At 41.5% G+C, this 144,179-nt stretch overlaps 1 protein-coding gene and 1 pseudogene across 1 annotated transcript; one reads left to right on the top strand and one right to left on the bottom strand.

Annotated features, from left to right (window-relative positions):
- LOC131394240 (adhesion G protein-coupled receptor E1-like) overlaps positions 1-9,280 on the bottom strand; it is a 737,363-nt pseudogene extending 728,083 nt beyond the window's left edge.
- A 41,239-nt stretch (positions 9,281-50,519) lies between these two features.
- Positions 50,520-119,627, top strand: LOC131394239 (centrosomal protein kizuna-like). The gene is made up of 9 exons (XM_058525457.1): positions 50,520-50,525; positions 53,388-54,036; positions 54,436-54,751; positions 72,960-72,982; positions 92,590-92,660; positions 100,998-101,163; positions 102,289-102,354; positions 116,987-117,091; positions 119,502-119,627. Exons 1-9 carry the CDS (start codon positions 50,520-50,522, stop codon positions 119,591-119,593), a joined length of 1,494 nt encoding a protein of 497 aa, XP_058381440.1. The 3' UTR covers positions 119,594-119,627.
- Positions 119,628-144,179: the final 24,552 nt, after the last annotated feature.

Below are 144,179 nucleotides of genomic sequence, written 5' to 3'. Positions count from 1 at the left end.
AGCCACGTCCATTCATTTTTGTATCATCTATGGCTGCTTTTGCACCACAACTGGAGCACTGAGTAGTCATGACAGAGATCATAAGCCTTGCAGTCTCCAAAATATTTACTTTCTGTTCCCTTACAGAAAATTTTGCCAACGTCTGGTCTTATTCAGAGGCATAATCAGATCTTTACTATCAAGAGAATAAGGGTCTAAATATAAGGAATGCAGACAAAGAACTTAGCTCTTTCTGGGAATTATGTCAGTTTATATTATTTACTTTAATATAGCCCTGATACTGCACATGTGCCTAGCACACTGCATACATTGTTGCATTTAATCTTCCCAACTATCCTGTGAGATACATACTTTTATACACCCGTTTTACAGATGGAAACATTGAGGTTTAGAGTGATTAAACATGCTTCCCCAACACCCCTTAACTAGAGTGTGGCAACTAAGCCACGTGTTTGAGAGATCCTCAGTAAAGTCAGAAAGACCTGGGTTTGAATCCTAGTTCAACTGCATGACCCTAAACAAATCACTTCAGCTCTCCAAGCCTCAGATTTCTCATCTGGACATTGGAGATCATCACAATGCTTACAGTCAATTTTATGTGACGATGCACATAAAGCCTTTCTCACGCAGGCTGGCACTCAATAAATGTTAAAAATTCTTATTATCTACTGGAGAGGTGACTGAAGGCACACCCCAAAAATGAAATCAGTGATTATTTCTGGATGTTGACAGATAGTAGGATTTTTATTTTCATTTTCATCCTAGTGCTAGCCTCTAACCATTGGAAATTTTTGTGACCAGGAATAATTCTCATGATGAAAGAAAGAAAGAAAAAGAGAGAGAGAGAGAGAGAAATGAAGAATGAAAAGAAAGAAAGAGAGAAAGAGAGAGAGAGAGGGAGGGGGGAGGGAGGGAGGGAGGGAGGAAGGAAGGAAGGAAGGAAAGAAGGAAGAAAGAGAGAGAGGCAGGGAGGGATGGAGGAAATCATATTTGGGGAAGAAACAAAAAGTACCCACATCTACTACCCAGCTAGCTTCTGTTTGATTTTCCTACCACCTTTGAGGGGGTATGAACTCACCTTTGCATTCCACACCTGAGCCCCTGAACTCTGTCTCTCCGGTGCTGGACAGGAATCCTTGTTTGCAAGTGCAGTAGTAACTTTTTGGAGTGTCGGTGCAGGTTGCATAAGCTGGGCAGACAGTGATATCCACACACTCATTCGTTTCTAGGCAGCACAGAAGGAAGATTTCGGGTTAGTGCACCAGAGCGGGGCTGCAAGGGAAGCCAGCATTCGAGAGTAAAGGCGACCGTTGTGGGTTGAATTGTGTCCTTCAAAAAGATATGTTGAGGCCCTAAACCTGGTCCCTGAGAATGTGACCTTATTTGGAAATAAGGTCCTTGTAGATGCAATTAAGATGTAAGTTAATGTGGGATCATGCTGGAGAAGGATGGTCCCTTAATCTGATATAATTAGTGTCCTTATGAGAAGAGGAGAAGAGGCACAGAGACAGGCTTGGGGAGAACACCATGTGATACCAGAGGCAGAGATGGGAGTGATGCATCTACAAGTCAAGAGACACCGAGAATTGCTGGCAACACCAGCAGCTGAGAGAGAGACAGAGCAGATTCTCTCCTAGAGCCTTCAGAGAAAGCACGGCCCTGCTGACACCTTAATTTCAGACCTCTGGCCTCCAGAACTGTGAGAGAACAAATTTCTGTTGTCTTAAGCCACATGGTTTGTGATAACTTGTTACAGCAGCCCTAGGAAACTGGTTAGTCAAGGACCTTACAGACCCTAGACTTTGCCGCTCAAAAGTGTGGTCCGTGGGTGGGCAGCATCAGCATCGCCTGGCATTTTGATGGAAACAGAAAACCCCAGGCCCTGCCCCAGATCTACTGAATGAGAATCTGCATTTTAGCAAGATCCTCAGGTGATGTGTGTGCACAGGAAGTGTGAGAAGTACTGATCTGGACTCTTGCTTCTCCAAGTGTGGTCCGCAGACCAGCAACATCTGCCTCACCTGGGATCCCCGAGAGACCTTGGAAAATCAGGTGCTGATTCAGCTGGTCTGGGGGACCTGAGTCTCTGCATTTCTAACAAGCCTGTGACTGATACTGATGATGCCAGTCCATGGACCACTCTGTGAGCATCAGAGCTCCAGACAGAAGAGTATGCGAGTCAAAGCTGCAGCCTTTGGAGCAAGGACCACCTGGGTTAAAGCTCCCACAGGAAACATCAAAGCAGGGAATGGTGGCTACTCCCCCACACCCATCTCCCCCTCTTCCTTTTATTAAAATGACCACCCATTTAAGCTTCAATCCCAGCTTCTCTTGTAGCTACGTGTGGCCATGTGGCTAAGTTCCAGCCAACGGAAATGAGCAGAAGTGATATGTGCACCTTTTGGCCACACCCTTAAAAAGAAGGAGCATGGTCTTCACTTCTCCTTTCCCTTTCACCTGGGCTGGAACATGGACAGAATGAGGTGATCTGTCCATAACCGTGGGGATGATGCTTTGGAAAACCTCCACACCGAGGGACGGAGAAACAACAAGATGGAAGGCACCTGGGAGCTGAGAAGATCTCAGACGAGGTAGCCCTGTCACCTTGTTCCATCCTCAAAGTGGAGATTTATGAGAGGGTGAAGAATAAACTTCTAAGAGATAAACATTTTAAGTTGTTGTCATTTGGTTTCTATGGAAACAGTCAAAACTACATCCTAGCCACCCCAGCCCTGGGACAAGTGAAGTTCACATCTCTGTACCTCCGTTTACTTCTTTGGCCCTCAACTCATGTCCAGTGAGTTCCCAAGCCCCATTGATTCTTCCTCCCAAATATTCGACATCTACCCACATCTCTCCATTTCCATGGCTATGCTTGGTACAGATCTTCCCCTGGATGCTGCATCCCCTACATCCCCTACAGCCCCTACACCCTCCACTGTTCCCTGCAATCATCTCTGAATGCAAATCTGATCACCCACCCCCACCCCTGCCTACAACACTCCCTGTTGCACTCAGAATGAAAATGCAAGTTACTTAATATGACCTGGAAAGTCCCCAGTGACCAGACCGAACCACATCTCTCTTCACTCTCCATTTCTAGCCTCCCCAGCACAGGGCCTTTGCACATGCTGTTCTGTTTTCCTCTGCTTTGCCTGGCCAGCTCCTATTCATTCTCCAGTTCTTGCTTAAATGTCACTTCCTCCAAGAAGCCTTCCCTGACTCCCCCATAGCTCCCTGTGCTCTCTGTTTATGGCACTTATCAAAATTATAATTGGTGGATTATTTGAGTGGTTAGCTTTTTAGTGATCATCTCCTCTACTACACTGTGAGTTCCAGGAGGACAAAGCCACAGGTGGGGGCAGGCTTCCAGGTGCTAGGGAAGGGACTCACTTGACACTATCATTTCTGTGTTTGGCAGAATAATGGCCCCCCGAAAGATGACCACGTCCAAATCCCTGGAACCTGCAAATATGCTATGCTACATGGCACAGGGATATTAAGGTTGCAGATGGAATTAAGACTGTTAATCAGCTGACCCTGAGATGGAGAGATTAGCCTGGGTTATCCAGGTGGGACCAACACAATCACAAGCATCTTCATAAGAGAAAGGTGAAACCAGGAGAGACAGAGTCAGAGTGAAGCAATGTGAGAAAAACTTGACCAGCCCCTGTTGGTTCTGGAGATGGAAGAAGAGGGACACGAATAAAGGGATACAGTTGGCTTCTAAAAGCCAGAAAAGGCAAGAAAACAGATTCTCCCCTAGAACTTCCAGCGAGGAATGCAGCACTGCTGACACCTGGATTTCAGCCCAGTGGGACCCGTTTCAAACTTCTGACCTCCAGAACTGTAAGAATACGCTTCTGTTCTTTCAAGCCACCAAGTTTTCGGTGACTTGTTACAGCAGCAATAGGAAACTAATACAACTTCCATTATATGGATGTGGAAAACTGAGCCTCAGAGAGGTTAAGTAACTTGCCCAAGGGCACACAGCCGGTGAATGGCAGCATCAGGCCGGTGAAAACCCTAAGTGCATGATTTTCATTACTTCTACATGACAAGAGGTAGGTCTGGCTGGAAATGGAGTAAATTTTCAGGCAATATATAAGATAATTCTACATAAAAACTTTTGTAATTGGTTGTTTAAAGTTTCTCTCCCTGATTGTGAGCCCCCAGAAGAGATGTGTGACCATCTTACTTACTACTGCATCCCAAGTGCATAGAATAGCGCCTGGTGCATAGTCGGTGCTCAATGATTAAGACCTCACTGAGAAGGTAACATTTGAGCAAAGATCTGAAGGAGGTAAGTGAGCTATGAAGCTAATTAAAGCAGAGGAAACAGCAAGTGCAAAGGCCCATTGGCAGGACCACACTTTGTGATTTTGGGGAACTACAAGGAGGCCGATGTCGTTGGAGTACAGTGGATAAATGGAGAGTGGGAGGAGGTGACATAGCAAGATCATGCAGGATCTGCTGGACCACTGTAAGACTTCAGCATTTTATCAGAGCAAAAGGGGAGCATGGGAGAGTTTTGAGCAGAGGAAGGACAGAGCATGACTTTAACGTGATCCTTCTGGCCATTGGTTGGAAGATGCACTGTAGAGGGACAGAGGCCGGATGACCAGGGAGGAGGTGACCACACTTGTCGAGGCGAGCGATGATGGTGGATACAACCCAGGTGGGAGCTATGGAAAGCTAGGATTCTGGATTTATTTTGAAGGTAACGTTAACAGGATTTGCCAGTGGATGGGATGTGGGGCGTGAAATAAATAGAGGGGCACAGCGAGAATGCCAGCATCAATTGGTAGGATAGGACATCATAGGAAAACTCTTTATAAAGTGCCATGAAAACGTAAGAGATAGGGCCAGCCCTGTGGCTTAGCGGTTAAGTGGGCGCGCTCCGCTGCTGGCGGCCCGGGTTCGGATCCCGGGCGCACACCGACGCACCACTTCTCCGGCCATGCTGAGGCCGCATCCCACATACAGCAACTAGAAGGATGTGCAGCTATGACATACAACTATCTACTGGGGCTTTAAGGGAAAAAAATAAATAAATAAAATCTTAAAAAAAAAAAAAAAACGTAAGAGATGGATTATCATTATTAGGGTCTTGAGACCCAAGCTCTTTGCTCCCTACAGCATGATTTGTTTATTTCCCTTCCCTGCATGATGCCTCAGATAACATCTTGCTTCTCATTTCCAGCTTCCTCTTTCAGCTACGAAGGCAACATTTCTCTTTGCAGACTTCCGGCACGTTATCACTTGTGGTCTCTCAACTCTGAGCTTCCCATTACTCACAACTCAAATCCACCCCAAACCAGACTAGCAACCCAGTCATGTCTGACTGGGCACTTGTCAACCTCTCCAGCTCGTCTCCTATCCTGTCCCATCAGCCATGCTCACTTTCACTCAGTTCTCCAAATTCCTTCCAGTCTCAGCCCGCAGATCTTGAGACTTGCCAGCCTCCATAATTGTGTGAGCCAATTCTCTATAATGAATCTTTACGTATGTGTGTGTGTGTGTGTATACAGATATATAGATATCCATCCTATTAGTTCTGTTTCTCTGAACAACCCTGACAAATACAAACACCTACTATACACCAGGCCCTATTCTAGGCACTGTGGATTCAGCGGCGGAACAAGACACACAAAATTCTCCACCTTCACAGAGCTGATAATCTGGAGATGTGGGGGTGAGGGATACAATGTCAAAAATAGAGAGGTCACTAAGAAGACGACACATGAGCTAAAACATAGAGAAGGTGAGGGAGGGAGCCACGTGTATATGTAGGGCAAGAGCTTTCCAGGCAGAAGGAACTGCGTGTGCAAAGACCCTGGGACAGGACTGTGCCTGGCATGTTGGAGGAAGAGTGAGGAGGCCCGCGTGGCTAGAGCAGAGGAAGCGAAGGGGGAGAGGGGGAGGAGGGGAGGGCAGGAAGGGGATAGGGGAAGATTGTGCAGGGCCTTGTGAGCCACGAGGAGGACTTGAGAGTTTACCCAGAGGGAGGTGGGAGCCCTGAAGGGCTGTGGGCCGAGGAGGGATGGCCCCTGACTCTGGGGTTCACAGGTGCCCTCTGGCCGCTCTTGGAAGGGCAAGGAGTGGGGATACCAGGGCACAGGCCACTTCAACACCCCAACTGAGACACACACATGATCTTCAAAACAATTTAATGGTCATTTAACTGACCTAAGCAGAAAATGAGACTCAGAGAGACAAAGGAACTTATTAAAATACAAATAGAGCTTTCATTTCCTAAGTGACTTCCGTGCACCAGGCCCCTTCCATGCATTTTCTGCAGTCCCCACAGTAATGTGTCAAGGTAGTTGACCAAGTCATCCTGGCTTTCCCAGGATTTTCCTGTTGTTAGCCCTCAAAGTCCAAATTCCTGGGATCCGCCCCCCCCATCCCAGTCTGGGGCAAGTCAGGATGGTCAGTCACCCTGCTTCAAGGTAAACGTTACAACTTCATTTTACAAATGTGGAAACGGATGCCCAAGAGAGTTCCCGTAGCCTGCCCCAGGCCACACCACAAGTCCGAACGCAAGAGGAGAGCAAAGTAGAGGGGATGAGTGCAGGGAGGGAGTCCAGGGGACCCGCCATGGTCCTGGCTCTGCCCCTCACTGGCTCCCAGCTTCAGCCCAGCCGCAGCCCAGCCACTAACAACCAGATAATACGCGTTTCTCCAAGGAGGAGGAGGAGGAACAGAAGGAGGAGAGGAGGAGGGGGAGGAGGGGAAGAAGGGGAGGGGGAGGCTGAGGGGGTGGGGGAGGAGCGGAGGAGAAGGAGGAGGCAGAGGAGCAGGAGGAGAAGGAGGGGAAGGAGGGAGGAGTGGGAGGAGGGGGGAGGAGGAGGGGGAAGAAAAGGGAGAAGGAGGGGAGGAGGGAGAAGAGGAGGAGGGGGGAAGAGGAGGACGAGAGGCAAGAGGAGTGGAAGAAGAGGAAGGGGGAGAGGGAGGAGGGAAGAGGGGAGGAAGGAAGAGGGGGAGGAGGGGAGGGAGGAGGAGGGGGAGGGAGGAGGGGAGGGAGGAGGAGGGGGAAGGAGGAGGAGGGGAGGAGGGGAGGGAGGAGGAGGGGAGGGAGGAGGAGGGGAGAGACAAGGAGGGGGAGGGAGGGGGGAGGGAGGAGGAGAGGGAGGAGGAGGGGAGGGAGGAGAAGGGGGAGTGTTAACATAATGGAGCGCTTACCATGTTCCACGTACCACTCTAAGCACTGCCCGTACACATCTCATTTAATCCTCATCAAAACCCTGTGGAATTAACTCCTCTTACCCTCATTTTCAAGGAAACTGAAGTCGTGGGGAATTTATTGAAATGCCTGAGGTCCCCAAGGCAATGAGCACCAGAACCAAGATTTGAACCCAGGAAGAGTGACTCCAGAGCCCCCCTCTTAGCAACTCCACATGGAGGGGAGTCCTCACAACTATCCCATTAGGTAGGGGTCGTCCCAATACCCACTAATCAGATGATGACACCGAGAGATGGAAGTGCTTGCCCAAGGCCTGATTGCCTTCAATCTGGGGGAGTTTCTTACCAAAAGCCGTCCCTGTCAGATTCAGCAGCCGACCTGCAAGCAGAGGACAGAGAAGTGATTAGCTGCCTTGGAGATCTGGCCATGAACCACCCTCTCACCCAGCCAGGCTCTGTATTTCCCTGGGGGCCAAGGTCACGGTGGCAAGTTCTGGAAGCAGGCGTTGGTATGTGATGAAGAAAACCCAGTCTCTTCCTGGAGATTTACCTGCATCAGCTCATGAGTTCTTCACACCTTGCCAGGTGAGACAGGTGGGACAGTAGCCACTCTTGGCACCACCCCCATCCCCTGTACCAGGTTGGCACACTCGTCTGACAGCTGTTTCACTGCTCCAGAAGCGATGACAGACAGATGCAGGAGTGTAACAGCGCAGCCATCCCCTTGCCTCTGAGCAGGTGAACGTCTCTGGTGCAGTTCACACTCTAGAGCTCCGGCGGGATGGGCTGTGGCTAAGCCTTTCCTGAAATGCCTTCTGAGTGGCTAGTTTCTCCCCCTGCCCTATCCTGCTTCCCTCACTCCTGCAAGTGTCTGCAAGTGCCTCCTGAGAGCCCTCTCTTCATGAATTACTCACACCAGAATCCTCATCTCAGGCTCTGCTTCGACGGAAACTAACCAAAAGCAGATGGTAATCCTTATTTTTGTTTCTTTTGTTTTTATCTTTTTTTAAGAAGGTAATAATTGCTTGTTGTAAAAAAAATTCGAACAATGCAGAAGTGTATAAAATTAAAAGTGAAGGTCTCCCCGTCCCCCATCCTCATACCCAGAGGTAACAATTGTCAAAAGCTTGAGTGAATCCTTCAAGGCTGGGTCCTATTCACAACTCAACTGTGCAAATATACTATCAAATAGAAATGAATTTATAAATTCACACAATTTTCTTAACACAAATAGAATCATGCAATCTACAATCCGCCGTGCTGTCTAATACAGTAGCTACTATTTACACTTAAATCTATTAAAATTAAATAAAATGAAACATGCCATTCCTCAGTATATCAGCCATTTTTCAGCTACTCAATAACCACATGTGACTAGTGGCTGCTGTGGATCTAGAACATTCCATCATCATGGAAAGTTCTGTTGGACAGCTCTGTTCTATTTCTACTTGCTTTTTCACTCAACAGTATGTCTTGCAAACCAAGAGGAGCAAAATTTGTCAGGCATTGAAGCTGTACAATGGGCACATGGGTGTTTGTTATACTGTCTTCGCTGCCTCTGAGTGTTTAAATATTTCTATAATAGAAATTTAAGAAAATAATACATTTTGGGCAACTTTCCATGTCAGTCCATATAGACCTAACTCATGCTTTTTTTTTTTTTTTTTTTTTTTGTTGTTTTTTGTGAGGAGATCAGCCCTGTGCTAACATCCGCCAATCCTCCTCTTTTTTTGCTGAGGAAGACGGCCCTGGGCTAACATCTGTGCCCATCTTCCTCCACTTTATATGGGACGCCGCCACAGCATGGCTTGCCAAGCAGTGCGTCGGTGCGCGCCCAGGATCCGAACCAGCGAACCCCGGGCCGCCGCAGCGGAGCGCGCGCACTTAACCGCTTGCGCCACCGGGCCGGCCCCCTAACTCATGCTTTTTAACAGCTGCATAGTATTCCATTGTATCCATGAGCTATAGCTGCGCCAGAAATAGCTAGGTAGCCAAAGATCAAACAAAAACTCCACACTCCCCTTTCCGTGGTGTGGAATTGTCACTAGGAGGCAGCCGCCCAACCATGGACTACATTTCCCAGCTCACCTTGCATCCAGGTATGGTCATGTGACCGTGAGCAGAAGTGACATGTGTCACGGCCTAGGCCAGGCCTAGGCTTTTATCAAGTGGGTGTGCCTTCTCCACTGTTTCTTTCCCCTTCTGCCACTGTCTGCAGAAGACTCTGAGACCCTAGCTTGGCTGAGCCCCAATACAGAAGGATCTGGGTCCCTGAATCATCCCATGGAGGAAAGCCACTCACTAGCCAGAAATATCTGCGTTGGACTCTTAAACAAACAAGAATTAAATTTCTTTTTATTAAGCCACTGACTGTTTTGGGTTTATTTGTTACAGTAGCTGGAGTTACTCTAACAAACACAACAATTTACCCAATCAGTCCCTGAGTGTAAGCAAACATTTAGTTTATTCCAGGTTGTTACCAGGATAGTATTAACATGCCCATTCTTGAGTATATAGCAAGGTATCTCTGTATGTTATATGACTATCTCTTTGGAGTAAATTTCTGGATGAGCGGTTGCTGTGTCAAGTGTATGTCCGTTTTTATAACATTTTATTAAGTGTAATATATATAGAAAAGTGCAAGTGTCATAAGTGTACACTTGGATGAACTCTCACGAAGTTAACACACCTGTGTTTATGCATTTTTAATCCTGATAGTACAGAATTTTCTCAAACGTTAAGCCTTTTGAATTCCCATTTATAAATTCCTTGTACAACCCTCTACCATACATTTCTCACACTCTCTATGTGGGGCACATATTCTTCATTTATCCATCTAACTTGCCCACACTCTGCCAGGCTTGGACTGGGTCCCAGAGCTATGGAGATTAATACAATCTCTTTCTCACCAAGCAAAGGCTTTCTGGGCTCAGGTTTATTAAAAAATTTTATTAAAGATTTTTTATTATTTAAAAAACAATAGTTTTTTTAAATCAAGGATGACTTTTTTGGGCATATATTGATGTAATTTTCTCTTTTCCACTTATAGGGATGTGAACCTCCCCACCCCAGCTCAAACCCATCCTGCCAAAAGATTTCATCTCATTCAGGAAAATTTAAGATGTCTTAGCTGCAGACACACAATGACAGCCAAAGGTAACGTTCAGATTTTCATTATCAAATTGGGTTTTGGGGTTCCCAAGAAGACAATAGTCTTGAAAGCAAAGCCTTACAAGATGCATATATTTTGGGAGTCTAATGTACAAAATGGTAACTATAGTTAACAATAGTGTACTATATACTTGAAAGTTGCTAAGAGTAGATCTTGAATGTTCTCACCACAAAAAAAAAATGGTAATTATGTGAGGTGATGAAGGTGTTAGCTAATGTTGTGGTGGTAACCATTGTGCAATATATAAGTGTATCAAATCAACATGTTGCATGCCTTACATTTGCACAATGTTATATCTCAATTCTATGTCAATAAATGTTTTTTTCAATAGCCAGGCTTGGAGGACTGGAAGATAGAGATTTCATTAAGCTGTGGCGTAGAGAGGACTCAGGATATGATGTAAGGGAAATACCTATTATATAGGAAGGGTGAAAACTGAAGGAAGCTAAAAGAGAGCTAAGACGAAGAAGACTCACCAGGATTCCTGCTTCTCTGCCATCTCCCTTCAAGGCTAAATATAAGTGGTGATGGGTCACCTGAGAGATTTCCAGATAGGAGTGGGTGAATTTAGAGGCATCAAGGCTAAGGGTTAACTTCTCCCAACAAAAGCTTTCTTTCTGCTGTTGCCACATCCAACGCGGTGTGGGAGCCAAGGATTAGAACAAGCAGACGGAGAGAGCTGGTAGGTGACCCAAGAAAACTCTTATGGTTTCTGTAGCCTGGACATGGAAACCAGGAGCTACTGCATGGACCCCTTGGAGATGCTGAGCTTCTGAGAGGATTGATGGACAAGCAAGAACCAAGATGGGGCCATGCTCCATCTGTAGACAAAACACCGCACCTGGAGTCCACACTTCACAGCTACAAGATCCCATAAGCTGCCCCTATGCCAATACCCAGACACCGTCTTGGGAGGAACAAGGGTAGGGTGGGAAATTTTGAAAGATTAAGTCTTCATACAATATAAACGGGGTTTCCCAAATAAGCTAAACCAAGAAACTGAGACACTGAGAACACTGAGAAAACTAACACTGTTTTCCTCCTCTATCCAGTAGGAGCTTATATGGAAGATGAGAATACTTAATGAAACATTAAAAAAATGCATTTTTTTCCACATTGAGTTGTAGTTTGAGTAAATTTCATGCCCATTCCCACCACGCTACCATTTATGAAGCTCTTATCACGCACACCAGGTGGTTTAGAAAGTTACCCCTTTTGACTCAAGCTTCACAACATCCCTGTGGGATAGGAACCTTGTTATCTGTACTTCATAGCTGAGGAAACTGAAGATCAGAGAGGCAATGTGACTTGCCTGAGGTCACACAGCAAGTCCAAGGCACAAAGGAAAGAGCCTGGAGTGGGAACCAGGAGACCTGGAAGTTATCCCTTGTTCTGCCACTAACTAGCTCTCAGCAAGTGACCAGCTGTCAGCCTCTGAACAAAAGAATCTCCTCTCCAGAAGACGTCCTCCCACCACATTGGACATATGGATTCTCTTGGACCAACTTACGCCATGCCACTGATTCCAGTGGGGTTAATGTGACTGTTTCACAGCTACATATACCACAACACCCTGTGTAGAAAGAAAAGAAAAATACCATGAAGCAGCAAGAAGCTTTTTGGGCTCAACCTTAAAAATTACTCCTGGCATGGCCTCAGGTTTGATGAGCTTACATGAGAGACCCAATTGAGTGAGAAACATACATTACTGCACATAATCTTCACAGCCACCATTCCTGCTTTTCTGCACTTTATTTTGGTTTTTCATTTTGATTGTATTCATTTTCTTCTCAATTACAAAAATAGCTCCAGCCAGTTTTCAAAGATGTACAATAAAACACGCATTCTCAAAAGGAATGACATCTCCCCCAAAAGGGCAAAACTTGGTTCTTTTGGGAAAGATGAAAAAAATCTTACTCTTTTATGTATAATACACATATAGATATACATATAATACACAAATAGATGTACAGTCTATCTGTGGTATTAAAATTTCATGAAATGGTAGGGCAATTAGTTTTTTTAAATATCTAAAAGGCAGTGTAGTCCTCCAGCATTTAGCTCTTCTCCAACATCATCATCATCATCATCATCATTATCCCTCACCACCGTCATCATCACTATCATCACCACCACCATCATCATCATCACCACCATCATCACCTTCATCACCACCACCATCATCATCTTCATCAGCACCACTGCCACCACCACCACTACCATCATCATCCTCTTCATCACCACCACCACCACCACCATCATCATCATCACCACCATCATCATCACCACCACCACCATCATCATCTTCATCATTACCATCACCATCACCACCACCACCACCACCACCACCATTATCATCACCCTCACCATCAACATCATCAAAGTCATCATCACTACTCTTTGCTGGTTGACTTCAGGGCATAACGAGGGGTGCTAATGGCTAATACCAGTGCTGACACCCCAAAGCAACAACTCTGCATTCCTGCATTTGGAGTCCATGACTTATCTGCTCCTTCTGATGAAGCCTTCCAGTCAACCAGTTCCACAGACCCAAACTCCCAACACTCCAACTCACCATCACTAACTGAAATTCTCTTGCTCATGAATTGTCTTAGAGGCAACCGAGTATCGTATTTAAGCATACCAAATCTGGCATCAAAATATGCGGGTTTAAAAATCTGGCTTCACCAATTACAGACCATGTGGCCTCAGGGAAGTTATTTAATATCATCATACCTAAGTTTCCTCCTTCATAAAATAGGAGAAACTCTACAACAGCAGAGGAAACCCACACTTGTCACTTAGAAAAGATCCCTCATTCTTAGATTTGAACCCATGACCCAAACTCACAAGACATGTCAAGGAAACCACAACATAGAAGATAAACAATACCAAGATAAACTGACGCCTAAAGAAGAAGCAATAAGAGGACAGACAGAAAGTCTCCATCTCATTGTTCTGATCTTAGCACAAATATCACCCCCTCAGAAATGTCTTTCCTGACTTCCGCCTTCAATACAACCCCCAGTCACACTCTATAACAACTTCTTTCATAGCACTTATTATTACCTGAAATGCTTTTGTTTATTATTTGGGGTAGCATAGTGTAGCGATAAAGCATACAGACTCTGGACCAGACTGCCTGGTTTTAAATCCTGGCTCCACCCCTTACCAGCTAAGTGGTCTTGAGCAAGATATTTAATCTCTTTTGCCTCAGTTTTCTCCTTTGTAAAATGGAGCTATTGATGACCCAATATCAGAGAAATTCTGTGGAGGTTGAATGCATTCTATATTTGAGGAACTTAGAACGATGGTAAGTGAGTGGTTGCTGTTACTGTTAGTAGATTCTTTTCTGCCCACCCCCTCTCACTAGGATGTTAGCCCCACGAGAGTAGGAACCTCGTCTGTTTATTCACTTCTCTATCCTCACTACCTAGAACAGCTCCTGATACATAGTAGGTACTCAGGAAATACATGTCAAGTGAATGGCTATAAAGGAATTCTGCTCTGACGGATGGAATTCCCTGAGCTAGAGTGATTTTTGTCGACGGTCCCCCAATAAAGGTGTTTGCAGTGTCCAACCTACATTTATGACCTCTTGGCTGGACGGTCCATGGCCCTCCCTTTTTCCTACAGCCTGTTTCCAGCCCAGGCTTCCCCGAGTGCCCCATTCAGCCTCACACTCACCCCAGAAGAGGAGCAAGCTGAAGGTCCACATCGTGCTGCGTTTCTGTCACTCAAAGAGGGGAAACTTTTCTCTGTTCTCCGAGTTTTCAATTACAGGAAGTGTGGGAAGAGGGCAAGGGTGGAGCTGGAATTGCTCAACACTGTGAGAATATCATGACCCTTTTTGCTGAGTTGCTCCCACTAAATGAGGACAGGGTGGCAAACCCCTTATTTTCTCCTCTCATCACCGTGAAGAAAAATTGGTCTGGCTGCTGTCTCACCATGTTCTCTCTCTCCTTCCCTCCTGCTCTCTTTTTCCTTTCCCCACCAATATCTACCTCCCATCTCTCATCACCTTCCTCCATTGCACCCAATGATAAATGGGCTTCCACCACTTGACTCCAATGAGGCAAGCCCCAACTCAAGGGTCTCTTCCCAGCCTGCTCCATAAAAATAAGCACCATAGCCATCATGTACCAGGCACTGTGTAGACACATTGCCAACAAAATTTAATTTCATCATCATGTCAACATCATAAAGTAGGGATTCCCACCCCCACCTATTTTACCAAAAATTACAAAAGGAAACTGAGGGTTGGAGAAGAGATGTGACTTGTCCAAGATTACTTGGACCTGAGATTTGAATCCAAGAGCCTCTGAATCCAAAGTCTAGAGTTTACTCATTTCATGTGCCTTCAGCTCTCCACTATATCTGATCATATCCATCATCACCTCAATGCACAACAACGCTCCCATCCCATTCCCAGCTCCCCAAGCCAACCCAACACACACACATGCACAATCTCATAAATATGGAGGTCTAGTAACACCTTAGTTCGGGTCCTCCAGAAGCAGAAGCTGAGACAAGAATTCTGGTAAGGGTAGTTCTGCAAAGAGGGCCACCAAAACTCCAGCTAGTGAGGGGGGAAGTGAGATACGGAAGGGAAAGAGCCCACAGCAGGTGTGTTATCAAGCAGGTTACACAGTGAGAAACTGGATCTTAATCTCCCTGGCACCTCTGGAAGGCAGCATAGAGTGCACTCTTCAGAGTTATCCCAGCTGAGGGGCGAGGGAACTGGGGTGTTTATCCACCAGCTCCTGTCACTCACAGATTGAGGCTCCAGAGTGTAACCCTCTTGATAACAAAATGCAGTGGCTGGCAGATGTCAGTCTAGTGTGTCCTGAGGGGTTGAGGGTCACGGGGGTGGGCAGGCATCAAGAGTATCTGCTAAAAAATGAGATGGAAAGACCAGCCCCAAGTTCGTGGGAAGAAAAGCCCCACTTGTCTTTGCATTCTCCCTTTTGATCTGTGCAAGGCAAGATACCCATCCTGGAGTTATGATCACTGAAGCAGATTCATCAAGGGACCCTGCCCCAGTGAGGCTGCAGTTAAGAGCCAGCATGAAAATGCAGCAAATTCCACCAAGAAGGAGGATAAACAGAGCTGTGTTGTGTTTGAGAAGCACTGGAGGGTAAAAGCAGGCTCTGGAACCAGCTTGCTGGGGGGTTCAAATCCCATTTCCACCGCTTGCCAGTCATGTGTTGTCCTGGGCAACTTCTCAATCTCTCTATGCCCCAACATTCCCATCTATGAGATGGGCCCAGTAATGGTAGGATCTACTCCGTGTGGCTGACATGAACATCCGAGGAGTGGTCATATGTGACGTGCCTGGAACAGAGCCTGGCACACAGGAAATCCCCCAGCGTTGGCTATCACAGTGATAGGGTCTGAGGTCAGACAGACCTGGGATCAAATGCTGACTCTGCAAGATATTCCCAAAGTGACCTTGGGAGATGATTTGCCTGTCTGGGCCTCAGTTTCTTCATCTGGAGAATAGGAATAGCAATAGGTCCTGTCCCAAAGGATCGCTGTGGAAGGGATGCAGTAATGTCTGGTAACATTGCTACCTGGGAGGGGATGCTGGGACTTGCACTTTCTTCTATAATCCTTGTTCAATGCATCCAGGAGTATGGACCCTAGAGGCAGAAAGACCAACGGGGTAGCTTTAACAGATGTCCACAAATTCTCTGATACTCCTGCGTTCAAGAGGGGGAGCCTAATTCCTCTCTTCTTGAGTGTGAGCTGGATTTAGTGACTTGCTTCTAATGAACAGGAAAAGGAGGATGTGACATTGTGTGACATCTGAGACACCTGAGGTTGTAAGAGTCATTGTGGCTTCCTCCGTGTTCTCTCTTTCCAGGATCACTCACTGAGGTGAAGCCAGTCACCATGCTGTTATGACACTCAAGCAGCACAGTGGCGAAGCCCCTGTGAGGAGGAACTGAGATCTCCAGCCATCTGTTTGACTGCCACCTCATTAGAGACCCCAATCTAGAACCACCGAGCTAGGCCACCTCCAGATACCTGACCCTGATACAGTATAAGAAAATAAAAATATGTTGTTTAAAGCTGTTAAGTTTTGGAGTAATTTGTTACACAGCAAGAAGTAACTAACACACTGAGAAGCAACGTTTCCCCATCAGTAAAATGACGATAATAACTTCATAAGGTTTGAGGTTTCATGTGATAAAATCAAAAAATCCTGCATGACAGATTAAATGCTCAAGAGTATTAGTTACTATTGTCAATATCATTATCCCACTATGCCAAATGGCTACAGCTACTCATAGGAGGCATGGTACCAGCCACAATTGAATTGAAGAGGTCGCCAAAGATCATTTCATCCAGTATCTTCTGAAGTGGGTGAAAGGGTTGAGGCTTTATCCTCAGGACAATTTAAGGAGGTTCAGGAAGGGAGTAATGGGCAGGTTGGTGTTTTACAACACTTGTGCTGTGTAGAGTGGGTGTTGCACAGGATGTGGTCATGGGTGGGGAGACAGGGAGAAAGTGAGGCTGATCCAAGAGAGAGAAAAGAGTGGTGGTGGTCTGGTCTAGGACAGGGGCTGTGGAGATGGAGAGGAATTTGGGAAGTAGGAAGAGAATTGGGGTAACATCAGGATGTGGGTGGGGAGTCTGAGACAGAAGGAAGAGTTGACTTTTGGAGGTTGCATTAAGGAATTGGAAGGTTTTCTGATCAAGCCCAGATTCCTCCTGGGGATGGGAATGGGATGAGGTGATGAATGAGTCTTCTGCTGCTGCCATAATGAATCACCACAAACTTAGAGGCTTGACACAACACAAATTTATTATGTCACAGGGCTGGAAGTCAGAGTCCCACATGAGTCTTATGAGGCCGAAATCAAGATGGCAGCTGGTCTGTGCTCCTTCTGGAAGCTCCAGAGGAGAATCCGTTCCTTGCCTTTTCCAGCTTCTGGAGGCCACCTGCATTCTTTGGCTCAAGACCCCTTCCTCCAGCTTCAAAGCCAGCAGTGTAGCCTCCTCAAATCTCTCGCTTCAAATCTCTCTCTCTCTCTTCTTCTTCTACCTTTTCCTCTTTCTCTCTCTCACCCTCTCGATAGATAGACAGATAGATAGATACACACATATATACATACATACATACATACATACATATATAGATACATAAATACGTAGAAACATAGATACATATATAGATACACAGACACATAGATCCCAATCTCTCTCCCTCTCTCTCTCTCCCCCTCCATCTCCTTCTCTTATTCTCTCTCTCTGACCCTTGTGCCTCCCTCTTAAAAGGACCCTTGTGATTACATTGGACCCGCCTGGATAATCCAGAAAAATCTCCCCATCTCAAAATCCTTCACTTAATCACATCTGCAAAGTCCCTTTTTCTGTGTAAGGTCATATATTCACAGATTCTAGGGATTAGGATGTGGGCAACTTGGGGTGGGGAGCCACATTATTCTACCTACCGCAGATGGGGTCTGGGGTCTTAGTGAGTGATTGAGCACACAAGATGCCATTCACCCTTCAAACCCAAAAGAGGTGACCAAGGCTATACAATCTGGACCACAGAGGTCCTGCAAGGATGAGGGAAGGCGTAAGGGGAGAAAAAGGGGAAAGATGGGATGGAGGAAATGAACCATTCTAGTCAAGCGATTGCAGAAACCTAACCCCTTGTGACTTTCCCAGCAAAGGGGAAATCTAAGGACACTCAAGACGGAAGAGGTCAGCCTGGAGGAGCCCCAGAGATGTCACTCATCCTCACACTGTGTGGGGGGGGCTCCAGGGAAGCCCTGCCCACCTTGACTATGCTCCTTCTGTGTTCTAAACCCTCCCATGGCTCCCTATTACCTTCAGGATGAAGTCCATGCTCATTAATATGGCACTCGAGACCCTCCCTCATCTTACACTGGTCTCCCCCTCTAGCCTCCCCACTCCCCCAAAACCCCAGTCATCCTAAACTAATTGAAGCCCCCTGTAGCAGACACTGTTGATGCCTCCCTGTCCAGCCACCCTTGAGCAGCTGGTGCACCCATCCCCCAGCTTCCGGGGGTGTCGCCTGCTCACAGCTCACAGCTTCCGCTTCCCCAGAGGACTGCTTTCCAGTCCAACAGCTGCACAAGCCCTCTGACCCAGCCCACAGCCAAGAACTGGTGGTCACAGAGGTACAAAAAGCCAGCCCTCGCCCCAAGATCAGATCAATTCGGTGGTGTTGTTCAGGCTACAGGGCTCCCCAGGGGATTAGGCTGAGGCTAGATTCCAACTGAGACCACCTCCTTGCTCAGCTCCTCCCTCTGTCCTACCTGCTCCCCTCACTCCTCCTCTGCTAAATGTCCTCCCTCAATAAACCCAGTGCACAAGAATCCTCATGGCAGGGTCCAAGTTCCCAGACCCCAACCAATGGCCAATTATGTTAATATTTTTCTGCACAGGTGATATTCAAAGTATAGGATTCCTGGTCTGGGCAGGGCACTGACCATACAGAACGGACACTGGCTATGAGCCTCAGACAAGATCCTAGGGGCCACCCCTGGTGCCAGCCACTAACTCATCAGTAGCTGGATTGTGGGATATCTTATGGTAAAGGCTAGATTTGCAGCTGGACTGAAGTCGTGATTTACCAACTAGAATGGAAATATATCCATACACTTTTTTAAGTTTAAGATGTACAACGGGTTGATTTGATATATTTACATATTGTAACATGATTACCACTGCAGCATCAGTTAACATCTCCATCATGTCACATGATTATCAATCCTTTTTTGTGGTGAGAACATTTAAAATCTAGTCTCTTTGCAACATTAAAGTAAACAATACGGTATTGTTGACTATAATCACTATGCTGTGCTTGAGATCCCAAGAACTTATTCATCTTATAACTGCAAGTTTGTACCCTTTGGACAACATCTCCCCATTGCACCAACACCCCAGCACCTGGAAACCACCATTCTACTCTCTGTTTTTACAAGTTCAGCTTTTCTTAGATTCCACCTATAAGTGAGGTCATACAGTACTTGTCTTTCTCTGTCTGACTTATCTCACTTAGCATAATGCCCTCAAGGTCCATCCATATTGTCACAAATTGCAGGATTTCCTTCTTTCTCATGGTTGAATAATATTCCATCATATATATGTCACATCTGCCTTATCCATTCTTCTGTTGACAGACAGGTTGTCCCCACATCTTGGCTATTGTGAATAATGATGCAATAAACATGGGGGTGCAGATATCTTTTCAATATCCTGTTCTCATTTCCTTTGCATATGTACCCAGAAGTTGGATTACTGGATCATATGGTATTTATCCAAGAGAAATAAAAACATACCTCCACAGAATGACTCACACACAAATGTTCACAGCAGCTTTATTCACAATCACTGAACACTGGAAAGAACCCAAACGTCCATTGATAGGTGATATATCTACACTATGAAGCGCTGACTTGCTCAATGATGTGGATGAATCTCTAAGACATTATGCTGAGGAAAAGAAATCTGACGTAAAAGACACAAAAGAGTAAATGCTGGAATAGTTCTGTACTAGTCAGGGTTCTCCAGAGAAACAAAACCAATAGAAGAGAGAGAGAGAGATCTTAAGGAATTGGCTCATGCAGTTGTGGGGGTTGGCAAGTCCAAAATCTGTAGGACAAGCCAGCAGGCTGGAGACTCAGGTAAGAGTTGATGCTCTAGTCTTGAGGCTGAAGGCCAGACACTCAGGCAGAATTTCTATATTTCTACATTACTGTCTGGAAGAAGAATTCCTTCCACTCTGGGAAACCTCAATCTTTGCTCTTAAGTCCTTCAACTGACTGGATGAGGCCCACCCACATTATGGAGGGCCATCTGGTTTTCTCAAAATCTACTGATTTAAGTGTTAATCACATCTGAAAGATACCTTCACGGCAACACCTAGACTGGTGTTTGACCAAACAACTAGTCCCCACAGTCTAGCCAAACTGACACATAAAGTTAGCCATCACACAGTCCAACAATAGGAAATTTTAGAGGTTGCAAACCATATATAGGGGAGAGAGGAGGAACAAATCAATGGTGGCCTAGGGTGAAGCAGAGGGAGGGATGTATCAGAAAAAGCCTCGAGGAAAGTGAGGGGGATGATGGAAATGTTATCTTGATTGTGACAGAGGTTGTCAAAACACAGCAAATTTTACATTGTGAAAGGAAGCCGTGTGTTGTATGTGAATCATCCCTCCAAAAGTTGATAAGATTGGCTCCAAAATAAAGAGTGCCCACCATTCTGCCAAGTTATTTTATTGCCCATTCTATATAAAGGGACAAAATTATTTTATGCTATACAAAGGGACCAAAAGACATGAGTTTTGAGTTTCTCCAGAGAATCGCGGTCTCTTAAATTTGTTTTCATATGGGGCTTGATCTCATTTCACAAAGATAAATACATTTGACCTTAGAAAGCTAAGATACAACCTCTAGCTATACTTCGTTAAAAATCAAGATAAAACAATAAAAATGTGTACAGTTTCTATTTCCTAATTGCACACTGACTGATAAGAAATATTTCTTGGAAACCCCTTCCTTAGCAATAATTAGAGCTCGGCCACACTCTTTTCAATCTACATTGTGTGCTGTTCTGTGAATGTGTCACAATTTGCTTTCCCACCCCCTTGGAGCAGATTCCTGGTGTTTGCAAGCCCTGCTGGACACACACGCTCCCTCTGCAGATTACTGCAGAAACTCAGATCCACGAATGCTCTTACTTATCATTCCATCTCAAAGGCAGAAGGAACAGCTAGAAGAACTGTCACCCTAGACCTTCAGACACTCCCAGAAGTAGAACCAGAGGAAGATGTGAAAGTGCAGAAGCTTGGAGAGGAAAATAATACATCATCACATTTGCTCCCCAAGCACAGGGCCCATGGGCCAGAATTTCAGGGAAGTGGATCTGCAAGAATCTAGAGAAGAAAAAACATGAGCCTCCAGGCCTAAGCCTCTGAGAAGGAAGAACTTCTAGAAGGAGAGGGACGTCTGAAGGGTACAGCCCAAATCAGGGACAATAAATTCTGTGAGCTTAGAGGACTGGCTTTTCTGGCAGATAGCATGAGTTTCACAGTATTAGTTTGCTAGGGCTGCTGTAACAAAATATGACAGTCTACGTGGTTTAAACAACAGACATTTATCGTCTCACCGTGCTGGAGTCTGGAATTCTGAGATAAGGTGTCAGTGGGGTTGGTTTCTCCCGAGGCCTCTCTTCTTGGCTTACAGACGATCACCTTCTCCCTGTGTCCTCATATGGTCTCCCTTCTGTGCATGTCTGTGTCCTAATCTCCTCTTCTTATGAGGACACCACTCATATTGGATTAGGACCCACCCTAATGACCTCATTTTACCTTAATCACCACTTTAAATGCCTTGTCTCCAAATACAGTCACATTCTAAGGTCCCGGGGGGTTAGGGCGGCAACATACCAATTTGGGGAGACGCAATTCAGCCATAACATCCGCATTCCAGATCCAACCATGTAATATGTGACCTTAACAATTGACAGTCTCTTTGACCCTCAGTTTTCTCATCTACTAAAAAATATTTGTCTACTTCACACAGTTATCTTGAGGACTAAATGAAACAATGCACGGAAAGCATTTGGCAGAGTAGGATGTACACAGTAAATATCTATCAGCTACTATCACTATTACTATACACTGCATACAAATATGTACATATATTATTTTTACAGGATATTACAATGAGGCTCTCTCTTAATTTGTCTGCAGCCCGCAAATGTGGGAGAACATAATAAGAGGAAACAAGAGAGCATTAATATTTCATCCAAGCAGAGCTTGCAAAGGAGGTGACTAATAATGAACCTTCTGATTCCTTCACCGAAGGTTCAGCAACTGTTTCTGTAAAGGGCCAGGTAGTAAATATTTTCAGCTTTGCAAGCCATAGGGTCACTGTTGCAACTCCAGTGTTATAATGTGAAAGCAGCCATAGATGTTGTGAATGGATGTGGCTGGGTGCCAATAAAACTTTATCTGTGGACAACAAAATTTGAATTTCATACACTTCTCATGTGTCATGGAATATTATTTTTCTTTTGACTTTCTTTCACCATTTAAAAATGTAAAAACCATTCACAGAAGCACTATTCCCAATAGCCAAAAGGTAAACAGAGCCTAGATGTCTATCAATGGATGAATGAATAATCAAAATGTGACATAGCTATATATTGGAATATTATGCAGCCATGGAAAGGAGTGAAGCAATCCACAAACAAAATACAGGAAGATTGGCAACAGATGTTAGCTCAGGGTGAATCTTCCTCAGAAAATGAAAATATATATATATATATTTGTTAAATGCCCAATAATCTAAAACATTCTAGTTATTAGAAAATTAGTTAAAAGTCACAGCTGTTACCAACAGGTATCTGATTATCTCCAGACTTCATGCTCCTTATGCAGGGAGAATTGTAGTCCTGGATTTAGGAAGAGCCCTCAGGAGAGAGAGGCTTTCTGTTGTTTTCACTGCACTCCCTGCCCAGAGAATGAGATTTCCAATGAGACAGGTGAGTATATGCCTTACAGAGACTTTCTCTACCTCTCTGTTATGTCCGTTATTCATCCGAGGAAATATTCTGGATGAGAACTGCAGAGTTGAAATGCTTCCTTAGTCAATTTAGTAATTGACTATTATAACAGGCCACTCTCCTTCTTGAATTAAGTTCATGTATCCTAAATAAAAATCAAATCAGCATTCCAAATCCAGATATATTTTATAAGAAGGCCATATCATGACTAAGCTTGGGTCATGCCATGTAATTCAGTACTCTAGTCCCTGAAAAGGGAGAAATAATAACCTCGATAACTGCAGAAAAGGACATTTAATTAAATTCAACACCATTCGTGTATTAAAAAATAAACAGCAACAACAAAAACAACTCTTACAAAATCAGGAATAGAAGGGAACTCTGTCAATCTCATAAAGAGTATTTACAGAGTCAAACTTTATGGTGCAATGTTGAAATCAAGGATAAGAGAAGAACGTTCATTATCATTGCTACTACGAAACACACACTGGAGGCCCTGCTTAATGCAATATTGGCAGGAAATGATACAAAAGGAATGATTTATTGGAAAGGATGAAATAAAACTGACATTATCTTCAGCCGCTCCTCGGCTCAGCGGTTCGGGTTCGTCTCTCTCCGATTTCGCGGCCACAGTTCGGCTCTTTCCGTCTCTCCCCGCCAGGTCCCGGGCTCCGCCCACAGCCTGGTCCCGCCCACAGCCCCGCCTCTTTAACTGGTTTCCACCCACAGCCCCGCCCCTAGACCTGGTCCCTGTCCTGGTGCTGACCCAGCCCGCGGCCCGGCCTCACATTAACTCTAGAAACTAGACACCTCCCCCGAGGCTGGGGTGCGCGGCCCCGCCCTGCCCCGCCCCTCACGCCGCCTCAACCCGGAGCCCCCAAACGTCCGTCCTCCCCGAACTTCCCTCCTCCCAGAACGCCCACCCGAGACCGGAAGCGGAAGCGCGGGCGGCGCCGTGGATGGAGCGGGAGGTCTGCGCGGTGTGTCCAGTCTTCTCGGCGCGGACCGCATTCCCGTGGCCCTTCGGCCGAAGGGGCGAGGCGCGGTGAGTTGCGGGCGGTCCCGTCTCCGGTCGCGGTCCAGGGAGGGGCCTGGGCCGCGGGCAGCCCCCTCACGGCCCGGCGTCCCTCCGTCCCCCCGGAGCCCCGTGTCCCCCGGGCTGTTCGTCAGGGCGCCCGAGGCTGCTGTTCCTCCCGGCTCCGGGCGCCGCCGGCCCCTCCTCAGAGTCCCCGTCACCGTCCTCCGTGTGATTTTGTCCCCAGGGGTCTTATCCGCGTCTGGAGGGTTAGACTGGAGTGAGGGTGTGGGAGTGTGTTCAAGAGAGCGTTTCAGACAGAGGGACCCGCATGAGGACACCCTTGAAGCAGAGAGCCTGGTGTGTCCATGAACTGAGAAGAGGGATGGCTGAGCCGAGTCAACACAGGGTGAGGGGTGTGAGCCACGCCGGCGAGGGGGGACAGGCAGGACCAGATCAGGGGTGACTTGGGATTCTGTTCTAAGACCAGTGGGAAGACTCTGGAGAGATGCGAGTAGAAGGAGGATGTGATTAGCGTTTGGTCTAAGCACGTTGGTTCAAATGGACTTCATGGTTAAGAATGTAGACTTAATAGGCAAGATGGGAGGTGCTGGGAATAAGATTAGGAATAAGATGATTGTTCCCTAGGCCTGGGTGATGGCTGTGGAGTAGGAAAGAAGTAGAAAGAAAAGACCTCGGAGTGGAGAACCGAGAGAACGTAACGGTACTTTCTTGCCTGGATGTGTCAGATGGCACAGGGCAGTGACTGTGCTCCTCGCTGCTGTCCGTGCAGACCTGCAGGCGCCCCCTCACCCAGGTCTGTGTGTTCACCCATCTTTGTCACTCACAGGCCCCCCTCCACATCCTAAAGGAAGTCAGGCCTTATTTGTGAGGGGGTTGTCTCACATGGGAGACACCGAGGAGAGCCTCTCCAGACATCAGAGCAGCCCCTTCAGCCTCTCCCTCAGCCTCCTCCCTTCCCCTCTCTCGCTTTCCACACCCAGAAGGACCCCTGCTCAGTATTCCATGTCCCCAGGTTCTCCCTCCCCCAGGCTTGAGAAGGGTGGGGCAGCCACTAGGGAGGACATCGTCTGCACCTTCCATTCTGACCCCCACTGGTCCCGGGCTGAACAGAGAGTGACTCTACTGTGAGCTGAGCCATGAGACCCAGGGCGTCACCCACCTGGGCTCCCTCACCCTGGACGGGGACAGCCTCTACGTCAGTGGTGAGGGGCTGGGCTACAGCCACACTCTCTCTCCCAGTCAGAGTTCTGTGTTGCCTCCGTTGCTCTAAAGTGAGCTATGATCCATCTCTCTATGCTCCTGGTCTGGGATCAGTCTTCTCATCACTGTGTGATCACTGGGTCCAGCCACCTTCCACCTCGTTGCCTCCCCCCTGAACACCACTCCCCACTTCCCCTCTGCTTTCCCCACAAAGCTCCCTACATCCTCCCTCTCCCTTAATCCTTTATGTTCACCCCAGCTCTTGCTCAGCTCCTCTCGCCTTCTCTCCACAGATTACACCTATGGAGCCGCAGCCCCGACTACCACCAGTGAGTATTCCTGGCCCTGACGTCCTGGGTCCCGTCCGCATTTGGGGTTGGGGAGCACTTGTTCTCCTTCACCCGCTGTCCTTGGTGAGGGAAGCACCTGGAAGGGCCCTAATTCATCCCTTCTCTCCCTCCCGGGTTCTGGTGGAGAGTCCCAGCCCAGGGTGAGAAAGCCTTAGACACAGACATGTTCTCCACCACATTCTGACCCCACGTGGTTTTCACTTTAATTCTCCTGAAGCCCTGCCCTTGGTCCTCCTTTTCCAGGTGTCCCATCCGTCTGTCCAGTTTTCTGCCCGTCCATCTGCCTCTCCTCCGAGTTCAGTCTCTCTTGTTCACCTATCTCTGTCTCTTGGGCTGCTCTCATCCACAGGCTTGCTCATCCCTCTACTCACACACTCACCCCTCCCCTCACTCTCATTTATGCTTCACCTGTGAATGGTGGTCCTGGGACAGCCACTGCTGGAGCCCGGGTGAGCCTGGGGGCTCCTCCCACTCTGTCCCTCCCTGAGACAGCCCTCGCCACAGCTCCCGAGCCAGCCACCACGTCCCTGCATACTTCATCATCACCTGTGCCACCAGAAGCCACCACAGGTATCTGGGGGCCCCTTTTCCTTCCCAAGAGAAGCTCTCCAGCCCCACTCCTCCACCAGCCAGTTGTGATCCAGGAGCTGCGAAGCCAGGGTGTGAAATTCTGGTTTTAGGGCAATCATGCTGATCACAAAGATTATACCGACAATTCAGTCTCAGGCCAGCCCTCAGAGAGCCCCTAATCTTGTGAAATTAACACACCATTATAGTACAATGTGGGAGGTTTCGGGGAGAGGCGCCTGGCATGATTTGGAGGGGAAGAGCTTGCTAGAGAAAGTTTCACCAGAATGGAGTCTTTAAGAATAAGTAGTAGGGACCCTGGCAACTAGAGGATGAAGGGTTTTCCTGGCAGAGAGGATTCCATGATCAAAGGCTCTGGCCAGAAACAACATGCCGTATGGGGAGAACTGAAATGAATTTGGGTTGCGTGAAGCATGGAGTTTAACCCGCAGTACATGGATAAAATGAGACTGAAAGGTCAGCAGGAGCCAGATTGAGTAGAGCCTTGAGTGCCAGGTCAAGAAGGTTGAACTAAACACTGAAGGCCATAGGGAGCCATGGGTGGTACTAGAGCAGTGGTGGCCCTAGTGAGGTATTCATTTCAGAAAGATTCTTCTAGTGGTCCATGTAGAACATCCTTTAGACAGAGCATCCAGTGAGCCTGCTGGGGTGTTGATCCGGGTGAAGGAAGTTAAGACCTGAGCTGGGACAGGGATGGAGAGGGAGTGTATGTGAGGACCAGTGTGCAACTGGAATTGGTGTTACTGGGAGGGAGGAGGAGCTGAGCAGATATGCTGGTTCTGACCTGGGTGACCACACGGGTGGGTGGTGGTGACACTGGGAGAGAATACGACAGATGATAATGAGTGCAGGACTCTGGTCTGGTCTCAGGCCAGCTCTCAGTGCTGGCCATCGCTCTCCCTCTCGTCTTGCAGCTTTGGGACACAACCTGAAGTCCCTCACAGTCACCTTCCCCATCTCCACCCTCCAGTATTCATCAGACAGGAGCAACAGCTCAGCCACGTTCAACTCCACTGAGAGGGTCCTGCAGAGCCTGAGGAGACCCTGGTTCCAGCAGCTCCCACCCAGCCCCTCCCCCACTCCCTGTCCCTCCTGCTCCTCCTCCTCCTCCTTCCTCCCCAGCTGGATCCTTGTTCAAGAAGAGCAGCCTGGGCCTCTTCTCCTTGAGTTGCAGACTGGTCTCCCTCAGGTGAGACCCTCCTCTGAGTATTTGCCCCTAATGACCACTTTTGTGACCACCCCTCTCTCAGTCTCCCCCCTGTCCTCCCATTTCCTCCTTCCTGTTCTGGCCCCCACCCCAGAGGTTTCAGGACCTCTCTCTAGAGTCCCCACGTCCCTCTCTCCCCAGGCCTGAAAAGGATGGGGAAGCCAGCAGTGTGGACGCTGTCTGCACCCACCATCCTGACCCCGTGGGCCACCATGCCTGTGTGCTGGGAACGGAGAGTCTCCACCTGTCTGCTCTTCCTCTCGGTGGCTCCAGGCTCTGCAGCACAGAGTTTATCCATCCAGAGAGAGCACCAGCTACATTTCCACATCATCAGCTGGAACCTCAGCAACCCGGAGCCCACATCCTCGGAATACACCGCCCTGCTGAGGGACACCCAGGACCAGGTGGGTTCTCCCCTGTCCCGTCTCTCCTTGCCCTGAGGGCACCGTCATTCCTCCGTCGGACTTACATCTGTTACGTGATTGTTTCAACCCTTCACTTTCCCTGCGTGCCTGGGTTCTCTCAGTGTCCAGAGGTGATGTCCTAGCTGCCTTCCCCATTTCTCACGTGGGTAAACTGAAGCTCAGAAAGGGGATTATTGTGCCTAAGGTCACACAGTGAGTTAGGGGCAGAGCCAGGATTTGAAGTCAGGTCTCCCTTGCCCCAAGGTCTGTGATCTTTCACTGGCTCCAGTGGCCCCCTGCATCTCCAGGAGACCTCCATCTTCTCACCCACTCTCCCTTGTGTTTGTTCTAGGTCACCAAGCTTTACATGAAATTACATGAGAAATTCAGTTCCTCACTCACACACACTAGCCACATTTTAAGTGCTTGATAACAACATGGGGCTAATAATGAGTGTATTTGGTAGTGCAGGCAAATGTTGACATTATTGCTGAAAGTTCTCTTGGACAGGACCCAGAAGCAGGGAATCTAGAATCAGGGTAGAATTCCAGACACCCTTGTTCATCCCTTGTGTCCTTCCAGGTCGGTCTCCCATGGTAACCACACTGGGTGGACTCACTGTGTACCCAGCCGCCTTGGCACAGAGACTGGATAGAGTTGCCATCTATGAGGAATTCCTGCGGCTGACCAGAAGGGTACCCAGCTGCAGAACTTTACCCTGGACGGAAAGAATGCCCTTGGGGATGGTAAGGCTCCCTGGTCATTGGGGAAGAAAGTGAGGCCTTTCTAGGGACTCTGGAGGCCTGGGGCTGAGAGAACACTGAACTTGCTCAGGCTGGCAGGAGGTGGCATAGTCCCCCAGTCTTTACCCACCATTGAGAGAGAGAAAAGGACACCAGTGTAGTATGGGAGGCCCTCACCTTCTCCTAGACAGCTCAGTGACCTCAAGCTAGTCACCTCCCCTCTACGGACTTTTGTTTCCTTATCTCTGCACTGAGAGCCACTGGGCCAGATGGTCAATGAGGGCCTCCAGCTGTGTGTGAAGCAGACTTACAGGTTTGGGGGTGGATGTGGTTTCTGATCCACAGGCTATAGTTTGCCAAGTCCCGCTCTAGGTGAGCACCAATGCACTAGAACTTTCTGCAGTGGTGGAATGTTCTATATCTTTGCTGTCCAGTGCATAGCTGCATGTGGCTGTTGAGTGCTCGAAAGATGGTATTGTGACTGGTCTTTATTGTTACTGATTTTTAATGTTACTGAGGTTAGAATTTTTATTTTATTTAACTAAAATTAATTTTAATTCAAAAAGAGACTTGTTGCTGCTGCATATCAGACAGCACACCTCTAAGAGGTTGTCTGGGTAGAGGCACAAGTAGGGTGACCTGCACCCCTCCCCCCATGCCCACTCCCTCCTGGAGTTTATGTTGTAGCTGGCAATAACAAGAATAGAGAATTGAAAATTATCAATTATTTGATCTGAACAAACTCATATTTTTAGGGGGTAACCAGAGAAGACTTCCTGCAGGAAATTACATTGTAGGTTAATCCTAGGAAATGAATACTAAGCAAATAGATAAAGGAGAAGGGGATGATGTGTTTCTAGGCACGGAAGAACAATTTTGAGTGGGAATTTACAAATTTAGAGAGATCACATAGGCTTGCCAACTGTGATGACCCATTCTCCCCCCCGGCCGTCATAAGATAGTCCAACCCAAATTCAGTCCTCTGTGCCCAGAGGTATTAATTTGGTTTAATTTATTACACTTTTGTTCTGTGATAATGGCCTTGGATTTTGTAGCAAAGTGTGCTCACTTTTTAGAGATGGAAAGTAAAATGGGGTGAAACATCATGATGTCTACTTGACTTTAATATTTCATTGAAAACATGGGATGAATCAAGGGTGGCAAGTGTTAATAATTTATACATTGATGAAATATTGTTTTAATTGGATGGAATGTACATTGTTAAATCTAGATGATGGATGTTTATGAGACTGTTCCCTTTATTTTTCTGTGTCTAAAAAGTTTTATTAAAAAGAGTGAAACACACTCACATGCATTCTCCATTTCATTCACTTCCAGAATATTCTCCCAACAGAGATGACACCTTGACTGAGAAGCATGGTAAACCTGCAGGAAACCCCAGCCCATGGTAGGGGGCGAGTATCTTGATGCTGTGCCTCATTGAAGAGAACCATGCGCACAGGGTCTTGGATGATGAGGAAAGTTGGCCAACCCTTGTCAAGGACGGTTGAGGCACAGTGGGGTCAGCAGGAGCCCTGGGGCGATGACAGGAGGTGGCTCACCCCACCACTTGTCTCCCCAGACCTCCCCTTCTGGACCCTCATCCTCATCTGCTTGGCAGGCCTCCTGGTGCTCATCACAGGCCTGATCTGCTGTCTCCTGGTAAGCCATGATGTGTTGATTGTCTTCTTACCATTGGGTTGTAATCGCTCTTTATATATTATAAGTACACGTCCTTTTCTAGGGATATGTTTTGCAGATGTTTTCTCCCAGTCTGTGCGTGGCTTGCCTTCTCCTTCACAACATGACTCATTGGGGAAATGTAAGTGACAGTCATCATGAGATTCTACCACACTTGAGAATGGCTAAAATTAAAAAGACTGACTATAGCAAGTGTTGTTGAAGATGTCAAGTCACTGAAACTCTCATCGAGTGCTGGTGAAAAATAGCTTGGATGCGTCTTTAATAATTACATACGTCTATCCAGCCATTCCTCTCCTAGGAATCCATCCAAGGGAAATAAACTCATATGTCTATACACAGACTTGTACACACATGTTGATAACAACCTATTTATTCTAGACAAAAACGGAAAACAACCAAAATGTCCATCTACTGGTGAACAGATACACAAAGTGTGGTATATCCCCACGGTGGAATACTATTCAACCATAAAAAAGAATGAATTATTTTTTTTCTTTTTTAATTATTTTATTGAAATTATAAAGGGTGTTAACATTGTGTAATTTCGGGTGTTCATTATTATTTGTGAATTTCTGTATAGACTGCATCATGCTCACCACCAGTACTCTAACTATTATCCATCACCATGCATATGTGCCCCTTTAACTCTTTCACTCAATGCCCAGCCCCCGTCCCCTCTGGTAACCACTAATCTGTTCTCTTTATCCCTGTGTATGTTTATCTTCTGCGTATGAGTGAAATCATGCATGTTTGATTTTGTCTGGCTTATTTCATTTAACATCCTACCTTCAAGGTCCATCCAGGTTGTTGCAAACATGATGATCTTGTCTTTTTTTTCTGGCTGAGTAGTATTCCATTGTATATAATACATACCACGTCTTCTTTAAGCATTCATCTGTAGCAGGGCGCTTGGATTGCTTCCATGTTTTGGCTATTGTGAATAATGCCGCAGTGAACACAGGGGTGCATAAATCTCTTTGAATTGTTGATTTCAATTTCTTTGGATAAATACCCAGTAGTGGGATAACTGGAAGGTATGCTATTTCTATTTTTAGTTTTTTGAGAAATCTCCATAGTGTTTTCCCTGGTGGCTGCGCCAGTTTGCATTCCCACCAGCAATGTGTGAGCGTGCCCTTTTCTCCTTATCCTCTCCAACATTTGGTACTTTTTGTCTTGGGAATTTTAGTTATTGTGACAGGTATAAGGTGATCTCTCATTGTAGTTTTGATTTGAATATCCCTAATAATTAGTGATGTTTTACATCTTTTCATTTGTCTGTTGGCCTTCTGTATATCTTCTTTGGAAAAGTATCTGTTCGTATCCTCTGCCCATTTTTAGATTGGATTATCTGTTTTTTTGTTGTTGGGTTGTATGAGTTGTTTATATATTTTGGAGATTAACCCCTTGTCAGATATATGATTTGCAAATATTTTCTCCCAGTTGGTGGGTTGTCTTTCCTTTTTTTTTTTTTTTTTTTTTGGTGAAGAAGATCAGCCCTGAGCTAACATCCATGGTAATCCTCCTCTTTTTTTCTGAGGAAGACTGGCTCTGAGCTAACATCTATTGCCAATCCTCCTCCTTTTTTTTTTCCCCCAAAGTACCAGTTGACAGTTGTATGTCATAGTTGCACATCCTTCTAGTTGCTGTATGTGGGACGCGGCCGCAGCATGGTGGGAAAAGTGGTGCGTTTGTGCGCGTCTGGGATCCGAACCTGGGCCGCCAGTAGCAGAGCGCGCACACTTAACCACTAAGGCTCGGGGCCGGCCCTGTCTTTTCGTTTTGTTCATCGTTTCCTTTGCCTTGCAGAAGCCTTTTAGTCTCATGTAGTCCCATTTGTATATTTTTTCTTTTCTTTCCCTTGCGTGAGTAGACATGGTATTGGAAAAGATGCTGCTAAGACCGATGTCAAAGACTGTACTGCGTATATTTTCTTCTAGGAGTTTTATGGTTTCAAGTGTTAGATTCAAGTCTTTTATCCATTTCGAGTTAATTTTTGTGTATGGTGGAAGATAATGATCTACTTTCATTCTTTTGCATGTGGCTGTCCAGTTTTCCCAACAGCATTTATTGAAGAGACTTGCCTTTCTCCATTGTATGATCTTGGCTCCTTCGTCAGAGGTTAACTGACCACAGATGTGTGGTTTTCTTTCTGGGCTTTCAGTTCTGTTCCATTGATCTATGAGTCTGCTTTTGTGCCAGTACCATGCCATTTTGATTACTATAGCTATGTAATATATTTTCAAGTTAGGATTGTGATGCCTCCACCTTTGTTCTTTCTTCTCAGGATTGCTTTGGCTGTTCGAGGTCTTTTGTTATTCCATATATATTTTAGGATTCTGTGTTCTATTTCTGTGAAGAATGTCATTGGAATTCTGATTGGCATTGCATTGAATCTGTAGATTACTTTAGGTAATATGGACTTTTTAACTGTGTTTATTTTTCCAATCCATGTGCATGGAATATCTTCCCATTACTTCAGGTCATCATTGATTTCTTTCACTAATGTCTTATAGTTTTCATTGTATAGGTCTTTAACCTCTTTGGTTAAATTTATCCCTAGAGACTTTTTTCTTTTTGTTGCAATTGTAAATGGGATTGTATTCTTGAGTTCTCTTTCTGTTAGTTCATTATTAGAGTAGAAATGCAACTGATTGTGGTAAGTTGATTTTGTACGCTGCAACTTTGCTGTAGTAGTTGATTATTTCTAATAGTTTTCTGATGGATTCTTTATGGTTTTTTCTATTTACAATCATGTCATCTGCAAACAGCAAGAGTTTCATTTCTTCCTTTCCAATTGGGATTCCTTTTATTTCTTTTTCCAGCCTAATTGCTCTGGACAAAACCTCCAGTACTATGTTGAATGGGATATGTCCTCTTGGTGGAAAGTCCCCTTTATCATTATATACTGCCCCTCTTTGTCTCTCATAGTCTTTTTTATCTTGAAGTCTGCTTTGTCTGATATAAGTATGGCAACACCTACTTTCCTTTATTTGCCATTTTCTTGGAGTATTGTCTCCCATCCATTCATTCTGAGCCTGTTTGTTTTTAGAGCTGATATGTGTTTCCTGGCGGCAGCATATCGTTGGGTCTTCTTTTCTAATCCACCCCACCACTCTGTGTCTGTTGATTGGAGAATTCAATCGATTTACATTTAGAGTGATTATTGATACATGAGGGCTTAATTCCACCTAATCTATATTTCCATTGTTCCTCTTCCTTTGTGTTTCTGACTACCATTTCATTTTGGGGGTTTTCTGTGGCAGTTTTCTCTATTTTTACGATCCAAGGCTCTGCTCTGATTTTTTGTTTGCTGGTTACTCTGAGGTTTGTATGAAGATCTCATAGATGAGACAGTCCATCTTCTGATAGCCTCTTATCTCCATTAGCCTAAGCAGGTTCCATCCCTTTCCTCTTCTCCTTCTGAGTTATTGTTGTCACAAGTTATTCATTTTTGTGTTGTGCGTTTGTGACTAAGTTGAAGTGTTTATAGTTACTTTTGATGCCTTCCTTCCCTTCTTCTTTTAAGTTATAATTAAGTATTTGCTACCCTGTTGTGAAACAGAGCTGTAGCTTTCTGATTTTGTCTATTTATCTCTTTGATCAAAGCTTTGTAGACATTTGCCTTCTTTTTGTTTCAGGTATGAGGGCGTTCTTGGTCATTGCTTGTATGGGAGATCTCGTGGCGATGAACTCCCTCAGCCTTTGTTTATCTGGGAAAACTTTTATTTCTCCATTGTATCATAAGGATCATTTCACTGGATAGAGTATTCTTGGCTGAAAGTTTTTTTCTTTCAGTATTTTTAATATATCATTCCATTCTTTCCTTGCCTGTAAAGTTTCTGCCAAGAAATATGCTGAAAGCCTGATAGGGATTCCTTTGTAGGTTATTTTCTTCTGTCTTGCTTCCCTTCACATTTTTTCTTTGTCATTGTCTTTTGCCAATTTTACTATTATACGCCTTGGAGAAGGTCTTTAAGCATTGATGTAATTAGGCGTTCTGTTGGCTTCATGTATTTGTAAGTCCGGTTCTTGCCCAGGGTTGGGAAGTTCTCAGCTATTATTTCTCTGAACAAGCTCTCTGCTCCTTTCTCCCTCTTTTCTCCCTCTGGAATACGTATAATTCTTAGGTTGCTTTTATAATTGCGTCATATATTTCTCCAAGAATTCCTTCATTTTCTAAAAATTTGAGTCCTTTCTCCTCGTCCACTGGAAGCATTTCTATATTTCTATCCTCTAAATCACTTATTCTTTCAACCATGATATCAGCTCTATTTTGTAAGGATTCTAGATTCTTTTTTATCTCATTAATTATGTTCTTTATATCCAGAATTTCTGCTTGTTTTTTTTTTAATAGTTTCAGTCTCTTTGATGAAGTATTCTTTTTCCTCATTAATTTTATTCCTGAGTTCATTGAACTGTCTGAACATTCTTGTAACTTGGTGAGTTTCTTTATGACAGTTATTTTGAATTCTCTGTCATTTAGATTGTAAATTTCTGTGACTTCAAGGTTGGTTTCTGGAGATTTGTCATTTCCTTCTGCTCTGAATTGTTACTGTAGTTTCTTATGGTATTTGATGAACTTATCTTTTGCCTGCGTATTTGTGGTAGTATCAGGTCGCAGACTGGTGACGGTGGGCCTCTTTACATAGTCTATGGAATTGAATGCTAATCTCTTCCACAAACAGCCGTGTGAACACATCCAGAAATAATGCTTAACTAGCTTTCTGGGCATCCCTTAGCTCTGTCAAGTTGACACCTGAAATTAACCAAAAAGGGTCAAGTTACAGAAGTGAGATGGGGGGATCTTTCACTGGGTCAGGAAGGAAAAGGACTGAGGTGGTTTTGGAAGGATCTGGAATTTTCTGGACTTTCTTGAAGAGCTTTGATAGAGCAGTCTTAGCAGTCATGGGGAAGGAAGCCTATTTCAGAGGGTCAAAGAGTGACTGAGAAACGGAAGGGCAGAGAGGGAGTGGAGGTGGACAGCTGTGCCTTGTGCCTCCTGACAACGGCCTCTGGATTTAACACAGTGATGGCTCCGTCCCAGAGCCCACAGCTTTGGTGTGGGGCTGACTCCTCCCTAGGACTAGGGTGTTCTAATTCCTCAGTGTGAGCTACTCTGCATATTCCAAATCCCCAATGTCCTAGGAATGGGGTGTCAGATGGCCCTCTCTGGTCCAGCAGGATCCAGGCACAGGACCCTTTATGGGACAGGAGGAGGAGCCGGGTGTACACGGGGTTCTTACCTGCCAGACCTGGAGTTCTGGGGAGTGGAGCTGAGCGAGGTCACAGCGTAGGAGCCGCTGACAGGGTTTGAGGCCACCTGGGAGGAGAGCAGAGGAGGGGGGGCATCAGGGACGGTCAGGACAAGACCTGCCCCCTCATTTGTATGCTGCATCTCTGTGCCTGGACACAATCTGCTCCTCAAGTCTCGTTACCAAGAGCTGATTTCTTCCCTCATCGAATCTTTTCTTCCTTCTTCTTATATTGTTAAATTATTTTAAGTTAAATTTCGCTGGGTTTTCTCTCCCATACATTTAAAATTATTCCTTACTGATTCTTAGATGGAGACTATGATTTCAGTGAGTTACAATGAGAAATGAAGGAGTTCAGAGGTGATAACTGTGGACCTGAGAAATTTAAATGATGGCATGGGGCGTGGTCCATGATCTTCAGGACAGCCATATGATAAGCCACATGATAATCAGAATTTTTAAGACAAGGTACTGTTAGGTTTTATGGTTTGAGTGAGAACAAAGGGAGAGGCCTACAATTGACACACAGTTTACCAACAGCAGAGAATCCTCCCTCACCTCTTCCAGCTCCTGGTGGTTCCTGCTTCCCTGTCTTGTGGCAGCAGATCTCCAATCTCTGCCTACGTCTTTCACATGATCTTCTTCCCTCCATGTCTCTGTGTCCTCATCTCTTCTTATAAGGATGCCAGTCACTGAATTGAGGGCCCACTCGTTTAATCTTCTCAGCAATCCTGGAGGTAGATACTGTTGTTATCCTCATTTTCTAGGGAGGCTCAGAGGGGTATGTTAACTTGTCTAAGACTGTACAGCTAGGCAGAGGCAAAAATCAAACCCTGACCATTTGGCCTCAGCAGCCATACTGTTAGCCATCTTGCTGCACTGCCTTATAAGTGAGCATGGGTGAAAGGCTCTTCAAAAGTTGGGAGGAATTCCTGATCAGATAAAAACATCCTAGCTACATCATGTGAAATATTTCAATTATTTATTTAGATTCTGCATTTTTATCTAACTCTGGGAGCTAGTGAAATGGTCTCCCTTAGTGCTGTAATATTCCAGCTGAATCAGGTGAGCCATGAAAAGCAGAGTGCCCATCTCTAAACTGCTCACATTTCCAATAAAAAGAGCATCCATTTGAGTTGGCTTTTTTGGAGAGAAGAAATACCTTCAAGCTCCACTGAAGAAAATTTCAAGCAAGAAGACAGATGTGTGCCTAGTGTGCAGTGGCTTTGGCTGTGGATTTGAGCCATGTCAGGAGAGGTGGTGGAGCTGTGAGCGGAAGAAGCCCCACGGCAGGAGAGGCACCAGACGAAGACACCCCAGCGTTACACGGTGGGAAGAGTTCCATCCTGGGAGGACAGCCTGCAGCTCCCAGGATCTGAGTAGTATTCATAAGACCAAGGCAGCCACTGTAGAGCCCAGGCTTATCTCCAAGGGGTGAAGTGACCCGTGTTCTGGAGGGGACACCTGGTTAAAATAAACATCCTGGCAAGGGGAAAGGAGTCATAAGACTATCCTGAAGTGCCCATATTTAAAGAGGAAATGACTTAGGTTGGAATTGCTGGGAAGCAGATCCTGAGACAAGGATTTGAGTATAAGTAGTTTATGTAGGAGGTGGTCCCAAAAATCCCAGATAGAGGAGAGAGGAAAGTGACAGGGCTGATAAAGAGTGTGACTGAGTAGGTTACCTCTGTGAGCAGCTGGAGCTCAGTCCCCTTGGAAGACTGTAGAACATGCCTCAGAGTTATTGCACACGGGGGTGGGAAAGGGAGGCGTTTACCCTTCCCCTCCCGTCTGTCACTGACTGAGTGTTGTGCCTGGCTCCACTTCTGGCAGCTGCACAGCAGCGAGGGAAGTGCTCCGGCCAGGAGGCATGGGTGCTTGTAGGAGGACACTGTGGGCATGTACTGGGGTGGTGAGGGCCCCACGGATATGGGCCTGGCCCTGTCATACTCGCTACAGGAAAGAACAGTAGGGGAAGGGGGTGAAGGAGTTGGGTTCTTACTTAAAGTTGTCTGTATAAGCCTCAGTTTCTTATCCTTGCTAGCCCACAGTGCTTCCTTCACCAACAGTCCCCTTGAATCACTGCTCAGTTAGACACAGTGCACAAGAATCTCCCTAATGTGGGGCTCTGAGCGGTTGCCCAGGTTTCTAATACCAAGCCATTGTGCCTTCATGGGGATGGTGACCCCTCAGCTCTGCCATCCTCAAAGATGTGACTTCATTTGACCCAGAGCGATGACGAGTCGACAGGTAGTCTCTCTGTGTTCAGCTGGACCTCTTTTATCTTAATAGCTTTTAATTCATGTGTGTTTCTATTCAGAAAACAATTAGAAATTAAACTGAATACACAACCAGTTTTTCAAGTCCTGGCCCTAAAACTAGATCTGCAGGCCTGTTTTCAGGAGAGGGTAGTAACTGCTCTTCTCTCCAGGCTCGCTAGACCATGAGCTCCCGTGGGGCAGGGCCCAGGGTCCCTTCCCCTGCTACACCTGGTGAGTGAGAATGGCCCGCTGACTTCAAAGAGGGAGAGGAGACAGCTGTTCTCTTTGAGCCAGGTGTGCATGCCTCCCATTTCACATGGAGTTAGAGGGCAAATGAAGTTTGAACTCTCCACATCCTGCTTCCTTTTAGGGGTGCCTTCCAGGTGGGTAGTGGGGAATGTGGCTCAGATTTACAGCTAACACTTACATTGGTCTTACTGTGTTTCAGGTACTAAGGTCTTTATATATGTGTGTATATAAGTATTTATAAATATACACACAAACATAAACATATACACACTCTCATTTCAACAACCTTACAAAGTAAGAACTATTTTTGTACCCATTTTACAGATTAAGAAACAGAGGCCAAAGAAGTTAGGTAACTTGTTCCCAGGTCACACAACTGGTCGGTAGAAGAGCAAATCTCAGCAGACGGGTTCAGAGCCTTAATTAATAAGTATATCTACTCACTTTTCAGTTACTGGAAGAAAGATTTCACTTAGGAAAATGATGAGAGGGAGCCTTTCTTTAAGGGATTTAGCTTCTCTCGTAGTCAAGAAAGAAAATAACAATAAAGTCTTACCTTTTGTGGAAATGTTTGGCTACCCAACTATCATTCCTTTCGCCTTCTCTGTGGTGAAATTATGGGACAAGTGTGTTAGGTGTCAAGGCTCTTACAAGTGAGAAAGCTGTGTTCATACATATAGGTGCACATCTTACAGTGGAGTGATGGGGAAGAGAGGAAAAGTGAACAAGAATGGGAAAAGGAAACATAAGTCGATTTTGCATGAGGCAGATAAATTTTGTGAGTAACAGTTTCTTTTCTCCTTTTGATAGTACAAGGGATTACAGAAGCCTCCACAGGAGAACAAATATTGATTTCTTGTTCTTTAGAAGACTTCCAAACTTTGTGTACTTATGTTCTATGAAATACTGTATTAGTAGAAAAGGACAGCCTGCTTCATATAGTCTGAAAAAAAATGTTAGTGCCTAGAACTTTTTTGGAAAGGAATCTAGCAATAACCATCACAGTTAATAGCCATATATACTTTATCCCAGCGATCCAACTTTTGGTAATCTATGCTCTAGGAATAGAAGCTCTAGTTAATTTAATAATGTTAATATAGTGAAAAAAAAATTAAATGTATGAGGAAGGAATGGACAGGTGGTTAATCCAGTTTCGGAAAAAGGAGCCTGCCTGTGGATGAGATTGCTTTTTTAATTGTGGTAGAGTATGAGTTGCTTTTATCTTTACTCAGGTCTCTCAGAATTAGAAAATGGAGTTGGTGTTCTGTCTCTCTGTGGTAATTCTTTAGTGAACAGGGAACTCTAAGAGACATAGTTATATCCTGAGTCACCCTATTTGGGAATTTCCGAGCAGATACAGGGCATATTAAACTGTATTATAAAAGAATGAGCAGTTGCCTTGATATTCTCAGACACTTGTTAAGCTTCTGTTCTTTACTTGAAACCAAGACTTAACTTGTATTGTTTTGATGAAGGCAGTTGCTTTGGCCTAGAGGTATTGGGGAAAATGTTGAACAAAAAATGTTCCATCATTTTTTGAAAATCACCTACTGGTACAATTTAGGAATGCTGAATTTCTCCTGAAGCTTCTGTCTGCTTTTCTACTCTTCCCATTTACCCTACAGGGACTTGGTTTTATTTATCAGGTGCAAGTTCCATTTGGAGTCTATTTTAGTAGATCTGGTTTTGTACTGGTTGTATTTAGTAAGAAATTAGACATAGACTTCAGATTAATTATTAGGGATTTTTATTTATTTTTTCAAAAAAGCTATGGTTCAGTAACACAATTTGAGTTTAAATGATTCAGTTTTGAGAATTGTAGCATAAGAAATGGGCACTGGAGTACTTGTGTCTGGGTTTGAATCCTGTGACAGAGAGCAAATTGTTCAACCTTGCTAAATCTTGTAAGGGTGGGGATAATAATAATGGTTGTTTTGAAGATTAAAAAAGGTAATAGATATCTGCTTGACATCTGGTAAGTGCTTGACAAATGTTCACTGATCTTGTCACCACCACTCTTACCACTGTCACCATCATCACCATCTTTGTTCTCCACTAGGTTAGCCATACTTTGGTCCTGGCTTCTTGCCGCTGATCTAGGATAGTGGAGAGGCCAGCTCTGGGGATAGAGAGGCTAGCTATGAATTAAAGAAATGGGAGGTAAAGCCCCCTGGTGGTAACAACTCGTAATATATTGATTTTATAGTGATTTATCCTACAAAATAACTTAGAATACATCCTTTGAAGCCTAAATTTAATGGATCCATTTTAAAATTTAGATAGTTCCAATGACTATTGGATTTAATGGCCAGAGACATCTCTTTGTGGCCTCAGTTGAGAAAATTTGGTTGTGTCTATAATCTATCACAGTGGCAAAAAGGAAAGAACAGTTACAAATCACGTTGGTGTGGTGTCTTAGTTGGCTCAGGCTGCCATAACAAAATACTACAAACTGGGTGGCTTAAACAACAGAAATGTATTTTCTCCCTCTTCTGGAGGCTGGAAGTCCAAGAGCACGGTGCCAGCAGGGTTGGTTTCTGGTGAGGCCTCTCTCCTTGTGTTGCATGTGGCCACCCTCCTCTGTGTCCTCATATGGCCTCTCCTCTGTGCCTGTGCGTGGAGAGAGAGCGATCTCTGCTGTCTCTTCCTCTTCTAAGGACACCAGTCCTATCAGATTAGGGCTCCACCCTTATGACCTCATTTAACCTTAATGACCTCCCTAAAGGCCCTGTCACATTGGGGATTGGAGCTTCAACATAAGAATTTGGGGCCAGCACAATTCAGTTTATAACACATGGTAAAGTAAAATAATTCCTTCAGGATTGTTATATGTGTTTTTATTAAGGGATATTTTTGAAATCTTCTTAATGTAATGTAAGGACTTGTTTATGTGGAAACTAAAAAGTGATAATTATACTGTGTGAAAAGCTGAAAATTTAGTCTGACAGCTCTGTTTCCATTCTACATTCACCTTGATGCTTCCCAATTCCCTTGTCTGGGGAAAAAATATATTAAGAAAAAATTAAAATTTCCTCAGCATATTGTAAAACGAAGTATAACAAATATTTTTTCAAAGTACAGTAGTGGTCAAGATCCTCTTGCTTTGAAAATTCTGGTTAGTAATTATTAACCGAGACATCATTACAATAATTCTAAACTTGCTGATATCTCCTTATATATGTCCCCTCTTTTCCTCCAGCAAAGAGGAATGCCTGATTGAAGAAGTTACCTTCTGTTCCTTAATAAGTATTTTCAGTTGTGTTTGTTTGCTTTGCTATCACTTTCCGCAACTCTCAATATTTTTTAAGAAATTGCAGATGGGTAACTGTGACAGGAAAAGGAAGAACTGAACTAAAATCTTTGATTATAGATTTACCTCAAGCACTCAACTACAGAAAGTAATAGGAAGGCGTAAAAAAGTTGATCATTATGTCAGATCCTTAAATTCTGATACACGGTCCTTCTTTCGGCAATAACATCTGTCTCTCAAAAACCTGTCAATTCCTAATATTATTCTAGTGTCAACAATAATGTGAAACGCGACATTCTCTCTTCAGCTTCCCTGGTTCAGAAACTGCTTTGAGAAGACACATAATTATGTTCAGAATTTTAAGATTCAAGACCACCCTATTTCCTGTTGCTAAGCAAACCAACTGACAGACTATTTTAAAAAAGAAAAGAGACGCCTGTCTTTGTGCCTGTTCTCGGCAAGTGGGAAATCTGCCAACCTGCAAAAGCCCAGCTTGTATTTTGCTAGAGCCAATATTTTACTTTGCAAATGTTGAGCCCGTTCAAATGTAGCATTACCTTATGGTGAGCAGGAGTTAATTTTTGCAGATTTCTTGTACATTTTTTGTTATAAAAGTTTAAACTATTGCTGGTGGGAATGTAAAATGGTACAGCCACTTTGGAAAACAGTTTGGCAGTTTCTCAGAATGTTCAACATAGTTACCATATGACCCAGCAACTCCACACCTAGGTATATACTCAAGAGAGGTAAAAACATATGCACACAAAATCTTATGTGCAAATTTCAAAGCAGCAGTATTTATAACAGCCAAAAAGTGGAAACAACTCAGATGTCCATCATCTGATAAATGGATAAACAAAATGTGGTATATCCATGCAATGGAATATTATTTGGCCGTTAAACGGAAGTACTTATAACTGCTACAGCATGGATAAACCTTGAAAACGTTATGCTGAGTGAAAAAAGCCAGTCAGGGGCTGGCCCAGTGGTGTAGCGCTTAAGTACATGCGCTCTGCTTTGGCGGTGCTGGGTTCACAGGTTTGGATCCCAGGCACAGACCTACGCACTGCTCATCAAGCCATGCTATGGTGGCATCCCATATACAAAACAGAGGAAGATGGGGACAGATGTTAACTCAGGGCTAATCTTCCTCAGCAAAAAGAGGAAGATTGGCAACAGATGTTAGCTCAGGGCCGATCTTCCTCACCAAAAAAAAAGAAAAAGAAAAAAGCCACTCAAAAAAGACCACCTATTACACCTATTGTATAATTTTATTGATATGAAATGTCCAGAAGAGGCAAATCTTTAGAGACAGAAGGTAAGTGGTTGCTAGGGCTGGAGGTTGGGGAGGATGGGGAGTGATTGCTAAAGGGTATGGAGTTTCTTTCTGGAATGATGAAAATGTTCTAAAATTGATTGTGGTGATAGTGGCACAGCTTTGTGAATAAACTAAAAAACTGCTAAACTATATAGTTTAAAAAGATGAATTGTATGATCTGTGAATTATGTCTCAATAAAACTGTTTTTAACAGTTTAAATTAAGTTAAATTTGTTAAATTGGGGAAAAAAAAGCCAAGAAGACAATGTTCATTTTCCTGGCATAATCCTGTACAAACAGATTTTGGGTAATTTCTTTTTCCTGTGTTTAGATTGATCTTTACATAGGCATAAGCATACTGAATATATAATTTTTTTTTCATTTACCATATTTAAGCATTTCCCTTGATGTGACATAGTCTTCATTTGCCTCATTTTTATGACTTCCTAATCTTGCCTATTTTGTTGTCATATAGGTCGCTTCCAACTTTTCATGATTATAAGTAATGCTGCAAATGAACTTGTTTGTCCACGTAGCTTTTTTTTTCTGTTAGGTTTATTTCCTTACAATGTTTCCATGTAGAATTATAGAATCAAAGGCAACAAGGATATTTAGGACCCTTAATGTCTGACTCTCTTCCAAGGGGATTCTGCCTGTTTATTCTGCTACCAAGAATGCAAGAGCTTCTGTTTTACCTATCCTTCATCAATACTGGGGGTTATAATTTTTTAAGTGAACTTTTCATTCTAGAATAATTTTAGGTTTGCAGAAAAGCTGCAAAGATAATATCAAGATTTCCCTTGAATCCCTTACTCAGTGTCCACCATTGTTAACCTCTTACATTATAGTGCCACACTTGTCAAATCTAAGAAACCAACATAGGTACATCACTATTGACTAAACTCCAGACTTTATTCAGATTTCACCAGTTTTTCTATTAATGCCTCTTTGCTGTTCCAGGACCCAGTCCAGGATTGAGTGTTATAATTTTAATTTTAAAAAATTTAATGTAATGGGTATAAAATGATATTACATTATTGTCAGTCTTGTTTTTTGTTTTTTTAAGCCAAGTTTTTAAGGGAATATTTCTAACTATTTTGTTTGATAGGAGAAAGATTGGAAGTTAATTTCCCTCCCAATAAACTTAGTTTATCAGGGCTGGCCCGGTGGCACAAGCGGTTAAGTGCGCGCGCTCCGCTGCAGTGGCCCGGGGTTCGCTGGTTCGGACCCCGGGCGCGCACCGACGCACAGCTTCTCAAGCCGTGCTGTGGCAGCGTCCCGTATAAAGTGGAGGAGGATGGGCATGGACGTTAGCCCAGGGCTAGTCTTCCTCAGCAAAAAGAGGAGGATTGGCAGACGTTAACTCAGGGCCCATCTTCCTCACAAAAGAAAAAAAAAACTTACTTTATGAAAGTATTATTCCTGTCACTTGAAAACTAGAAACACACTTCTGTGGTCTTCCTGCCAAAAATGCATAACCAGAATGTAACCATGAGGAAACATCAGTCAAACACATATTGAGAGACAGTCTACAAAGTAGCCAGCCTATATTCTTAAAAAGATGTCAAGGTCAAGAATGACAAAGACAGACTGAGGAGCTGTTCCAGATTAAAAGAAATTTAAGAGACATGACCCTAGATTGGATCCTGAACCTGGAAAAAAGTTGGCTACAAAGGAGATTATTGGGCCAATTGACAAAATCTGAATGTGGACTGTGGAATGAAAAATAAGATTGTATCAATGTAAAATTTCCTGATTTTAATCATTGAACTCTGCTCATGAAAGAGAATGTCCCTGTGGACATTTGGAAATACATACTGAACTGTTTAGGGGGAGAGAGGGAAGATGTCTGTAACTTACCTTCAAATGGTTCAGGAAAAAATAGTATGCATATATATAAACATACTCACATGCATGTATGTAGAGGGAGAGAGAATGATAAAACAAATGGGGCAAAACATAAACAATTGTTAAATCCAGCTAAAGAGTCTTAGGGAAGTTTCTTGTATGATTCTTGCAACTTTTCTGTAAGTTTGAAGTTATATCAAAATAAAAAGTTACCCTTCTCCCCCTCCAAAAAACTAGAACTTTTTTCCCTATTGAGTCTCCTAAAAAATTTTCTGTTTATTCCTATTGGGTCTCAGCAGATCCTCAAATACAAGTTGCCTCCTTTGATCCTTATGGGGGAATAATGCACCAGACTGATTTTTATGCATAATTAAGGGTAATCTTTTTATAACTCCTGATTTATTACATGCCACTAAAATATAATGTTCTCATTAATTAGTGTATTACTAGAGTTTGTTGAGGACTCAGAGTTCCATATTCTAAAAAGTCTGGAATTCTTGGCAAAATGGCACTTAATAACTACTTGCTATCACAGAGAATTGTAACTTCTCCTGTTTTTAGGAAGTACCCACTGTTAACAGTGCTTTTTTGAATTGGTCATTGTTTTCAGTTCCTGTGGTTACGGAAGCGTTTACTGTAAGTTAAATCATGGTTTTGTGCTACTTTGTTGATCGCACAGGTTACCATTTAGACTCTTGTTGTTTCTCTCCGCTTCTTGGCTCTCTGCATTCTTTGTCCAGTGGCAATGGGCCTGGAGTCTTCTGCCTCTCTTAGTGGGTCAGAGGAGTTTGAGAACTACTGGTTGCAAGGAGTAACTCAAGGCACTTCCTTTGGCCCTCCCAGGTGGCTTTCTCATCTCTGAGACAGGCCTACACCTTTGCTTTATGTCTTGGCCTTTAACAGACCAACAAAGAGGGAGGGACTGCTGTGTACTCCCTGAGCTGGGTTAGTAATTTCTCTGGTATTGGTTCATCAACACTCCCTAAATGGGTCTTGAAAGTGAAATATCAAAGGCCTTCCAAACTCACAAGTCTGGTCACTGATTTGCCTCAGGTCTTCACTGAATGACCGCTATTGTGTACCTACTCTGAGTCCTCACATGCAGCCAGCTGAAGCTCAAGCACAGTAGCACATCACTTGGAGCCATCTTTATAAATAACTTATTTTGAGAACAGGAAAAATGAAAGTAGTTGTTACATTAGGGTACTGGTAATAGGTGATTTTTGCCTGTTTTAAAATTTGTCTTTGTTATTATATCAGCTTTTCAATTACAAAAGGAATAGAAGACACATTGTATCACAAATACTGTTCATATTGATAAATCAGAATGTTGATTAATATAATTTTGCTAATTAAACCATATGGTGTAATGGAAAACTCTTAGGAATGACGTAATGGCCTCTTTGGATGGTGAAATTGCAATATCCTCTAAGGCAATCTTGACCCAACAATTTTATTTCTAGGAAGCTGTCCCACTAGTATTGTCACGTTTGCAGATAGACATACACTCAAGGATATTGTTGCAGCATGGTTTGCAGTGGTAGATGGTGGGAAACAAACCAAGGTCCATCAAAATGAGACTGGTTAAATAAATTATGGTGCATCTATAGAACAGGATAGTATGCAGCTGTTAAAATTGCAATATAGTCTCTTTGCCAGTCCAACAAGTAAGAAACTTAGAAGTCACCACTCCATCCTAACAAGTAAAAACACAAACAAACCAAAAAATCAGCAACTCTTCTTCAGTCTGTCAGAGAAGTGAGATCATAGGGCAGTCCACTACTCCTAAAATTGGAGGGACCGCCAGGTGCATAGAGAAAACACAACTTACCAGAACAGAGCTGAAACCTCTACAATAACCAGTGCTGAGGGAGAGAAACCTCAACTGTTAACTGACAAATTGCTGGAGGCTCAGTGTAAATAGGTTCAAGAGATTAAAAACTCCAGGGGGACTAGTCATAGGGAGACTCCCCTCTTTTGTGAGTTTACAGGTCCTCACAGTGAACATCGGAGAAAAATTCCCTCATAATTCAGGTAGAGGAATGGGGAAAAGGAACCATTTTTGAAATGCACTAGAGCATTCTGTTCTTAGCAGTATCTGCCCTCAGGAGAAGCTATTTAACCAGAGCCTAACTGATCTAGAGAAAGGGAAATACCCAACTCCAGAAGGCCCTAGGCTTCTATGTGGAGAAAAGGAAATAACCAATTCCAGCCCCTTCTAGCCTTGAACCTAAAATTGCTCTAAAAAGATGATGTCTTAAAAATCAATTGACTTAGATGCATGGATTTATTTCTGGACTCTCAGTTCTGTTTCATTCATCTGTATGTCTGTCCTTATACCAGTACAGACTAGAATTACTCTAGTTTTGTAGTAAGTTTTGAAATTGGGAAGTGTGAGTCCTCCAACTTTGCACTTCTGTGGAATATTTTTTTGGCTATTCTAGGTCCCTTGTATTTCCATATGAATTTTAGTATCAGCTTGTCAATTTCTGCAAAAATGCCAGCTGGGATTTTGATAGAGATTGCTTTGAATCTGTAGATCAGTTTAGGAGTATTGTTGTCTTATCAACATTAAGCCTTACATTGCTTGTACACAGAATGTGTTTCCATTTGTTTAGGTCTTCTTTAATTTCTTTCTTCAATGTTTTATAGTTTTCAGTGTATTTGTCTTGCACTTCTTTGTTAAATTTATTCTGTTGTATTTTATTCTTTTTGATGCTATTGTAAATGGAATTGTTTTCTGATGTCAATTTCAGATTGTTTATTGCTAATGTATAGAAGTACATTATTTCTATTTATATATTGATCTTGTATCCTACAACCTTGCAGAACTTGTTTATTAGCTCTGTTTTTTCCTTGTGGAGTCCTTTATATAAGATCACATTATCTTCAAATAGAGATAGATTTACAGTGATACATCACTTAATGATGGGGATATGTTTTGAGGAATGCATTGTTAGGCAATTTCACTGTTGTGCAAACATCATAGAGTGTACTTACACAAATCTAGATGGTATAGCCTACTACACACCTAGGCTATATGGTACTAGTCTTTTGGAACTACCGTCGTATGTGCAGTCCGTCATTGACTGAAACATCATTATTCAGCACGTGACTACTTTTTCTTTTGCAGTTTAGATGCCTTTCGTTTCTTTTTCTTGTCATACTTCCTGGCTAGAATCTGCAGTACAGTGTTAAATAGAAGTGATGAGAGCAGACATTCTTGTGTTAATCTGAATCATAGGGAGAGAGCTTTCAATCTTTCACCGTTGACTATGATGTTAGCTGTGGGTTTTTCTTAGATGCATTTTATCAAGTTGAGGGAGTTCCCTTCTATTCCTAGTTTGTTGAGTGTTTTTTTCTTATCATGAACACGTTGGATTTTGTCAAATGCTTTTTCTGTGTCTATGGAGATAATTATTCAGAGAGATTGTCTTTTATTCTATTAATATGGTATATTACATTACTTGATTGTCATATGTTGAACCGACTTTGCATTGCTAGGATAAATCCTCCTTGATCATGGTGTATAATCCCTTTTATATGTTGCTGAATTTGGTTTGCTAGTATTTTATTGAAAATTTTTACATCTATATTCATAAGAAATATTGGTCTGTAATTTTCTTTTCTTGTGACGTCTTTGTCTAGTTTCAGTGTTAGGGACTGGCCTCATAGAATGAGTTGAGAAGTATTTCTTCCTCACCTGTTTTTGGAAGAGTTGATGAAGGATTAGTGTTAATTATTCTTTAAATGTCTGGTAGAATTCACCAGTGAAGCCTTCGGTCCTGGACTTTTCTTTAGGGGAAGGTTTTTGATTACTAATTCAATTGCTTAACTTGTTATAAGCCTATTTAGATTTTCTATTTCTTCTTGAGTAGGTTTTGTTAGTGTGTGTCCATCTAAGAGTTTGTCCAATTCATCTAGGTTATCTAATTTGTTGGCATACAATTATTTTTAGTATGCCTTTATAATCTTTTTTATATCTGTAAGGTAGGTAACATAGTACCCATTTTCATTTCTGATTTACTTAGTAATTTAAATCTTCTCTCTATTTTTTTTTTTTTTTGGTCAGTCTAGCTAAAGGTATCTCAATTTGTTGATCTTTTCAAAGAATCAACTTTTGGTTTTGTTGATTTTCTGTATTGCTTTTCTCTTCTCTAATTCATTTATTTCTGCTCTAATCTTTATAATTTTCCTCCTTCTGCTTGCTTTGGATTTAATTTGCTCTTCTTTTTCTAATTTCTTAACATGGAAGTTTAGGTTACTGATTTGAGTTCTTTCTTCTTTTTTGATATAGACACATACAGCTATGAATTTCCCTAGTCTAAGCACTGCTTCTGATAGGTTTTGGTATGTTGTGTTTTCCTTTTCATTCATCTCAAACTATCTTCTAATTTCCCTTGTGATTTTTTCTTTGACCCATTAGTTAAGAGTGTGTTTTTAAATTCCCACATATTTTTGAATTTGCCAAATTTCCTTCCTTTATTGATTTCTAATTTCATTCTATTGTCAGCAGAGTTCATACTTTCAATCCCTTTAAATTTATTGAGACTTCATTTATGGCCTAACATATAGAATGTTCCATGTGCAGTTGAGAAGAATATGTATTCTGCTGTTGGGTGGGTTGAGTCTTCTGTATATGTCTATTGGGTCTCATTGGTTTATAGTTGTTCAAGACCTCTGTTTCCTTATTGATCTTCTATCCAGTTGTTCTATCCATTATTGAATGTGGGGTATTGAAGTCTCCAACTACTATTGTTGAATTGTCTATTTCTCCTTTTAATTCTCTCAGTTTTCGATGCAGGTATTTTAGGGCTTTGTTGTTAAGATATGTGTAGATATATAGATATAGGTATAGATATCTGTTTCTCATTGTTATAAATTTGTCATAAACTGATCCTTTTATCATTATAAAATGTCCTTTGTCTCAAGTAACAATTTTGTGTCTTAAAGTCTATTTTGTCTGATATTAATATAGCCGCTCTAGCTTTCTTTTGGTTACTGTTTGCATAGTATATTTTTTCCATGAGGCTTTGTTCATATACCCTTTTCTGTCTCTTTGCTTGGAACCTCTTTGTGTCTTTGAATCTAAAATGAGTCTCTTTAGACAGCATATAGTTGGATCATGTTTTTTATCCATTCTACCAATCTCTTACCTTAATGGTAGTATTTATTCCATTTAAACTTAATGTCATTATCGAAAAAGTAGGATTTGCATTTGCCATTTTGCTCTTTGTTTTCTATATATCTTTTTTTGTTCCTTTAATCCTCCATGCTGCCTTCTTTTGCACTAAATATATATTTTCTAGTATACCATTTTAAATCTCTGTCATTTATTTTGCTGTGGGTACCCTACTGTCATAATTAATATCTTAGCTTATAATAATCTAGTTTGGATTAATACCAATTTAATTTAAATAGCATACAAAAACTTTGCTCCTATATAGCTCCATTCTTTTCCCACTCCCTTGTGATGTTATTGTAATACAAACTATATCTTTATATCTTATATGCTACTCATCAACATAGATTTATAATTACTGCTTGATGCACTTGTCTTTTAAATTATATAGGAGAAGAAGAAGAGTTACAAACAAAAAATATATTTATGCTTTGTTTTATATTTCCCAATGTAGTTACCCTTACTAGTGCTATTTATTTCTTACTGTGAATGTGAGTTACTGTGTAGTGTCCTTTCATTTCAGCCTGAGGGATTCCCTGTAGTATTTCTTGTAGGGCGGGTATGGTAATGCCAAATTTTCTCTGTTTTTGTTTAGCAAGGGATACCTCAATTTCTCCTTCATTTTTGAAGGAAAGTTTTGGTAGATATAGAATTCTTGATTGACAGTCTTTTTCTTTCAGCACTTTGAGTATGTTATCCTACTGCCTGCTGGCTTCCATGGTTTCTGATGAGACATCAACTGCTAATCTTATTGAGGATCCCTTATATATGAGGAGTCACTCCTCTGTTTTCACTTTCAAGATTCTCTCTTTTTCTTTGGCTTTCAGTAGTTTGATTATGATGTATCTAGGTAAGGATCTCTGAGTTTATCATACTTGGACTTTGTTGAGTTTCTTTAAAGTGTAGATTAATGTTTTTCGTCAAATTTGGGAAGTTTTTGCCATTATTTCTTCAGAATTTCTTTCTGCACCTTTTTCTTTCTCTTCTCCTTCTGGGACTTTCATTGTGCCTATGCTGGTATGCTTGATGGTGTCCCACAGATCTCTCTCTGTTCATTTTCCTTCATTCTTTTTTCTTTCTTTTCCTCAGTCTGATAATCTCAATTGACTTATATTCAAGTTTGTTGATACTTTCTCCTGCCTATTTATATCTGCTGCTGAACCCTTCTAGTGAATTTTTTATTCTGGTGATTGTACTTTTCAACTGCAGAATTTCTATTTGGTTCTTTTTTTTTTTAATAATTTCTATCTCTTTATTGATAATCTCTTTTTGGACATTGTTCTCATACTTTCCTTTATTTTTTTAGACATGATTTCCCTTAGTTCTTTGAACGTATTTAAAATAGCTAATTTAAAGCCTTTTTCTAGTAAGTCCGACATCTGGGCTTCCTCAGGGATAGTTTCTTTTGACTGCTTTTTTTTTTTTTCCTGTGTATGGGCTTTATTGTCTTGTTTTTTTTCATGTCTCATAATTTTTTGTTAAAATTTGGACATTTGAAAATAATAAAATATGACAACTCTGAACATCTGATTCTCTTCCTCTCAGAGTTTGTTGTTGCTGTTTGTTTACTGACTTTCTGGACTAATTATGTAAAGTATTTTTTTGTCATGTGTGGTCACTGAAGGTTCTATTCACTTATTAGTGATCAGCTAATGATTAGACAGAGTTTTTTGAAATGCCTAAAACCAGTAAGTTTCACAGTCTTTGCCAAGGGGCTTTGAGTGTGTCTTCGGGCACACCTTCAGCCCTCATCCAGGCAGTTTACAATTCCACCTTGACCTTTACTAAGTGCTTGCACAGAGCCTCCGGGCAAGCCTGAGGTGAGAGCTTAGGCCCTTCTCAGGACTTTTCCTGAGCATGCCCAAGGCCTGAGTGTGCAGGTGGCCATCTGGATTTCCAGGAGTGTGTTGGAGCTTTTCAAAGCCCCCTATGGACATCTTGTTAACCAGCTTTTCCTTTTAAGGTTTTTGGTTAGCCTGTTGTTTGCCCAACTCTTATCTACTGCCCAACTTTTATATACAGCCTTGATGTTAAACAGTTGTCTCTGATTTTTTTTTTTTTTTTTTGTGAGGGAGATCAGCCCTGAGCTAACATCTGATGCCAATCCTCCTCTTTTTTCTGAGGAAGACTGGCCCTGAGCTAACATCCATGCTCATCTTCCTCCACTTTATATGGGACGCTGCCACAGCATGGCTCGACAAGCAGTGCGTCAGTGCATGCTGGGGATCCGAACCGGCGAACCCCGGGCTGCCGCAGCAGAGTGCGTGCACTTAACCGCCTGCGCCACTGGGCCGGCCCCTGTCTCTGATTATTTTTGACAAATACCCCCAAGGAGAAGGCTTTTTGCACTGTGTGAGCTCCAAGTCAAGTCAAAAAAAAGACAGTCTTGTGAGTGTAGCCTTCCAGGAAACCACCAGATAAGTCACGTAATGACAGTTCTCTGAGAATGGGGCGTTGAAGGAATTCCATCTCTTTTCCACTCCTTCCAGTAGCTGTTAGACTGCTGGGTTACAGGCTGTGGATTTTCAAAGTTACCGCAGACCTGAAGAGTGGGAAATGAGAATAAGACAAGATAAAGCACCATAAAGTGTACTGTTCCTACCAAGATTGAGTTGTTTTTCTTGAGTAAATGCTCCCCTGATTGCTGCAAGCCTGTGGTTAATCTCTGGAATTCTAAGTTATTTTCCAGTGTCGAAGATGTTTTCCAGTGTCACTGTTTCTTTTATGAAACATAGAATTTTGAGAGGTTCTTATTCTACCATTTTCTCTGACATCTCTGTTCATTTGTTTTTAACATCAAAGTTGTTTCTTTTATTTTTTGGAATAGAAGAGATGGTATATTTGAAGAGAAGCAACACCTGATTCTGTTGCAGCTGTGTTTATAGCATTTTCTGTCTGAACATTTGGGCCTCAGTTTTTCCATATGCAGAAAAGGGGTGCAAATACGTGTCCCCATCTATTCTGTAGGGCTCTGTGAACTAAATGCTACTGTATATGTGGAGATGCTTTGGTCTCTTTGGAAGAAAAGCACTTAAATTCCTCAAGGCTTCAGGGTTGTTACTTCCAGTTCTGCTTCCCACTGTGTGTCCTTGATCAAGCCACTGAACCAATTGCTTCTGTTTCTTTTTCCACCTCTCCCCTCCCCTCTCTCTTTTCAAGGAAGAGACAATGTTCATTTTCCTGATAGACATGCCAGTAAATTTAAATTGCTTTAAATGTATTTAGAATGATTTGAAGATGTTCAGGAAAAACTGTTGTTATTTGAGGTTGACTAGAAATTATGGCTGTTTGCACATATGCAGAATATTTTAATGCAATCTTGAATGTGATTATTGGAGGGTTTTTTATATTACACATAATACCAGAAATAGAGTTTTGAAACCTCTGGTAGTCCTTTGTATGCGTCTCTCTCTCTCCCTCTCCCTTTTTTTTTTTTTCCATCAGGTACCTTCCTAGCTCCATCAAATCTGAGCATCTCTGAGGAAAGTGGCTAGAACTCACAGCTGTTTTTTTTGCTTGTGGCAAAATATACATAACATAAAATTTACCATTTTAACCACGTTTAAGTGTACAATTCAGTGGCGTTAATTACATTCACATAGTTGTGCAATGTATGCATTTCTTTTTGAAAAATATAGATTCCATAGTTCCTTGACAATATTTGCTTTGTGAACCAACACTGTTTTTAAAATTAAAGAGTATGGACTATACCAGTTTTTTGCTCATTCATTTTGTAGGAAGCCATGAGTTTTATAAACATGGTAGCTGTTGATTTCAATGGTCATGCTTCCTTTACCTCATTTCATTTCTGAAAACAACCTAAACAACCTAATTGTTCATACACAATACATTTAACTCACGTCTCTTTTGGTGCTGCAGGTTGCAATGCAGGCAGGGATTAACTTGGGGACAGCTGTGTCAAGAGGATTGTATCAACCAGCAACAATCTTTATGGGCCGCCAAATGTCAGCCATCTCAAGCGCTGGAGATGTTAGTACAGAGCGGAAATCTCCCCAGCCCACGAAGAACTTCAGAACAATTCCTGACCCATGTTCACAGCAACAGACAGCCCAGAGCAGTGATGTGACAGACAGCTATGTAGTCTGCACTAATAGTGGCACACAGTGCTTAAATAAGTCTGACAAAATAGATGGAAGGACATCTCTTCAGATTGATGAGAAAATGCCAGTCACAGCCAGCCCATTGTCTGAGGAGGAACAGACTCATTGCTTGGAGATAGGAAGCAACTCACGTCACGGCAAGAGTAATTTATCTGAAAGCAGAAAGTCTGCTGAACTCCATTCCCTGTTACGGGGAAGATTACGTCCAGGGAGCAGAACCACTGATTTAAAGTGTGACAGTTCCAGCAGATCAGGGGCATCAGAGGGAGAAATACTGACACGGGAACATATTGAAGTCAAGGAAGACAGTGCCAGACTACCAGTCGCTCCGATATCAGTCTCAGAATACTGTGCATCTGAAAGTAAGTGTTCTCAAGAGAAGCATTCTGCTCAGGAAGGTTTCTCAGGTGGGGTGAGAGGCTGAGATTGTTTGCTGATTTTTGTTGGTATTTAGTTTTTCTGGGTGGTAGTGGTCTTATGTAAGAACAAAGTGTACTCTCTAATTTTATCTTTTGTCAAAAAACAAAGTACAGTGGTGACTTTGCCAACAAATTCCAGTCTAATGAATTCTTAAATATGTATGTGGAAATATTCTTACAAGCGAATTCTCTGATTTTTAAACTCATTGTTATATTTTTAATATATTTAATAAAATATTTTTAATGAGTTTTTAAATACTGTAATTAATCATGGATTGTTTCTACATGTTTTAACTGATGAATAATCCCACTCCGTGAGGTGGAACGTCTTACCTCGCTTCTCCCTGCACTTAGTGATCAGTAGTCTCTTCATATCCCCTCTTCCAGATCATCCTCCTCACGGGGACCCCGAGGCACAGAAGCCCTTCAGGAAAATGCAGCAACAGCAGGAAGAGGAAAGTCTGAGCAGCAGCAGTGACCTCACAGTTGCCGTAAGTGAAGATGGTCTGATTTTAGAGAGTCCAGAACCACAGCCAAATCCCAGTGACAAGATGGAGGGAGAAGATGCAATAGAGGCCTTAAAATTAATCCACTCTGAGCAAGAAAGAGGTGCCCTATCCACCGAAAAACATAATTGTATTTTGCAAACTCTAAGCCCTCCTGATTCAAAAAAGGAATCCTCCACTAACTCACCAACAAGAGAGTAAGCCATTGAATTTTTTTTTACTATTCTGTTTTTAATTATAGACATTTTTAGAGATCATTCCACTGGGAATGTATTGTCGAACACTCAGTCATGAATGTATAAGTTCCTTACTCATAAATAATCTCTTAGCAAAGGTCTAATTTGCTTTCTTTTCTTTTTTTATAAAATAGCTTTAAAAGTCTGAATATCATTGAAATCATGGTGATTTGCAGTTTATAATTATATCCAAACAATCCCTGGTTAATTCATAAGTCATTCCCCCCACCCCTACCCTCCAGCCTTTTAAGAAAACAAATCATTTTGAAGTTGTGGTAACACAGAAGGTGACAAACGGTTAAACTTACTAGGAATTCAGCTTTAGAGGCTAGGAACTTTGTATCTAATTAATTTGCTTAATCCTAATATCCCTTGCCATGGTGTCATTTTTGTCATACGATTAAATATGAGTTAATAAGTTCTTCTAAGTGTATATCTAAGCCAGCTTTCCTTTTCTGAATGTAAATATGAGGACACTGGAATCTTTAATGTTAAATAGGAACAACATCAGTGTTATACATTTTGAGCACTTATTATAATATCCAACTCATGAAAGCTCATGTATAATTTTTTATTATTGATTGGAGGTACTAGGTGGAATTGTGTAGAAAACATGGAAACTGTTGAAAACCAATTCTGCAATGAAAAATAACTCTAATAGCATCAAATCTCTTTTAGGAGTGGAAGGAACCTACGTAATAAACTAAGGTAGATCTCGCCTTTTAAAAATGAGGAAATCAAGGCTAGGGGCATAGGAATGACACGGAGGCCGTTGGGGCAGACCTTCCATACAGCCTGCCTCCCCAACCCACATGCCACCACTAGAATTTTCTGTTACACTGTGATGCTGTCACTCTTTCGCTCCAACAGTCCCAGCAACAGTGAAAAGCCAAGTGGGCATCCTTGTATATGAGGGAATATGTTCTCTTTTAGAGCAGCGTTGCACCTTTAATGTATTGCCTCTTACCATTCATTATCTACTTATGGTGAAAATTTTAATTTATAGTCTGATTGACTTTAAAGTGATGTTCAAGAAATATTTATTAATAGCACATCCAAGTACAAAGTACTTGTACTGTGGATGGAAGAACCAACATGGTTCCTGTCATTGGGAAATTTGATTTATTAGAGTGGCAAGCCAAATGGATTTTTTTGTGTGTGTGTGAGGAAGATCGGCCCTGAGCTAACATCTGCCAATCCTCCTCTTTTTGCTGAGGAAGACTGGCCCTAGGCTAACATCCATGGCCATCTTCCTCCACTTTATATGGGACGCCCCCACAGCATGCCTTGACAAGTGGTGCGTCAGTGCACGCCCGGGATCCAAACCAGCGAACCCCGGGCCGCCGCAGCGGAGCCCACGCACTTAACCGCTAGCGCCACCAGGCTGGCCCCGCAATGGATTTTTCTAGTAAGAATACTTCTCTCGTCAAAGAGGTACAGATATTATATACTACATCATCAGAAACTTTATTACTAGAGATAGAATGTATCTGTTTTGGGTTTCGTATTTGTAGGCTTCTTTTTATAGCAATTCATTGGACAAGTAAGTAGTTTGGTGGATTAACTGGGGGACTAGCGTACTTACCCAGGACTCAGGCTTTTTCTGAGATGAAAAAAGTTGGGTATGTGTATAGAATTAAGAATGTTCTATCTCTCCTTCTCCTATATGACTGACTTTTTCCTATGATCTTAAAGCCAAGTTCCTCAGAATTTTGGGATATAGTTTTCCAAAATTTGTTAGAAAATATGGGCATTTGGGGAATTTTTGAATAGTTTGTCCTAATGGAATGGTCCCAGAATGAAAGGTCAGTCAGCAATGGTTGTTTTCTGTCTGTTACCAAATTTGAGCCCATTGATTTTCTGTGGTAAAAGTACTACCCAGGGGCCGGCCCTGTGGCTTAGCGGTTAAGTGCGCGCACTCCGCTGCTGGCGGCCCAGGTTCGGATCCCAGGCGCACACTGACGCACCGCTTCTCGGGCCGTGCTGAGGCCGTGTCCCACGTACAGCAACTAGAAGGATTTGCATCTATGACATACAGCTATCTACTGGGGCTATGGGGGAAAAAATAAATAAATAAATAAACATTTAAAAAAAAAAAAAGTACTATCCAGGAATAGGTTGAAGGTGGTTTAAATGATCCTGGTTAACCTGCTGACATCCTCACTGCTTTTGAGGTGCTGCATTCTCTTATTTCCTCTTTAGCATGAGCTCTTCTCCTTGCTCTGAGGGTTAATTATTCATCTGAGACTGTAGTGTCATATTTACAGAGCTAATACTATGACCTCAAACGTTCATTATCTCAGTTTACTTTAGGGTCTGTTGGGGGCCTGGAGAAAAGTCACTTGAATGAATTTTAGTTAACAAAGATCGAGAGATGGGACAAAGGAAGACACATAGAAGGATCTGAACAGGAAAGCAGAACCTCTGATTTGATGAGAATGATGATAGATACTATGTTTGAGCACATCTATGTGCCAGCTGAGTTGCTGACCTTGAACATAAAACTTGGTCTTAAGCTTCCTGGCAGTGAAGGGGAAATAGATGTGCGGTATGCAGCGTAGTTTCCATCTGAGGAGAAAAGTGAAATCAAGGGTGACTTTTGGTGGTATTTTCTCTTGTTTTTTGTTTGCTTTATTTAAAAAAACTTTTTAACAGCTTTATTGAGATATAATTCACGTACCATACAATCCACCCATTTAAAGTGTATAATTCAAGAGTTTTTGGCATATTATATTATTAATATTTAAATGCTGTGTTAAAATGTATATAACATAAAATTTGCCATTTTTAAGTGTACAATTTAGTGACGTTAATTATGTTCATGATATTGTACAACCATCACCACTACCTATTTCCAAAACTTTTTTGTCCCCCTTCTATATTTGTCCTTTTGGTCTATTTCAATTCACATAACATTTTCAAGATTCATCCATGTTGTAGCAGGTATCAGAACTTCATTCCTTTTTAGGCTAAATAATATTCCAGTGTATGGATATACCACATTTTGTTTATCCATTCATCTGTTGATGGACATATGGATTGCTTCTCTGTTTAAAAGCCAAGCATCTTTGAGAAGGTTCATGACCCACTCCCATGGATATTTCCAGATAATTGAAGACCAGCTTGTGCTTCCTGCACAGTTCCTTCATTGCAAGCTATAATTAACATTTCTCACAAGGAAGCATATTAGAATGAAGCTGAGTAAAAGCAATGTTGTTAAAAAGGAGGACCTTGAATCTCATTCTTAAAGAGTAGTTTGCTGCAAACATTGGTACAAAGCTCCATGACCTAAAACACCAGACATTTATTATTTTTCAGGTGCCAGGTGGTTGGCCCAGTGTCATTTGGGGCTACAAGAATTATTTGGCCAGGTGTCCCTCATCGTCCAGTAGAGTAGTCCAACCTCAGTCACCTGGTGGTGGTAGCAGGGTTCCCAGCACAGCAAGAGGGCAAGCCCCAGTGCACAAATACTTTAAAATGTCTGCTTGTGTCAGGTTTGCTCATGTCCCATTCGTTAAAGAAAGTCACAGGACCCAGCCTAGAGTCAAGAGGTGAAAAAATATAATCCACCTCTTGATGGGATGAGTGGCAAAGTCACATTGCAAATGATTGCGCACAGGAATGAGAAGATTACGGTTGCTTTTTGCAATCCACCACAGTACTTGAGGACAAATTCAAATGAAGATAACCTCAGTGTGAGTCAAAAGGGTCAGGAAAGGTTTTATCCCGGTGTTGATGCAGCATCTTGAAGGCTGTAAAGGCTTGAATAAGAAGGAGCAGGGAAAGGGGTGAATGAGGTCTGAAGGAAGAGTGCAAGAAGGAATGCAGATACAGAGAACACAAAGGGCGTGGGAGGGCAGAGCAAAGCGTGTGACTAAGGGCTCATTGAGCAGGGCTTGTTGGAGTAAAGGTTTAAAATGTTGCCTGGGTCATGTTTGAGAAAGACCTTGAATATCAGGGTAAAGAATTTAAAGTTCCTTCTCTGTGTTTTCCAGAACTATTGAAGGTTATTTTAAGAGAAGAGTGGTATGGTGAGTAACTTGATTTAGGAGAATTAATCTGACATCATTAGTTTCATCAGGATTAATTGTATACACTGGTGGGCAGAATTCTGAGATGGCCCCTGAGGTTCCTGCCACCTGATGTACACTCTGTATAATCCCCTCACTTTGCGTGTGGGCAGGACTGTGAGTTTGAAGGATTTCCTTTCTGTGATTAGGCTATGTTACGTGACAGAGATGAAGAATTTTGCAAACATAATGAAAGTCCCCAAATCAGTTGACTTTGAGGTAATCAAAAAGGAATTGTTCGGGGTGGGCCAGACCTAAACATATCAACCTTTAAAAGGGACTAGGCACTTACTGAAATCAGATTCAAAGCAGCTGAGATACTCTCCTGTTCACCTGAAGAAGCAAACTTGCCATCTTGTGACGAAGGCCACGTGGCAGACGATGGTATGTGCCCTGTGGGAGCTGAGGGCCTCAGTCCTATAGCCACGAGGACCTGAATTCTGCCAACAACCAGTGAACTTGGAAGAGGACCCTGAGCTTTAAATGAGTTGCCTGTGAGGAGATGATAAAGATTAAATGAGATCATAAGGGTGAAGCCGTTATCCAATAGGGCTGATCTCTTAAAAGAAGAGGAAGAGACACCAGAGCTTTCTTTCTCTGCCATGTGAGGACACAGTGAGAGGTGGCCATCTGCAAGTCTCACTAGGAACCAAATCAGCTGACACCTTGATCTTGGACTTCCCTGCCTCTAGAATTGCAAAAAATAAATTTTTGTTGTCTAAATCACCCAATTTGTGATATTTTGTTATGGCAACCTGAGCAGACTAATAAACCTGGCTAGAGGTTTATCCATTTTGTTGGGTTTTTCCCCAAAGAACCAGCTTTTTGTCTTTTGATTTTCTTTATTGTTTGCCTATTTTCAATTTCATTGATTTCTGCTCTAAATTTTATTACTTCTTTTCTTCTGCTCACTTTGAATTTAATTTGCTCTTCTCTTTTCTAGTTTCCTAAGGTGGGAGCTTAGATTATTGACTTTTAGAGCTTTCTTCTTTTCTAATGTGTGCATTCAGTGCTATAAATTTCCCTGGAAGCACTGCTTTCACTGCATCCCACAAATTTTGATAAGTTGTATTTTCATTTTCGTTCAGTTCAAAATATTTTTAAATTTCTTTTGAGACTTCCTCTTTTACCCATGTGTTTAGGAGTGTGTTGTTTAATCTCCAAATATTTTGAGATTTGCTAGCTATATTTCTGTTATTGATCTCAGTTTAATTCTGTTGTGGTCTGAGAACATACTTTCTATGACTTCTGTTCTTGTAACTTTGTTGAGGTGTGTTTTATGGCCCAGAATGTGGTTTGTCTTAGCAAACGTTCCATGTGACCATGTGTATTTTGCCGTTGTTGGATGAAGTATCTTATAAATGTCGATTAGATCCAATTTAATGGTGCTATTCAGTTGAGCTATATCCTTGCTGCTTTTTACCTGCTGGATATGTTAGTCACCGACAGAGGTGACTGAATATTCAACTATAATAGTGGCTTTATCTATTTCTCCTTGCAGTTCTATCACTTTTTGCCTGTGTATTTCAATGCTCTGTTGTTAGGTGCATACACTTTAAGGATTTTTGTGATATTCCTAGGTGTAGATTTTTTGGGTAATTATCCTACTTGGTGTTCTCTGAGCTTCCTGGATCTGTAGTTTGGTGGTATATGTTGTTAACTTCGGAAAATTCTTAGCCATTATTACTTCAAATATTCCTTCTGCTCCTTTCTCTCTTTCTCCTCCTTCTGGTATTCCCATTACTTGTATGTTACACCCTTTGTAATTATCCTACAATTCTTGGATGTTCTGTCCCATTTTTTTTTCATTCTTCCTTCTCTTTGCATTTCAGTTTGGGAAATTTGTACTGACATATCCTCAAGCTCACTGATTCTTTCCTCAGCTATGTCCAGTCTATTGGTGAGCCCCTCATAGATGGTCTGTTTTGAGTTTGATGTTTAGTTTTTTGGTTTTGAAATTATGTAGACCATTTAAAATTAATTATTTTTTATAAACCCCTGTATTAAAGAACCAAACTGTTCTCTCTTCTAGTTATAGTACCTTAGTTGAAAATCTCATTTTATAATTCCATTTTGAGTCAACCAAAATTTCCTGAATACCTAGTAGGCCCAAAGCTCTGTACTGTGAGGTATGGGGTTGTAGCAATCTGAAATATGGCTGCAAATTCTTCAACACTCCTCTTATTAAAAGATGGGATCTCTCTCCCCTTCCCTTGAATATGGATGGGCTTATGACTGCTTCAACCAAATAGAGCATGGTAGAATTGATCCTCTATGACTTCCAAGGTTGAGTTATAAAAGGCCATGCAGTTGCCACTCTTTTTGCTGGAACATGTGTTCTTGGAACCCTGAACCACCATGTAAGAAGTCTGACTATTCTGAGACTGCCGTGGTAAAGAAATTATGTGTAGGTGCTCTAGACTGGTCCCAGCTGTGCCCATCCTTGCAGCTATCCCCTCCAAAGTACCAGACATGTAGGCGAAGCCTTCTTGGACCCTCTACCAAGTGCATCCACCAGCTGATATCACTGAATAACCTCTATCAATAATACCTAAAATGGAAGAATCCACTCAGCCAAGCCCTGACTGATTTTCTGATCCACAAAGTCATTAGATATAATAAAATGGTGGTGGTTTTTTTTTTTATTATTGTTTTTTTTGTGTGTGTGTGTGTAAGGAAGATCAGCCCTGAGCTAACATCCATGCCAATCCTCCTCTTTTTGCTGAGGAAGACTGGCCCTGAGCTAACATGCATGCCCATCTTCCTCTACTTTATATGGGATGCCACCACAGCATGGCCTGACAAGTGGTGCGTGGTGCGCACCCGGGATCCAAACCCAGGCTGCCAGCAGCGGAGAGCGCACAGTTAACCACTACACCACGGGGCCGGCCCCAAAATGGTTGTTGTTTTAAGCTACAAAGCTTTGGGGTAGTTTGTTACGAGTCTATAGATAGCTAGTATAGGACTTTGTTCATTTAACATTAAATATTTACTGAGTGCCTACTCTGTCCCAGGCACTACTCTTGCTCTTATGGTATTTATGATCATGCGTGTGGAGGGGAGGAAGAAAACACAAACCAATAAACAATCTGTGTGAAAATATTATGACAAAGAACGAGCAGGTTAAGTGCATAGAGAATGCATAGATGCAATTTAGTGTAGGATACTCAGGGAAAGTCTCTGTGGTGATTTGACACTTGAGAGGAGATCCAAAGTGAGTGAGAGTAAGCCACGTTAAATTGTACCCATGCCTTCTCTGTCTATTTAACCTGCTTTATTCTTTGTTACCTTAATTTTCACCCTGGTATATTTGTTTGTTTATCAATTTATGTTTCATTTCTCTCCTTCAGTGTCTTAGAGATGAGTGGGATATATCTTGAGGAAGAGAATACCATGCAGCAGGAACAGCAAGTACAGAGGCCCTCTAGTGGGAGCATACGTGGTGTTTCTAGGAACAGCAAAGAAGCCAGTGCAGCTGGACCACAACAGGTGAGTGAGGAAGGTAGGAGATGGAGTGAGAGAAATATCAGTGGGCCACATCACAAAGGGTCTTGTAGGCTGTAGGAAGAACTTTGGATTGTGCTTCAAGGGAGGTGAAGAACCACTCTGGCTGCTTAATGGAAAATGAACTGTAGGGGACGGGGTGGGAGCAAGGAGACCTGTTTAGAGAATATTACAGTAATCTAGGCAGTAGGTGGTGGTGCCTTGGGCCAGGGTGGCAGCAGTGAGAAGTGTCAAATTCTGGATATACATATATTTTTTGTGTTTAAAAAAAAATACAAGGCCGGCCCCGTGGCTTAGCGGTTAAGTGCGCGCGCTCCGCTGCTGGCGGCCCAGGTTCAGATCCCGGGCGCGCACCGACGCACCGCTTCTCCGGCCATGCTGAGGCCGCGTCCCACGTACAGCAACTAGAAGGATGTGCAACTATGACATACAACTATCTACTGGGGCTTAGGGGGGAAAAATAAATAAATAAAATAAAATAAAATAATACATAACGTGAGATCTATCCTCTTAACATTTTTTAAGACTTTATTTTTTGGAACAGTTTTAGGTTCACAATAAAATTAAGAATTAGGTACAGAGATTTCCTATATACCGCCTGCCCCTACACATACATAGCCTCCCCCATCATCAATATCCCACACCAGAGTGGTACATTTGTTACAACTGATGAACCTGCATTGACACATCATAATCACCCAAAGTCCACAATTTGTATTACAATTCACCCTTGGTATTGTACATTCTATGAGTTTGAACAATGTATAATGACATGTATCCATCATTATAGTATCATAAAGAGTATTTTCACTGCCCTAAAAATCCTGTGTGCTCTACCTATTCATACCCCCACCCCCACCCCCTGCTAACTACTGATCCTTTTACAGTTTATAGTTTTGGCTTTTCCGGAATGTCATATTCTTGAAATCATACAGTATGTAGCCTTTTCAGATTGGGTTCTTTCACTTAGTAATATGCCTTTGAGGTTCCTCCATGTCTTTTTGTGGCTTGATAGATCATTTCTTTTTAGTGCTGAATAATATTATGTTGTCTTGATGTACTGCAGTTTATCCATTCAGCTACTGAAGGACATCTTTGTGACTTCCACATTGTTGGCAATTGTGAATAAAGCTGCTGTAGACATCCATATGCAGGTTTTTGTGTGGATGTAAGTTTTCAGTTCATTTGGGTAAATACCGAAGAGTGCAATTGCTGGATTGTTTGGTAAGACTATGTTTAGTTTTATAAGAGGCTCCCAAACTGTCTTCCAAAGTGGCTGTACCATTTTGCATTCCCATCAGCAATGAATGAGAGTTCTTGTTTCTATAATCCTTGTTAGCATTTGTTATTGTCAGTTTTTTTGGATTTTAGCCATTCTAATAGGTATGTAATGATATCTTCTTGTTTTAATTTGCAGTTCCCTAATGACATATGATGTTGAGTATCTTTTCATATGCTTATTTACCATCTGTATATCTTCTTTGGTGAGGTGTCTGTTCAGATCTTTTCCCATTTTTTAATTGGGTTATTCGTTTTCTTATTGTTGAGTTTTAAAGAGCTCTTTGTATATTTTGGATATAAGTCCTTTATCAGATGTGTCTTGTGCAAATATTTTCTCCCAGTCTGTGGCTTGTCTTCTCATTCTCTTGACGTTATCTTTTGCAGAGCATAAGTTTTTTAATTTTAATGAAGTCTAGCTTATTAGTTATTTTGTTCGTGGATCATGTCTTTAGTGTTGTATCTAAAAAGTCATCACCAGGGCCGGCCCCGTGGTTTAGCGGTTAAGTGCGCGCACTCCGCTACTGGCGGCCCGGGTTCAGATCCCGGGCGTGCACTGACGCACTGCTTCTCTGGCCATGCTGAGGCCGCGTCCCACATACAGCAACTAGAAGGATGTGCAACTATAACATACAACTATCTACTGAGGCTTTGGGAAAAAAAAAAAAAAGGAGGAGGATTGGCAATGGATGTTAGCTCAGAGCCGGTCTTCCCCAGCAAAAAGAGGAGGATTAGCGTGGATGTTAGCTCAGGGTTGATCTTCCTCACAAAAGAATAAAAAATAAATAAAGAAATAAAAAGTTATCACCATACCCGAAGTCATCTAGGCTTTCTGCTGTGTTATCTTCTAGGAGTTTTATAGTTTTATATTTTACATTTAGGTCTGTGATCCATTTTGAGTTAATTTTTGTGAAGGGTATAAGATCTGTGTCTAGATTCATTTTTGTTCATGTGGATATCCCGTTCCAGCACCATTTATTGAAAAGTTCACATTTTTACATGTACAGTACAATATTGTTAACTGTAAGCGCACTGTTGTTTACCATATCCCTAGAACTTTTTCATCTTGAATGACTGAAACTTCATACTCATTGAACAGTAAATCCTCATTTCCCTCTTCCCCCAGCCCCTGGCAACCGCCGTTCTACTTTCTACTTCTATGAATTTGACTACTTCAGATATCTCATATAAGTGGAACCAACCAGTGTTTGTCCTTCTGTGACTGACTTATTTCGTGTAGCATGAGGTCCTCAATGCTCATCCATGTTGTAGCATCTGACAGGATTTCCTTCTTTTTATGGCTAAATAATATTCCATTGCATTTATATACTACATTTTCTTTATCCATTCATCTGTCGATGACATTTAGTTTGTTTCCCCCTCTTGGCTATAATGCTGCAGTGAATAATGCTGCAGTGAACATGGGAGTGCGGCTATGTCTCTGAGATCCTGATTTCAGTTCTTTTGGATAAATACCCAGAGTGAGATTGCTGGATCATATGGTAGTTCTATTTTTAATTTTTTGAGGAACTTCCATGCTGTTTTCCATAGCGGCTGCAACATTTTACACTCCCACTAATAGTGCACAGGGTTCCAGTTTTTCCACATCCTCAACAATACTTGTTATTTTCTTTTCTTTCTTTTTTTTTTTTAATAATGGCCATCCTAACAAGTATGAAGTGATATCTCATTGTGGTTTTGATTTGCATTTCCCCGATGATAAGTAATGTTAAGCATCTTTTCATATACCTGTTGGCCATTTATATATCGTCTTTTGAGAAATATCTATTCAAATCCTTTCTCCATTTTTTAATCAGGTTATTTGGTTTTTTGCAATTGAGTTGTTAGAGTTCCTTTTGTATTTTGGATGTTAACCTCTTATCAGATATATAGTTTGCAGATATTTTTCCCATTCTGTAGGTTGCCTTTTCACTCTGTTGATTGTTTCCTTTGCTGTGTAGAAATTTTCTAGTTTGATGTAGGCCCACTTATCTATTTTTGCTTTTGTTGCCTGTGCTTTTGATGTCATATTTAAGAAATCATTGCTAAGACCAATGTCAGGCAGCTTTTCCCCTATGTTTTCTTCTAGGAGTTTTACAGTTTCAGGTCTTACGTTTAAGTTGATTTTTAAGTCTATTTTGAGTTGATTTTTGTGTATAGTGTAAGATAAGGGTCCAGTTTTATTCTTTTGCACGTGAATAACAGCACTATTTGTTGAAGAGACTATCTTTTCCCCATTGTGCCTCCTTGATGCCCTTGTCAAAGATCAGTTGACTATATATATGTGGATTTATTTCTGGGTTTCTGTTCTGTTCCATTTGTCTGTGTGTCTGTGTTTATGCCAGTACCATACTGTTTTGATTATTGTAGCTTTGTAATATGTTTTGCAATCAGTAGATGTGACTCCTCCAGCTTTGTTCATTTTCTCCATGTTATTTTGGCTATTCAGAGTCCTTTGTGGTTCCATATGAATTTTAGGATTGGTTTTTCTATTTCTGTGAAAAATGCCATTGGGATTTTGATAGGGATTGCATTGAATGTGTAGCTCACTTTGGATAGTGTGAACATTTTAACAATATTAAATCTTCCAATCCATGAATATGAGATATCTTTCCATTTGTCTGTGTCTTCTTTAATTTCTTTCAGCTATGTTTTGTAGTTTTTAATGTACAAGTCTTTTGCCTCCTTGGTTAAATTTATTCCTAAGTATTTTATTCTTTTTGATACTATTGTAAATGGGATTGTTTTCTTTGGATTGTTATATAGAAATGCAACTGATTTTTGTATGTTGATTCTGTATCCTGCAACTTTACTGAATCATCAGAGTATAAATGCACTTTAAAGCCGTGGACCCTGAGAAGAACATTAGGCAATGAGTGTGAATAGGAAAGCAGCCCAAGGCCTGGCTCCACATTCAAGGTCAGGAAAATGAGAAGGAAACAGCAAAGGAGTTTGAGGCGAAGCTGCAGGGAAGAATCAAGAGAACCGAGAAGAAGTTGTGCTGCAGATGCCAAGTGGAGTATTTCAAGTGAGGTTTAGAAGGATTAAATAACCTTAGAGGTGCAGCTAGCATTCGAACTGACCCCCGGATGCCAGAATTCATGCTCTTAATTTCTGTGCTCTACCATGCAAATCACAATCATAATGGTGATATACCCTTCAATAGCACCCACTCTGTGCCAGGCACTGTTGTGAAGAGCTTTGTTTATAATAATCCATTTATTCCTATCATCATTACCCTTTTACAAAGGAGAAAACTGAGACACAGAGAAGTTATGTTCAAAGTCACAAAGTGGCTCAGTGTACTTTGAGCTCGGCCGTCTGGGTCCAGAGTCTGTATTCTTAACTGATACCCTGGGCTGGTTCCCAGTAACTCTCTACTGCCTAAAAAACTGGAATATCAGAGATAATATTTCATTAGGTTGAATAAGGAAGCTCCAGAAGCAAATGAGATTATTTAATTAGGAAAAGAAAAGAAAACTAAGCGGTGGCAATTTGACCTTTTGCTCTGTCCGTATTGATTTTTGTGCCTTCCAGCCTCAAATAAGCTGAGGAAGTGCTGTGTGCCTTTCTTCAAGCTGAGCAAAGCACTCGCAGAGTTGCTTTGTTCCTTCCCCCCTGGAGTATGGCTGACAGCAAAACGTACTGCTGCCTTTTACACTAAATAAGTGAAAGCCTTGGTTTCTCAGGGTCATAAAAATGTGATCACATGAAGTGAATCTCCTCTAGTGATTTTAATTTAGCCCCTCTTCAAAGTTAAATATGGGAAGGAAGTTCTTGCATCTGAAATTCTTGCATAAAACTGTGTTTCTTGTAGCATTTACCCGCAAGTCACTCTAAGCGGAGCTGGCAGCATGTTTATGGATTCAGTGTTCCTTCAGATGTGATGATGCCTTCAGGTGTCTGCTGTCACTTGCTTGTTTTCTTCACCACTGTCTCTTGTTTTTCCTGGACCTGACCTCTGCCCCTCAACAAGTGGCCCCCTGAGCTTTTTCTTGCTGCCCCACAAATGATCGCTTTTGTTCCCAAAGTAAGGTTGTGCATTACACTTTTGAAAAGATAACCTGGTGCCAGCAGGTGGGGCTGTCAGTGTATCCCCTTCCTGTTCTGCCTGGCACTTCATGCCCCAGTCTTGCCTGTGCCTCTCCTGTTAGCTCACCTACTTTGATCTGAAAAATCTAAGACTTTCCTTATCTTTATTTTGGTTTAAATTTTTAAAAGTCCAGAACCAGGCTTCCAAGAGGGCAGCAGTCCTCAGACCAGATGGTCAGCGAAGTAGGCATTAACTGTCACTCAGTGTCTGTACGGGAGATGTTAAAGGAAGTCTCCATTGACCGACCTGAACCTGGTTCCCCAGCCTTTCCCACCCTTCTCACCATAGGCTTCTGGCCTCAGTCAGAAGAGGTGGGTGCCCTAGAGCAAAGGCAGGAGTCGGGGATACCGAGAACACTCGCAGAGGTTAAAACCAGAGGGACTTGTAACATTTCTTGCAAGACAGGTGCACTGATGAAAATTCTCTCAATTTTTGTCTACTTTTTCTGTTTCTTAAATTCTTATACGTATATTGATGTTTTCATTCATCTTGAGTCAATTTTGAAAATGTAGAGTGTACTAGAAAAATTTTCTAGTTTCTTAATACTTTTCTAAGTTTTCAAATTTGTGGGCAGCTTTTATATTTTACAATTTTTTTTCTTTTTTTCTTTTTTTTTTTTTTTCTGAGGAAGATCATCCCTGAGCTAACATCTGTTGCCAGTCTTCCTGTATCTTGGGTGTGGGTTACCACCACAGCATGGCTGCCGACAAGTGGTGTAGGTCCACGCCCGGGAACTGAACCTGGGCCGCCAAAGCAGAGCATGCCAAACTTAACCACTAGGGCACGGGGCTGGACCCTATATTTTAGAATTTTTACCGTGTCAATAATTATGTTTCTTTTTCATTCATAATTTTATGTCTGCCCAACTTTTTTCATCAATCAATCCTGCATGAGATTTGTCTATTTTATTAATTTCTCCAAATAATCAGATTTCATCCCATCTGTTGCTTTTTAAAAATCTCGTTTGTTTCTGTTATTATCTTTATTATTCCCTTTTTACTTTGCTTGGTTTTACCAGGTGGTTTTTTCTAACTGAGTTGAATGCCTAATTTTCAATCTTTCCCATTTTAGAACATATACTTTTGAGGCTTTAAATTTCCATGTAAGTACTGCTTGACTTGCACCCCACTGGTTTTGACAAATAATGCTATCACTCCCATTCAGTTTTAAGTATTTTAATTTAATTATCTAAATGTTTATAATTATTATATCTTTTTCTTTGACAGGTATTATGTAAAATGATTTTTGGTTGTTTCTAAACATATTAGGGGAAAAGAGGATTCTCTTTTCATTATAGATTTCCAATTTTATCACATTGTTGGCAGAAAATGTGTTCTGAACAACATCTGTCCTTTGGTCTTTGTTGATTGGCCATAGTAATGGCCAATGTTTATAAATGCCCATAATGCTTGAAAACATGTATATTCACTCTTCATTGGGTAGGGTTCTGTATGTTTCCGTTAGCTCGAGCTTAATAATTACATGATTCTAATCACCTATATATTTACTAATTTTTGTTTCATCTATAAGTTTCTGACCTTTCAAAATCTATTGTTAATTAATATTTTTACTTTCTTTCCAGACAGTATAAGTACCTTAGAGACTGGATCTCCATTTCTTCCCCATGGGTCTGCTTCTGTTTTCTTTTCTTTCTCTCGCTTTTTAATCACTCTTATCTTGTTTTTCTCAAATCTCTGGCAATTTTTGAATGGATATTGTGTAGGAGCATTTTGGGAGTGATTTGAGGACAAGGAAGTTTTCCTCCTCTAAAGAGGATTTGCATTTGCTTCTGGCAGGCGCCTGGGGCAGAAGTGATCCTGGGTCCCTTTCATCCAGGTTGAAGAATTGAGACAGTGTGAAGCCAGGCCTTGGTCCCTTTGAGGGCCAGACTCAGTTTCACCGTTATCCACAGGAAGCAGCCCTTTGAAGTTCCAGTTCAAAGTGTGGGTGATTTATTAGGGTTCCCCTTCGTTGGTAGACCTGGACTTCAGTTTTTATTCTCCCACTCTGTGGGATTGCCTGGAGCTCCACTCAGCTTCTCAGACTCTCAGCTGCCTTTTCTGGAATTGGCACATGCCCTTCAAAGAAAAATTGCCCCAGATGTTAGGCTTATCTCTCTGAATTTCCTTTTTTTCTAGGTTTTGATCCTGTAATTCATCACTGCCTTATCTCTCTAAGCTATCAAAGAGATATTTTTTATACTTTTTTTTGTTCTTAGTGCAAGGATTAGCCTGCATTACCTAGGATGCCTTTACAAGAAGCAGAAGTCCTTGTCATGTGCTCTTTTTAAAATGAATTTTATTATTGAAGTATAGCCTACATACTAGTGAACAAATCATGAGTGTACTGCTCCATTAATTATCACAGAGTGAACACAGCTGGTAACCCCCACCCAGTCAAGAAATAGTATCAGCACCCTGAAGCCTACCTGGTGTCTCTTCTTCCCTTCTCCCTCATAGTCGCTTCCACTTGGCTGCTGCTTCCTGTCTGAAGGCCGGGGAAACCAGATATCGTTTGGCCACTTTCAGTTTTAGTTATGAAATGCATAGCTTTGACAAAGTCATTTCTAATTTAGTTTTTCTTTTACCTTTTAAATCTATTGGTGGAACAGTTTTCTCCCCTTCCATTTCATCTTTCTTTCCTTGTGATGAGCCCTCCCAAGTCTTTTAACAATTTGTCCTTTTAGATTGTACACAGTACTTTCTTATTTTATTATGTGTGGTTACTAGAAAGCCTTCCAAACTCATAACCGTCTGCTGACATGGAGAATATGTGATTTCAGAATATTATGTTTTGTACACATTTATGAAAAATTATCCAGAATATGAACCTGTTCCCTTTTATTTCTCCTGTCAGGCTAGCCCTGTCCCTAATTCCCTTTCTTTAACTAGAGATGATCACAAGAAACAAATCAGGAACTTAGTGATTTGTTTGGAATGTTCTCTTTCTCTTTCCCTGCTCTAGACCACAGGAAGACTGGCAGAGCCATGACCTTTTGTGATTATAGTCTTGGATCTCCTTTTGACCAGTATCATCTTTTGACTAATTAAATTTGACTTCAAAGTTCTAGTTTACTATCTTCATCAGATTGATTTTTTCAGCTAAAGCACCTGGTACAGTGACTGGCACATGTTGGCATTTGATAGTTAATGGTAATCTGATAGTGTGGTTCTGGAAGTCAAGATGCAGGGACATACATGACATATAAAGGGAATGGCCAACCTCTTTTTTTTTTTTTAAGTCAGAAATGAACTTGGCTTCTGTCTCTCCTACTCTGACTCTTAGCAATTTGATAAATTTAATTTCTAGCATCAATGAATCAGAATCCTGACAAAATGGACAGTTTGTTTTATTTAGCCCTTTTTACTGAGAAGTGTTGGGTATGATGCACCGTAAGTAGAGCTTGTGCTTAGCATCAGTACATGAGGTCACCAGCGAGGCTCCAGAAGTCTGCGAGTTCAACCAGGAAATCATCATCCAATTGGGTGTGATCAGAAGTTTTCCTAAAAGCTGAGATACCTTCCAGAAACAAGATAATCAGGGCGGAAAATTGATCATAAAGGAAAATCGTAGACCAGGGAGCTGTAAGAGGCTCTCTGAAGCAAGGATGTGTGAGCAGCTGGAAAAGGGTCAGCCTGCAGCTGGGGAAAGGGAAGGCGAGAGGCAGAATTGAGCAATTATGTACTGGGTAGTACTGTTCTGCGGAGAAGGGTGCTGAGTCCGGGGTGGACAACTTGGGAAATGTCCTCTGGAGTGGGACAGTGTGTTTTACCACACTTCACTGTGGCCTAACTGAAATCTTTAATCTTTTGTTAGAGTTAGGCTTAAGGTTGTTATATAAACTTGATATGCTAATGTTTATAATAATGGTAATAATTTCGATCATCTTTGAGTGCTTACTGTGTACCCGATGCTGTGCCAGCTGCTTTACATACATTATCTCATCTGCTGCCGCAGCCCTATGCAGTGGAGGTGTCGTAACCTGCGCTTTACTGATAAAGAGACCTGGAATCTTTTCTGGGCCTATGTCTGGTGAGAGGAGTTCTCCTGCACTCAGGAGGGGCAGGTGGGCCAGGCTGGCTTTCCTAGTTTTATGGCTCCAGAGCTCCCTCTTCTGTTGTTCTCCCAGAATGTTTGTATGTGGCCTCTTACTTTCTTAGATCCCTTGGCTCTTTTCCCCTCCTCCACTTGAAATGGGAAGATTCTTCCTCTGCCGTTATTGTCCCAGTTAAGTTCAATTTAGAGTTCACTCCCAGCAGCTTCTCCTCAGTGCAGAGCTCTGCTGAAAGGGCACTTAGACTGGTAAGGTTCTGGAGTGGTAGGGCCCGGATTGCTCCTGCACCTACCGCAGTCCCTCTGTTCTAACCCTTGAAATGGACCTGCAGCCCCCTTCCAGATGGGCTGCCCTTCTCACCTCAGCCTGCCAGTGAGTACCGCTTGACGATGTGGAGGTTCTTGCATTCTCAGTAACGTCATTCATACTTTTGCTGTTCCTCCACTTCCTTCTGTACAATTGCAGATATAATGGGGGTTTAGTTGCTATCAGTAATTTGTTCCACTCACTCATATTTTGTCACATAATTTTGTCATAGATATTATGCATGAATTTTTGGTTTGCTCTCCTAGTTGTTCTATCTTTTTTTTATATTTATATAAGGGAATTCAGGGAGATTTTTAAAAATAAAGGCTGTGCTGCCACTGTTTTCCTAGAATCCCTCTTATCATTTGATGTTTAAGTGAGTTACAACATTTTTGGGGAAATGTCTCAATGGAGTGTTAAGAGGCCCTATCCCAGCACTCCGGGAGCCAAATAAGAGATGTAGAGGGAGGGGAGGGAGGAGGTGATTGGGGAGAGGGAGAAAGGGAGGGCAGGGGGAAAGAGAGACTAGGGAGGCTGATGAGAGAATATAGCAGGCCTGCATCTCTGCTAGGGAGGGAACCAGCAGGCCACATTCCACGAGGGCTGCAGAAAAATTAGACCTCTTTCAATACAAATTTGAGATCTAAAAGTAGTTTATTCTGAGTGGAACAAGTTTACCTATGGTTTCAAAAGTTGGAGAGGAGACTCTAGGGGTCAAGTCTTGGTTGTTTAAGATTCAAATAAGGTAGGAGAGACTGGAATATGGCCAGGTTTCCAAGAAAGTGGGGCTAACAGCAAACAAGCCTCAGGGAGAGGCCGTGTGTCAGTGTTGCAGTCAGCAGGCCCAGCTGAGCCTGAATTTAGTCCAGCCCAGGCTCCAGATGTGAGTGTAGAAGCCTCCAGATATTTCCAATCACCTGCGTTCCAGATCACCCCATGATATTCAGACTGAGGTCCCTGACATTGCAGAGCAGAGACAAGCCACCTGCCCTGTGCCCTGTCCAAATTCCTGACCCGCAGAAGCCATGAGCATAACAAAAAGTTGTCGATTGTTGTTTTACACCACTAAATTCAGGTTAGCTATTACAAGCAATAGAAAACCAGAATAGCCATGGTGATTGGTTTGGCTGATGAAAGGAGATTAGCCATTCCAGATTTTAAGAGAGGAATGGCTGGAGCACAGGCCTGGAGACAGACCAGCATGGCCCATGTCTAGGGAACTGTTGGTCACTCCAGCTGAAGGAGTGGCTCATGTGGCAGAGTATAGCACCACTGCAGGCCAGGGGAACACATTCAGGGGCTACAGGGGTCTTTTTCTTATCCCTCCACACCCAGCACATGAACAGCCCCTCGATCCTGCTTTGTGCTGGCCCAGCCACACCAAGAGCAAAGATTCTGCTGTTACTGGTATTTATAAAAAGGAGACATGGTAGGGGAGCAGAGTGACAGGGGTAGGATCGTCATTTTAAGATACCTCCCTTAAATTCTTTTCAATGAAATGTAAATTTGAATTATGGAAAAGCCATCCATCAGAGTTCTTTTTTCAAACTTGGCTTTCTGGCCTTGTTGAACATTTACCTATTAATTATCTTGATATACCAGGCTACAAATAACGGGAACACTGTCTCGAACTGCCTTAAACAATAAACACATTTTTGTTTATTTCTGGAAGTCCGGGAGTAAAGCAGGCCCTGGGATTGGTTGATACTGCCCTTCACTTTTGTCATCAAAGACCCAGGTCCTTTCCGTTTCCCTGCTCTGTCATCCTCAGTGCTGACCTCATCCTTAGGCCAGGAACAAGATGGTGGCAGTGGTGTTCTTATGGACTGAGTTGTGTCCCTGCAGAATTCATATGTTGAAGCCTGAACCCCCAATGTGATGGTATTTGGAGATGGGCCCTTAGTGGGTAATTAAGGTTAGATGAGGTTATGAGAGTCAGGCCCTCGTGATGGGATTAGTGCCCTTATGAGAAGAGACCTGAGAGAGCTCTCCTCCTCTCTCTGCCCTGTGAGGACACAACAAGAAGGCAGCCGTCTGCAAGCTAGGAAGTGGGCCCTCACCAGGAACCAAGCCAGCCAGCACCTTGATCTTAGACTTGATCAGTTCCTTATGGCTCATCTTCCCTTTTATTCTCTTAAACTTATATTTCTCACCTTTTGAAGAGCAGTTGTTGAGCTATTGGTGATAGGCTTCTAGAAAAACAAAACTTATTTTAAGCTGGGATTTGATAAGGAACATTTGAGCTTGATAACTGAGTGGGAAAGCTTCCATTCAGTGATGGCTTTTGTGAGGGAATCTGTGCAGATAGGCCAAGCAGATAAGAAAAACTCAAAAAGCAATAAGTGAGACCTTGATATGTTTTCTTGTGCTTTTGTACTGAATCTCACTATTTTGAGTCCCAGTTAGGAGACTTACAGTATTACTTTAACCTACAAGAGAGATGTGAGGAGCACTTCTGAACACCTTGTGTTTAATGGCCTTCAACTAGTTGTCTAACTTTTTTCTATTTTCCTTTGTCAGTGTAAATTCATTTTAATTTGCTTGTCATTTTTGTGGACTGGAAGTGTGTTTGAATCTGCTGCTTAAAACAATGCTAGATTCGTTTTCTTTAGTGCAGTGATTCTCAGATATATTCCAGTAGAATTCTCCTGCTATTGAGTCAAGTGGTCTTTTCCAATTTTTAGGAAAATAAATCTTTGTAATTTTGAGAACTTCCTCAAAATTATTTTAATAAAACTTTGGTTACCTGCTATAGCTTGCCTACTGGAAGAGAAAATGAATGAGTACCAAATGAATAATAATGAAAAATGTGAAATCAGCTGATCCTGTTAGGTTTGATAGATTGGTTTTTCATCATGGGTATTTGTGTTAGTGGTTTGATTTTTATATTGTATACATATATTCATTGTCCGCTAGTAAAAATGTTCCTAATTTGTGTGATGAAATGACGTATATCAGTACTTCATGATATTTTACAGAAAGTTCTAAGAATTCCAGGTGTTCTGCCACCTTAAACATTGAAAAGCACTGCTTTCTAGGATAATTGAATCCCTAAAAGAATTTCCAGTGCTGGGTCTGGGATTGATGGTGCTTGCTGATCAGATGTTATATATTACATGGATGTAGGCTGGACATGGTTGTTTTGGAGCATTATTACATCTGTAATCATGGGCACAGCTGAAACTGGTTTCTGCTGTTTTGAAAGGTGTACTTACCTGGAATTGGGGATGTGCTTGTCTTACATCCCCTGAACTTCCACACTGACGAGAAGCCTTTTCACCTGGCTCCCAGGGTCTACCCAGGAGGGCATTATTTCCTAGCTTGCATCCCGTCTGGTCTGCCTTTCCTCCCAGTTAATCCCCTTTATTCATTCATAATGATGGTTTGTTATCATTCACTTTCTTGTTTCTTTTGGCTTCCTTTTAGCAGCTTCTTAGGTGAATGAGCATTTGAATAATAAATTGATTCAGCTTCTTCATTTTAATACAGTATTGGCCCTCTGAAGGAGCCAGCAGAAAACCAGCACAATTTTGTCAGTAATTCTGTCTTTGATTTCTACCATACTCACATAGCAGGAGGCAATCGTTAATAGCCAAGTGTTCAGTCTCCTTCCTGCTGGTGCCCTCCCAGGGTGCTGCCACTCCCATCTGATTGTCATCATGGAGGTGGGTCCCGAACACTGAGTCAGAACCCAGGGAGGGACCTGCCCTACAGGTCTGAGCTCTCCCTCAGTGGACTCCTCAGTGACTGCCCTAGACCCCATTCCCATTCATCAGAGTTAATTGGCTTCTAAGGAGACTCACTTATCCCAGAGAAGTGACATACTAACTTATTTCAGAGTCTGAACGTTGCCTGAGCCCTCAGTAAGCCCATCCACCATCCCATCATGCCTTCTGATTTGCCTTCTCCCTGGATCCCCTCACGTAGCATAATCTTTGCCAGCCCAGTCTGGTCCTCCTCGTCTCTTCTCTTACAGACGCACGTACACCCGCACATGCACATACACACATGTGGAGACAGACGGAGAGACGTGTAACAGCAAAAGTCTGGTGTTTTGTTTTATGATCCTCTGTTAGTCCTTAAGCTCCAGCAAAGATGATTCTACCCTGAAAATATCAGATGCCCTTTTACAAAAAGCACCCTCTAGAGTTTAATTATAGAACCAATTATGATAATGTCTAATAAAAAATTTTATTATGTTCATAGTATTCTTTAAATTTAGTCAAAATACAAGGCCTGATTGTATTACATTTCTGAAAGGTGTCGGGGGAAGAGGGGGAATCTCCCTCTGTCCTTTTCCTTAAGGTTCTTATGGCTGGCCAAATAACAAGACAGGTTAGCAGGAGAAAATAATACCAAGTTTAATAACATGTATACATGGGAGAAAGCAGGGACACTGTGTTTATCAACACAGTAGCAGAGATTCTCGTCTTAAATACCATGTCCAACCAAAGACAAGGAGGATGTTGGGGGCGGGGGTGTTAGTTACAGGAGATTATCACTAAAGCACTGTAAACAAGAGTAAGGCTTATTATGCAGTTTTAAGGCCTCACCTTCTACATTGATAAGTCTCTAGAAATGAGGTCATCCCCTCTCTTCCCAATACAGAGAGGGAGATACCTTTACAAATGGAGACTTCCCTTGTAAATGATTGTCTGGTAACTCCTCGCAGGGCCATCTAGAGCATGTGGCCAGAGAGACAGAACTTCCGATAAGATGGGCTTGTTGGTGCCTTTTCTATTGTAACCTCTATCCTACATTATCTTTATAGCAGTCATGATAATAACTCCTTCCTGAAACAGATCTTTTGTTTTAAATTCTTTAGGCAGTTTGGGAGGGGCAACTCAAATATTCTTCCTGAGTTCTTTGAGTCCTTATTGTCTTCAGCTCGAAATAATCCGCATACCAGAGTGGTGCTTCCTGGGGTAGCTTGCCCTGAGCACCATCAAAGGCATAAAGTTGTATGATAAGACATTGACCCTCCATGTTCTTTTTTGCAGCAGATATTTAAAGCTAGGTCACTTTAGGTGACTGGCTCCATAAATCCGTTGTGTGCACCTCAGATTGGAGGATGCAGCCAGCACCCTAATGACAACACCCCGCTGGCAACACATCTGTGCTGATTTAAAGGAAATCCAGGGAGCAAGAGTAAATGTTTCCAGTGTTCACCTTCCCAGCAAAGAGGATTTTTATCAACTCAGGTGTTGTTTGGGATCCACAGACCTATCAAAGAGCAAATTAAGAACACATCCATTTCAGGGCCGGCCCCGTGGCTTGGCGGTTAAGTGCTCACGCTCCGCTGCTGGTGGCCTGGGTTCGGATCCCGGTTGCGCACCGACGCACCGCTTCTCTGGCCATGCTGAGGCCGTGTCCCACGTACAGCAACTAAAGGGATGTGCATCTATGACATGCAACTATCTACTGGGGCTTTGGGGTAAAAAATAAATAATAAAAAAAAAAAAGAACACATCTGTTTCATAAAGGAGCCATCCTTTATGCAGCCATCGCTAATGACTCGGCTGCTAAAATCTCATTATGGGTTCAGGCTGGTTATCTCTGTTTAAGGGTAGAGGGAAACACCCTATTATAAATTCTCTCAGGCCTCCCAGCACCTCAGTAAGCAACTTAAAAAAAAAAAAAAGGAAAGGTGATATGGGAGGAGTAGTTCTGAAAATTAAAATGGAACAGAATGAAGTTTTGAAGCCAAAGAGGGGGAAAAGGCAAGGGTTTTGCTTGTGAGGCCTCTGCTACAATAAAGAGGACCTTAACGCAGACGGACCGTAGCCTACAAAATGCAGCCCATAATTCAAGCTGTCAGCTTAATCACGCTGTTTCCAGGTATAGAGAAGGAGCCCTTGTTTCCAGGGCTAAACAGAGAGCCTTGTTTGCTGACCCCTAGTCTGCAGCCTGCCGCTGCAGACCGCCCTGCTCTGTTGGCCTTTGTGTTGCTGTCCCCTCCTTCCCTCATTTTTGGCATTGTGTTCCCTTCAAGTGACCCCCTGGAAGGGACCACCCAGGGGGCTGCACAATGGGGACCAAGGGAGCCACCAAAACATAGGTTTTGTAAGACAGCCTGTTAAAAGAAAAATACTCTTTAACTATGTATGTGTTTGTCCTTTCTACAACTGTTTTGTGTGGCAAACAAAACCCCATGTACAGACTTCACTGTGGCCGCACATACAGCTGTTCCAGCCATCGGGTGTCAGGCTTGAGATAGTTCCTCCCAGTTTATTTTCCCAGGGCACTAATTCTTGATGTGGTTTATATTTACATGTTTGGATTTATGGTCAGGAAACTTGATATCAGAGTAAACAAATTGCACTGGCTTTATGAAACTATTTTATCAATAGTCTTCAGAATTGGTGGCATTGCTCTTGGGTGAAACTTGTCTGTAATGCTACTTAACAAAAGCTAGCAGCTGGAATTCAGTTCTCAATAGCCATTTACACCTCTGTAAAAGGATTAGCTCTCGCCAATTGTTACACTGTTTAAATCTTAATTTGCATCTTTATGGAGGTAGGGCTTCTACAGACCTCTCTGGTTCTCTGTTGTATTTGTGTACCTGTGGGTGGGAGGTCACTGGAGGTTTTCTCTTATTGGTGAAGGTGCTGAATTGCTTCAGGATGACCAGTAAGCTACACAAATTGAATTAGCGTATCAGGGTTTGACTGACAACAGCCCGCTTTGGCTCGTTAGTTATATTTTGTAGCAGTTGTGGTCTTTAAGTGTTGGGTGCATGAATGCATTCTGTTACTTCTGTTTAAATTTAACAATTCTCATGGGTCTTAGGAGGATTTTAAATGTTGTTGATTGTAATCAACAAATTTCCTTGGGAATTAAATGTGAAAAACAGAACCAGAACATGATCAAGTGATGGTTTTATTTATTTATTTTTTTAATAGATAGAGATAAAATATGCAACTAAGACTTTATTTATTTATTTATTTATTTTTTGGTGAGGAAGATTGTTCCTGAGCTAACATCTGTGCCAGTCTTCGTCTATGTTGTATGTGGGATGCCACCACAGCATGGCTTGATGAGCGGTGTGTAGGTCCGTACCCGGGATCAGAACCTGAGAACCCTGGGCTGCCGAAGCAGAGCGCTCCAACTTAACTACTATGCCACCGGGCCAGCCCCAAAGTGATGGTTTTAAAAGTAATCTTTTCTATCCAGGCCATGTGTTCTTAGTTTAAAGATCAAAACCTTCTTATGTTTTGGAAGGAGTGTAGGGTCAAACCCATGAGAAGGAAGAAGTTGAGTGTGCAGGCCCGTGTTCTGCAGGCACTGGAATGGGAAGCAAAGGCCGGTCGTGTTGCCCTTTGCCCACCGTTCTGCATATGGGCTGTTCCTAAACCCCACACTCAGAACTACAGACCACCTCTGCAGATGATGCCTTTTTGTTGTTGCTCATTTAGCAATACAATTTCCTTCCCCAAAACGTTGTTCTGGATGTGACCAACTATGGTGCTTTATTATTCTTCAGTCTCATTAAAAATACAGTAAATGTATTTTATAAAACTTTTTAAAAGTAACATTATATTATGTAAATTATGAAGTAAACTCATTACTAGTTATGGGCAGTGATTACCACACCATTTTGAGACTGTTGTTCCCTAGAGAAAATAAAACCTGAAAGTCATGCCTTTAGTGCTGCAACTGAAACATGTCCACTCTGATAGAACACCCACGGGAATGTGTGGAAGTTACCTGGTGGGGTTAAGGAAAAGTTTATTTTCTACAGCCCTCATACAGGGTCATTTTTGCCAAAAAGTAATTCTCAGTTTGCAGTACTGAAAGGAAAAGCATGGCACTTTTTCTCTCTTCCTTGCTTCCAAAAAAAATTGTACCTTCCTTTGAGTGTTCCCATTAGCCTGGAGTGGAGTTGTTTTCTTTTAAATTCTCTCTTAAATTCTGTGTGACTGGAAGATGAAAATGAAGCTAGAAAGCAATTACTTTAAATTTGGCCAAAAAAATTTATTTATTATCTGCCTGCACTGTTGGGTAAAATAAAATATACCTCTTTAAAGTGCCTTTTGTGCTTCTAGAGATTACTTGTCATCCATCATGTTTGTCCACTTGCTGGAGTTCACAGAGACAAACTGATGGTAAGGCCCAGTGTGTTAGTGCCAGGCCCGTCTACATATTCCCCAGGAAGGACTGGGCATGGGCTGGTCAGACTGATGCCCCTCCAGCTGGAATTATTTTGATGGGAATGCAAATAGAAGACATGAAAGAAATTGAGGTCTTGAATTCTAGGATAGTGTTTTTTATAACACATAGTCTTTAATCTTTAGCTCCATAGTGTTTGAATTCTTTAATAGAGGTTTTTTCAGCAAAGGACTGATGAATATTTTGTAAGCTAAAGTCAGGTATCACGTGGAGAAATAACTAATAGAAACCCTCAGCACAGACCAACTTGTCTTTTAGCCAGAGAAGGTTCTGAGTTAATCTAGAGTAGACCATAAGCTCTGTGCAGACAGTACTTGTGGCCGTCTTATTGATCGCTCATTGCCAAGCCATGGACGCCATGGAAGCCCTGGACTGGTCTAACAGCAATCATATAAAAACATACTGTAAAAATAGGTGTCATGGATTTCTCTAATCTAGGTTTAAATCTTGGCCTGTCATTCAACTCGTGGTGTTAAGTATTTCTTCAGTATTGTGCTGAGTGCGACATGAAACTTCAAGTAAGATAAAAATTCAGAAGTCCAATTGTTGTTCTCAACAAGCTTTTGGTCTTGTTGAGAAGACTAGACAGACGTGACATAACTAGAGAACAGTACAATGTAGGATGTTGTCTGTATTGTGCTAAAGGAATTCAGGGATAAGAAAGATCCCTGTGAATGAGGTAGTCAGAGAAGCTCCTAGACAAGTATGAGAAGAGCTAGTCTAAGTAAGCCTGATATTTGGATTGATCAAATTGGAAAAGAACAAAGGTTATCTGGCATCTGTCCTGACTGGAGAAGCTCCTAGACAAGTATGAGAAGAGCTAGTCTAAGTAAGCCTGATATTTGGGTTGATCAAATTGGAAAAGAACAAAGGTTATCTGGCATCTGTCCTGACTGGACAATCAGGTATTATTTAGCACTGGCATACCATGGTGGGGTGGGGGGTGGGGATACAGGCAACAAAGGGTGCATTGTCTGTAGAGCATTTATAAACAGTAATAAAACCACTAAAACTGTTTTCTCTTATCGCCATTCCTAAGAATGGCAGAGATAAAATACTCCTCCCTGGAGGGAGGCTGCTCCCACCCGCACACCCTGCCTATACCCCACTGTGGTACCCCAGCATTGGTGAGCGTCTGCTAACTTCCGCCATTGTACCAGCATTTCAGAGGAGGTGCAGAAACATCAAGCCCTGGTCCTTGCTCAGGGTCTACCACCTGGGGTGGGAGGTGAGACTAGAGGCAGTCTAAGCTGGAGACCCCAAGCCTGCAGACCAGCTCTGTTTGTCCAGCATAGTATTTAACCTCCTTTTGAATTAGCTGCCAGATTTTTAAATTTGGGAGATGTCACATAAAAATAAAACTAGCAATTGTGAATTTCCAGCTTCTCTTGAAAACTAGGAAGATCGACGTCACTGAGACACATTCCACTGCGGGAGCTGAGAGTGACTGGCCCTTTGAGTGAGGCACACACCCCAGTTTTTCGCGAGCCCACCCCACCAGCTGTAGGTGCTTGACTTCCCCCCAGCTGAGCCGTGAATGACTGTTCTCCCTCTCTGCCACCCCCACCACTGCTCTCACACTTACGCACTCTTCCCCTGCCATCTAGAGCACAAGTTCAGTCTCCTGGCTGTGGTCTGGGTCTCGTGTCTGTCCCCTCACCAACTGCATCTGTGCACGGCTGCCAGGCTAACCCTCTCAAAAACACTGCTTTCAAGAAACCAGCCATAGCTCAGAAATCCGCAAGATTTATTACTATTTTCTCACCCGAGTTTCATATTGAATTTTATTTCCCATTACTATCTTATCACCACAAACAGCAACCCCCACCTGGCCAGACTTGTGTCCTTGCTGGTCCCGACACCCCTCCTACCATGGCATTTCCTCACACCTTTGCCTGTGCCACCCCTTAGCTTAAAGGGTCATCTCCCCTTCTGTCTAAATCTTGCCCAGCTGAAGTTCCTCCTCCATAGTCAAGCCCTTGTGATGCCAAGGAGCTCTCTGTCTCTCTACTGCCTCACAACTCCTGATTGCCTTCCCAGTGATTATGTGCTCTCCTTTGCTGCTCTGAAATTGGCTTACCTCCGATGGGCCTGTCTTCCTTTTCTTAAGGGCAGGTGTTATTTTGTGAATTGAGTGGTGACGACATAAAGCCTTCCAGGAAGAATTAGGAACCAGATTTTGCCAAAGGAAAAAGAAGTATTATAGGTACTATAAGTCATATAGGCCAGGAGTCTGGAAGGTTTTTTGTTTGTTTGTTTTTTAATTTATTTTTTAAATTATTTTATTGAGGTCATATTGGCATATAACATTGTATAAATTTCAGGTATACAATATCATATATCAGTTTCTGTATAGATTGCTTTGTGTTCACCACCAATAGTCTAGTTTTTATCTGTGACCATACATATGTGCCCCTTTACTCCTTTCACTCTCTGCCTACTCCCTTCCCCTCTGGTAACCAATAATCTGTTCTCCGTATCCACGTGTTTATCTTCCACATATGAGTGAAATCATACGGTGTTTATCTTTCTCTGTCTGGCTTATTTTGCCTGGTATAATACCCTCAAGGTCCATCTATTTTGTCACAAATGGCATGATTTTGTCTTTTTTTATGGCTGAGTAGTATTCCACTGTATCTATATACCATGTCTTCTTTATCCATTCATCCGTTGATGGGCACTTGGGTTGCTTCCATGTCTTGGCTGTTGTGAATATTGCTGTGATGAACATAGGGATGCATAAATCTCTTTGAATTGTTGCTTTCATGTTTTTGGATGAACACTCAGTAGTGGGATATCTGGATCATATGGTATTTCTATTTTTAATTTTATAAGAAATCTCCATACTGTTTTCCATAGTGGCTGCACCAGTTTGCATTTGCACCAGTTATGTATGAGGGTTCCCTTTTCTCCACATCCTCTCCAATATTTGTTATTTCTTGTCTTGTTAATTATAGCCATTCTGATGGATGTAAGGTGAAATCGCATTGTAGTTTTGATTTGCATTTCCCTGATAATTAGTGATGTTGAACATCTTGTCATATGCCTGTTGGCCATTCATGAACAAAATGAAAAAACAACCCACCAACTAGGAGAAAATATTTGCAAACCATATATCCAACAGGGGGTTAATTTCCAAAATATATAAAGAACTCATACAACTCAACAACAAAAAACAAAACAACCCGATCAAAAAATGGGAGGTTTTTGGCAGCAGAGCTCAGAGGTGAAGGATCCAACACAGGATGTGGCCCAGAAGGACTAAGAATCTTAGGCTTAGAGTTTAGACAAGAGCTTGAGACACGGCAAGGAACTGGAGCGCCCATAGGGTGGCCTAGGGTCCAGAATAGGGCTTGAATGGGGGGTGGGGGGGTGGGGGTGGGGGACGGACATGACACGACATTTATATTTCCTTCCCAGGATAAAAGCCTGCTTCAGAGTCAGGGTGCCTGAGCCTACACTTGTCACTCACCCTCTAATAGACAAACAGAGCACATCTCTTTCATCCTTTTGATATTAGGCACATGGCCATCAAATGGATCCAGTAACTTAACCCACTGTTGTACTAACTACAAGTTAGTAAGATGTTGCTAATTAACACATTGCTTTACAAGTTGCTTCATTTTCTTTTTGGAGTACATGTTGAATATTCCCAACTACGTATGTCATCAGCTTCTTTAAAGTAGAAATACTGTTTTGTCTTTGATATCTTCTCCTATAGCTTTTTAGAATCATGCTTTCCCCCAAATAGATATTTTTTTAAAGGAAGTTTCTAACCAGTCTCTTTGGAAGCTACTATGATACCGTGACAGACCTAACCTAAAACAGTGGCCAAATTGTTAGACTAGACCAGTCCCCCAGTAGACTGGAAATAGATAATGAAGGCTAAATCCCTCTTTCCCTCCCTTCCTCTTCTTACTAAAAATAAAGAAAATTGTATTGCAGTGGGATCTGAATGGAGAAATAATAGTCATTTTTCTGCGTTCAGAAATAGAGGACATAACCAGTATCCAGCCAGCAGTTTTCAATTTCTTAGCAGTGACGATTTAAGTAAATTTCACATGAGTTGTGGAGATCTAACTTTGTTATGATTGACAATAGAAAATTAGCCTTTTCTGCTGTTAAGATTATCTAGCATTCCTATCAGTCAGGTGGAATGTGGAATGAGATTGCATAGCTGTCGATTTGAAGGTCATTAAAGTCTTCAAAGGGTTAAAAGTTACTTCCACTGATGGATTTAAAACTGCCACATACACACAAACAAGGTTTTCAAAATGCCCCATTTTGCATCTTTGTCGAGAGATAGTCTAGTTGCTGCATTTTTGTGTCTAGATTATATTACAGATATGTCAATAAACCACGAAGAACCTCCATAGATTCTAGAAGCTGGGCCATCTGTGCTTAAATAAACATCTCATGCAGCACCTGTTTTATTTTATAGGCTCTATAATCACAGTGACATTCTGAAAGAAGACCTTGAAGCCTGTGGAACAGCTGTCCTTCACCAGCCTCCGAGACTCTTACCTGGAGGTGGCAGCCATGAAAAGCAAGTCAGGTATTATTGGGATGAAATTGCTGCTGTGGAAGGATGGCCATTCTTGTTCCCAGATGCTTCCAAATGAAAACAAAACACTAGTCCACACGGTCACCACTGGGATAGACACTTGTAGTTGTCAGTTTAACTGTTTTATGGACTTGACCATTAACTTCTTTGTAAATGTATTTGTTTCTAATTGTTAATTGGATATATCCACTCAATCCCTACTCATAACAACGTTTTAAGGGCTTACTTGGGGGGAGGGAGCACAGGTAGCCTTCATCTGGTATATTAGCATACCTTCGTGAACAACCCAGGATATAATCTAGTCTAGCCACCACCCTAGAGGGATGTCATTGGCAAGTCCAAACCCCAGATGGATTCCTCAATTTCCAAGGTCATGCTGGTGATACAGGCCCCCAATCTAGAAGATACAGGCCCCCAATCTGCAAGTATGGTCTCTGGACCAGCAGCATCAACAAGACCTGGGAACACGTTTTCCCCGCCCAGGCCTCACTGAATCAGGAATCTGGGGGTAAGACCCAGCCACCTGGGTTTTAATGAGCCCTTAAGGGAACTACCCTCCCTCAGGTTTGAGAGCCACCACTTCAAGGATATCCCTTAAAGGCCATAAAGCTAGGATGACAGAGAGAGGGGGTTAATTATTTGCAGGGTAGTTGGCACATGTGAACCATGATTCTTGTACATCCTTCCTGAGTCAATCAGAAATCTGTTCTCTACCCTCTACCCACCTTTTAGGTAGTGTGGGTTTCTTTTCATGGCCTCAGAAGCTTTGTGGCATCTGAGCGACTTATTGAGTTCATAGAATTACATATGTGTAATTTGTGTAATGGTTTGTCCAGTGTTGGCACCTGGTCGGTGCCTAATTCATGTTGCATAATTGTTGCCAGTGACCTAACTCTGATTTTTATTTTGGGGACTGACTATATTTCCTTTTATTAAAATATATCCCCACTATTTACTAGCAGAGAACAAATTATTTCTCGAGCATGGTCAGCAGATGAGTGTCTGTGAAAGCCCACCTGAAAGGACCTTGTTTCGCTGAGAGTGAGAGGGGCTTTGGGTCTGGTTATCTTATATCTAACATCATTTTCTCTACCGTCAGTGTGCCACATAGGCTGTTTTATGTTAATGATTTTCTTCAGAGTAGAATTCAGCATAAATCTCATGAAGGCGTGAGAAGTCAAGATGATGGTTTCTAAAAGGGCCTTGTCACAAGAAGACTTGGCCAATCATATGTTCCATTTAACAGAGCACAAGATGAGGTTCACAAGTCCTGAATGTGTATACATTACCTTCTGCATCTGTACTAGTGATCTCCAAACTGTGGAAAATGCTGGAAATGACCTTCCTGGTCAGTAACTTTTCAACCTGAAGCAGTAAAGGGCAATGCAAGAAAATCCTCTTTCCTGTTTTTTGTTTGTTTTTTTTTTTTTTTGTGAGGAAGATCAGCCCTGAGCTAACATTCATGCCAATCCTCCTCTTTTTGCTGAGGAAGACCAGCTCTGAGCTAACATCTATTGCCAATCCTCCTCCTTTTTTTCCCCAAAGCCCCAGTAGATAGTTGTATGTCATAGTTGCACATCCTTCTAGTTGCTGTATGTGGGACGCGGCCTCAGCATGGCCGTTCAAGCGGTACGTCAGTGGGTGCCGGGATCCGAACCTGGGCCGCCAGTAGCGGAGCGCGTGCACTTAACCGCTAACCCATGGGGCCGGCTCCCCCTCTTTCCTGTTGTTTTATCATGCAAAATAAAAAACAGCAGTCTTAAATACTCCTTTACAAGGCGGTGGAAGAAGCTGTCTGGGGCGGAGTCTTTCTGCACTCTATAGGTCATTTGGTGATTATGTGTTGTGAGGCTCTGTAACCAGGCCCCTGTTTCTTTCTCACTGCTTTTTTGTATCTGTTGATATACTATTTTGCATAAACCACAGTTGTGGTATGTGGCATAGAAAGCATATATGCATTTATAATTCTCTGTGCAAACTGACTTGTTAGACTAAATGATTCATTGTGTGACTCTCTTAACCTACGCTGCCAAACTGTGATTGTGGGTGATGAGATAAAATATCTACATCTACTAGACTAGACATTTGTATAGTTTCTCAACATGCATAAGAGAGCATTGATTTCCATTATGAAAGGTTGCATTTTGCATGACTGTTGGTCTACAGTTATGTATAAATCAGCTTTGCCTAAGAAATGATCCTTCTTTATGACCAACACAAATTTTAAAATTAATATCTGGAGGCTGCAAGACTGCTTCTTTACCACAATCATTTTTTTAAGCCAGATAAAGAAGTCAGGAATGGTTACTAATGTCAGTGTTATGTTCTGTTACGATTAGGATTGCCCTTTTATACCCCATTGTGTGTTGTGACTGGGGGTGCTGTTGAATGCACACTGATTGTCACTGGTTCACTGTCTAGCCTTGGAAAAAGTGCCAAGTGTTTATATGACCTTTGAGAGATAAGCAGTCAGGTCTTTAAATACAGATTCTTTCTAACGAGTTTTATTTATTTATTTATTTTTGCTGAAGAAGATTAGCCCTGAGCTAACATCTGTTGCCAGTCTTCCTCTTTTTTTGCTTGAGGAAGTTTAGCCCTGAGCTAACATCTGTGCTAATCCGCCTCTATTTTGTATGTGGGTCACTGCCACAGCATGGCTGATGAGTGAGTGGTGTGGATTCACACCTGGGATCCGAACCCGTGAAGCAGGGCTGCCAAAGTGGAGCACGCCAAACTCAACCACTAGGTCACCAGGCCAGCCCCTCTAACAAGTTTTAATCATGGCGTCGGGCTCCTTGCTGCTCTTCTTGATCTAGCCACCCTCTGTGCCCCTCAGCACCCAGGAATTATTTTGGGCACTCCCCTAAGTGATATATTCCCATCTGCTTTGAGATCTCCCCTGGACCAAAGCAGTCAACTGGTCAACTTGATAAACTATTTCAGAAACACAGATTTGGAGAGAATGATCTACTTTTGTTCCTTAATTGTTAATGACACTGATGTCATTAGAATTTAAGCCAGGCAGAGTAGGAAGGCTCTAATGGGTTATGAACTCCTTAAAGCCTGTTGAAGAGAACTGTGTTTGGTGTGGCGGCAGCCCTGCTTGTGCCCCTGACCCAACCATGGCTGTCGAGGTCTATCTCTTTACTATAATCTCATCTGCAAGATGGGATACCTGCCCCACAGCGTACTCTAAAAGATAGTGAGAAGACTTCTGAATTCCTGCTCACAAAGTGAAGCATCTTAAAAGGAAAAAGAACAAAACCATTCCTATCATCATTATTGATTTTTGTTATATCAGGGATTAAGTGTTCAAAGACCTTCATATGAAAAATTTACTGTTATTAGGTGGAAGACCAAGTTGTTATTTTAGACAATCGTGAATTATTAAAATATAATTCATGTCATTTGGGGTAATTGATAAAAAATTTGTTCATTATTGCCTTCTGGAAAACATATTTTAACATAAAAATGATTACTAAAGTAATTTTATCGTATATGAAATCCATATTGAGAGTACTCATTATTTTATTTTTTTTCCAGGTGCAACTAATTAATTGTCTCTTGTTAGTGGCTACTTTCAGATACAGTTGCCCAATTGTGCTCTCAAACTCATGCTGAAAAATTGAGTCAGCTTTATATTATTTGGATTACAGTATGTAAAAACCTCTTTATTTTATTCTGCCTATTATGTTCAGAATAAAATTCAGGGTACTTACCATTTTGTCTGCATTTAAAACTTTGGTCAAGTTACCAATCTGTTGTAAATCAGTTGTAATTAGGAAATGTTGGTACATTTACTTAAATTGCAGTTTTCTGATTGGAAGCCATTCCAAGTGTATGAAGTTAATTATAGACTGTTTAAAGTCTATTCTTTTATTATCTTTTTAATTAAAGGAGTATATAATTTAGCTGACATTGAACTTTGTTTTTTCTCTGTGGCATTGATGTTATAAATTTTCCAATGTAAAGTAGACGAAAGAGAAAAAAAAAACTCCTTTAAATCCTTTGTACCTTGGGCCGGCCCAGTGGCACAAGCGGTTAAGTGCTCGCGCTCCTCTGTGGCAGCCCGGGGTTCGCTGGCCCGGATCCCAGGTGCACACCAGCGCACCGCTTGTCAGGCCATGCTGTGGCGGCGTCCCATATAAAGTAGAGGAAGATGGGCACGGATGTTAGCCCAGGGCCAGTCTTCCTCAGCAAAAAAGAGGAGGATTGGCATTGGATGTTAGCTCAGGGCTGGTCTTCCTCACACACACAAAAAAAATCCTTTGTACCACTTTGCAAATTTTCTGATTTGGTGTGTTTATGTAGAAACATGGGCAAGACTCCATGCAAGGAGAGCCATGGCTGTTGTACTCCTCACCCAATTTGTCCTGAAATCAATCTGCACGAAAGCCTGGTTTTGTGCTATAAGTGTTGGCTTAACTGTTCAGAAGTCACAGACTCTAGATGCTGTACCTCCTTCCATAGCTCATTTGCTGTTTGACTCCATGCAAGTCAATTAATGGGTTTTGTCCTTTTGTGAGGTATGTATAATAATTATAGGAAACCTTAGCTAGTTCTTTCATACCAGAGCCCAAAGGATGGTTACAGTTGGGGGGACATTAGTAGCCTCTTGCCTTGGCTTTGCCTCTGCAGAAGTCACATGTATCAGTCACCAGCGAGACGGTCTCTCATAATTCAGTCCATCCCAACTACTTGAATTAACTTAATTCACCCTACTTCCATCCCAACTACTTGAATTAACTTAATTCACCCTACTTAAACTTGTTTCTAAGTTTAACTCAACCTAAGTAAACATCTTTTCAGACCAGAAGCACAATTGATTTACTCATTATGAGAAATGAAACGGCTGAATGGACTAGAATTTGCTGGTAGCCTGTGATTGCATTTTCCCGGTAGGGAAATCTCTTGTGAAACCAAATGTAGAAAAAAGTTGCTTCATTTACATAGAAACAGAACAAAGGAATTGGGTGCATTATGACATTGGTGAGGTCTAGACAGAACCAAGAAAGGCAAGTTGCTGAAGGGGCTTTCTACCAAACCAGCCAGAAACCTTAGAATCATTCTGGGAAGTTTTTAAATAAGTTCAAGGATTCCGATGACCCATCCCACTTTATTCAACTCTTGGGAAAAACTAGAGTTAGGTCAGGCAAAGATTATAACAATTAAGATTTATTAAAGAAGGTTCTGAATTGTACCTAGACTTACTTTTTTTCCAAATATTTTCTTATGAAAATTTCCAAACATACAGAAAAGTAAAAGGAACTGTGTAATGAGCATCCATATACCCACCACCCAGATTCTACCATTGACATTTGATTGCACTCCCATATGTCTGTCTCTTCATATTTCCATCCATCCATCAGTCACAATCTCTTATTTTTATGCATTTCCAAGTAAGTTGCAGACATTAGTACACTGTTTTTTAACTTTTTACTTTGAAATTTTTAAAACATTCACAAAAGCCACTATAATAACATAATGAAGTCCCATGTACCCCTCACCCAGATCCACCAGTTGTCAACATTTTGCTAGTCTTGTTTTATCTTTCCCTCATCCACACTTTTTTCTTTGAGTAGTTTAAAAGAGAGAACATATTTTACTTATAAATACTCACAAATACTTATATCTCTAACATATAAGGATATAATACATTACCATTTAACAAGATACTTTACTTTATCTGATACCTATTTCTTGTGAGTTTGTCTTGATTATCTCAAAAAAGTCATTTTACATTTGCTTTGTTTGTATCAGGATCGAAATGCTGTCACCTGTAAACTGCTGGTTCAATCCAGATACATGATTATACTCCAGCCCAGTTATTTTGGCAAGACAACGTCATAGGTGGTGCTTGTACTTCTTTTTTTTTTTTTTTTGTGAGGAAGATCAGCCCTGAGCTAACATCCGATGCCAATCCTCCTTTTTTTTTTTTTTTTTTTGCTGAGGAAGATTGGCATTGAGCTAACATCCATGCCCATCTTCCTCTACTTTATACGGGATGCTGCCACAGCATGGCTTGACAAGCGGTGCGTTGGTGCACGCCTGGGATCCGAACCTGCGAACCCCAGGCCACCGAAGCAGAGTGCACGCACTTAACTGCTGCGCCACCGGGCTGCCCCAGTGCTTGTACTTCTTATTACACCCCCCTCAGGCCGCATGTGATGTCTGGTTGTCATGTTGTTAGGAAGACTGCTCTGTGGGTTTGAACATTGATAGACTGATGCTTCAGTATAAAGTTTACTGTTATGCAGTTTCCACAAAATTATGATCATTTCCTAGATGCATTCATTAATTTGGACTTACAAAATGGTGACTTTTCTAATTTGTTAATTTCTTCTGCATTTATTAGTTGGAAGAACTTTTCCCAGCAACTACTTGTTAATTGTGAAATGCATTTTTTGACCACAAAGGCAGGATAAATGCTTGATTCTATCCCTTTACTTACCAATTTTCAGAATATCAAGTTGTTTCCCTAGCAGCCTCCAAAGGTTTGTTTATTTGTTTATATTTTCAATTTTGGTGAAACACACATGACATAAAATTTACCATCTTAACCATTTTTGAGTGTACAGCTCAGTAGTGTTAAGTACATTCACATTGTTCTGCAGCAGATCTCTAGAACTTTTTCATCTTACAAAACTGAAACTCTGTATCCATTAAATAGCTCTCCATTTCTCCCTCTCCCAGCACCTAGCAATCACCATTCTGCTTTCTGTTTCTATGAATTTGACTACTCTAGGTGTCTTATGTAAGTGGAATCATAAAGTATTTGTCTTTTTGTGACTAGCTTATTTTACTTAGCATAGTGTCCTTAAGATTCATCCATGTTGTAGAATGTGATGGGATTTCCTTCCTTTTTGAGGCTGAATCCAAAGATTTTTTATTATTTTTAAAACTTTTTATTATTTATTTTTTAAATGAACTTGTACATTTTTATATATTTGCTGTGTTTAAATCCATTGCACTCATTGTTCTTTTTGGTGCTCAAATTGTCCCATCTTTGGCCAGCAGGAACCCTTTCAAGATGGCCTCTGAGGCCTTTTGACATGACTCAGTGGTCTTTGATAGCTTCCGTACTTTCTAGTATGACAAGGTTTTCCAGGCTCATCTTGTACATTTCCTGCCCCAGAACTAGAACAGGGCATTTCCCTAAGGGAACCTGGTTCCTTTTAGTATCTAAATACCGTAGTCTAGGCAGCAATATAGGCTTCCTTTTAACTCTTTCCTAATAATATCTTAATTTTTAAAAAATTTCATAGTAAGTATATAACAGGAATCAACTGTTGTTGAGATGGAAATGTGATCTGTTTCTCTTAACTACACTTAAGAGGAGGCTGACTATCTGTGCAGTGATTTGAAACCATGGCCGCGCATTAGAATCGCTCTGTGAGCCTTAAAAAATCCAAATGGCTGGACCACGCCTCAGGCCAATTTTACTAGACTCTGTAGGGGTGGCATTAGGCACCTGGATTTTGCAAACCTCCCCAAGTAGTTCCAGTATGCAGCCAAAGTTGAGAATGCTCATCTAGCAATGAAATCATAACCAAAATAAAATTAAAAAAGAAATACCAAGACTCTGGAAATTCCCTTAGTCCAGAATATATTAGGTTCTAGACTTTTCTGGATGAACTATCTTCTACCAACTTGATTAAGGGGCCTTTGAAAATATGGGAATCTCATAAGTAACCCAATACTACAAATTTCTAATGTGTCTCCTATTTCTGTGTTATAGATCTGAACAAGCGTCAGCCTCAGGCTTGTTGAGGGCACAGTTGGGTCAGCACATGGCCACCTTGAAAGAACGTGATAATTCTATCACAGAAGAGGTAGCTAAGAAGTCTGAAGTTTTCCAGTCAAAAACGTGGACCAGAGGACAGGGGTTAGTAATTTTTATTTTTTTTAATAAGTTTCAAGATGTACAAATTATTCATTTAAGGAAATAGTCATGTTCTTAACAATGGTTAACATAGTTGAAAAAAGATTAAATAATAGTGAGGTTTTATGGTTGGTTTTAACTTTCTGCTCTCAGGCCTTTTGCATAGTGTTTTATGTAGGAATCTCAACTCCTTACATAACGTTGATTCAGGTTTTGGAGCTAACCTAATTAAGCATATCTACCACAGCATTTTCCAAGGAACTTAGAAGCCTCTTGTGGCATCCTGGTTTTCTTTCTCCACTCCATCCAGACCCGGGAAACAGAGCCGTCTTCCGTGGCTGACGTGTGGGCTGGTGGGCGAGAAGGTCCGAGGGAGTGGAGCCTTGCTGTGCCGGGTCCAGCCTAGGCCAAGGAGTTGGTGTTTATTGAGTAGATTCTGAAAAGCCGGTAGAGCTTTGCGAGCGGGGCTGTCATGAGGTCTCTGCTGCGCCTTGGGGAGTGCTGTCTGCTTGGAGTGGGACTGAGACGGGGAGGAGCGGGCCCTGCTGTGGGCCAGACAAGACAGCGAGGGGCCTGACTCAGGAGCTGGCGCAGAGGGGAGCGTGAGCTGCTGAAGAGACCAGGGAACCCACGGAGCAGACTCCCAAGGAAGGCAGGAGGGGCCTGACTCAGGAGCTGGCGCAGAGGGAGCGTGAGCTGCTGAAGAGACCAGGGAACCCATGGAGCAGACTCCCAAGGAAGGCAGGAGGGGCCTGACTCAGGAGCTGGCGCAGAGGGAGCGTGAGCTGCTGAAGAGACCAGGGAACCCATGGAGCAGACTCCCAAGGAAGGCAGGAGGGGCTCCAGCCCAGGAGCCAGATTTAGAGCGTTCCCGTCGTGGTCCTCGTCATTCCCTGGAGAAGCCATACACTCAGAGAGGTGGCCTTTCCTTTCCTGAATTTAATGTCTTGTGCACGTGTCTAGTTTCATGTATGTTTTCTCATCCTTACATGCAATATAGGGTTTTCTGGCTTTGATGCTTTTTATTTTTATCGTGCACAAAGTTCGAGGATTCTGCATGTGCCCCTCCCGGAGGCGCGGCTTGCCATCTCTGCACTGAAGTCACACACCTGTGTGGCTGTGCGGTCCAGAGCCTCGGCCATCACCCCTCAAGCCTCTCAGAGCACCTTCAGTCCTTCTCAAGCCCCCCTTTCTTTGCCCCTTTGATTAAAAGAGAGTAGAAGTGCTTTTTTAAGCATTTCAAACATACAAACAGAGAGTGATAAAATGAACCCAGGAATCCCATGCCTACCAGCCCAGACTCACATGTGTTGTTACCATTGCACCCTATTTATTTCAGACCTGCTCCTCCTCTTCCTTCTCCTCATCTTCCTACCCCTCCTCCTTTTCCCCCTCCCTCTTGGCTTTTCTCTCTCCCCCTTTCACGCACCTTCCCTCCCTTCTTCTGCTCTTTCTCTCCTCTTCTTCTCCCCTCCTTTTCTCCTTCTCCTCCTCTCCCTCCTCTAACCTCCTTCCTCCCCAATTTCTTTCTCCTGAAATAAATTATTACGGAGATACAGCCCCTGTGCGCTTCTCCTCAAGCCCCTGCCCCTTTTCAGAGGTAATCTTGTGTTATCCTTCCCACACATATTTTCATTTCACTGCACTTCCTGTGACTCAATAAATAACCTATAGTTTTGTTTTGTTTGAGGTATGATACCAGTTGTGTGAATGTTCTTTGAGAAAGAACCATGTTCTTGAGGAAAAACAGAACCTGTGTTTTTTAGATCTGTTCCACACCTATTGATAAATGTAGATCTTTTTTTTTTTTCTTTCTTTTTTTTTTTAAGTCAGGAAGATTAGCCCTGAGCTAACATCTGTTGCCAATCCTCCTCTTTTTACTGAGGAAGATTGGCCCTGGGCTAACATCCGTGCCCATCTTCCTCTACTTTATATGTAGGATGCCTGCCACAGGATGGCTTGATGCACCTGCCATGCATATGTCCACGCCTGGGATCCCAACTTGTGAACCCTGGGCCGCTGAAGCGGAGCAGGGGAACTTAACCACTCTGCCACTGGGCTGGCCCAATAAATGTAGATCCTAAGAAGGATTTGTTTTCCGGTTTTGTTGTCCATTTTCTCTAGTACCATTTTGTAACAACATTGTATTCCATTCTTGTTCACTCGAGTAGGTCGCATCTCAGCCGTGTCAAGGCTGAAATAAGCAGTGGTCCACTGCCCTTTCCTATCTAGTCATCTTCTTTTAAAAAGGTGTTGTTTATATTAGAAAACATATTCCCAGTTCCAGACAACCAATCCACTCATAATTTTTCAAATAATAACTCCATTATTTTTTTTTTAAAGGATCTCTCAGTGTTGCTTGGTTTTTTGTTTTTTTTTTTTAATTTTATTTATTTATTTTTTCCCCCAAAGCCCCAGTAGATAGTTGTGTCATAGTTGCACATCCTTCTAGTTGCTGTATGTGGGACGCGGCCTCAGCATGGCCGGAGAAGCCGTGCGTCGGTGCGCGCCCGGGATCTGAACCCGGGCCGCCAGCAGCGGAGCGCGCGCACCCAACCGCCAAGCCACGGGGCCGGCCCAGTAACTCCATTATTAATGAGAAGGGGCTGCCCAATTAATAACTTATGAATCAAGTGCTATTCTGCCTCCCCTCGTAGGTTTTTTGTTCCCTTTTAAATCATCCTGATCTCATCTTAGTGACAATCATAAAAATTACCAATAAATTAATCACAAAATCTGTCCTTAAAAATCGAAGTAAGCAGGCAGTTTCTGAAACGGTTAGGTTGTGACTGAAGAAATGCACAGCCGTAAAGAACAATGTTACCAAAATGACGTGGGCAGGGCAAGCCTTGCGAACTTTAGAACAAAATGCTTTTGTGAGTTCTAGGACTGCTTTGATTTACATGTCATGCTTTTACTATTAGCAAAATCAAGTATCTTTGGTTGTTTCCCTGTATTGAAACAATATACACCTTTAGTAAATAGCATGAGTTACATATTTCTCTGTAGATAAAAATCTTAAAAATAAGAGATTTTCAAAATTTAAGAAAGTTCTACTAAAAATTACTTGGCTAAGAGTCTAATGCAGCTCAGAAATATTTACTTTGATCTCTTGGGTAAATGGCTAATTAAACAGTCACGTGTAAATGATGTTTACCTGTGGGTCCCCTTGCTGTCAGCTAGAGTCAGTCCTGTCTCTTGAGTAAATACATCATTAAAGCCGCTGAAACTCAGATTATGTCCCCTTGAGACCAGATAAGATCCACAGCATCCGCATACCCTATTAGGCAATTACATAATTGAGCTGCAGGCTTTTAAATCAGAAAAATTTATAATTACTTTATGTGGAAAAAAAAATGAGTTGGGTGCTTCATTAAAACACAAAGTGCCTTAATACTCCTTCTCTCCTAAGTAATGTCTGTTTCCACCGAGGAGAACTTCTCCAGGGAAAGCAGAGTGGCTTACTGGTGGCACTCATAGAGTGCCCCCACCACACATACCAGAAAGACACATGACTAGTCACAGAAATACCTTCATCTCTCCCTAAGGATCGACTGTTCTCTTGGTCTTCTCTCTTGAATACTCATTTGCTGGCTCATATGAATACTTTCCCCTTTCTTTTAATTGCTGCACAGATAAAATCCCCTTCCTATAACTTAGACATACCTTAGGTGGTGATGCTTGCATTTCTCTTTAAACATTGAAAAATTACTTCTGGTGTGCAAGAGGAAGGTTCTTGAGGAAAAAGTCAGTTAAATCTGTGTATTAGGGGAAATTGTCATCTGCTGTCTACATCCGTGGTTTTTAATTCTCCTGCTTTTCTGTCTCTGCATTAACAGCACTGATTTACGTACAGAAGGAAATGTAATTTTATTAAATGCTTTCACATTCGCTTTCTGTTTGTATTTGTACCATCCATCGCAGAAATCAGATTCCTTTGGAGCTAGCATGTGTTTTTCTTAAAAAACTAGCAGGAAAAAAAGAAAACCAAACTTGGAATATTAAGGTAAACAAAAAGGAGAAAATAAAATTGCCCGTTGACGTTGTGGTGCATGGTTTTTAATATTTAATATATTGGCAAACATGGGTTGTACTGTTTGTGTCCATAGCTTCTTTTTTTCCCACTTGTCACAAGTGAACTTCCTTTCATACCATCACATGTTCTTCTACATCATTTCCAACAGCTGTGCAGAGACCCCTGTGTGGCTATTCCACTGTCCCTTTAACCAGCCTCTTGTTCAACATTTAAGTTGTTTTTAATTTTTCCTGTAGTAAAAAAATTTCAAAGAACATCTGAGCAATTCAGTTTGTACAAATATCCATGCTATTTCCTTAGAATGAATTCCTAGATGTAGAGTTGTTAGGTCGAAGGGAATGCGTGTCTTTCAGCCTTTTGCTCTGCACTGCCAGATCTCACTCTGGAGGGGTCATCAAAGTCACAAGGAATGGAGGAAAATATATATATATATAATCTGAGCTCTTTATGAAACTGGGTGCTATCAACCTTTTTTTTTTTGAGCACCAAATTGAGAAGTGCAAATGACATCCAATTTTTTTGTTCATTTGACCTTTATATTTACCATTGAGGTCAAACTTTTCCCCTACCTATTTGTGAGCCCTTTGTGGTTCTTCTTTTATAATTTGCCAGTTCGTGTCCTTTGCTCATTTTTCTATTAGGTTAGTAATGTTTTTCTTGTTGACTTGTAAGAATTGTTTTTATATAAATTCGTACAATTTGTTGCAATATTTTGAGCAGTTTGATTTTTGCCTTTCATTTTTCTTAATGATATTTTGGACACAAAGTCTTTTCCGTTATTATCTTCATCTGTCTATTTATGCATTTGAATATCACAGTTAAGTTTCTGGATATAAATTAAGAGGCAGCCTAGATGACTCTTGGGGTTCTAGACCTAGCAGGAACCGTAACTGACCTTTGAGAAAAATTCTGGTAGAATTGAGCCAGTAATTCTAAGTGTCCTGCTAAGTGTAAATCATAGGACGATTTGCCTTTCTAAGATGTCAAATATGACCATCAGTCATTCTACAAATAGTGTGTGCCTTGGCATTGAATTTCTAAGCCTTTTCTCCTGGCTCCTGGGAAGGCAGAAAAGTGAGGAACTAGTTTGTTCTATTGACTTAGGCTCCAGACTGCTGAGAACAGTGAGACAGTCCCCAGTCTCCCTCCTGGGCTCCAAATGTATGAAATCAAAGAGAGCCTTTATTAGCTAACAGATAAGTTGAGACCCAAGCATAGTCTATTCATAAGCACCATCAGGAGGCCCATGGTAAAAGTGTTGTCTGGTGGCATTTTTCAGATAGAGAGCTCCAATTTGCAGAGCCCATTCAGTCCCAGCATGAGCTGTGTAAAGCAGCTTGTTCCCTCTTCTCTGGGCTTTTGTTTCTTTGTAGGTATGGGTTAGTGTTGTCAGTTTCAGACTGCAAGCTCCTTCAAATTGGGGGCTTCCTTAGAAATATGCCTGGCTAAAGCATCTGCAAACAGTACATCCTGAGAATGTATTACAGATGTTTTTCCTGACTCTGCAGAAGTTGTTTTTGACTAGAAACCTCTAACCATTCCTTGTCTGAGATTGACTTTTGTTTCTGTCCCTGCTTATCATTATTACCTGCTTATTAGGGATTTATATTGTGGGTTCCCTTATGAATGACCCATTGGGCAGATCTGCTGCTCTCTTTCTTGGCTCTGTGGTCCAGTAAAGTGAAGCCAACCATTCTCATGTAATTTGACCATCCATCAAAATCCTTATAAAATAAAAGACTCATCTTTGAGAAATTATCTCTAGGATTATCTTAAAAGATGAGTCCTTTTATAAACATCTCTATCAAAAAAGTAAGAGAAATCCTAGAGATAAGAGTATTGAGTAGTGAAGATAAATGGGATAAAATATATGAAATAAGTGAAAACCTGCAGTATGCCCACTACTTTATTTACCTCACCATGGTAAAAAAAAAAAAAAGAGGGCAGAGTGTAGAACTAGTAGCAGTGGTGGTATTCTTATCAAGTATACAAGGACTTATTAGAAAGACATTTGCAGGATTATTATAGCATTTTATTGTGTTCTTTTGAAACCCAGTTGGAACCCAGCTAAAGCAAAAGAGGGTCTTAATATGAAAGAGGTGCACAAAACAGTGAGATAAATTGTGTGTCATCATTGAGGGCCCAGTTACAAGTAATCTGAGTCATTGACAATCCAAAACAGTTTCCATTATCTGCAAATTCTACAGTAAAAAGTGTAGAAAGTCCTTTAACAATTTTATTCTTAAAATATGTGTTAAAACAGTGGCTCTTACGAAGTCATGCCAAGAAATTATTAGTTACAGCTATTGCATAAGGTAATACGACGAAGAAATACATATTTGAGGCTCTCTCAGAATGTTTGAATTATTTTAGGAAAAGAAAATTATAACTTTCACTTCAGAATTTGGGTCAGTTCTTTTTGTTCATATTCTAAAATGCTTTTCATAGATCCAGGATGATTGGGCACACAGAATAGGAGCTTATCTCTCTGTGGAAGCAGACAGACTAGAGCAGGAGAGGTGGAGGTCTGGAAATGAGACAGGCCACAGTGGTCCAGCTTGCGCACTGACAGTTGAGAGATGGCAGGTCAAGGAGGTGACACTATTCTTCACACCTGTCTTCCTGGACAGATTCTGGAAGCAGGTGCAGTACAGTGGTCCATGTAGGCAGCTGGGATTGAGGCATTATGGCAGCCAGTGATGGGAACCAGCCCTGGCCTGAGCTTCGAGGGCAGGACTCTACACCTGAACCCCAGTATGCAGAAACAGGGATACAGTGCAGGTCATCCCAACAGAGAATTGTCACAACTCGAGTAAAATTCAGGGACTACTTTATGTAAATAGAGGAAGAGCTCCTGGTTACTAGAACTGGACCACAGACAGGTGCTGGCTACAAGGCTAACTTGACACCAAGTCCTTCGGCCGAGGAGACTAGAATTCCTTAAATCCCCTAAAATCAGCTGCTCCGGCCCCTAGGATAGGCCGTGGATCCAGGTGGCCAGCTGGTCCAGGGGAGGGCAGAGGGCAGGAGCCTTGCAGGGATATCAAGGCCGATGGCAGTGGCCTTGTATGTTCAAAGCCAAACTTACAAGGCAAGATCTTCCATATTCTGCCTCTGTGATTCTTCCTGTCAGGGCATCTTCATGAGAAGAGATGATTATCTTCCCCCTTGTTCACTAGAGAATTCTGTTGTTACCCCTTCGCTCTCAAACTAAAGATGACCTATGAGGCTTTGTCCAGTTTTGCTCTTCATATTAACTTGTAGAGTCTCGTGTCCATTCTACAGGTTGAGTTGGACATTTCCTTGTATTTACTACTGTTGCCAGAGACCAGGGAAAGGTCAGCACCACCACCGAGATTTCCTCTCCCAGCAGCCTGGGCAAATCACCACTTCCAAGTAGGAAATGAGAGAGAAACACACTCTGGCAGCGGGACAATGTCATCATTGGTTGTTTAACTCTTGTTACCAGTATAGTTTTATTTCTTGGGGGAAGAGTGTTGACCTAGAAATTAAGAGACATGGGTATTTACCTGTCCTGTTAATTTTTACTTTTTCTCTGCCTCTCAAGTTGGCTGTGATAAAATCTGTGCCCACCTCCCTGCCCAGGACACATGAGGCGATATGGGTAAGACAATTTGGTGCCCTTTGAAAACAGATAGGCAGTGTGGCTAGTAAGTTTCCTGAGCTCCCCAGCAGACTTAGCAGCAAAGTGCAGAGTGTGTTTATCCTTGATTGACAATTATGCTTTAAAATAAGGGCAATTCTCTTTTTGCTTAGTGTCTCCTTCTCAGCCACCAAGTTTTTCTACAGTCTTCTCATTTGAGGGAAGTTCAGGGGTCATTTCTGGAAGGATGGGGATACTGCAAGGTCACATTTTTCCACATCTCTTTCTCAATCCAAACCAACAGCATTCATGCAATGAGAGAGTCGATCTTGGATAAACCAGCCCAGGTTCACAAGAGTGGTTACATTTCACATACGTACTTCACAAGCAGAACACTTCAGCATGACATAAGATTCAGGCCACAAAAAAATGTATTATTACAAGTGTAAGTTGTTGTAAAGAATTAAATTATGCTGCAAAATAATCAGATGTTATTTTATCTTGAAGACATTTTAATTTCAATTAAATGTCAGGAAGCAAATTAAATCCAAAGTAAAGCTTAACCTAAAATTATGTCTGAAGGCTGGGTCTTTGAGACCAACGGGAATGTGGCTAGAGTTTATTTTTATTTCTTTTAAACACTGTAGGCAGCAGCGTTATTGAAAAAAGCCCCTACAGAAGAGTGTGACGATAGTTCGGCCGTTCACAGTAATGAATCATCTTGCAGCTTGCCATCTATTCTGAATGACAGTAGTGGAATAAAGGAAGCGAAACCCACTCTATGGCTCAACAGTGTTCTTACAAGGGAACAAGGTAACTGTTGTTAAAGGGTCTGTCCACAGCAAAAACGCATTCAGAGTCAACGCAAACACCCTTTCTCAAGGTGTACCTATAAAAAAGCAGACTCAAGAACACTTCTAATTTTAATATGTATAATATGTTATTTGTTTTATACCACCTTCCAATAAATATATGTTTTCATTCAGTCTAACAGGAATAGGAAACCTAATTGTAGATCTGCTGTCCTGCTGAATTTCCAATAAAATAAGTTTTTATAAATTGAAATCTTAACAGGACTAAGCACTTGGCAGTAGATAATTATTATCATCCCACAAAGATGAAGATGATTCTATGAAAATGAGTCCATCAAGTACTTCACATAGAGTACTGTGAAGTTTTTGATATCACTTAATAGAATTTACTCATAATTGGTAAACATTCTTTTTAATTATAATAGAACCTTTTATAAGTTTAAACAGATGATTAAGAATCAGAGTTTATGCCCCCCAAAACTTAATAACCAATTTTTAGTATCCAGAAATTGTGATTATTATTTTTTTTTAAAGATTTTATTTATTTATTTTCTTCCCCCCAAAGCCCCAGTAGATAGTTGTCTGTCATAGCTGCACATCCTTCTAGTTGCTGTATGTGGGACGCGGCCTCAGCATGGCCGGAGAAGCGGTACGTCAGTGCGCGCCCAGAATCCGAACCCGGGCCGCCAGCAGCGGAGCGCGCGCACTTAACCGCTAAGCCACGGGGCCGGCCCGAAAATTGTGATTATTTTAACGTTATTGTTAAGACATGCCAATAAACCGCTATAATGTATTCCCAAGAGAGCTATGAGTTGCTCAGGATATATTCAGAAGCTGATACACATGCACAGGATTTGAGGCTCGCTTGTTTTAAGCCCCAGTCAAATTTGATAGATGTCAGGCTAAATCATTTTGCATGAAAGCAACATAGAGATACCTTAGTTTTAGAATAGGTTTCTTTTTAGGAACAGTACTATTTCAGACAAGAAATAAACTAAGCAAAGAAAGGAGGTGGGGAAGCAGTGAAAATAAAAGGAATGGCAGTTAAGAAAAAAAAAAAAGCAAAGGCCTATTCCGTAAATATAACCTTGAAATACACTTTTATTATCTTGTGTTTGATTTTTAGACGTTTCAAGTGGCTGCGGAGACGAGAGCAAGGAAGAGAGCATGGCAGCAAAGATTCCAATCACAGGTAAAGTTATGGTTGCCTAAGAGTTTCAAACACAGGATTCAACCTTGTTTTATAATCAGAACATTCTAGGTTAGTGGTGTGTGGACTCTGCTAAGAGCAAGTATATTCAACTACTACGTGCTGGAGGGGACGATTAATTGTAAGAGCATGATGTGTGCGCTTACATTAGCAGAAACTGAGGTGGAAAATAAGCATGCCTATTGAATTCTTCATGATCATGTTACACAGTTACACGTGTGAGCACCCCATCACATAGCCTTTCAGCACCTGCGTCTGTGTGACAACGTCAGTCTCCGTGGGGAACACCAGTCATTGTGTGGCCAACTACAGCTGTTTCTGATTTTACTCTTTTCTTTCCTGTGATAATTGAATGTGTCTCATTAAAATAAGAGCAGGAAAAAAAAAAAATGCCAGACAAGAAGCTTGCTTGTGCCTCAGTTACAAAGCCCATGTGATAATTTAAAAATTTTAGCAGTAACGTTTCATCAAGACCTATTAAGATTTCTGCACATGTATTACGCTTGTTTAGCTGGAATCTGAATATCATTACATTTTTAGTTTTAGAATATCAACAGCAGCAATGAGTATTCTGAACAGAGTTCTATTTGTCATACGTCTAAATTTACTAGGATCTTATTTTGTAAAGTGGTACACTACTTCATTATAAATTCAAAGGTCTGACTTTAAATATTTATACAAGTAACCACACCACTGCACTGCGGTACTGAGGCATGCATCTGCATATGTGGTCGTTTTGTTGTTTATAAGCGGAAAAGAATAGCTTTCTTTTATGACAATACAATTCATAGCCTGATGATTAATTTTTTAAACTCATGTTTCTGTGATGAACTCTGGTTTTGAAAAAAGAGTTTATAATAGAGAAATTATTGTATATATTCTGCATCAGATAATATTTCATTCCGAAATACAGAGGTTTTCTTTTCTTTTAAACATTTTCCCAGTGATATGTTTATTGCATTTTTATTCTTCATTTTGAGAAAACTCTGGTAGCGTTCCCTCTTTATTTTTTTGTTAGTAGAAGTGTAGATGATCCCAAATTGCAGATAATCAAGAAGTCATTTGGAGACTTTTCTCTTGCATTTATCTTTGAATGCAGAAGTATCTAATGACCTCTGAATTTATTTCAGTTAAAATTATAAAGACTTATTGGAGAGAAACCAGGAAGTGATCTCGTTGCCCATTCTTGCTTCTCTTTTCAGTATTCTTTCCAGTCATTCCCTGCTGTGAGCAGATGACTGTCCTCAAAATTAGTGCAAACGTTATTTTCTCATAGACTTTCTTTATAAGAGAAGAGATAGTTAAGTACTGGAGTTTCAAATCTTTCTTTTTTTCTTGTAGAAAGAGGTGTGATGTGCCTAGAAATAATAAGGGCTATTTACCATTAAGATTTTTAAAGAAATTTTAATTCCAACAACCTACCATCAGTCAATTAATAGTTGGCAGTTTTAAAAAAATGCTTTGTGGGGCCAGCCCGGTGGCGTAGTGGTTAAGTTTGCACGCTCTGCTTTGGCGGCCCGGGGTTCATGGGTTCAGATCCTGGGCGCGGACCTACACCCTGCTCATCAAGCCATGCTATGGAGGCATCCTACATACAAAATAGAGGAAGATTGAGAAAGATGTTAGCTCAGAGACAATCTTCCTCAAACAAAAAGAGGAAGATTGGCAACAGATGTTAGCTCAGGGCCAATCTTCCTCACCAAAAAAAAAAAAAAAGAAATAAAGAAAAAAATCCTTTGTGCCTGTTGCATGCCAAAGTTTTAGACATATAAAATAACTTGGGAGATATAAAAATAAACTTTCAAAGCCATTTACTTTGAGCATTTCCATTCTGTCCTCGCCACCATACTCTTTCTTCTTTGCTCCCCACCCGCTGGACTTCCCATGAAATTAATGTTTGAGGGCCTCATGTGCCTTGACTCTTTAATGCTGTTGTCATGTCTGTGATTGAAACTACTTTGCTCTCTAAGTTCTTTTTTCCCCAGTTTTTTAAATTGAGATATAATTGACATATAACATTGTAATAGTTTAATCTCTAAGTTCTTGACCATTATCTCTTTATTAAATCTTTGTGTCTTTGGCATAATTATTGGAGATTTGGCCTTGGTAGAGTAAAGCAGGTATATAGTTTGATTTAAGATAGAGTCTGGGGCCAGCCCAGTGGCGCAAGTGGTTAAGTACGCGCGCTCCACTGTGGCAGCCCAGGGTTCTCAGGCTCAGATACCGGGAGTGTACCGACGCACTGCTTGTCAAGCCATGCTGTGGCAGCATCCCATATAAAGTAGAGGAAGATGGGCATGGATGTTAGCTCAGGGCCAATCTTCCTCAGCAAAAAAAAGAGGAGGATTGGCATGGGATGTTAGCTCAGGGCTGAGCTTCCTCACAAAGAAAAAAAAAAAAGATAGACTCTGCCTCCCCCTTTATAATAGTTTTATTGAGACTTTCCTGTTTTATGGGCTGCATTCCTTCTAGAATATTCCAAAGAAAAGGAATATTCCAGAGGCTGTTCTCAGGGTTGAGGGGATGTTGCAATTGAGCCTGGGCTTTGGCATCAGCCGTCAGTGTCAGCATTTTACTCCCTGCTCTATTTCTCCACCTCCCTGAGCCTCTGTACTGGGAAAGCAGACATACCACCTGGCAAGATGGTCTTAAAGTTTACATGAGATCGTGTGTGTGCAAGTGCCAGGCGTGTACTACACACTCAATACATGTAAGCTGCGATTTATAATAATAATATTCATGTGAATGTTAGTAGTAGTATTGATCTTCTGCACTGGCCCCACAGTCCCCAGTTTTTCAAACCAATGCCATCTAGTTAAAAGGAATCTCACAAAGCAAACTCAAAGAGGAAAAGAAGCAGGGGGCTGGGGGTACAGTGCCACAGAAAGCATAATCCTGAGACGAGTCTTGGAAAGGCATCTGAACACCACCTCCTGAATTGCGGTAGCCACTTGGGACCAAGACTCGCCCAAGCCCTGTGCTGCCATAATTCCTCCTAGACAGTGCTTCCCAGTGGTACCGCTAAATTAGTTTCTGCAAGAAATTTCCACTTAAGAACTCAATTGATGATTTGAATCCAGAAGGATATTTACCCCATCAAAAAGGAATCTTGAGGAGAGTTGCATGATATTTTTGGAACTTCTAATTAGTCCCGTGGAGAAACCCTTAGAGAAGAATCACAACAACGTGGTGCAGTGGCTCCTGGGGCTCTCACTGGTCAAGGCCCAGCATCTCTGCCTGTGAGTGCCTGTGTGCCATAACTCTTACAGGCTCACAGGTGAGGGCGTTGCAGGGCACACGGTTCCCAGGCGACAGTCCTCCCCTGCTGTGCCGCCTCACCGTGTGGACGGGCGGATGCAGCGTTTCCCCAAGCGTGTTCTGTGCAGGCTCCACCCCGAAAATGCTTCAGGGAATACACATTCTCTGACCAAATCCCGCATAATCGCGCTCTCCCTCTGCAACATGCACAGTGCAGGGAGCACGTTGAAAACTTTTAGACTTTCAGTAAATGACCCATTTAAAGGTGTGAACTTAAAGTTTCAAATAATTATCTTCTATTTGAAAATGGAATCCTTCCTATGAACAGCCAACAGAATTAATATTCTGTGGAACATGTTTTGGGAAATATACACAGATATACACAGAATGTTTTTTAAAACCTTGAGTCTAATGAGGGCACCAGTATTCTTAATACCCTAAAATTATCGTCAACGTTTTCCCATGAGTCCTTTTTGTGGGAATCTCCCTTGTGGATGAGATTGCTTTATAATGAAGCTTTGGCTACTTTAGTGTAACTAAACCCAGTTGATGTTATGATTGAAAGTTACTTGTTAAAGCTGCTTCCTGAATTGACGAATTGACGACCAGCATGTTCCAGTAGTGAGTTTGGACAGTCCAGAAGTGCTCTTCTTTAGTGTGGGTCCTTCTGCGTGACTATTTGCTTTACAGCCGTCTCAGAGGAGATGTAGTAGAGAAAGACACCGAAGTGAACCCAGGCAGGCACCAGGAGTTTGGGCAGAATGGAGGGGAAGCTCTGAATGATGAGGGCCCTGGGGAAGTTTAACCTGAGAAGGGTACAAAAGCTATCTTTAAATATTTGCGAGGCCTCCACGTACAAGACAGAACGTTGATCAAGCGTAATTTTAGAGTCTCTCAGGGGGCTCTGTGTGTGAGTGGTGCAGGGAAGGAATTCACAGCTCAGTAATGGAAGAACTTTCTAGCTCTTCTTTGAGGCAAAACCAAGCTGAGTGTCTTCCAGGTATAAGATTCTGTGCTGGGTGCTTGAACCATGGCAGGAACCTACTCTCTAGAGGGACACTGTGGAAGGAATTCTTGTTTCTGGAACTGACGTTCCTTCTAATGCTAAGAGACTGTGATTCTCATTCCATATGAAAGAAGTCAAATGTGCCAATATTCTCATTTCTTTATTTCCCTTTCTTATTTGCTTATCACTTCCAAACATAGGTCTCCTTGGCAGAGGGGCTCATCCTTAAAGAGTTTGCTGTCACTCTGAAGGCATCTGCTTTGTTAATCATTTGCAGAGTGTTGGTTTCATAAGTTGAGCTCCTGCAATCTGTGCTAAGATTTACATAGAAACCCTCCCGTACACAGACCCACACACACAACCAGAATAAATATTCCCACAGCCTGTATGATCTGTTGTTGTTAACACAATCTACCCCTTTCATTAGTCTGGTTGTTCACAGTGAAGAATTAAGGTAGAAATCAAAGAATAATTTTGATATCTATGAATGTGTGGTTTTCTCCCTATAATAGATAGTATATCATTTGCATGTATATTACACCTTTACTTTGGCTAAGTCCTGGGAATAAGACTGGGTCCTTGCCCCTCCTAAGTCTTCATCATCTCTGATCCTCACAACAGTCCTGTGGGGTAAACATTAGGGACCCATTCTACAGTCAGTCCAACAGAAACTTAGGAAGGTTGAGTCCTGCTCAAGGCCATATAGCTAGTGTGTTGGATCTTGAATCGAACTCAAACTTCAAGATTTAATCCCTGAACTCCTTCTGTTCCACCAGCCTGCTGCTTTCGTTTTACAAGAGAGGCGACTGCATCAAGGTGTCTGGATTAATTAAACATCAGTGTATATCATCACAAAAGATGAGCTCCACAAGGATGCTTTGCGAGTGATGATGAGCGAAGCTATACCTTTCCTTTCTCTCGTGTTAGGCCTAGAGAGGTGGGCACTTGCAAGGATTTCCGAGTATGGATTTTGCCAGGAGGTGTGTGTGCCCTTTATACAGCGGGGCGAGCCTGAGTACACGTGCAGGACTAGAATACTCAGGTCAGTGCTTCCCTGGAACACTTAGACCAGGATTAAAGCCATGCTTATCTAGATTATGAGGGAAAATCTCATCTGAACTACTTATACCCCCAAGTGAAATTTCCCACGTTGGCAATTTTATTTGTATTCATACTGAATTTACCTCTGAGAGTGAAGTGAGTTTTAGTTTTAGCAAGTGACACAGGTTATGCTAAATGTCATAGAAACCCGTCACCTGACACGGTATCTGGCACACAACACAGTGGGCACTCAGTTTGTCAAACGAATGAATAAAAACGAGTTGGAATCCAAAGATTAAGGAGTTTCCTTAAATGCTTGTTGATTCAGGCCAGAACGCTGTCTCTTTCACTCAGTCACTCTACCAATACTTTCCCCACCCCACGTGCCCATCCTGGCAAAACTCATCTCCTTAAGCTCCGTGTGAAAAGGGCTCTCAGCTTTTATCTGAAGAGGATTAAGCCTCTAAGAATGTCCATTCAGCCTCTCATTCTTTTGACTCCTATTCTCTCGGTCAAGCTGTGTTGAAAGTGGTTGCCTGACAGTGCCGTTTCTCACTGATATTCTTTGGCAAGCTGAAATATTCAATGTCATACTAAGGTATGTCCATTTAGAAGCTGTGAGGGAGGTCAGCCACTTGGGGTTCTGGGCAGTGCTTCTCAAAACGTTATTGCTTGAGTTTTACATCAAATTGGAAAAGGCTGGGAACATACAATAGCCAGGTTGTCATTGGTGACTGGATTTACCCTGGGAGAGAAGACTGTGGTGACAACGTTGGACGCCAGAGTACAGTGGCGTAACACTCCACTAAGGAGACTTTACTAAGAATGTGTCTCACCTGTCCTGTCCCAGAAATGCACGAGGATCAGGAAGGACGTGTTACCTGCCAAGCCTGGGAGCCCCAACTCGTGCAAAACCAGGGGAACCATCTCATGCTGCTGGATTGTCCATTGCAGTCCCTGTGGCCCTGTCTCTGTGGTAGATGTCAGGCTGCTGGGGCTTCCCCTTTGCTGCTACAGCAAAGCGTCTTCACTCATGACATTACAGGGCGGTGGTGTTTGTTTAACATGGTCAGTAAAGAATGAAAGGCACCTTTCTGAAGAGTGTTTTCGATTGGTTGCTCCTGCATTCAAGGAAATTAATTCATAAATGCCTAGAGAAATTCTCCTTGGTCGTTGACAGTAGAATCCTGGGTGGATACCTATGCCCCAGCCACACCCTTGACCAGTTACATCAGAACCTCTAGGGGTGGGGCTCAGGCATCAGTCTTTTATAACACCCCCAGGTGACTCCCCAGGTTTGAGAACCATGGAGCAGGGGGTCTCAAAGCTGAAAGAGCCTTTGTAGGTCATGTTGTGAAACACCTTCATTTTATGCAAGAGACTCAAGTGGGGAGAGAAGAGGTTGGGCTTCAGATACTTTAATAAAATCGAGGATCACGAAGTGTATTATTTTCCTAGGGCTATTGTAACAAAGTACCACAAACTTAAAACAACAGAAATGTATTCTCTCCCAGTTCTGGATGCCAGAAGTCTAAACCAAAGGCCAGCAGTGCCGTGCTCCTGAAGGCTCTAGGGGAGAAGGCTTCCTTGCCTGTTGCAGCTTCTGGTGGCTCTCAGTTTGTGACAGCTTGACTTCAGTCTCTGCCTCCATCAGCACATCACCTTCTTTTCTGTCTCTGTGTCCACTCTTCCTGTCAGGATGCCTGTCATTGGATTTAGGGCCCACCACAAATCTAGGATGATTTCATCTTGAGATCCTTAACTAATTACATCTGCAAAGAACCTATTTCCAAATAAGGTCACATTCTGAGGTTCTGGGTGGACATGAATTTTAGGGGAGACATCATTCAACCCACTGTAGGGGGTGAAGAGAGATTTCTTCATATTTTACATTTCTAACATCTAGTTCATCTTATACATTGATTATTCCTGACCCTACTATAATGCTAATGATAATATTATTGTCTTTATTTCTGATTCTTCTCATTATATAAATCATTGAATGCAAATTGCTAAAAATATTGTTTTTAAAAATATTTAATTATGCCAATAAAATATAGCTTCCTGATCAAGATTACTCAATCTTTGAAAAGTTCAAGATTGCATGACTTGGAGAGTTAAAAATTCCCCTCCCATGGCTGAACAATGTTAAGTGGCAGGCACTATGGTTATAAATTTACATATGAAGTAATACCAGCGGAACTGTTCAGTTCAGTTTTGGAACATTCGTTAAAGTTCAGTTACAAGCCTGACATTTATTTTCAAGTGTAATTGTTGAATTACTCCGTAGAAATTAAGAATGTGATGTAAATTTTTTTTTTTAACTGAGGAAGATTCACCCTGAGCTAACATCTGTTGCCAATCTTCCTCTTGTTTTTGCTTGAGGAAGGCTAGCCCTAGGCTAACATCTGTGCCAGTCTTCCTCTATTTTGTATGTGGGTCGCCGCCACAGCATGGCTGACAAGTTGTATAGGTTGGTACCCAGGATCCGAGCCTGCGAACCCAGGCTGCCGAAGCGGAGCATGCCGAACTTAACCACTATGCCATAGGGCTGGCCCCTAAATATTTATTTTCTGAAGCAGCTTCAGGCAACTCATGTGAAGTAGGAGTTTCTCTTCTCTGTACATCAGCAGTCTCTGAGAGCACAGAGAAACCTTGGCAATAGATTTACAGGCCCACAACACTGGGGGAGTGGAGTTTATTGCAGAAAGTCTGGACATGAAAAGTGATTCTCGTCATGGATCCAACCTATGTATTTCAGGTTCACATTGACTTATGGCCTTTGAAAAAAATCCTAAATATAGATGAGTTTTCTGTATTTTCAGAATTGTGAAGGCACCCATATCCTAATATTTTCTTGTTTTCATTTGAGCAGATTACTAGACAAATGACTTCTGGATTTTCAGTGATAATATTTATCTTTAGAATTAATTTTAGAAATATATGTCACAATTTTTATTTTATTTTACAAAAATGACTATGTTTGCTGCATCAGCAACACATCTAGTAACAGTGTGGAAAAAAATTTGCATGGGTGTAGAAATATGTGAAAAGTAACAGCACTGGGAAACTCAGTGGACAGAAAATACTTTTCAAATTTAATTTTTAAATTTCTACATACTTCCTATAGGAATAGTAATTCCCCTTCCTTACTCAAAGATGCCCAGTTCTTTGTTGGTTCAAGGTTGTTTTTCTATTTGTAGTGATGGTATTGTTTGCATCTCCCTTTGTTACTCCTTTTCCGGGCCCAACTTTTCTTTCTTTCATTAGGGATTTCTGCGCAAGCCAGAGGCAGATTCTCTGCCTGGAGACACCCCTAGAGGCTGGTGAACCCTGCCTCTCTCTGGTTCTTGTAATGAGTTGTTAAAAGCACTTTTTCATCAAATATTTTCTTTTTCTTTTTCTTTCTAGATTTAGAAATATTTTAGCAGGTGTACATTTGCATATAAAAGAGAATAAAAGATAAGAAGTTGAGGCTTTTTCTTTCTTCCCTCCTCAACATCATCTCTCTCCTATCTCCCTTTATTCAGCATGTTTTCGCTTTCCTTCTCTGGCTGTTTCCATTTTCTAGACACGAAATGCATATCCAAAAAAAAAAAAAAAACAATCTCAGTGATTCTTCACCACTTTGTAGGAAGATAGATGATTGGGTTTGGCTGGCTTATGTAACAAAGTAGGGAAAAACATATTTATCTCTTTGTGTCATCAGTCTGGAATTAATAGCCAAGGATGGATTTTAACCCCCGGACTCCTTTATTTTATGTTTTAAATTGCAATATTTTCTACTTTTTAAATTAAATCTTGACACAGATTTGAGTGTATAATAGATGCTTGACTGAGAGATCCAGAACTGAAAGCTTGAGCATGCAGATATATTTGTTTCTGTGTGTACCAGAACATTCTAATTGACAATAATTGTATTCTTTAGAAATATTTGTTTTATCTAATTATACGCACTTCTCAATAATTTTCTGAGAGTTTGACATGACTAATGAGCGGAAACGTTTCTCTGGAGTTCTCAGTCACAGGCTGGAAAGTAAAGCCTTAAGGGGCTACCTAGTCCTCGAATTTGCAGACTTAGGGTTTACTTGCAGTTGAGAAGACTCAAGTCTTTTCTCCTTGGAACTGGAGGAACTCGGCCCCCACTTGTCTATAGCAGGCTGATTTGAACTCTAGACTTGTTACTTTTGCTCTTTTGTTCGTTCATTCATTTCGTAACTATAAATCTGCAGGGCAATACAGTGCAGCTTTGAACTGCTTGATTCTTCACTATCCTTCTTCCTTCTAGGAGAGCCTGGGCCTGAGTTACCAGAAACTTCATGCCCGTAGCTTTGCCTACTTGACTTATGAAGTTGGCGTCCTGGCCAAGACCTCTAGGCTTTTCCAGGAGGAGGTCTGAATTGTTCGAGTGCCCCTAGCAAGACGTAGACTCTTGCCTCCAAAGAGTCTGAAGCCTGGTCTATTTGATACAAGCAGCTACTTAAAAACCTCCACACAGCTCTTGCAGCCTGCCTTGATAGTGTGTTCCCGGGTCTCTCAGCTCTGTCAACTACGGAAGCTTTTGCTAACATCTAGCTTATATCCCTTGGCTGAAGTTTTTCTCCGAGTGTTCTTGTGCCACTTTTAGGGAACACAGAAAAAATTGCTCACCACCATCTAGTTTCGAGGTTTCCAATGTGTTCTGTTTGGCCTGTGCAGTGTTGCATTTTTTTTTTTTAAGAAAGGCAGGAGTCTGGCAAGACTAGGCCCACTTTCCCACCTGGCAGCAGTTGGCTGTAGCCGGAGAACAGCTGTCCCCCCTGGCCAGGCATGTGCTCTCCAGCTGGCCAGACTCACTTCTCTGTGCTACCTGCTTGGCCCCAGAGCATCTGCATTTATAATCCTGCCCTGTCCAATCTATGCAATTTCTGTTCTTAAACCCTCTTCCCTTGTTTCTACGCAGGCTATGTAGCCTTTATCCTCTCATTGTTATTTTTTAACCAAACCTTAATTTTGTTTTTCCTTTTTGGGTTGTTTCCCAGTCCTTCAAATGTTTTGTGCAGCTCTTCTGACTAAAACAGGGGTGACTGAGGGTGTGATACATGCCATGGGAGAATGACCACAGCTCTGAGCATCTGCTGCCCGACACAGACCTCCTGTTAGACAGCAGCACCTGCCGCCTGCTCCAACCCCTCTGGCTGGTTTGGTGTCTTGGTCCTGCCTCAGTTAGTGTTTCTTCCTCCAAGTGAATACACTTAATCCTTTCACCTTTTAAACTTCACTTTGCCCTTAAACCACACGAGGAAGCATGCATCGGGGATGGGAGCAGGCCATGTGCCCAGCAGTCCTCAGCTTGATTTTGCCAACCCTCTATTACTTAGGTCAGGGCGGCTATGTCCCAGATAAAAATTGTCCGGGTGAGCTTCACTGACTTTCCGCTTAGAGAAGGGCTACAGAAGGTTTAAAGATCAAATACCAGTAAGGAGCTATGGCTGGGAAGCGGGGTGGGCTCTGGGAGAACGAGACTGGAGAGACAAGCTACATCCCTCCAAAACTGTGTACGGTTGAAAGCAGACTCAGGGCAGCCTTGAAGGGAAAGGCCAGTTACAGAGTCCAAGTCCTTCAAGAAGCAAGGGAAGGGTAGATCCTACAATTCCTCACCCACAAGAAAAGAAACTTTGTAACTATGTATGGTGACTGATGTTAACTAACTGTGGTGATCATTTCACAATATGTACAAATATTGGATCATTATGTTGCATACCTGAAACTAATATAATGCTGTATGTTGATTATACTTCAATTAAAAAAAAAGAATAAGAGGAAGGAAGAGAAGGAAACCAGAATGGAAAGTGTGTGGAACATGGAAATGGCCTTTCTTTTCCAGAGTGGTAAAATAAAATGGTCCCTTGCTGCTAATGTGAATTCACTTCACATTCCTCCTTTGCTAGACTCAGACCAGTGATAATATCCGTACTGTCCTATATTTGGACAGAATACTTAATCCTCCCAAATGTGAAATTAACTCACAACTACTAGCTTTATATTTTTCACGAAAATCTCCTAAAAATAAAAGGCACGTGTTTTCTGAGGAGCAGGAGAGCCAGCTCACTGGAGTCAGATGATTTACCTCACAACAATAGATGAGAGGAAAGCCTAACTCCAGCTTCCAGCTGCCAGGAGCCTTTGTTTACCAAGAAGCTACTCTTTTTTTCTTTTCCTATTCTTTTTTTTTTTTAACTTTTATCTTTGCTCTCTTTTCCTTGACCAAGTCAGTATAATTGAGTGCAGAAATAGCATATGGTCATTATGATCTGGACTTGTATGCTAAAAGCTGAAAAACTTTTTGGTTGATCTTTATAGAATAAAAACAAAACAGAACATTTTTACCTCTTTTACAGTGATTCCTTACCTTTTTAGAATTCTTTGATTTTATTGATATTTCTCCTCTCCCAAAAGTACCTTACCACAAATCTGAAGTAATATAGGTAGTAGGACTGACAGGAGAGTGTTATGATGCTGTCCTAGGACAGTGGGACTAATCTACAGCAAGAAACACTTTCTGTCCTAGGCCAGTACCCAACACATATACACAAGTTATGCAAAACAGTACTTTCCCCTTCTGCATGCATGACATCTGGTGTTTTCTTTATTAAATTTGTCAAAATACTAGTTCAGGTTTGCCCAACTAATATCACAACCCAGCAATGTTAAAAAGTGTTGCCTTAGGATTTATTATTTTCAGAGTTGAGTCCCTGATCTGTACATATTTTAACTATATAGCATTTAATATTTCAAAATATGATGCTCATTTTAAGTACTTATTTTTATCTTGATTGATTCTCAGTAGGGCAAGATAAGTTACATTTGTATTCGTCAGTGTGACGGTAGTTTTAATCCAGTAATAAGGGGCTCATGGTTAAGTTCTTAAATTGAACCAGCAAAAGCAGGAAAGCAGTGATTGCCAGCCTCCGGTGCTGACAGCAGGAGTCCTTTTGTTTGTGGCCATGTTGGAGATGTGGACGTGGATGCTGTTTTGTTATGTCTGTGCTAAAACTCTATTTCTCCAGCCTCTCTTTTATCCAGGCATCCTTGAGCCTTGAGGTAATGGGAAAGTTGTGTCTCTCAGGTTCTTTACGTGATCATTATTTATTGTTTTTCCCAACAGTCTTCCCCACTTTAACTTACAGCAGACACTGTTAACAGTCCTGCAGGGTAAGGGTGTCCTGTGGGTGCCCAGGCTGCTGCTGACCCCTCTGGGGCACCTGGCTTTGCTCCCTGCAGATGCTCTTCTCTGTCCCTACGATGAGCCTGGTTAGATTTTCTCAAAGGTGGGTCCCCCAGCTCATCCTGCTGCCGCCTCCCCTTCCTGACCTTCCCGCCCCTCACTCAGCCCAGAGACCCCACACTCGAATGTGCAAGCCTGAGGGCCAGGGCAGCGCGTGCTGTAGAGGACCAGCTGCCCAACCAAGGCAGTCAGTTATGTGTCTTCTGATTCATTCCTGTAGCCGCTTCTGCAAGGCCTGGACTGGAGAGAAACCATTTTACTGTGAGTTGAACCTATCCACAGACCCACTCAAAATAATGACTAGAATTTGGCCACCTCAAATACATTCATACAACTTGACTTCGAGTCTTGAAACCTGGGTTCAACTAAATTGTTTTTCGTTTGTTTGTTTTCAGAGTTTCTAAAAAGGGACAGTTCAAAAAACTAATTTGCATGCATTTGAAAAGTGTTAACATCGTAGGAGGAATTCAAGAAACTTGTTTCTAGGTAGTAGAAAATTCAGTATTTCTGTGTATTTTTTTCACACCTAAAGCAGTTAATAACAATTTAGCAATATCATATATCCAATCAGTGTTCAGTCAGGAGCCAAGCAGATATCTTTTCAGTTGATGTTTTTTGATGAGTAGCCAAACTGTGCCATTGCACTGCATTTGGCTCATATGTCTCTTAAGTAGCGTCACCATATAATTTATTGTCTAAATTAGGAAACTTTTGATTAACAAAAGACAACTCTATTAATTATTATGCTGGGACAACAGGCAGAAACCTGAATTGTCATGGACAAATTCTACTTTTTATTTTAATTGTGGTAAAAAATACATAACTTTAAATTTACCATCTTAACTGTTCTTAAGTGTGCAGCTCAGTAGTGTTAAGTATATTCACATTGTTGTGCAACAGATCTCTAGAACTTTTTCATCTTGCAATACTGAAACACTATACCCACTAAACACTAATACTCCCTCCCCCTTCTTCCCAGCCCTTAATAACCATCTTTCCACTTTCTGTTTCTATGATTTTGACCACTTTTGTTACTTCATATGAGTGGAATCATACAGTACTTGGCCTCTTGTGACTGGCTTATTTCGCTTAGTATAAGGTCCTCAGGGTTCATCTACACTGTAGTATGTGACAGGATTTCCTTCTTTTTAAAGGCTGCATAATATTCCATTGTATGTACATGCCACATTTTCTTTATCCATTCAACTATTGATGGACATTTGGGTTGCTTCCACCTCTTGGCCATTGTGGAAAATGCTGTGATGAACAAGGGTGTGCCAATAACTCTTTGAGATCCTGTTTTTAGTTCTTTTGGATATATACCCAGAGTGGATTGCTGGATCATATAGTAATTCTATTTTTAATTTGTTGAGGAAGCTCCATACTGTTTTCCCTAATAGCTACACCCACCAGCAGTGCACAAGAGTTCCGATTTGTCCACATCCTCCACAACGCTGATTTTCTGTTCTTTTGATAGTGGCCATCCTGATGGGTGTGAGGTGATATCTCATTGTGGTTTTGATTTACGTTTCCCTGGTGATTAGTGATTTTGAGCATCTTTTCATGTGCTTATTGACCATTTGTATATGGAGAAATGTCTATTCAAGCACTTTGCCCATTTTTAATCGGGTTATTTGATTTTTGTTATTGTTGTCGAGTGGTAGAAGTTCCTTATATATTCTGGATATTAACCCGTTTTCAAATATATGATTTCAGTTATTTTCTCCCATTGTGTAGGTTGCCTTTTCACTCTGTTGATTGTTTCCTTTGACATGCAAAAGTTAAGTTTGAGATAGTCCTGTGTGTCTATTTTTAATTTTGTTGACTGTGCTTTTGGTGTCATATCCAAGAAATCGTTGCCAAAACCAATGTCCTGAAGCTTTTCTCCTATGTTTTCTTCTGGGAATTTAATAGTTTTCAGTCTTATGTTTAAGTCTTTAACCCTTTTTGAGTTGATTTTGTGTATGGTATAAGGTAAGGGTCCAACTTCATTCTTTTGCATGTGGATATCCAGTTATCTGTGCCTTTTTTTAAATCTGTAGAAACAAAAGCCTACCAGTTGCTGAAGTGGTCTACCCTTCAGGATAATACAAATCAAACTGAAGACAGGTTCCAAAAGGCAGATGCTTCTGCATCACAACTGTCAGGTAAGTGAGCAGATTCAGCACTCACAGCCAGTGTCTAGGTGACCCAAGGCAGCAGCTAGTGCTGTGCTCAGGGAAGGGTGGTCATTCTTTGAAAGTTTCTGGAGTTTGCTTTGTAATAAGCTATCACTGGATCAGAATCAGCCAGTACTTTTTCAGTCCTTAACAAACAAGAATTTGGAAGAGTCTTCTCTCCTGGATATGTGCCAGCCCTGGCATGGCGATGGTTCTTACAGGCCCTTGGATTATACCTGGCATGTCATGATAGTAACTTGTCACTAAGTACCACAGGAGACACCCCAAATTCTTTCTTTTCCCACATCTTCCAGTTTCTTAATCATCAATGGGGAACATCATCCTGGGCTATTTTCCCTCACCAGAATGTTGGAAAACTTTGGGCTTTTTAAATGAAAAGACTGTAAATCCCAGTAAAGCTAAATTTTAAGCTTAAGTGTAGTTCCTTCAATCTAGGATTTTTGTTTTAATTGTAATTTTCTTTGTTTTCCTATACTTTATTGCATTTTTATTATTTTCATTGGTTTTTATTTTATTACACCTTTTTTTAGTATGTCACTTCAGCTCCCTTTGTGAAAATAAATGGATTCATACAGAAGGAAGTACACCTTAGTCACTTCCTTATCCTTACATAAACCACCATTCCATAATTTCACCCATCAGAATGAACAGTGATCTCTTAACATCACATAATTCCCAGGCCATATCCAGATTTCCCAATTGTCTCAAAGATGTCTATATCAGACAGGCATTTTTTCGAGGGACATATGGTGCATTAGACTTAGCTGTCTGTCTTCAGAGAGCTATTTCCTAGATAATATTAGTGTTAGAATTGGTTGCTGCAAAATTCTGTTATTTTGGTTGTTTTGAGGATTCAGTGAGCCACTGCAGGCGAAATGCCCAGCACAGGGCCTGTTAGAGAGCAGCCCTCAGCGACTGCTGGCCGCGGTGGTGCTGGGTGTTATGTGAACTCCGCGAATGTGAGACATTGTAGTTGGCTGAGGTATGAAGCAGGGCCTCTGCCCCGATGGAGGGCTGCATCACTTTGGAAAGATGTAGCACTCGTGAGCCCTTAACCGTTTGCTTTTCACCACTTTCTTCACATTTGAGTCACAGAATTAGAATCCAGAGAGATTTAGAAAGTATTTATCCAACCCCCTCATTTCACAAAAGGAGGCGACAAGAGAGTAGCACCTCCCTCAGAGCCTTACAGCCAGTTAGCAGACACACGTGGTTGGAAGGTGACTCCACACATCTATGTTTGGTAAGTTTATTTTATATGGATAGTTAATTGGACAAGTTCAAAGGATGAGTAAATTTGACATAAGTTGTAGTCCCTTGGATGTATATCAAAAATGTTGGGGGCCGGCCTCATGGCTTAGTGGTTAAGTGCGTGTGCTCCGCTACTGGCGGCCCGGTTCGCATCCCGGGCACACACCGACGCACCGCTTCTGCAGCCATGCTGAGGCCGCATCCCACATACAGTAACTAGAAGGATGCGCAACTATGACATACAACTATCTACTGGGGCTTTGGGGGAAAAAAAGAAGGAGGATTGGCAATAGATGTTAGCTCAGAGCCGGTTTTCCTCAGCAAAAAGAGGAGGATTAGCATGGATGTTAGCTCAGGGCTCATCTTCCTCACACACACAAAAAAATGTTGGTACTATTAATATACTAATGATTAATGTATTTGTTTATTAATTTATTCATAAGTGATACTTTATAGGTTGTATAATCAAGCACCCCTAGATTCAGTTCCCTCACTCCACACTCAAATTTACACTATGTGCTTTGCAAGATTCCACATTTTCCTGCGTTGGGATCATAGAAGTCCTTCTGGTGGTGTCAGCCATCTCTGAGGTCAGATACGGCCTCTGGCGTTTAGTTTACGTGTGGTCACACAATACTTTTCACTCTCACTTTCACTCTCTCGCTCTCACTCTGATCCTGGGGACTTCTCTGAGCTCCAAAGAGAAGCAGGAGGCAGGCTGGCAGGGTGGAGGGAAACGGAAGCCATGTACCCCGTGGTTAGCGTACCCCGCTACTGCTGTTACAGGTAGTGGTGAGGATGGGCACCCTGAACTCAGGAGCCACCCCAAATCTGACTATTGAAGAAGCAGTGCATGTTTCAGTTACTTTCTGCATCAGATGTGTTAGGTCTCTGCCTCTGGACCTGTCACTAAGGAAAGCCACTGCCACCTTGCGCCTTCCTTTCCATGTCTGAAAAGGCCTTATGCTGGTAAGCACATGGAAACCCTCTTCAGGCTGAGCACGGACACATTCTTAAGAGAATGGCTTGGCTGCAGAGGTTACATGCAGGCAAGCAGGTTACAGGATAGAAACTCAGCAAATGCCTTTTGCAGAGACACCCATGCACTCTCTATCCGTGATCTCAGGTGACTGCCAGTTAAGAATCAGACTTGAAGCAGAAACATCCAAGGCTGAAGTCACCCAGGGGGCAGAGGTCAAGGATTGCCCTGCACGCTGATAGCATCATGGGAACAGTCTGGTTCCCCTGGCTCCAGGAAAGAGGTGGATTGTGCATCTTCCCCATCAACTTTTTCAGGCTGGTTAAAGAGTGGCCTTGATGGTTTTCAATGGAGATTCAGTCTCTCCTGGGAGATGGAAAAACAGAGGATTTGGCAGAGGGCTTAAGGGTGGGTGGGGTGGGTAACTGTCATCCAGCGGTGTCAGTTATTTCTGAGACCTGGTTCCCAGCACCCATTATTTTGATGATCCCTTGCTGCCCATGTGTTATAACAAGGTGAATTATCCAGTGCATGGTGCTGTAGTAGAGACCCATGTGCTCACATGTGCATCGTGGTCATTTGGAATAGAGCTCTTCGAATGATTTTATTTTTTATTTTTTGTGGCTTCTAAGTATCACCGGAAAACGCTCCACTTCCTTTCAGAGTTCTATCAACATGTTCCTTGCCTCAGAAGCTCCCTGCCTTCTGTGGCTTGAGCAGCATCTTCCCCTGTTGACATTTGTTTCACCAAAGTTATTGTGAGCCCTCTTCTTCACTCGTTGCTGCGTGGTGGCTGACACTCCCTCTCCATGTTTGTGCTTCTCACAGGTTTGAATATTGGCAGCGGTACATTCAGGACAAAGACAACTAACAAAATCGCTTCGGAAGCTAGTTTTTCATCTAGTGAAGGAAGTCGTTTGTCAAGGTAAAGTCGTGAAAGCCTGTCTAAATAGCGGCAACACGATGAGAAATGTCGCTACGCAATGAATTAAACTCCGGCCGCGTGTTCTTTTGTTTTGTGACTTGATGGAAGGTTATGGTTTGGGGTTTTGTTTATCTAAAATAACAGTTGAAACTTTAGTCTACCTTTGAAAATATTTGCACCAGAGTCAAGTATTGTTTTGCAGCTGTTGTTTCCTTGGTTTAAGACTCAATTGACACCTCAGTGAACCACGAATTAGCGTCTACAGCTGCTCACAGTAGGGCTGCTTAGAGACCACACAATGGAGGGTGTCGGAAAAGGGCAGAGAGAAAAATGTCAGGCCTTAAAGGAAATAAAGTGGCCTGTTTCTTCTTTCTGAGATGGCTGATACATATACTAGCAATTTCTGGTTATTTGTTTTTGTATTCCTATTTCTTACCAAGTACTTGAGCTAAATTATTCTTTCCTTTCCTGATACTTTCTTCCTTATTTTCCATAAAGGACAAAATATATTTTTTCAGTTTTGTTAAACAGTAGCACTTCTTGTAAGTTTTTCAAGCAATGATAAGTGAGTTGTGTGCGAGATTTGTCATCAACATAAAAATACTGATCAGGCAAGGGCACTGAGTCACTGGGGAAGAATTTATAGATGGGAATGGAAGCAGTCACCTGCTGAAATACCTCCCTTGTTGCTTTGGGCTAAATATCATTTAAAACAGCCCAAGTCTCCTTTAGTAATAGCATTTCTCATTAAAAAGATGTCCTTTAGATGACTGCATTCCATTTGAATTAGTTGCTTGCCCCTGATGAAATTTTAAAGCAGGAACTTTACATTTCTCATGTTCCTTAATTTTGATGATGAAGTTTAACTTATTTATTCATTTATTTAGTTGCTTCTGCTTTTGGTGTCAGATCTAAGAGTCCATTGCCAAATACAAGGTCATGAAGATTTATGCCTGTGTGTTCTTCTAAGTGTTTTATAGTTTTAGCTCTTCAATTTAAGTGTATGATCCATTTTGAGTAAACTTTTGCTTATGGGATAAGGTTAGGGTCTAACTTCATTCTTTTGCATATAGCTATTCAATTGTCACAGCACCATGGGCACTCTTGTGAAAAATCAGTTGACCATAGGTGTATAGGTTTATTTCTGGTCTTTCAGTTCTGTTCCATTGATCTGTATGTTTGTCCTTGTACCAGTACCACACTGTCTTGACAACTGTTGCTTTGTAGTAACTTTTGCAATTGGGAAGTATGAGTCTTACACTAGTTATTCTTCTTTTTCAGAATTGTTTTGTTAGCTGTAGCTTGTTGCCTTAGAATTCCGTATGAATTTAGAATCAACTTCAGAGTATAAGTTTTGCATTTCTTTGGTTAATTTATTCCTGGTTTTGGATACTATTGTGAATGGAATTGTTTTCTTAATTTTACTTTTGGGTTTTTCAATGCAAATGTATAGAAATTCAATTGGGTTTTGTATATTGATCTTGTATCCTGCAACCTTGCTGAACTCATTTATTACTTCTAATAGTTTTTTGGTAGATTCCTTAGGATTTTCTATATACAGGATCACTTCATGCAAATAGAGATAGTTTTACCTCCTCCTTTCCGATATAGATGCCTTTTATTTTTTTTTCTTGCCTAAATGCCCTGGTTAGAACCTCCGCTACAATTTAGAATAGAAATGGCAAGAGTGGAAATCTTTGTCTTGTTCCTAATCTTAAAGGGAAACCATCCAGTATGTCACCATTAAGTATGATGTTAACTGGAGATTTTTTGTAGATGCCCTTTATATTGAGGAACTTCCCTTCTGTTCCTAGTTTATTGAGTTTTTTTTAAATCATGAAAGCGTGTTGGATTTTGTCAAATGCTTTTTCCTACATCTGCTGAGATGGTCTTGTGATTTTTTGTTTTTCATTCTATTTGTATGATGTATTACATTAATTGTTTTTGGATGTTAAACCAACTTTGCATCCCTAGGATAAATCCCACTTGGTCATGGTGTATAATTCTCTTTATATATTGCTAGATTCAGTTAGCTAGTATTTTGTTGAGGACTTTTACATCCATGTTGGTAAGAGATATTAGTCTGTAGTTTTGTTTTCTTTTTTATTTTGGTGAGGAAGATTAGCCCTGAGCTAACATCCGTTGCCAATCTTCCTCTTCTTGCAGAGGACGATTGGCCCTGGGGTAACATCCGTGCTCATCTTCCTCTATTTATTTTTTTTTAATATGGGACACCGCCATAGCATGGCTTGACAAGCGGTCCATCAGTCCATACCCGGGATCCAAACCTGTGAACCCTGGGCCGCCACAGTGGAGCGTGCAAACTTAATCTCTACGCCACCAGGCTGGCCCCTGTAGTTTTGCTTTCTTGTGACATCTTTGTCTGACTTTGGTATCGGGGTAATATTAGCCCCATAAAATGTAGTGGAAAGTGTTTCTTCCTCTTCTTTTTTTTTTTTTTTTGTAAGAATTGGTGTTAATTCTTCCTTGAGTGTTTGGTAGATTTCAGCGGTGAAACCATTTAGGCCTGGGCTTTTCTTTGTGCATAGTTTGTGGATTACTGATTCAATCTCTTCACTTATTATAGGTTTATTCAGATTATCTTGAGTCATTTTTGTAGTTTGTGTTTTTCTAGTAATTTGTGTATTTCATCTAAGTTATCTAATTTGTGTACTATTATTCATAGTATTTGTTTATAATCCTTTTTGTTTCTGTAAGGTTGGTAATCTTGTCCTGTCTTTTTTTTTTTTTTCCTTCAGTTTTGTCTTTTTTTTAATTGATGTTTTAATAGTTTTTAACATTGTGAAATTTTGGGTTGTACATGTTTGTTTGTCCATCACCATATATATGTCTCCCTTCAACCCTTGTGCCCACCCCCCACCCCCATTGCCCCTGGTAACCACAATACAGTTTTCTCTGTCCATGTGTTGGTTTATATTCCACATATGAGTGAGATCATACAGTGTTTGTCTTTCTCTTTCTGGCTTCCTTCATTTAACATAATACCCTCCAGGCCCATCCATGTTGTTGCAAATGGGACGATTTTGTCTTTTTTTATGGCTGAGTAGTATTCCATTGTATATATACACCACATTTTCTTGATCCAGTCATCAGTCGAGGGACACTTAGGTTGCTTCCACTTCTTGCTATGGTGAATAATGCTGCAATGAACATAGGGGTGCATAAGGCCCTTGGGATTTTTGATTTCAGATTCGTTGGATAGATTCCCAGTAGTGGGATAGCTGGATCATAGGGCATCTCTATTTTTAATTCTTTGAGGAATCTCCATACCGTTCTCCATAGAGGCTGCACCAGTTTGCATTCCCACCAGCTGTGTACGAGGGTTCCTGTTTCTCCACATCCTCTCCAGTGTTTGTTGTTTCTTGGCTTGGTGATTATAGCCATTCTAACGGGCGTGAGGTGATATCTTAGTGTTGTTTTCTCTCTTTTGTTTTTGATTCAAGTAATTTGAATCTTCTCTCTTTTTCTTGGTCAGACTGGACAGAGGTTTGTCAATTGTGTTGATCTCTTCAAAGAACCAGCGTTTTCTGATTTCCCTTTAGATTTCTTCTTCGACTCATTGGTTATTCATGAATGTGTTGTTTAATTCCCACATATTTATGAATTTGCCAGATTTATTCCTACTATTGATTTCTAATTTTATTTTATTATGGTTGGAGAACATACTTTGTATTATTTTTCTGCTTTTAAATTTATTGGGGTTTGTTCTATAGCCCAACATTTGATCTGTTCTGGAGAATGTTCCCTATGTACTTGAGAATGTATATTCTGTTATTGGATGGAGTGCTCTGTAGAAGTCTGTTAGATCTGGTTGGTTTGTAGTGTTGTTCAAGTCGTCTATTTCCTTGTTGATCTTCTGTCTAATTGTTCTATACATTATTGAAAGTGGGGTATTGAAGTCTCCAACTATTGTTGAATTGTCTGTTTTCATTTCTATTAAAAGTTTCATGTATTTCAATGCTCCATTAATAGATACATATATGTTTTTAATTGTTATGTCTTGAACTATTGACCATTTCATCATTATAAAATGTCACTGTCTCTAGTATTCTTGTTTTAAAGTCTATTTTGTCTGATGTTAGTCCAGCCAATCCAGCTTTCTTGTGGTTGCTGTTTGCATGATATTTGTCCCCATCTATTTACTTTCAGTGTTTTTGTCTCTGTGACTCTCGTGTGTCTCCTGTAGACAACATATAGTTGGATCATGTTTTTTTTAAATCCAATCTAACAATCTTTCCCTTTTGATTGTTCAATCTATTCACATTTAATGTTACTGATATAGTTGGATTTACATCGGCCATTTTAGTTTTTGTTTTCTATATGTATTTTCTAATGTAGCATTTTAATTTCATTAGTGATCTTTTTTTTAGTTTTTTTTTGGAATTTTTTTACGTAATTGCTCTAGGGTTTACTATACACGTCTCATCAGCTTTAGATTTGTACTAGCTGAATTTGGGTAATATGTAGAACCTTTACTGCTATGCAGCTTGATTCCCATTTTCCCTTTTTTTTTTGGTATTGTTGTTATATGTATTATATCTGTTAATGTTACAAACTCAACATTGCATTGTTATAATTATCATTTTACCATCTGCAGTCATTTCCTTAGCTCATTGCAACTTTGCTTCCATCCACCTCCTTTTGGGCTGTTACTAGGAAATATATTACACATATTAAATTGTGCGTTTTAAGCCATGATACGTTGTGTGATATTATTTTATACAATTGGTTTTTAAATCAGTTAAGAATAGAAAGGATAAAAAATATGTATAATTACCTTTACTGGGGTCACTTGTTTTCAGCCTGAAGAACTTTCTTTAGTATTTCTTGTAAATCAGGTCTACTAGCAATGAATTCTCTCAATTTTTGTTTATCTGGCAAAGTCTTTATTTTGTCTTCATTTTTGAACAGTACCTTTCCTGAATATAGAATTCTTAGTTAACAGTTTTTTCCTTCAGCACTTTATATGTGCTATCCCACTGCCTTCTGGCCTCCATTGTTTTGTCCCAAACTAGCGTGGGACAAAAGGAGAATTTACTGGCTCATAGAATTAAAGAATAGGTTTACCAACCAAACTGCAGGAAGAGGGATTTAGCTGTACTCAAAAACCACTGGAACCAGGGACTTAAATCTGCTTCTCTCATTGCGGACTGGCAGCAAGTCCCATTCTCTTTCAGCTTTCAGCTATCTGGGAGGGACTGCCTTACCACCTTCCTGTGGTTCTCAGTTCAAAAATGCTGGGCAAGGACTCTCAATGGCCCAATTTGCCCAGCTGTTCAATCACCTACCTTGTGTGTGGTCTTACAAGAACACAGCACCTCCTAGGGGAACCAAATACTTGACGAGGAGGGCCTGTTTCCAGAAGAAATGAGGGACTTCACAATAGACATAATACTCCGGAATAGTTCTGGCTGTCCTTAAGTGAAACATGGGCTAACCATTTCTCTTAATTTCCACACCAGCAGTTTAAACAGTTTAAAGAAGTTTAAAGTGGCATCAGACCACAGAGGAAAGGGCAGTAAATATTTGCACACCAGGTAGCAAGGAGAAATACTTTCATAAAGGCCTCTTGAGGTGAGCCTTTAGGACTGAGCGTGATTTGTCAAGCCAAGAGGGGATTCCATGGAGAAACACTTCCAGGCTTGAACAAATGGACATAAATCTCTCTTCTTCCAGATCTCTTTGTATATGCTTAAAAAAAGGATTTGAAGCCATCAGAAAATAAAGGATAAAAGCATCCTGTTAGTGTAAGGACAGAGCATTAAATGATCTTTACTTGGACTGAAACACAGCAGTATGAATAAGCAAGTAACTTAACCCCTTTACAGCTTGGCTTTCTCATCTGTTCCATGAAGATGATAATATGTAACACTCTCAGAAGGTTCACGTGACAATTAAATGAGATAATCACTTAGCCAAAGCTTTAGTATGTGGTAAGCGCTCAAATAAATGCTGGAGAGTGATATCAGCAATTATTTTATACTCATAAATGTAGCTGGAAGGTTCAATTAGATGCTAAATGCCGGCTAGATCCCATTTTATAACTAAAGGGAGTTACGCAAACCAGCCATCATTCGTGTAAAATACCTAAAAATATTCCTTTTCATAGTCCAAGTATGTACTGTGGCACAAAACCGGGAGAAACCAGGACATAGAAATAATGAGTGTGTTTAGATGCTTTGATTCTACTCTGAATTGAGATGGGTGAGAAAAAGGAGGTGATCAAACCGGCAAGGAAGACCTACCTCCCCGGGCGCCTGCGGAGCACGGGGATCCCGCCCCAGTGGAAGCCGAGGGCTGGGGAAGCAAGACGCCGGCGCAGCCCGGGATTCCCCGCGACTCACATGAGGTCGACCTCGGGCTTCAGGGCTGGCACCACTGAAAGCTAACGCCGCAAGCGAGGCCAGCCGCAGCCCCCACCACCCGGTCAGCCGTAGAACCCCGAATCCGACAACCAGCCCGGCCGCGAGCCTCCTTCTCGGCTTCCCCTGCGGCGGCGGCGCCGTGACATCACTTCCCGTCGACGGCGCGCACGTGGGAGGAAGTCCCGGTGCCGCGGCTGCCGCTCCCGCCTGTCTGTCTGGTTACGTTCGTCGAGGGCCGCGCCGCTGCTATGGGAGGCCCGGCTTTCTCTCGCTGGCTCAGCCGCAAGTCCCCGTCCATCATTGTCGACTGCGTGGAAGAGAAGGTGAGGAGGTGCGTGGCGGCAAGCTCGGAGCCCCAGCGCGTCTGGGCCGCGGCCCTCGGGACCCGCCGCCTGTCCCCGGGGTGCCGCGCCGGGGCCCGCGCTGCTCTGTGGGCCCCGCGGGCGGCCGCGGCCCGACACGCGGTTGGTCGCCGACACTCGTTGTCGGGGCCCTGGGAGAGCAGCCTCGGCGGGGCGAGGGCCGAGCGGGGTCTGTGCTCGCTGGAGGGCTGCTCCTCCCTGCCCGCTTTTTCCGGCCCGGAAGGCCCCGCCCACGGCTTTGTTTCCTCTCGGCGCAGCGCGTTTCGGGTTTCAGAACAGGCTCGAAGGTGTTGGGCTGCACACGCCTGGCCCGCTGAGTTAGCTGGGGAGCGAGGCGCACGTGTTGATCCCAGCCTCTCACAGCCTTGTAAAGTAACCCCCCCCCGCGGCGAGCTTTCTGTTGTTTACTGCCCGTGCTCGAAAGGTTTTCTCCTGGTGTGAAAGGACTGTTGTTGCTGTTTTAGATCCTACGGTGAAAGCAGCATCTTAGAAACGTCTAGGACGAGACAGAAGTCTCATAAGTGCCCCCTTCTCTAGGTGCCCCGACTGCTGGACAGAAGGCTTGTTGAAATTTTCAGAATTACTGGATGCACTTAAATACTTGGTTGGTTGTTTGTTAATGTATGTGTCGACTTCTGGCCATTATTGAGTTTTCTCTTGATCGTTCCGTGATCCCATCCGAGTTCGATTTTGTGCTTGGAATTTCTGGATTGGGAAGGTTCAGCGGCGCTTCATGCCCCTCGCCCCTTCGTTTTTGAAGGAAGTGCCCGTCAGTCACAGTGAACTGCATTCTTTTGCTGAGGTTGGTGAGATCTTGATTTTTACTTAGCTCCTATCCAGGAGGAACCGAAAGCCTGGTTTTGACGGCAGTTTCAGTATTCCTTGTGTTTTTCCCAAAGAGAAAGTGTTAAACTGAATGCTGGTTTCCTTTGTTTTTAAAACTTCCATCAAACTTGACTTGCATCTCATCCCATTTCTACTCTGTAGAGATAACCATTTTTAACTGTTTTGGTTCTGTCTCTAGATATCATGATTATGCTTGATTTATTGGTTTTGGATCTATCTATTGAATTCTAGCTATGATAGAAGAGGATTGCGTCACTTATGCGGCATCCCCTGCCCCATTCCTAATAGTAAATCACTGTCTTTATTTCTTCTCTTGGTAAGCTTTATAACTTTGAGTAATGTGTCTTTTTTATTACGTCTTCTATTTAAAGTATCCCTTGACTTCTCACTTTCTAAGGTTAGGTATTAGCTTTTCTACCTCTGCTGCTCTTACTCTTCACCCCAAGCTTGCCAGCTGTCCTTTTGCCTTGTTGGCATCCCAAATTAAATTGTCAGGGCTTTGGCTATATATGGGATTGTTTTAAAAGCTGAAAAATCAAATAGTATTGTAAATTCTTGTCACTTTCCAGATTCAAGTTATGCTGTGATACTGTTTCTTTTCTTGTGCTACTTTTGTCTTTTTCTTGGTGTTCTCTTTCTGTTTTCCTCTTTATACGGTTCCACATCCAAACTCGCTGTTTTATTAGGTATTCTATCAAGTCCTCTTTCTTCTTGGAGACTCCTTCTTGAGGTCTTTATTTCTGTTGCTGTCACACCTGGTTCTTTAGGCTTGTTGGAAAGCTGCTTCCTGAGATTTTAAAAAATTCCTTTCTTCAGTTGAGGGTACTATTTTCTGATCATCTTTCTTGGCCTAAATCCTTCCTTGGTTTTTATTCTCAATTGAATTCTTAAGAAATGCCGTGCAGGGTGTGAGTTTTCTGAATCTGTTCTACCCTTGTACACATGAGTGGTCATTAGCTAGGCATCAAGTTCGAGTTTGCAAGTTAGTTTCCCTCAAATCTTTGAAAGTGCTGTTCTTTTGACTTATGTCATCCAGTATTTTTGATGAGTTTTTTTTTTTTTTGGTGAGGAAGACCGGCCCTGAGCTAACATCTGCCAATCCTCCCCTTTTTGCTAAGGAAGACTGGCCCTGGGCTAACATCGTTGCCCATCTTCCTCCACTTTATATGGGACACTGCCACAGCATGGCTTGCCAAGCGGTGCGTCGGTGCCCGCCCGGGGTCCAAACCGGCGAACCCCGGGCCGCCGCAGCGGAGTGCTAGCACTTAACTGGTTGCACCACCGGGCCGGCCCTGTGATGAGAAGTTGAATGTTAATGTGACTTATTTATTTAACTGATACTTATGTAGTATTTAACACATACCAGGCACTGTTCTAGGCACTTTATAGATTAATTTATTAAATTCTCATAACAACCACATGACTACTACTCCTTACTATTATTACTATTACAGATGAGAAAACTGAAGCACAGAGGGGTTAAGTAACATACTCAGGGTCACTTGGCTAATACATGGCAGAGCCATTGTCAAAATCAGGAAGGCCATGCGCTTAATTTCTATGTTCTGCTTTCGTTCTTTTGTAGTTGATCTATTTTTCTTTCTGAATGTTTTCAAGATCTTTATCCTCGGTAGTGTAAGTGTTCATGATTGTGTACTTAGGTATAGATTCTTTTAAAATTTCAGTTTATTTTGATCGGTGCTTGGCTGACTCTGAGGCTGAGGACTTGTGTTATTCAGTTCTAGGGAATGCTCCTTGATTGTTTCTTGACCTCCTTTTTCACTGCCCTCTCTGAACTCTGGATCCTGGTCCTCCTAGGCTGATTTATTTTTCTTTCGTCTCTCTGTTCTCCCCCTCCTCTCGCAGCTTTATTGAGGTATTATTGACCTACAACAAACTGCACATATTTAAAGTGTACAGTTTAATACATTTTGAGATATGTGTACATCCATGAAACCGTCACCATAATCAAGATAATGAGCGTCACCTCTAAAACATTCCTTCTGGCCCTTTGTTATTCCTCCCTACAACTGTGTGCTGCCTGTCGTTAGTCAACCACTGATTTCTGACTCTGTAGATAAGTTTTCATTTTCTACAATTTTATATACATGAAATTATATAATATGTACTCTTTGTTTTACCTGGCTCAGTTACTTTCATTCAGAATAATTATTTTGAAATTCGCCCATGTTCTTACATATATCAATAGTTCATTTCTTGTTATTTTTGAGTAGTAGTCTGTGTTGTGCATGTATCACATTTTGTTTGTTCCTTCACCTGATTGAGGAACATTTGGATTGTTTCCAGTTTTGGGCTATTAAACAAAACACTTCTGTGAACATTGGTGTACAAGTCTTTGTGTGGACATGTGCTTTCATTTCTTTAGAGAAAATACTCAGGAGTGAAATGGTTGAATTGTGTGGTAGGTGTGTGATTAGTTAAAAACTTGCCAAGCTGTTTTCCAAAGTGGTTGTACGATTTTACATTGCCGCCAGCATGTGTGCAGGCTGTAGTTGCTCCACTCCCTCTCCAGCACTTAGTCTGGTTAGTCTTTTTGAGTTTTAGCCGTTCTAGTCTAGTGTTATCTCGTTGTCGTTTTAATTTTCATTTGCCTGATGACAGATGATGTTGACCATCTTTTCAGGTGCTCATTTGCGTGCTGTATATCTTCTCGAGCAAGGTGTCTATTCAGATCTTTTGCTCATTTTTAAGTTGGGTAGTTTGTCTTATTGAATTGTAGAGTTTCTTACGTGTTGATATATCTTTTGCAGGTATTTTCTCCTACTCTGGCTTACCTTTTTACTTCTTACCAGTGCACAGAACAGAAGTTTTTAATTTTAATGAAGTCTGTTTTATATATATTTTTTTATATTTCCGCTCTTTGTATTGTATTTAACGATCTTTGCCAAAGCCAAGGTCACTACGATTCTCTCTTGTGTTTTCTTAGAGATGTTTTATAGTTTTAATTCATCCCATGGTTTCTGTTTTAAGTTTTTTAATATGATGAATTACATTGATTTTGAAATGTTAAACTCGCCTTGCATTCCTTGGGTAAATCCCACTTGGTCATGGTATATTATTTTTATATACTGTTGGATTCAATTTGCTAAAGATTTCTTCATTTACATTTTTACATTTATGTTCAAAAAGGATATTTGTCTGTAGTGTTCTTGAAATGTCTTTGTCTAGTTTTAGTTTTTGAGTAACCTTGGCCTCAGATTGAGCTGCGCGGTATATACCCTCCCCAGTTTTCTGGAAGGGTGTGTCTAGAATTGGTGTTATTTCTTGCTTAAATATTTGGTAGAATTCACCAGTGAAGCTTTCTGGGCCTGAAGTTTTGGGGGAAGGTTTTTGTCTACAAATTCACTTTCTTTAGTAGATATAGAGCTATTCAGATTATCTATTTCTTTTTGAATGAGCTGTTGTAATTTTTAACTTTCACAGGTTTTGTCCATTTCATCTGAGTAGTCAAATGTGTTGACAAAAGTTGTTCATAGTATTCCTTATTATCCTTTTACTATTGATAGAAAATGTGGTGATGTCACCTCTCTTATTTCTGATACTAATTTTGTCTTTTCTCTTTTGTTCCATTAATAGTCTGGTTAGACTGATCTCAGAGAACTAGCTTTTGGTTTCATTGATTTTTCTCTGTTGTTTCTCTGTTTTCTTTTTCATCAACTTCTGCTCTTATTTGTTTCTTATGCTCACTTTGTGTTTAGCTTGCGTTTCTTGTCCTTATTTCTTAAGGTGGGAACTTAGGTCATTGCTTTGGTACATTGCATTTTCTCTAATAAAGGTGTTGAGTGCCATAAACAGCCTTCTAGATACTGTTTCAACTCTATGCCACAAATAATGACATGTTGTGTTTTCATTTTCATTCAATAACAAATATTTCCTGATATCCTCTTTGACTTCTTCTTTGGCCCATTGCTTATTTAGAAGAGTATTATTTAATTTTCAAATATTTGGGGGATTTTCCAGACTTTTTTTCTGTTATTGATTTCTAATTTAGTTCCCCTGTTAGAGAACATGCTTTGCATAATTTGAATCTTTTAAAAGCTTATCTGATTTGTTGTATGTCCCAGGATATGGTCTTGGTAAATGTTTCATTTTGACTTTAAAAAGATATATGTGCTGCTGTTATTGGGTGGAGTGTTCTATAAATGTTATCACGTTTGTTGATAGGATATGAAAGACTTGAACAACATTTACTGATTTTCTGTCTCCTTGTTCTGTCAATTATTGGTAGGGGTGTGGAAATCTCCTATTATAATTTTTTGGATTTGTTTGTTTCTTCTTTTAGTTCCATTGTTTTTTGCTCCTTGCATTTTGAAGCTCTTTTATTAGGTACATAAATGCTTAGGATTGTTATGTCTTCTTGATGAATGTACTCCTTTATCGTTATAAAGTGGCCCTCTTTATCCCTGGTAATATTCTTTGCTCTGAAGTCTACTTTGTTCAATATTAATGTAGCCAGATCTTTTGACTAGTGCTAGCATGGTCTATTTCCATCCTTTTACTTTTAGCCTGTTTGTGTCTTTATATTTAAAGTGTTTGTTTTTGTAGGCAACATACACTTGGGTCTTGCTTTTTTATAGTTTGATGATCTCTGCCCTTTTTTTTTTTATTGTGGCAAAATATATGTAACATAAAAATTGCCATTTTAACCATTATAAGGTTTAGAATTCAGTGACATTAAGTACATTTACAATATTGTGAAACCATTGTGACTCTTCATTTCTGTAACTTTTTCATCATCCTAAACAGAAACTCTATACCCATTACACAATAATTCCCCGTTCTCCCTTCTCCCCTACCTTCTGTCTTATGAATTTGCCTATTCTAGGTACCTAAGATGAGTGGAGTCATATAGTATTTGGCATTTTGTGTCTGGCTTATTTCACTTAGCATGTTTTCTAGTTTCATCCATGTTTAGCATATATCAGAGTTTCATTCCTCTTTAAGGTTGAATAATATCCCATTGTATGTGTTTATCACATTTTGTTTGGACACTTGGGTTATTTTTACCTTTTGACTGTTGTGAATAATGCTGCTATGATCATTGGTGGACAAGTATCTGTATGCCACATCAGTGCTTTGGGTGTATACCTGTGAGTGATTCCTGCTTTCATTTCTTTGGGTATATACCTATGAGTGGAATTGCAACATCATATGGTAATTCCGTGTTTATCTTTTTGAGGAACTGCCACACTGTTTTCACAATCTCTGCCTTGTAATTGGGGCATTTAGAACATTTACGTTGAATGTGATTATTGATATGGTTAGATTTAAATCTATCATCTTACTGTTTGTTTTCTGTCTCATCTGTTTTTTGTTTCCCTTCTCCATTTTTTCTTCTTTTGGTGTAAGTATTTTTTATGATCTCGTTTTATCTCTTTTTTTAGCCTTTTAACTATTAATTCATTCAACCATCAATTTCTTCACTTTGTGTCCTTGGCTCATACAGTCCTCCATTCGTTAGCTTTCTGATCTTGGGAAAATGACTTAAACTCTCCTAAACTCGAAAGAACTGGAGCTTCTTGCATTACACCACACTGCTCCCTACCATGTCTATCCTCTGGTCATTTCTGTATGAGAGCTGAAGTAAGGCAGAGTGTCACCTTGTTTGACCTCAACTGGAACGTGTGTGTTGATAGACTGAAATTTTTCACTGCTCTGCTCATGTTTGCGAATGACCATGAGAATGCTGCAAATACTGATTTGGGATTCCAAAAAAATTTTAGTGAGTAGGTGAATTCACAAATATGGAACTTGTAAATAATGAAGATCAGCTATATATGTACCACATAGGGTGGTTGTGTGGATTAAATCAATTAATACAAGTTAAGTTCTTCAAACAAAGCCTTACACAGACTCATTTGATGTTTCAGAAATTTATTTGGTAAGTGAGTTTTTAGTAGTTTGTATGTCCAGGTATAAGTGAGGATATTTTTATGTCTAATTTTTGGTGACATTGCATAGTGTAGAATTGTGCTCTTTTCATGTGGTGAAATCCAGGTTTCCTACCCTGCTTTTTTCCTGTCACTCGTCTACTTCATTTAGTCCTTTTTTTTTTTTTTTTTGCAAACATGCAGGCATGGCTTTAAGGGCAGGAAGGATTAATGATGAACAAAAGCGATGTTGCTCTCTGACCCTACATTCTGCTTTCTTCACTATGATGTTTTTTTTTGGAGCTGGCTACTACATTTTTTAGGCAGCTTTATTGAGATATGATTCACATACCATACAATTCACCCATTTAAAGTTTATAATTCAGTGGTTTTTTAAAATATATTCACAGATGTGTGTAACCATCACCACAGTAAATTTTAGAATATTTTCATCACCTCAAAAAGAAGCCTGAACCCTTCAGCTACCATCCCTTTATCCCCTGACCCTGTTTACCCCATCCCTAAGCAACCACTAAGCTACTTTTTTGTCTCTATAGATTTCCCTATTCTGACTTTCCTAGGAATAGAATCATATAGTATATGGGTTTTTTTTTGGCTGGCTTCTTTCACTTAGCATTATATTTTCAAGGTACATTTATGTTGTAGCATATGTCAGTATCTCATTCTTTTTTATGACCAAATAATGTTTCATTGTGTGGATATACCACATTTTGTTTATCTGTTTGTGTGTCTTTGGACATTTGGGTTGTTTCCACCTTTTGACTATTATGAGTGATGCTGTTACATTCATGTACAAGTTTCTGTGTGGACATGTTTCCATTTGTTGGATATATACCTAGGAGTAGAATTGCTGGGTTACATGGTAGCTCTATGTTTAATTATTTGAGAAACTGCCAGACTATTTTCCAAAGTGGCTGCAACATTTTACATTCCTGTGGCAGTGTTTGAGGGTTCCAGTTTCTCCACATTCTCACTAACACTTGTTATCTAACTTTTTTAATTTTAGCCATTCTAGTGGGTATGAAGTGGTATCTTATTGTGGTTTTGATTTGCGTTTCCCTTATGACTAATGATACTGAGCATCTTTTCATGTGCTTATTGGCCATTTGTATATCTTCTTTGGAGAAATATCTGTTCAGATTCTTTGCCTATTTTATATTGGGTTGTCTTTTTATTACTGAATTGTAAGAAGTTTTTTGGGGGGAGGAGGTGGGGAAGATCAGCCCTGAGCTAACTTCTGTTGCCAATCCTTCTCTTCTTGCTGAGGAAGATTGGCCCTGGGCTCACATCCGTGCCCGTCTTCCTCTACTTTATATGGACGCAGCCACAGCATGACTTGATAGGCAGTATGTTGGTCTGTGCCTGGGATCAGAACCCATGAACCCTGGGCCGCCAAAGTGGAGCGCGCGAACTTAACTGCTACACCACCGGGCTGGCCCCAAGAGCTTTTTAATATATGTTCCGAATACAAGTTCCTCATTACATATATGATTTGCAGATATTTTTTCCCATTCTAGATTGTCTTTCCACTTTCTTGATAGTGTCTTTTGAAGCATAAAAGTTCTTAATTTTGATGATGACGTTTAACTTATTTATTCATTTATTTAGTTGTTTCTGCTTTTGGTGTCAGATCTAAGAGTCCATTGCCAAATACAAGGTCATGAAGATTTATGCCTGTGTGTTCTTCTAAGTGTTTTATAGTTTTAGCTCTTCAATTGAAGTGTATGATCCATTTTGAGTAAACTTTTGCTTATGGGATAAGGTTAGGGTCTAACTTCATTCTTTTGCATATAGCTATTCAATTGTCACAGCACCATTGGCACCCTTGTGAAAAATCAGTTGACCACAGGTGTATAGGTTTATTTCTGGTCTTTCAGTTCTGTTCCATTGATCTGTATGTTTGTCCTTGTACCAGTACCACACTGTCTTGACAACTGTTGCTTTGTAGTAACTTTTGCAATTGGGAAGTATGAGTCTTACACTATTTATTCTTCTTTTTCAGAATTGTTTTGTTAGTTGTAGCTTGTTGCCTTAGAATTCCGTATGAATTTAGAATCAACTTCAGAGTATGAGTTTTGCATTTCTTTGGTTAATTTATTCCTGGTTTTGGATACTATTGTGAATGGAATTGTTTTCTTAATTTTACTTTTGGGCTTTTCAATGCAAATGTATAGAAATTCAATTGGGTTTTGTATATTGATCTTGTATCCTGCAACCTTGCTGAACTCATTTATTACTTCTAATAGTTTTTTGGTAGACTCCTTAGGGTTTTCTATATACAGGATCACTTCATGCGAATAGAGATAGTTTTACCTCCTCCTTTCCGATATAGATGCCTTTTATTTCTTTTTCTTGCCTAATTGCCCTGGTTAGAACCTCCGCTACAATTTAGAATAGAAATGGCAAGAGTGGAAATCATTGTCTTGTTCCTAATCTTAAAGGGAAACCATCCAGTATGTCACCATTAAGTATGATGTTAACTGGAGATTTTTTGTAGATGCCCTTTATATTGAGGAACTTCCCTTCTGTTCCTAGTTTGAGTTTTTTTTTAAATCGTGAAAGCGTGTTGAATTTTGTCAAATGCTTTTTCCTACATCTGCTGAGATGGTCTTGTGATTTTTTGTTTTTCATTCTATTTGTATGATGTATTACATTAATTATTTTTGGATGTTAAACCAACTTTGCATCCCTAGGATAAATCCCACTTGGTCATGGTGTATAATTCTTTTTATATATTGCTAGATTCAGTTTGCTAGTATTTTGTTGAGGACTTTTACATCCATGTTGGTAAGAGATATTAGTCTGTAGTTTTGTTTTCTTTTTTTTTTTTTTGGTGAGGAAGATTAGCCCTGAGCTAACATCCGTTGCCAGTCTTCCTCTTCTTGCGGAGGAAGATTGGCCCTGGGGTAACATCCGTGCCCGTCTTCCTCTCTTTATTTTTTTTATATGGGACACCGCCATAGCATGGCTTGACAAGCGGTACATCAGTCCATACCCGGGATCCAAACCTGTGAACCCTGGGCCGCCACAGTGGAGCGTGCAAACTTAATCTCTACGCCACCAGGCTGGCCCCTGTAGTTTTGCTTTCTTGTGACATCTTTGTCTGATTTTGGTATCGGGGTAATATTACCCCCATAAAATGTGGTGGAAAGTGTTTCTTCCTCTTCTTTTTTTTTTTTTTTTTTTTTTGTAAGAATTGCTGTTAATTCTTCCTTGAGTGTTTGGTAGATTTCAGCGGTGAAACCATTTAGGCCTGGGCTTTTCTTTGTGCATAGTTTGTGGATTACTGATTCAATCTCTTCACTTATTATAGGTTTATTCAGATTATCTTGAGTCATTTTTGTAGTTTGTGTTTTTCTAGTAATTTGTGTATTTCCTCTAAGTTATCTAATTTGTGTACTATTATTCATAGTATTTGTTTATAATCCTTTTTGATTCTGTAAGGTTGGTAATCTTGTCCTGTCTTTTTTTTTTTTTCCCTTCAGTTTTGTCTTTTTTTTTTATTGATGTTTTAATAGTTTTTAACATTGTGAAATTTTGGGTTGTACATGTTTGTTTGTCCATCACCATATATATGTCTCCCTTCACCCCTTGTGCCCACCCCCCACCCCCCACCCCCATTGCCCCTGGTAACCACATACAGTTTTCTCTGTCCATGTGTTGGTTTATATTCCACATATGAGTGAGATCATACAGTGTTTGTCTTTCTCTTTCTGGCTTCCTTCATTTAACATAATACCCTCCAGGCCCATCCATGTTGTTGCAAATGGGACGATTTTGTCTTTTTTATGGCTGAGTAGTATTCCATTGTATATATATACCACATTTTCTTGATCCAGTCATCAGTCGAGGGACACTTAAGTTGCTTCCACTTCTTGGCTATGGTGAATAATGCTGCAATGAACATAGGGGTGCATAAGGCCCTTGGGATTGTTGAGTTCAGGTTCGTTGGATAGATTCCCAGTAGTGGGATAGCTGGATCATAGGGCATCTCTATTTTTAATTCTTTGAGGAATCTCCATACCGTTTTCCATAGAGGCTGCACCAGTTTGCATTCCCACCAGCTGTGTATGAGGGTATTGAAGTCTCCAACTATTGTTGAATTGTCTGTTTTCATTTCTGTTAAAAGTTTCATGTATTTCAATGCTCCATTAATAGATGCATGTATGTTTTTAATTGTTGTCTTGAAATGTTGACTATTTCATCATTATAAAATGTCACTGTCTCTAGTATTCTTGTTTTAAAGTCTGTGTTGTCTGATGTTAGTGCAGCCACTCCAGATTTCTTGTGGTTGCTGTTTGCATGATATTCTTCCCCATCCATTTACTTTCAGTGTTTTTGTCTCTGTGACTCTCGTGTGTCTCCTGTAGACAACATATAGTTGGATCGTGTTTTTTTGAATCCCATCTAACAATCTTTCCCTTTTGATTGTTCAATCTATTCACGTTTAATGTTACTGATAGAGTTGGATTTACATCTGCCATTTTAGTTTTTGTTTTCTATATGTATTTTCTAATGTAGCATTTTAATTTCATTAGTGATCTTTTTTTTAGTTTTTTTTTTTGAATTTTTTTAAGTCATTGCTCTGGGGTTTACTATACACGTCTCATCAGCTTTAGATTTGTACTAGCTGAATTTGGGTAATATGCAGAACCTTTACTGCTATGCAGCTTGATTCCCATTTTCCCTTTTTTTTTGGTATTGTTGTTATATGTATTATATCTGTTAATGTTACAAACTCAACATTGCATTGTTATAATTATCATTTTACCATCTGCAGTCATTTCCTTAGCTCATTGCAACTTTGCTTCCATCCACCTCCTTTTGGGCTGTTATAGGAAATACATTACACTTACATTAAATTGTGCGTTTTAAGCCATGATACATTGTGTGATATTATTTTATACAATTGGTTTTTAAATCAGTTAAGAATAGAAAGGATAAACAATATGTATAATTACCTTTCCTGGGGTCACTTGTTTTCAGCCTGAAGAACTTTCTTTAGTATTTCTTGTAAATCAGGTCTACTAGCAATGAATTCTCTCAATTTTTGTTTATCTGGCAAAGTCTTTATTTTTTCTTCATTTTTGAACAGTACCTTTCCTGAATATAGAATTCTTAGTTAACGTTTTTTCCTTCAGCACTTTCTATGTGCTATCCCACTGCCTTCTGGCCTCCCCTGTTTCTGCTGGAAGCCAGCTGTCAGTCTTATTGGGTTTCCTTGTAAGTGACTCATCATTTTTCCTCTTGATTCTTTTAAACATTTTTCTCCTTGTCTTTTACCTCCAGCATTTTTTACTCTGATGTGTCTGTTTGTGGGTCTCTTTGTGTTTATCTTACTTGGAGTTCTTAGAGCTTCCTGCATGTATAAGTTATTGTTTTTTAATAAATTTGGGAAGTTTGGGGTTATTATTTCCTTGAATATTTTTTCTGCTCCTTTCTCTCCTCTCTTTTCAGTACTCCAGTTCTGTGTATGTTCGTGCATTTAATTGGTCCCGTATTTCTATCAGGCTCTGTTTATTTTTCTTCATTCTTATTTCTCTCTGCTCTTCAGCTTGCATAAATTCTATTAATGTATCTAAGTTTGCTAATTCTTTCGCCAATTCAAATGTACTGTCAAGCCCCTCTAGTTGAATTTTTTATTTCAGTTACTGTAGTTTTCAACTCCAGAATTTCCACTTGTTTCTTTTTTGTAATTTTTATCTTTGTTGATATTCTCTATTTGATATAAATTGTCATCATAACTTCTTTTATGTACATCTCTTTAGTTCTATGAGCATACTTATAATAGCTACTTTAAACTCTGTTCTGTTAAATCTAACATCTGGATGCTCTCACAGGCAGTTTCTGTTGCCTGCCTTTTACCCAGTGTATAGGTCATACTTTTCTGTTTTTCTACATGCCTGGTAGTTTTTTGCTATAAATAGGACGTTTTAGATAACATATTGTAGCAACTCTGGGTATTGGCCCCCCACCCCCAGACTCTTTCAGGGCTTGGTACTGTTATTTGTTTATATACCAGCTGGATTATTTTAGTGAGATGTATTTCTTCCTCACTGTGTTAGACCTCTGATATTGCTCTCTGGGTGGTGCAGTTTGGGGCATGCCCAGAGCCACCCTAGGATGACAGGTACAGGTAGGACTCTCTCCCACTCTTGCCCTCATTACACCCAGCAGTTAACCTCCACAATTGTGGCCCATTGCTGTGTTGTTTTCAGCAGTGCCCTGGGGCATAAATTCCTCTACAGATTAATCCAGTCAAATTGTGGCTCCTGCCGGGGATTAGTTTCTGAGGTTAATGTTTGGTACTTGTACGAACCCCAAGAGGGCTCTTCCCAGCTGTCTCATTCCCTGGTTCTCTCCTACAAACTAGCTGGCCTATAGTCTGGGCTGTATCTTCATTAGATCCAGGATTCTCTTCCCACTTGCTTTTCACCACAACTTGCACTGTTCTTGAGAGTGTCTTTAGGTTGAAACTTTTCCATGCTCTGTTGTATTGTCAATGCTGAATTTTCTTAGGTTTTTGTGACTAGATTGCTGTCTTGCCCTAGGACCGTTTCCAAGGGCTGTAAATGGTGTTATTTTTAAAAAAAATTCACTAGTTTCCCCGAGAAGCAGGTGAGCAGAGCTACTCACGCTGTCACGCTGGAAGTCGATCTCTCCAGTGTTATCTTGTGTCTTAGAGAGCGAGGATCAATTTCACACGTTTTACATGTTTTGTGTCCTCTGTAGCACTGGCTGTAGTCTTTGATGCACATTATAAATGTTCAATAAATTCATGTTGAATCTAGTGAAATTATAATCAGTCAGTCTAACATACTGGTTAAGATCCCAGCTCTGATTCAAACTGCTGGGTCTCTTGGCAGTAGTGTGACTTTGGAGAAGCCACTTAATCCCTCTCAGCATTTGTGTTCTCATTTATAAGTGGGCTACTCTGTACCTCACAGGGTTCTTGTGAGGCGAGAGGGGAATAATCCATGAGTAGAATCCCTTAGAACAGTGCCTATCACATTTTAAGTGCTTTGTAAATGTTAGTGATAATTAATAGTCTTTGTTGACTAACACGGTATAAAAATGAGGACCTAAGATACATACTACTTGAAAAAATACTAATCACTAAAGATGTTAAAATTTTCTATTTGGCAACTGTATCGGTATTTATGGCCTGAATTTTTAACCAAAATACTGCAATTTGACATTTTCCTTAGCCTTTTGACCATTTCTCCCCAAAATATCACCCATGTTTTGCAGTTCTTGAGTTCCAAGCTGCTTTAAGGGAAATCTAAAACCCAATGCTGTAGTTTGGCATCTGACTTCCAGTAGTGAGAACTCAGTGTTACAGTGGAACCTCAGGCGTGATTCATGGTTTTCTAATGCTGCTGTTAAATACTGTGCAGGCTCACACAAAAATGCATACGCTTAGCTGTCACTGACAGGAGTGGCTTCAGCTTTACGTTTGAGGAGCCGGAAGCCTTATTATAAGATTGGAAGAGGAAGGTGGTGGAAACTCATTTTGGGGGTTTATTTCAAAACCTGTGGAGTGTGTTTTTATACAGACTCACTATTTGCATGTTTGTACCATCTTTAATTCTTTAAATATCTTCTTTTTTTTTTTTTTAAACAGTTTTATTTACTTATTTTTTTGTGAGGAAGATCAGCCCTGAGCTAACATCCGTGCTAATCCTCCTCTTTTTGCTGAGGAAGACCGGCTCTGAGCTAACATCTATTGTCAATCCTCCTTTTTTTTTTTCCCCCCTAAAGCCCCAGTAGATAGTTGTATGTCATAGTTGTACATCCTTCTAGTTGCTGTATGTGGGACGTGGCCTCAGCATGGCCGGAGAAGCGGTGCGTCGGTGCTCGCCCGGGATCCGAACCCGGGCCGCCGGTAGTGGAGCGCGCGCACTTAACCGCTGAGCCATGGGGCCGGCCCTTAAATATCTTCTTTATCTTGATTCCTTGGCATCTTTGTGTACAAATAGGATAATTTCCCACCTGCCTATTAGGGATAAATAGATCCCTTTCTTTTTCCGTGAAGTGGAGGAGAAGTGGGATTGCTGCTTGGCGGAACTGCTGGACGGCCAGCCCTCTGGGCAGATGTGCGCCCTGTTGCTCTGGGGAACTGCTAGAGAGCCAGCGTACTGCGCTGCTTTTCCTACTCAAGCGCCCGGGTTTTCTGGGAATCCTGTCTCCAGTTGCCTGCTGCACGTGGGACCTGAGGGGGTGAGAGGAGAGTGCAGGGGTTGACCCACCTGGCTCTTCCTGCTGCTGGTGGTGATGGATCATCCAGAGACTATCCCTTGAGCCCCCTCTCTGGGCCTGGAGCCTTCTTGTGTTCTCCCACTTCTCGGCTGCCGAACTCCTCTCTGCCTGTTTTAGGCTGTGTGCTCCATCTTGTCAGATCTAGTTTTCCACATTTCAGGCATCCCTCATGGTTTCTCAGCCGCAGAGGGTTCTTCTGGTATTCCAGTACAGTTATGCAGTTGTGATTATTTGTTTGTTTTTAGTCTTTCATGTGGTCTTGGAGTAAAAAGGGAAGGCTGCAGTGTGTGCTCAGTTTATCATCTGGTAAATCCAAGAGATAGTGAAAAGTTCTTTGAAATGAATTGTTTTTAGGGTTCAGAGTGGCTCTCCTTTTAGCTGCCCTTTGATTGAGGATCTCTTTAATGCAGCAGGAGACACGTTGGCTTGTGTTTGGCAAGGCTCTTGAGGAGTGAGCTCCTTTGGTGAGCATCAAAATCTTCTCTTGAAGAAAGAAACTCTAAGTTTACGTAATTAATGTGTTGACTATATCTACAGTAACTCCTGAGAGGAAAGTATGTTCAGTTTTCTTATTGGGAATGCCTGGAGCTCTTTTCTCAAAGTTAGGACCTCCCCATGCACCCTTCCCCGTGCTATACTTTCTAGGTAGTGGAAGTAGAAATTCTCATGTAGCTATACGCAACATCCGTGAAGAGCTACAATATGCCTAGTGGTGTGCTAGGCGCTAGGGCCGAGGTTAGCAAGCCAGTGTACAGTTTTTGTAAATAAAGTTTTACTGAAACACAGCCATACCCATTCATGTCTGTATTCTTTATGGTTGCTTTCACTCTACAAAGGCAGATATGAGTTGTTGCAACTAAGGTCATATGGCCAACAAGTCTAAAATACTAACTATCTGGCTTCCTGGGGAGCATAAATAAAGTGGGTGTGGATTCTCCTGAGTCTGGTGTCTATTTGGTGCAGGAGAGAGGAAAATGTGGACTTTGGAGTGTAGAGGTTAGTTGGATAGGCAGAGAGCCTCCTGCCTTCATAGAATTTGTTTTGTTATGTTTGGGGGTCATCAGGTTATCTTTTTCAATAGACCCCCCAAAAATTGACCTCCTGCTTTCCTTACCAGTTATCCCATTCACTGCTTCTGATTGAACCCCTCTTTCCTGATTCATAGCACGGAGGTATGGAACACTGTCTGATAGCTTCTTCCCTATTCTTCCCTTAAATCTCTTTGATATCCTTTTCTCCCAATTATAAATCCAAACTGAAGCTCAATCTCATTCCTTTCCCTCTCTCTCAAAGATAACCACTGTCCTGAAATTGGTGTTTATCGTTCCTTTGCTTTTCTAATTTTGCTTTCATTGCGTATGTATTCATCCCTGAACAATACCTAATATTGTTTTGTCTGTGTGATGACTTTGGATAAGTGGTGTCCTGTATGTGTTCTTCTGCAGCTTGCTTTTTTGTCTTAGCAATATATTTGTGACCATCCAGCTCTATTTTTTGAATCTCACTTCTATTTGATATTCTACTATATGGACATATCACAGTTTATTAATCCATTCTTTGGGCTCTTTTTTTTCCCTAATTAAGTTGACCGTTTATTTATCTATTTTTAATAGCTTTATTGAGATATAATTTATATACCGTAAAGTTCACCCATTTAAAGTGAACAATTCAGTGGTTTTTAGTATATATACAGAGTTGTACAACAATCACTATTATCTAATTTTAGGACATTTACATCACTCCCAAGAGAAATGTTGTACCCACTTGTGGTTACTTCCTATCTCCCTTCCCTTTCCTCTACCCTCAGATTAAAGCTAATCTATTTCTGTCTCTATAGGTTTGTCTATTCTGGATCATATAAATGGAATCTTTTGTGGTCTTTCATGACTGGCTTTCACTTAGAATGTTTTTGAGGTTCATCCATGATATAGCATGTACATAGTGGGCTTTTAAATTGTTCACAGTTTTTTGCTGTTGCAAATGATGCTTTGCATGTGTTGGGGAACTATTATTTTTTAAGTGACTTTTACTATTAGTAACAGTAAAAGCCTATCTCATATTCTTATTATCTGCTGAAGCTCTGGGAGAAAAAGACAAAGGTAATGTTTATCACAAAAGTATAATTGAGTGCCTCC

The sequence above is a fragment of the Diceros bicornis genome, chromosome 30 (assembly GCF_020826845.1).
Source record: "Diceros bicornis minor isolate mBicDic1 chromosome 30, mDicBic1.mat.cur, whole genome shotgun sequence".
NCBI lineage: Eukaryota > Metazoa > Chordata > Mammalia > Perissodactyla > Rhinocerotidae > Diceros > Diceros bicornis.
Note: the sequence above shows the minus strand (reverse complement) of the source record. Positions and strands in the feature narration are given on the sequence as shown.

What these genes read in the sequence shown, in the direction of transcription:
- LOC131394239 (XM_058525457.1), top strand. An exon ending in TGCTCAGGAAGGTTTCTCAG is followed by an intron (nt 54,037 to 54,435) that starts GTGGGGTGAGAG and finishes CCCCTCTTCCAG; the next exon opens with ATCATCCTCCTCACGGGGAC. An exon ending in TGTTCTTACAAGGGAACAAG is followed by an intron (nt 101,164 to 102,288) that starts GTAACTGTTGTT and finishes TTTGATTTTTAG; the next exon opens with ACGTTTCAAGTGGCTGCGGA.